Genomic DNA, 144,179 nt, shown 5'->3' with positions numbered 1-144,179 from the left:
GTGCCTTTTGGTCGTGTTCTGTAATTCTCGTTCGCAAAACACGAGGATCACCTGTTTTTTTATGGTGGCGAGTAAGAGTAAGGTGTGGGAAACATTGTGTAGTTCACGCTGCTGCCACTACGGTTGCCACCGCTGCCGCCGCCAGGAAAACGCCATCTCACCAGCGCCGCAAAGGGATTATCCGTGTCGCCAGGACCACACAAGTGGCAGAGGAACCCTCAAGACTCGTGAGGTGTCGGTCGGAAGATGACCTTCAGATCCAGCAGCGATTATAGTACCCTTGTCTGAATTCATCAAGTTACCGGAACAAGTTTAACGACGTCAGCATCCTCAGGTAAGCGTGCACATGATTAACATTCTCACCTCCCCTTATTAGCCCTTGCTATTGAATATATGTTTTGGGGATTACTAGACATTCTCTGTCTGTTTTGGGTGGAAAGCCCAATTGTTCGTTACAATGGCGCCCAACATAAAATCCCACATGTTTATTTGAGCCAATTAGTAGATTAGTGTAACATTAAAGATTTGTGGTAGTAATTAAGTTTATTTGGTTTGCGATCCATTAAGAAACTTTTAGGATGGACTTCACCCATCTAAATGACGAAGAGATCAACTACGAGTTGGCCTTACGTCACATGGTTAATCTAGGTTCTATGACTCATAGAGTCAAAGTTCAAAAGTTGAGGGCCGCTGTTCAAGATGACCGGACCCGAAACATTTTTCACAACAGTTCGGATCACGTTATGAGTCCAACTGTTAATATAGAATCCTGTCAGGTAGCCATTTATGAGCTACAGAAAGCTGTCGGACCTGCTCTTCAGAGCACCGACAAGCAAAATTTAAGTCAATTACGGTCGCGACTCGTTCATTATAGGAACAGGTTGGCATGTCTCAAGCCGCCGGGTTTCCTAGCAGACGCGCACAGATCGCTCGACGCGCACAGATCGCTCGACGCGCTTGTCAGAGTGTTAATCAGTGACGTGAACAGTGCTTTAACCAATCCAGTGAGTGTGGCAGGTTATGGAAGTGCAGGAGGGGCAGTGCCAAAAACCAATCGGCAGCTGCTAGCGGACGAGAACAATCCAACGCAAGACGATAACGGCGCCAGGGCGACTGGACCGGACGCGTCGAGAGAGCATAGCAGAAAAAGCAGTCAACATACAACGCTTCCGGCATCCAGCTCGTTACTATCCGTGAACCGAGGGCAAGGTGCTCTCGAATTGGACTTCTCCGGCAGACGTTTCTATAGTGATCACGGACGGATTACGACAGAGTCTTATTACACGCCGCCACCACTGGACATTCCACCGACTCCCAGGAGTTTTCACAATCAGCGGATCAGCAAGAAGAGGAGAGAGCCGGCTGGAATTCGATCGATAACCAACGCAGGTCGGGACGAAACGACCGAGCAGGAACAGCCAGCGGCACGAGAGGAAACAGGAACGTATGAGAAGAGTACGACCAGCTGCGCGATGATTTACTGCATCATCTACTGCGGCGAGACACCAGAACGGCGAGCGATCGGGGCGACGACAGGCGCACAACGAAAGCAGTACACAACTGGCCATTCAAGTTTCGGGGAGAGAAGGACACAACGTCGTTAAACATATTCTTGGACCGAGTTGAAACATTCGCTAGATCGGAGGGGATGAACGACGACACCTTATTGGTATCGATCAAACATCTGTTACAGGAAGATGCTTTCGATTGGTACGCACGAGCCATGGCGCAGCACACATTACTTTCCTGGGAGGCATTCAAACGGGAGATACGGAAGGAATTCCTACCCAGCGGATATGCACAGATTTTGCGCCTTGAGGCTTGCTTCCGATTCCAAGGACCCAACGAGGCATTTTCGAAAGATTATAGGGATATCGCAGCATTATTTCGGTTTGTTACGCCACCGATGTGCGAGGAAGAGAAGTTTTTCATCGTAAAGAAAAACATGAATGCCGATTATGCAGCGATCGTGTCCGCAGCCAGACCACACACTATACAGGAAATGGTGGAAATCTGCACCAGCTACGATGAAACGAGGATGCTTCTGAACAGGCAACGCAGGGTTCCAATTCCGAACAGTGCGCTTTTAGAGCCTAGTTTCGCAACACCCACTGTTGCACCAAGACCAGCACCGGCAATGCAGCATCAACCACGGTTCGGTAGGGTACACACAGTAGAGCTGGAGGAAAACTCGGCAGGCGAATTGGTCGACGGGCAAAATTTCTCGCTTGATGAAGAAGGAGCACACTCGCAACATGATGACAGATACTGGCAGCTGAAGATAGACCAGCTTACGGAGCAAGTCAGCGCGCTGAAGATGCAGTTGACGACGCGGAACGCTAGACCAATGTTTACGTCAGCACATAATTTGGAGAAGGCGAACGTCGCACAGCAGCACAGACAATACGCGTCACAACCACTCACGCAGCAGACACAGTGTCAGTACAGCAACCAGGTACAGAGACAGCAACCTCCGCCTACGCAGCACCACTCTCGGGAGTTGCAAGCTCCGCAGAACTCAGTACGAGGAGAGCAAGACAGAGCTGGGGAACACAGAACAGATCCGATAGACCAGAGACGTACGGGTATGATCTGCTGGAACTGCGATGAGGAAGGACATCGTTTTATGGATTGTGCAAAGCCACAGGCAATTCTTTTCTGCTATCGTTGTGGACGAAAGGGATACTCTCTACGCAGCTGCATCACGTGTCGGACAGATGCGGGAAACGCCACCGCGGGGAATCTGCAATAGAGGGTAAGGAATCTCCGCAATCAATAGAAAACCCCTCCGATACCACCGAACTAGGATCACTAAATACAATCATCATTAATCCCGGACTAGACAATCGCCCACATGCAATCATTAGCATACTGGGCAAAGAAATGACAGCGCTGCTAGATAGCGGGGCGAATTGCTCACTGCTAGGTGGCAACAATGAAAAGATCGTCGAACAGCTAGGTCTGCGCAAAGGAAACGTGATTGGAGGCATCAAAACAGCGGACGGCACGCAACACAAAATTTCACACTTCGTTCGAGTGCCGATAGTTTTTAACAACCGGAACGAGACCGTCCCACTGCTGTTGGTACCGACAATTCCGGATTGCCTGATCCTGGGCATGAACTTTTGGGACAAGTTCGGAGTCAAAGCAACATGCTGCAGTGTGGAAACGGAGCTGGAGGAGACGGAACTGAACGATGAGCCGATGAAAGTCCTGAGCGCAGCACAACACAGACAGCTTAAGGAAACGCTAGCGAAGTTCCCAACGGCGGAAGGAAGGCTGGGCAGGACAACATTATATGAGCACCGAATAGACGTCGGAGACGCACCACCACGCAAGCAGCGACACTATCCAATGTCTCCGTATGTGCTAGAAGAAGTGAACCGCGAGATCGACAGGATGCTCGCTCTGGATGGAATAGAATAAGCGCTATTTTCTCCGTGGAACAACCCACTGGTAGCGGTTAAGAAGAAAACTGGGAAGTACCGGGTCTGTCTGGACGCCCGCCACTTAAACTCGGTGATGGTGAACGAAGGGTACCCTATTCCGCAAATCTCGTCGATCATCAACAATCTCGGCGGCTGTGAGTACATTTCGTCAATCGATCTCAAGGATGCGTTTTGGCAGTTACCGTTGCAGGAGGCATCTAGACCGTTGACAGCATTTACGGTTATCACAATTAGTAGATTCTTTACAAGTCCGAGGAAGACCAATCCATGTTCCTGTTAGAGACATCCTGGCGTATCGCGATCCTCTATACATGGAACTTATCTATCATTTTCTAAAAACAGCGTCTGTCAAAATTTAATTAAATTCATCTCCTCATACTCTCATCCAAGGCTAATCATTCACCAATTAAAGTGTCCTAGAATATTTAGTTTTTAAATTTAGACAATAACAGAAAAAAAGTAAATAAATACACCCGAAAATACTAGATCAGTATGAAATACAACAATGTAAGGAAAAAAGCAAACAATAAAGTGATTTCAGTGTTAGTTTTAGACAAAGTACTAGTATAATTAAAATTAGTCTTAAGGATTTTTGTAACGTGCTATGTAAAAAAAGAAACTGGCGTAAAAAGCTTTTGCAAATGCCGTGTCAAATAAACGTATGAAAAAAAAGCATTTACGGTTCCATCACGAGGACACTTCCAGTTCAAGGTAGTTCCCTTCGGACTTTGTACAGCGAGTCAAGCCCTCGCGCGACTAATGACACACTTGTTCGCAGACATGGAACCATACGTATTTCACTACCTGGACGACATCGTAATCTGCTCCAAAACGTTCGACGAACACATCAAGCTGTTGGAAGAAGTAGCGAGGCGTCTACAAAGAGCAAACTTGACGATATCGCCAGAGAAATCCAAGTTCTGTCGTCGAGAAATCAGATATCTGGGGTACATTTTGAATGAGAGCGGATGGAAAGTCGATGAAGAAAAGATCGAGAGCATCGTGAAATTCCCAGCTCCAACGAATCGGAAGGAGGTGCAACGATTTCTCGGCATGTGCAATTGGTACCGACGTTTTATAGCAGATTTCTCTCGACTGGTAGTACCAATAACGGAACTGACGAAGACAAAGAATAAGTTTCGATGTAGTACGCAAGCAGACGAAGCATTCCTAAAGCTCAAAGCAGCGTTGATATCAGCCCCGGTGTTGGCAATGCCTGACTATACAATGCCATTTGCTATTGCCTGCGATGCCAGCGATGTTGCGATTGGAGCCGTACTGACGCAGGAGACTGACGGAGAAGAACACCCGATTTGCTACTTTTCGCAGAAGCTATCATCTTCGGAACGGAAGTATTCGGTAACGGAACGGGAATGTCTGGCGGTCATCCGCGCCATCGAGAAGTTCCGAGGGTACATAGAAGGAGTGAAGTTTACAGTTTTTTGCGACCATGCCGCACTCAGCTACCTGCGATCGATGAAGAATCCGACAGCCCTCATGAGCCGGTGGTTGTTACGTTTAAACGCATTCGACTTTGAGATTAAGTACCGGAAGGGAAGCATCAACGTAGTGCCGGACGCACTATCACGGATAGTGGCATCGGTGTCCTTCGACGGTGCGAACTCGACTGAATCGTGGTACATGCAGCTAAAGGATAAAGTACAGAAGGAAGGCGATCGTTTCCCGGACTTCACGTTAGCGAACAACGAACTGTACAAAAACTGTTTAAGTAAGGACGAAGATGGAAATGCGATCCACTTGTGGAAAAAGGTGGTACCATTCGAAGAGCGACGCGGGTTAATAGGCAAGTTCCATGACTCACCCACAGCAGCACACTTGGGCTTCCACAGAACTCTTCAGAAACTTCAAGCCCATTTTCACTGGCCGAAGATGCGGGAGGAGGTAAGCAACTACGTCAAGAGCTGCCAAACCTGTAAGGCAAGTAAAGCACCAAACACAAGGATGATGCCACAGATGGGAAACTTGAAGCCAGCCAAAATGCCCTGGGAGTTAATATCAATGGACTTCGTTGGTCCGTTCACACGCTCGAAGCAGGGAAACACAGTCATGCTAGTAGTCGTACATTGGATCACGAAATACGTCGTCGCACATCCAATGAAAAACGCGGACGCTTCAAAGATGGTTCAGTTTCTGGAGCAGGAAGTCTTCTTGAAGTTTTCACGTCCCAGAATAGTTTTATCGGACAATGGAAAACAGTTCGAGTCGACGGTGTTCAAGTCCATGCTAGCTCGGCACAACATCGTGCATATGAAGACGGCTTACTACTGCCCAATGGTAAACAATGCAGAACGGGTCAACAGAGTACTAATCACCTGCATTCGAGCATTGCTAGAAGGAGATCATCGAGAGTGGGATTCACAGCTTCCAGCAATCACGGCGGCCATCAACGGTGCGAAACATGATGCGACCGGAGTAAGTCCGCAACTTTGGAAGGGACCTAATACTTCACACAGATCTCTACGTGCAACAAAGTCTCAACACCCCAGACGACCCCAAGGTAGCACAGGATATGCGACTGTCAACGGTTCGGCGGGTACAGGAATTCGTACTGCGACGCATCAGGAACAATCACGAAAAGGCGAAGCAGAGATACAATCTTCGAACACGAACAGTAGCATTCAAACCGGGAGATTTGATATGGCGTAGAACCTTCGGTCTGTCGTCGAAAGCAAACCACGTGAACCGCAAACTTGATCCCAAGTTCGTTCCAGCGATAGTCAAAGACGTCCTGGGCGTCAACCTGTACACTCTAGAAGACGTAGCCACGGGAAAGAGAGGCAGGTATCACGCAAAGGACATTAAGGCGGATTAGAGAAAATTTACTCAGCTATGTCGGCAGGCTCCAACCTGTTAACCACGAGCATCATGCTCCAAAAAATACCGTTAGCCTATCGGGACAAATCGTGCCCTGTCATGGTGTGGCGAGCAATAACTTTTCAAACTACCTCCTCATCATGGCACACCAGCCAGCGTCATTTGGATTCGAAGAGCTGTCTAGGAAGGTCCATGACAACTCGCAGTCGCAGCAAGGAGCTGTCGTGACGTGAGGGACGGGACAGGACTTCCATCAACGAGGACAGAAGCCTTCAGCAGGCAAGCCGTTAGCGAATCGGGAGAAAACGCACGTCGAGAAGCAAAAGCCTTCAGCAGGCAAGCCGTTAGCGTATCGGGAGAAAACGCACGTCGAGAAGCAAAAGCCTTCAGCAGGCAAGCCGTTAGCGATTCGGGAGAAAACGTGTTTCGAGAAGCAGAAGCCTTCAGCAGGCAAGCCGTTAGCGATTCGGGAGAAAACGTGTCTCGAGAAGCAGAAGCCTTCAGCAGGCAAGCCGTTAGCGAATCGGGAGAAAACGCACGTCGAGAAGCAAAAGCCTTCAGCAGGCAAGCCGTTAGCGTATCGGGAGAAAACGCACGTCGAGAAGCAAAAGCCTTCAGCAGGCAAGCCGTTAGCGATTCGGGAGAAAACGTGTTTCGAGAAGCAGAAGCCTTCAGCAGGCAAGCCGTTAGCGAATCGGGAGAAAACGCACATCGGAAGCAGAAGCCTTCAGCAGGCAAGCCGTTAGCGATTCGAGAGAAAACGCATGTCAAGAAAGCAGAAACCTAAAACAGGCGCGCCATTTCGGAACGAGAGAAATCGACCAGCGAGCACGCGAGCGCAACAGGAAGGAAAGCAGGCAACCGCAAACTAGAGACGGAACTTTCGGAGCGAGTCTCGGGAAAACCTTGAGCCGTTGCACAGGGGTGCCGGTCGACGAAGGCGGACCCCTCTGGACTCTGCAGACATAGCAAAAGTCAATCTCATAGATAAGCTGCTCCATGGTGACACATCAAACCAATATAGACCTCAGTCACTGGCGCAAGCGCACGAGCCGTATTCGGAGCAAGTAAAACCATGCAGCGGATGGAGCAGAGCGAACCAGAACAACAATTGAGCACAGCAGACCGTGGCGAAGCGGAATCACCAACGGACATACACCGCTCAGAGCGGGGGATTCAAGTAGGACGAAGCCAAGCACCCAACCCTCCTCACAACCTGCCAACCCCAGCTGCTTACACAACGTTCCAGCGTTTGCCGTTCTCGATACGGGAGAAATCGAAGCACGAGAGTCCACGATACGCAAGCCTCCGCAGGCCAGCCGTTTGTCAGAGCGAGAGAAACTGATACAGTAAGAATCCAGACGCGGACGGAACAGAGAATCGGATAAGTAAGTAAGCTATGATCAACACCAGCTACAAGCACAGAACGAAGACGTGAAACGGAAGATAATTAATCCTGGATTGGTGTCGACAGCCTGTTAGATCCAGCACAGTCGCGATCCGTAAATCGGATCCATCAGACAGTTGTAGTGGGGGTTGATATGAAATCAACCAAAAGAAACGCGATTCTGGGCGCGGTAAAACCCTAGCACTGGACTCATATCGATTTAGGAGACTAAATACCTCCTTTCCTACGCAGCTGTCAGTCTTAACAAACCAAATAATCTACCACATTATAAGTCCTTAGTTTCAGTATTAGTCTTAAGTGTTAATTCTAACCTATTTAGCCCTAATAATAGGTTAAGAGTTTATTGAATGTTTTGCCGTTGCAAACGATGGTTTCGAGTTTGAGACAAGGACTTACCCGGAGACTTATAGCCAAACTTTAGTTGGCGGATTCGCAATGTTTAGCCAGGATTCGCTGGCGGTATTATGTAGTTTTGTGATTTGTTTTTTGAGATTAGTTTGTTTCTTAGCTAGCTGGAGCATGTAGAAGAATGTCGATACATCGAGCATCGCATTCGATTAGCGATTTAATTAGTCTCCGGGAGACTCCTTAATGGAGTATGGCTCATAAATTTCTCATGAATCGAGCCATTGCCGATTCATGAGAAATTTTTCCGTAACGGCAATGTTGTGTTACAGTAAAATGTGTAATTTAAATGTAAAAAGGGAGGAATAAGAGATTAGTGTGTACTGCAAGAGGTGGGCATTTGACAGCCCGCTTGAAAACAAAAGATCGCTGCACAATTTGCTTGAAAACAAATCCACGGAAGAACGGGTGCCAAAATAAAAATGGGTAGTCGGATAAAAGAGGTTGACCGAGTACGGTCGGTGGCGGTCTGCGATTCCCGTTGAAAAAAGTTGAGTTGGAGAAAAGAGTTGACCGAGTACGGTCGGTGGTGATTCTTCCCGCTGGAGACAGAAAAAAGGAAGAGCCCACGAGGGCGAGGACCGTAGAACCGGAACGCCTAAATCCTTAAACGTCATTTAAAGTTGCCCAAAAGGCACTTTTCCCATCATCGGTCGCAGAGTCAGGCGAGAAAAAATAAATGCGCGTTGGTGAGTGCAGAGAGCTTTCGGCCCACGTGAGAGGAGGGGGACCTAATCCGCTATCTGGTTGGGACGATTTCCTCCAACCTCCATCTGTTCGGTGCTGCTAGTAGTGTCCACATTCGGCTTTGTGTCAGTTTTCCGTGAGCCGCTCGAGAGTTTTGGCCCCATTTGTGGCAGTGCTGGTATGCAAAAAAAGGAGGAAGAGGAATAAAAGCACCAGCAGCAAAGGGAAGTGTCTAGTGGAAAAAAACGTGCCTTCTGGTCGTGTTCTGTAATTCTCGTTCGCAAAACACGAGGATCACCTGTTTTTTATGGTGGCGAGTAAGAGTAAGGTGTAGGAAACATTGTGTAGTTCACGCTGCTGCCACTACGGTTGCCACCGCTGCCGCCGCCAGGAAAACGCCATCTCACCAGCGCCGCAAAGGGATTATCCGTGTCGCCAGGACCACACAAGTGGCAGAGGAACCCTCAAGACTCGTGAGGTGCCGGTCGGAAGATGACCTTCAGATCCAGCAGCGATTATAGTACCCTTGTCTGGATTCATCAAGTTACCGGAACAAGTTTAACGACGTCAGCATCCTCAGGTAAGCGTGCACATGATTAACATTCTCACCTCCCCTTATTAGCCCTTGCTATTGAATATATGTTTTGGGGATTACTAGACATTCTCTGTCTGTTTTGGGTGGAAAGCCCAATTGTTCGTTACACATTTTTTATTTGTTCTGCGCCCAAGCCCAGTTTGTTGAGAAAATTCGATCAAAGAAGCCCATTTTCACCTAATAGAAGTTATTTTAAGAAATTTCACAAAACTTTGGTTTTAAACTGTGAAGCACCGTTCCATTTTTTTAAATATCTTCTCACATTGATGTAGTTGGAACCCTAAATCCCTGCCATTTTTATTTGTTCTGCTCCCAAGACCAGTTCGTTAGGAAAATTTGATCAAAGATACCCATTTTCACCTAAAAGATGCTATAAACACACAGCGCTCGTTCACAGTAAGGCAAACGAACAAATTTTGCCCGCTCGCTTCGCTACTTCTATAACAGAAAAGCCTCGTTGCCCCACGGTGAGCAAAATGACCGAACAAAAAAGCAAAGTGCACCCACTAATGGAAAATACAGTCGTGATCGATTTTACGCAAACTCGAAGAAGACCTACAGTGCGTGAGGTGGAACAGTTAATTAAGGTGAACATGCGTCTTGATCTTACTGCAATTACACACCTCCAGCTACATCATACAAAAAACCGATTTAATCCACCTAGCAGTGGGATGATCCATTTCTTACACATATCACTGCTGGATCACTCATTAGTTTGGAGAACTTATGCGAAGTAGGCACTCAACTAGAGGTGGGATGAAAACAGTTTCTAGTCCTGCACGAATGAAATCTCGAATAAACTGAATAAATTAAAGAAAATCAATAAAACGAACGATATATAAAACAAAATCTCATTTCTGTTAAGGTATGATTAACGCACATTAACTTTGATTAGTTCTTACATCCATGCATGGTGCAATTGTGCAAGAAGAAAATATATATAGGGCATTCCACGCAAAATTTGCCACAATTTTTTTTTTCGCAGATCAATTTTTTTCTCGGTTTAGTAGTCAAAAATATTCGACACATATTTTTTTATTTCAACATAGTAGGCGAGACTTTCGAGATTTTTTGTGTTGAATTTCACCATTTCAAAAAAACTTACTGTTTTCAATCGCTCGTACTGTCAAAAGTAAAGAAGATTCCAAAAAGTACCCAAGACATGAAATGTGCGCCTTTTTCACAGCTTTCGGATATATAAGTATGAAGTATATAAAAACTTAATCAACGTATTGGTTTCATGAAAAATGTTGAAAAGTTTAAAACAAATCGCTTTTTTTCAAACTTGGACATGATTTTTTTCTTTTTTATTGTATTGTAGTAAAATCATTTTCATTGATGCCATAAAAATTTGGGAGTGGGCAATTGAATACTTACGGAGATATGAATTTTTCAAACGCGCCTTTCGTGCGAAAAACGTACCGCCACGCACTTCGCTCGTACTCGGGCTTGACTGCATGAGGTTTTACACACCAACACGTTGTGTAAAACGCATTTGTAATTAAGATCACTATTTATTAGAAATAAATAAAAATAAATAATAAATATTAACTATTCAACGGATCGGCTTGATTTTTTATGAGGATGCGTAATATGTGTAGCCAGTCGATGAACCACGGAAAACTGAATAAATTTTTTTCTCTCATTATTTTTAAGAAAAGTGAGCGAATTTTAATCAAAAATGTCAGATTTTTTGGATTTTATAAGGCTATTTTCCGTAATTCAACATATTTTTTTTAATATTTTTTGGTTTATCGAGTAACTACTAGCCCAAATTTTAAAAATCTTGTTGAATTTCCTGTTTCAGTCAAATTTATCAAGAGTTATCATATACGCCGTGGCGCTCCTCGACGTGGAAATGGTTGGACGTCTACTCTTGAAACGCTCGTGTGGCTCTGTGTGACTGCAATTATTTCTCGCACATAATAAATGTATAAATAAACCTTAACATTACACAAGAGGTCCATTGTTGTCTTACCTTCAAAATCGTAAAACAAAATTACTTTCAGTTTAAGCACTTTACACCCGACGCCCCCTTAAGAAAACATACACAGCTAATGCGCTTTGTTTGTTTATGATTATTATTGTTTTATACTCAATTTTGTTGTTGACTTTATAATTAAAAACCCGTTTTAATCCACCTAGTGGTGCAATTGTGCCTTTCTCATTTATCCAAACTACGATTCCATGGCTGGTTATGTTTAATATAATGGTGGAACTATCTATTAGATATTCAGTGCGATTTACACATACGTACAATGCATGGACGAACTTGAGTTGCTATGTGTCGACGCTGAAACACCTGAAACCAGCGGCGGATCCAGGAGGAGGGCTCGGGAGTTTGGACCCCGCCAAAAAATTTCAACTTGTTAAGAAATTTTAAATTAGTCTCTCAACTCAAAATCATTTCCAACCATATTTTTCACTGGTTTTTCAGACCCACTAGGAAAGCTTATTCTAGAGGAATTAGAAAATTTTATTCGCGTGGTGGGATACTTGCTGAGGAAAGGGCGGTTTAGGGAAGGGTGGTAAGTGATGTGGGGGGTGCCCCTCACCGTATCCCCCTAACTACGACCCTTTTAAAATACAGAAAACCTAAGTAAGTCAAAAAATCCGGGATTAGGTTGACGATGTTCAGAGTGATTGCATAACCTTTCTATAGGAGAAAGGCAAAAAGTTATGGTGTACTTCGCCATATCGGATGGAGGGATTTCAAAGCCGTGGTTCAAGCCGAGCGGTCTGGCCATCAATCATCAAGTGTACCTGAAGGAGTGTCGTGAAAATTCTACCGTGCCGAAGTACGCATTCTGGCTGGACAAAGCAGACGGTGCACTTCATTGCGTTAAACGATGCAACATTGCGACATGCGATGTGTCGTCGAGAAGGCTTCTTCACTTGACCGGAATCATGGATATACCCTTAATTTTCTGCAGTACGATGCATGAATGATGTCAGGTCATTGACAGAGATATCCTTCCTCCCAGTCACTTTGTATAGTAAATGACCCAAAGCTGAATACTCTTCTCTAACTGCTGAAGAAGCTTGACATTGGCCTCGAATTTCTCCGTCAGCGAATGCAAGTTCGACGCAGATTCTCTTTTTGGTGAAAGGAACTCGATTTTATTTTGCGGTTTAGGATAAATGTAGGTAGGACCGATTTTGTGGGTATAAACATAATTTATACACTATCTCTAAATATTTTTATAAAATAAAGATATTTTTAACACAAGCCAATATTTATGGGGCTTCGTAAGCGGTTTCAAATTATAAGTCCTCAAACCATTCATTTCTCGGCACGGGTCGCGTGGCACCTCGACTTAAGGCCTAAGCAGGAGGTGGAAATGTTGACGCAGGGAGCGGGATAAGGGTAGATGAATCCGCTATAGTAACGTTTCTATGAAGTCATGTTAAAAGCTGCTCCAAAATGTGAAATAGTAATTATGAGTGTCATAAATATAGGTGGTAAATTTTCCGTTTCCCCCATTTGTCTGTGTTGTCTTGGACCAGCTCGTAACGTAAATCAGTTATTTTTTATTCTCGCCCGAAAAACTGAATGAAATTAAGTGTCTCTTTGGCGATTCCACTGAAAGCTGGAGACACAAGTAAACCAATGAGTGTGGTAGAGAACTGTATCACATTCCCATGTGACTGACACCGCCACACATCGGGTGTAAAGCAGTTTTCACCTGACAACCACAACCACAACCAGAACAACTATAACGACGTCGTTAAGCTGTGCTTTGAACTGGTCGTGATTTTCCGTTGCCGAGTGAAATGTTCATAACTGCGCATCGTTTATCTCGCAGAATTCTCACCGTTACCGGATGACAGTCTTAATCCACGCGTTTTAAGATTTACGACCCATCATTTTAGAAAGCGATAGCCGGAGGTGGTGAACGGTGATGAAAAATTTCTCTAACGCACACCAGCTTACGTTTGCTGAATTTGACGACATTTGCAAATACAAAAATCGCAGTGCCTACTCATCATGAAGTCTGTGTGTTTAGGTGCTGTTGTATGACATTTTAATGATTTTTCAGCCCGTGATTGACGGATTGTTTGTGCGAATGCAAATCGCTGCAGTACCATAACAATCATCCCACTGCTCCTCTTTTTTGACAATTGATGGAGACGGACGGTATTTAATCACGCTGCTCGTTGAATGTCACTCGACTAGACTTACACTTAACAGTTTCTTGAAAATTTATAACTTTCCGAGGTTTTCACATCACTATTGCCACTTGTTTGAACATATGCCACCGCCTACTTTACTACCGTTTTCTAGTTACTGTCGGTCAGAGTTTGCCAGCAGCCACCCAATAATCAGTCAGTCCGTCAAGTTGTAAATTATTACCATTTTTCCATGGTCAATCAGCTCGATTGTTTACGTTGTTTAGCCGTCTGCAGGCTGGATGGATGAGCAGCTGTACCGAAGGTAATAAATCTCTCGAGTTTCAGGAGCAGCTTAAATACGAAATAAATTAAATCGGATGCCAAAAACGATAGATTTGCGATCGGTTTGCAACGTTTTGTTATAACCATCAGCCTGCCTGACGAAAAGTAGTAATAATTTTCAGCAGCTCGGTTTTGCTGTTCATTTAAACAAAGCGTTTCAAATATTCGTAAACATAAACAATTTCGGTGCTGCAGTTTTCAGGTTACCCCGTTCTGTCTTTGATCGGAGCAGTTCGAACCAAGGTTAATATTGATTTAATTACCCGTTTTTGCGACAGCACTATGCAATTCATTGTTGCATTTTAAAGCGACGATTTTTAAACGGCTCAGAATCGTGCTGAACGGTGGACGTACTCGTCATTTTTTGTAGGAAGAAATTTTATGAATCCACCATACTTACATACAAAGTGTACCAATCGGCAACATATGTTTCGTATAATCTAAATATACATGTATTAGGTTGAAGTGTGGACGTTTTAAGAGGTCAAGTCTTTGTACTAAATACAATCCCGTTGTGAATCATCGACATCTTTTGCAATAGCTTCTTAGCTAATGTAACGATTCTACTTCCAATACAACTATGAGGCTACCCCAGCTTTTGCACGAACGAAACACTTCCATAGCTTCAGTTTCACTGTATGTCGCGAAAGGAAACATTTATGCTAGAAATAGTTTATAAAAATCTCTTCAACATACGCGATGGATGGTTTGAATTTAAAAGTACATTTTTTTAGCTAAAACATGTCTTGGGTGAATCAAAATGAATCCAGCTCTAATATGTATGTTAGGTTTGGATGTTGCTGTGCGCTTCATAGTCGTAGATGTGCACACCACCCAGGGCTCAACGCTGCTGTAGTACTGGCTCATGGAAATGCTTTCCTCGTTTAACAAACTAATGACACATTTAGCATTTGAAATCTGCCCCGGCCAGAGTCGATTAATCTTCAAAAGCAGCGTGTAGTGCAGCCTGCAACCGGCTTGCGATCGTTAAAGAGCACAAATGAACCGCGGCAACTCGGTTGCTTTGATTTCGAAACGTGCTCACTCATTGCTTCACTAGAGTCGGCTGGCATGCAATTAGGCTAAGAATAATTTCAGACAACCTGTTTCCTGTGGACATTTTGCTTACACTTTTGCCCGTCCCAGGGTGGTACATCATTTCACCAACCAACTAACGGATGCATTCTACGATGATCTATCTTCACGTATCCGGAGAGACGTTCATTAGATTTGAAAAAGTTTGTGCAATTTTAGGGGGTTTGAATTAGTTATTATTAATGCAAAGAAAACTTATTAAAATGAACGCTCATCGATTCTTTCCATGACCGCTTATTTCAATATTACTAGTGGAGATGAACGCAATGCAAGAAAGAATATTAATGTACGCAAGTTGTAATTAATGTGCTAAATGTTATGTAACGATCAGAACACGAATATGCTGTTTAACGTCTTTTGCGATGCAGGGCACATTAGAGATACGAAGTGAAGCTTGAGAAATAAAAATTATTCAGTAAAATTGAATTTCCATTTCATTCTTTTCAGCTTCCAGAGGAAGCACGTGAATGAGTAAGTACTAAATCGGTGAATTATCAGCGACAATCGTGAACGGACCTGTTACACAGTAAACGTCGGACATCGAGCTAGCAACAACAGCTAATGAGGGAAGAACGAAATAAGTAACAGAGAGATAAACGGGAATTGGTGCCTGTAGACAATCCACCGCCAAGGATCCAAGGAAGAAAATCCGCCGCCGGATACTTACAGTTTTTCAAAACAGTCAAACTAGTACGCTAATAATAGTCTGCTTTGAATTAGAATCAAATCCCAAAATAAGACTTTAACTTTAACTTTTAGAATATACAGAATGTGCAATATAGACTTAAGTAAAGCTTGTCGTCAAGTAGCCCCAATTTTAGATAAAATGGACATATGGTCACCAATTACCAAACAAACAAAAATACGGATAAAAAGTACCAACACTAATAATTGCATTAAATTACACTGAAACCTCCATTTACGAACTCTTTTTTTACGTAATATTCGATTTACGTAACTTTTTTTACGAACTAAATTCGAAATAACGAACTCCTTTTGGAAAGTTTGAGTTTGTACATTACAGCATGAAGTTATGTATTCTTAATTAATTGTTACTAATATAAGTTGGGTTTTTTCGGAATGGGGTTGACGAGTGCATGGCGGAAATCGATGTCTTGAGTCATTTTGGAATCCAAGATGGCGACTTCCGGTTTAGATGAAATCTCTATAACCTCAACAATATGGGTTTTTTTTCGGAATGGGGTTGACGAGTGCATGACGGAAATCCATTTTGGAATCTACGTTGGCGACTTCCGGTTTAGATGAAATCTCTATAACCTCAACAATATGGGTTTTTTTCGGAATGGGGTTGACGAGTGCATGACGGAAATCCATGTCTTGGGCCATTTTGGAATCTACGTTGGCGACTTCCGGTTTAGATGAATTCTCTATAACCTCAACAATATGGGTTTTTTTCGGAATGGGGTTGACGAGTGCATGACGGAAATCCATGTCTTGGGCCATTTTGGAATCTACGTTGGCGACTTCCGGTTTAGATGAATTCTCTATAACCTCAACAATATGGGTTTTTTTCGGAATGGGGTTGACGAGTGCATGACGGAAATCCATGTCTTGGGCCATTTTGGAATCTACGTTGGCGACTTCCGGTTTAGATGAATTCTCTATAACCTCAACAATATGGATTTTTTTGGAATGAGGTTGACGAGTGCATGACGGAAATCGATGTCTTGAGCCGTTTTGGAATCCAAGATGGCCACTTCCGGTTTAGATAAATTCTCTATAACCTCAACAATATGTGTATTTTCGAAATGGAGTTGAGGAAAGCATGACGGAAATCGATGTCTTGAGCCATTTTGGAATCCAAGATGGCGACTTCCGGTTTAGATGAATTCTCTATAACCTCAACAATATGGGTTTTTTCGGAATGGGGTAGACGAGTGCATGAAGGAAATCGAAGTCTTGAGCCATTTTAGAGTTCAAGATGGCGAATTCCGGTTTTCATAAATTTTCTATAACCTCAACAATATGGGTATTTTCGGGATACGGTTGACGAGTGCATGACGGAAATTGAACCCATATTGTTCGTTATCAAGAATATTGCTCAATCGGAAGTCCCCATCTTGGATTTCGAGAAGGTTCGAATTGTCCATTTTCAGCATCTACTTGTCAAGCCCGTTCCAAAAATACCCATATTGTTAGGGTTATGAAGAATATTGCTCAACCGGAAGTCGCGATCTTGGATTTCAAAAAGGTTCCAATAGTCCATTTTCAGCATCTACTTATCAAGCCCGTTCCAAAAACACCCATATTGTCAGGGTTATCGAGAATATTGCTCAACCGAAAGTCGCCATCTTGGATTTCGAAAGGGTTCCAATTGTCCATTTTCAGCATCTACTTGTCAAGCCCGTTCCAAAAATACCCATATTGTTAGGGTTATGAAGCATATTGCTCAACCGGAAATCGCCATCTTGGATTTCAAAACGGTTCCAATTGTCCATTTTCAGCATCTACTTATCAAGCCAGTTCCAAAAATACCCATATTGTCAGGGTTATCGAGAATATTGCTCAACCGGATGTCGCCATCTTGGATTTCGAGAAGGTTCGAATTGTCCATTTTCGGCATCTACTTGTCAAGCCCGTTCCAAAAATACCAATATTGTTAGGGTTATGAAGAATATTACCCAACCGGAAGTCGCCATCTTGGATTTCAAAACGGTTCCAATAGTCCATTTTCAGCATCTACTTATCAAGCCCGTTCCAAAAATGCTCATATTGTCAGGGTTATCGAGAATATTGCTCAACCGGAAGTCGCCATCTTGGATTTCGAAAGGGTTCCAATTGTCCATTTTCAGCATCTACTTGTCAAGCCCGTTCCAAAAATACCCATATTGTTAGGGTTATGAAGCATATTGCTCAACCGGAAATCGCCATCTTGGATTTCAAAACGGTTCCAATTCTCGACAAACATATGATTACGGCCTAAAAGCCAACTGTCAAGATCCACTTTGAATGGAAATTCCAGACAAACCGTTACTAGTCGAACACAGTTCACAACAGTTTATGAAAGAGAAAACTTTTCTTTTTCGTTTACTACCAACATCTGTGATTGGCGTGTAACGGTTTGTCCGGAATTTCCATTCAAAGTGGATTGTGACAGTTGGCTTTTAGGCCGTAATCATATGTTTGTCGAGAATTGTCCATTTTCAGCATCTACTTTCAAGTCCGTTCCAAAATTACCCATATCATCAGGGCTATCGAGAATATTGCTCAACCGGAAATCGCCATCTTGGATTTTAAAACGATTCCAATTGTCCATTTTCAGCATCTACTTGTCAAGCCCGTACCAAAAATACCCATATTGTTAGGGTTATCGAGAATATTACTCAACCAACGAATATTAATAAGAGTGTGAAGCAAACTTTTTTTACGAACTAAATCCCAAATAACGAACACTTTTTTTACGAACTAATTCAATTTACGAACCCCCGGTTTGGTTCGTAAATGGAGGTTTCAGTGTACCAGGTTAATTTCACGTAATCTACATCCTCTTATCTAAGAATTTGACTAGTATATCGCACTTTCCCAAGAGAATTTAAATTACAATGCTTTTTGAGTATATTGTATATTTCAGTTTCATCGCCTACTACGATTACTTGCAAGCATTTTCTTAAACCTGCATCATTTTTTTATTTTTTTTTACGTTTTAACGACATTCAATTAGCTAGAGAAAGTTATGAAACTTAGAGCCATAGTACTCAAGTGAGAGCAAGGATGTGAACTAAACAGATCAATTTTTTATGTTTGTGTTAAGCCAGCGAATAATACTTTGTCAAAATATAACGTTAAATTTGAACTAAAAGCTCAATTACCATTCTTTAATTTTGTTGTAAAGTAGCCTCCGTGGCGTAAAGGAAGAAATTGATTACTGATGACGGTAAGTAATAAGTCATAAAATAAGTCAAAATTTGTGAGAACCTCTCTACTCGGTGTCGGGAGGTGTTCCAAAATAACATAGTGGCCGGATCCCAACTCAAACTTGCCCAGTCCTACGCTACGCTGAATCTCTGGTTGATTTAGAATTACTCTCGTTTGATTTAGAATTACTAAAATTTGAAGTGGTTTTCTTAGGCTTTGTATCAGTGCTTCCTCGAGCTGTATTTGGTGCCCCTTCTCCCCTGCAAGAGAAATACTTAAATCTTTTCAAGGAATCTCATCTGTCTACAATTTTTAAGTGCAAGGGAACGTAGAGTCGCACTCTTGTGGAGCCAGCAAATCATAATAATTTGTCGTGTTGAATGGTGTCGCTTTTATCAGTTATTTTTTGTGAAAAGGTGCATCAGCATTTAATCATCTGCTTGACTATTTTTAATCAGCATTCAAAAATCTTTTTAAAAACGTTTGTAAACAGTATTTTGAATTCACAAAAGCTGTAAAACAATTAATGGTAGTGCAGTAATGTAGCCATATATTTTGCAAAAAAAAACAGCTTTTAAATAGCAATAAAACTAGTTCTTGATCACACCGTCAATCTCTACTTTGTATGTGGAAAGGAATAAAGGAGGTGGAATACAGACCGGTAATTGGAAGGTTCAGCGCCCACCAGCAGACGAACGAGAACGGCCTAAGACTAATCACGGTGTTCCTAAAACCGTTATTAACTAAAAAAATTACCATAAATTTGGCATACGGCATTCGACAGATACAGTATCCAAGCATCTTCTCAGTGAATTTCAAAATGATCCATCGAGGGATTCGAGAGATATGACGATTTGAAGTTTTATGATACGTTTCATAAGGCTACCAGCAAACACCCACGGGTTTGGTCTAATCTCTATGAACAAAAAAATATGTGTCTACTTATTTAGTACATGGCATTCAAAAGCTATAGTAATCAAGTATATCCCCTGCAAGTTTGGAAATATTTCATTGACGGAATCGAAAGTTATAACAGTTTGGATGTGGTATGCGGTCATAGATGGGTTTTCTACCAGACTTCAAGCGTGAATCCATGTTTGTCCATTGACTATTTAGATCGTTTATACGTGTCGCGATTTTTAAAGGAAACCTTTACCCTTACCTTCATTACATAAATATAATGTACAAATGGTGTTATTAATATGGTGCACTGAAAAAATATGAAAATAGGGTTGTCTACCAAACGTTAAATATAATGTGTAATTTAAAAAAAATAGATGAAAGTTGGAATGTTTACTTCAAAAGGCCATATCTCAATGGTATGTTGACTGATTCTAATTATTTTTTCATTATTGAACAGGTAGACGTTTCATCGTTAATTTTCATCAAGAAGAATATAAACTAGAGTTGGCTACTTCAAACAATAGACAACTTAATTATCCTCAACTAGGTATATGTATTATCACTATTTAGTAAATATCTTTATATTCAAAACGACGACCTATCAATTTCTATACATAAGTTGAATGCAACGAACGCAAACTATAAATCATGGAAAAATAAAACCATAAATTCAATACATATATTCAAAAATATGAACGTATTTGCTGATTCAGATCAATTTATGTTATTATACGGTTTTTGTTGGAAATTTTGCACAATCGTGATTCGCTGGTTGGGTTGACAGATGTTAAAACTGTGGGATGTTATTAGTAGGGGGATCAAAAGGGATGTTATTAGTACAAGTTCATCTGCTCATATCTCTAACTATTGTCAGTTTGATTGTCGAATTGAATTTAACATGAGAATTTGACATTCAGATGTCGACAATGGACCAACTAGCGCGGAGGTCCAACTAAAAAGCGGCTCCTGTTAAAAATTGAGCGACCAGCGAATCACGACTGTGTTAGTTTTAACATTTCATATATCCATAATTTGTAGTAAACAGCAATTGCAATCAACTAGTATATAAAAATTGATAGGCCGCTATTTTTAATACAAAAATAATCACTAAATAATTATAATACATATAGTTGTTTATTTATTTATGTAGACAACTCTATTTTATATTCTTCTTGATGAAAATTAACGATGAAACGTCTACCTGTTCAATAATGAAAAAATAATTAGAATCAGTCAACATACCATTGAGATATGGCCTTTTGAAGTAAACATTCCAACTTTCATCTATTTTTTTTAATTTATACATTATATTTAACGTTTGGTAGACAACCCTATTTCCATATTTTTTCAGTGCACTATATAAATAACACCTTTCGTGCATTATATTTATGTAATTAAATGGTAAGGTTTTCCTTCAAAAGTCACGACACGTATAAACGATCTAAATAGTCAATGGACAAACATGGATTCACGCTTGAAGTCTGGTAGAAAACCCATCTATGACCGCATACCACATCCAAACCGTTATAACTTTCGATTCCGTCAATGAAATATTTTCAAACTTGCAATGCATATACTTGATTACTATATCTTTCGAATTCCATGTACTAAATAAGTAGACAAATATTTTTTTTTTTTGTTTATAGAGATTGGACCAAACCCGTGGGTGTTTGCTGGTAGCCTTATGAAACGTATCATAAAACTTTAAATCGCCATATATCTCGAATCCCTCGATGGATCATTTTGAAATTCACTGAGAAGATGCTTGGATACTGTATCTTTCGAATGCCGTATGCCAAATTTATGGTCATTTTTTTTAGTTAATAACGGTTTTAGGAACACCGTGTAATCGATTTCGCCACCTCTAAGAACATGGCCATAAGGATAGTGTAGCGGTCATGTCATATTCAGCAATATTTTTCAAATTTAGTTGAACCAGCCTGATTTGTTTTCGCCAAGAGTTAGACAACCTACCGTCGATCGACTCTTGCGCAACACCCTGGAAAATACTCCTCTCCGCGAGGGGAAGAAATTAAATTGCCTGTTGAGATTCTCCTGAAGACGAAAACCATGACGATCCTTCGCTTTGAATACATGATGGAAAGGGACAGATAGAGCCAAAGGTTAGCTGACAGAATAAAACAGCTAGAGGGTCGTTGATTTCCGAACTTGCCCGAAGAAATTTGCGGGAAAATACGCGCTTCCTGTAAGTTCGTACGAAATTACCTTCCCTAATCAGAGGATTAACGCTGCTAGTCCATTTCGTCCCAGTCCGCCAAACGTGAAAGTGCGCGTAGTTTGTTCGGTATAGTTTCCAAGTATGTAAAGTGTCGTGATAGTACTTTGAATTAGTCTAAATTTCTTGTCTCTCCCGTTCCATTAGTTATCTGTAATTTCGTAGAAAACGCTAGCGTGTGATAATGTGCGTGCGAAATCAGGAGAAAGGTAATAGTGCTCAAAATTATAGTGCCATTGATTCTCCACAGCCAGACGGCACCTCTTCTATTCCACACAGCGCCAATACGAACGAGAAGAGGCAAAGAGAACGAGATCAGCACGCGCGCATATAACGAAGGACGAATTTGAACCCGGCACCGCTACGACGCCGGAAGGAAGGACGGTCCGTCCACAAACCGTTTCCTTCAACCACCGGGAAAATCAACTAGCCGTTTCCGACTGAAAATCAGCATCCAACAACCGCTGGTCAGAAACCTGCGCGGCCGATCGATGTGATCGCCCGTCATCGCATCGCCCGTCATCGCAGCAGAACGATCGACAGCAGCAGAACTGGTGAGTCGTATCGTTCTTGCTAATTAAAAGTGAAGGGTGGCGTCCAGGGAGGACGCCACAGTAATTTAAGCCGCCAGAGCGCAAAACGCTCAAGAAGTCGTCCACGGACGGCGATAATTAGGGACGCGTCCATGATTTGAGGTTGTGTGTCGACCATTACGTTTTGGTCCGTCATTCACGAACGCCAGACACAACCCGTTTAATTAGTCACCCGGGTACAAAGCGATAGTTGATTGATACGCTGGAGCCGTCACCGAATTTGGGAGGATTTTGAAGGAGAAAAGCACACGTATGGTCAATGAGCACAAGTAGGGAGAGAACACGCACACAGACATAAAAGATAGGCCTAGAATTTAAAATTGGAAAAATACAAACATGCAGTAGCAACGAAAATCTTTCCGTACCGTACCGTGAAATAAAATGTTGTTTAGTTAAAATATAATCAAATCTTTGTAGTACTCCCGCAAGATTTAGTCGCGTTCTAGTATGGTTACGTCACTTCGGTCTATAGTTTTCGTTTGGTTTCACTGTCTTCCACTTGGCGGAATTTGATGAGTGGTGAAAGCTTCGCTTTCAGTGTGTTTGTGCCACCTGGTGATGAGTGGCTGCAGTTCCAGTGATGATAAGTTAGGTATGGGGAATTTCTTACCGCGTATTCTCTGAGGGTAAATAGGTTCTTGATGATTGCTACTGACTGATAATAGGGTCGTCTACCCGACTTTTGGAGGTTGACTTTTGATAAGCCTGTCTGGTTCGATCCTGAATAATTTCTTTAGGTGACTCGCCCTAAAAAGAGTCTCATCAGGGCAAACAAATCTTGGCGTACAGTCTTCCTACGGGAAGTGGCGCATAAGCTGCACGCTTGCTAGGGATCGACCAGGGCTACAATAGCCTCCTGCACCGATACACCTGGAGAAAATCACAACAAACAGACACGCAAATTGATCATGTTCTAATTGATCGACGGCACTTCTCGGACATTATCGACGTAAGGACCTATCGGGGCGCTAACATCGACTCGGACTACTATCTGGTGATGGTTAAACTGCGTCCAAAACTATCTGTAGTGAACAGTGTAAGATACCGGCGCCCACCGCGATATAACCTGGACCGACTGAGGGAAACCAACGTCGCGACAACGTACAGCATCTCGAAGCAGCGCTGCCTCCGGAGGAGGAGCTCATCGATGCTCCCCTTGAGGACTACTGGACTAGGACTAAAGCAGCCATAAGCAGCACTGCGGAGAGCGTCCTGGGATACGTACAGAGGAGTCGACGGAGCGATTGGTTCGATGGCGAGTGCCAAGGGATATTGGATGAGAAGAATGCAGCACGCGCAGCGATGTTGCTTCAAGCCACTCGTCAGAACGTGGAGTCATATCGACGGAAGCGAAAACAGCTCGTCTTTTTCAGGACAAAAAGCGCCGCCTGGAAGAGTTTGAGAGAGAGGAGAGCTGCTGTATCACTCTCAGGAAACGCGGGCGTTCATCAAGAAGCTGAATGACTCTCGCAACGGTTTTGTGCCGCGGGCCGAAATGTGTAGAGACAAGGAAGTGTTTATGGAGGACGATTATGCCAGTATCGCAGCTGACGGGGATGTAGCGGCGCCCACTATGAATGAGGTTAACGAGGCTATTCAACAGCTCAAGAACAACAAGGCAGCTGGTAAGGATGGTCTAGGAGCGGAACTCTTCAAGGTGGGTCCGGAGAAACTGACGGAATGCATGCACCGAATAATCAAAAGAATCTGGGACAGGGAACAGCTACCGGAGGAATGGAAGGAAGGGGTCATCACCCCGATATACAAGAAAGGCGACAAATTGGACTGTGAAAACTACAGAGCGATCACGGTGACAAATGCCGCTTACAAAGTGCTATCCCAGATTCTGTTCAGGCGCCTATCACCGCCGGTAAATGGATTTGTCGGGAGTTATCAGGCCGGTTTCATCATCGGCAGATCAACAATCGACCAAATCTTTACTATACGGCAAATCTTTCAAAAATGCCGTGAATACCAGGTCCCGACACATCACCTGTTCATCGACTTTAAAGCCGCATATGACACGGTGGACCGTGTGTAGCTATGGAAAATGCTGGAAGAGAATGGCTTCCCTGGGAAGCTGACGAGACTGATTAAGGCTACGATGGATGGTGTAAGGTGTTGTGTCAAAATTTCGGGCGGCCTCTCGGGTCCGTTTGAAACACGCAGGGGACTTAGGCAAGGCGATGGATTGTCCTGCCTGCTGTTCAATAGAGCGCTGGAAGGTGTAATACGAAGAGCGGGGTTCAACATGCGGGGCACGATTTTCACGAGGTCCGGACAGTTCGTGTGCTTCGCTGACGACGTGGACACAATCTGTAGAAACAAGGAGACGGTAGCAGATCTGTATACCCGACTGAAGCGCGCAGCAGCATGAGTAGGACTGAAGATAAATGTGTCTAAGACGAAGTACATGCTGGCTGGCGGAACCGATGGCGATAGGGAACGCTTGGGCAGTAGTATTACGATCGACGGCGACGAGTTCGAGGTGGATGACGAGTCCATCTATCTAGGCTTATTGGTGACTGCGGACAATAACACCAGCCGGGAGATCAGAAGGCGTATTATCTATGGAAGTTGTGGTTACAGTTGTGCTTACTATGGGCTCCACAAAACTTTGAGATCCAGGAAGCTTCACCACCGCACGAAATGCGCCATGTACAACACACTGATTAGACCGGTGGTTCTCTACGGGCACGAAACGTGGACAATGCTCGAGGGGGATCTGTAAGCACTCGAAGTCTTCGAAAAAAAGGATGCTGCGAACGATCTTCGGTGGTGTGCAGGAGGATGGCGTGTAGAGTAAAAGGATGAACCACGAACTTGCGCGACTCTATGGTGAGCCAAGTATTCAGAAAGTAGTTCAAGCTGGCATGTTGTGAGGATGCCGGACAACAACCTCACCAATTTGGTTTTGACCTCCAACCCGGCAGGTGCAAGACCGAGAGGTGCGCAGCGTTCCCGGTGGCTGGACCAAGTGGAGCAAAACCTGGCGAGTATCGGGCACCTGAGAGATTGGAGGCAAGCAGCAACTGACCGAGTGACGTGGCGGAATATTGTGGAACAGATTAAATCATGATATAATGATGTAGAATCCGAAAATAATAATAATAATAATAATGTGGAAATGTAGACACGGTAGCCATTTTTAAAATACATAGGGATATAAAATAGATAGGAAATAACAATACTGCACTGATAAGGGCGCACTTTCGTGATATCCATCGCGACGTGTCAGCTCTTCAAAACAGACATTTTTCAGGCTAGTTCAATTATGCATGGTCCTAAAGCTCGACGCAAAGTGAAAAGTTGAAGAGATAATAATTAAGGGAGATATAAGAAATTGAAAGACGGGTCAAGCGATAGAACAGCAAAAATGTGGTCACCTCTCTTTTCTCGACGTATGGCTGGATGCTACCAAATGGCAAAGATAATAGCGATTGACAGGAAGGATGTGTAAAAACTTTTAACAGCAGCTGATCATAAAAGTATTTTATTGCCAAATTTTGTCGAAAGAATGTCGAAGTCTTCTTAGCATATTGGTCTTGATATGAAGCCTACTAAATATAGGTTCCGTCCGTTGTCTAGCGTCAAATGATTTCACAGTCAACCCGTTTTTTAGATCGAATCTTCAGTGTTTTTAATCGATTCCCAAACATCAAAAATATTTTTTTGTGTAGGAACAAATATTGAAAAAACAGTCTATTCGAATTTTTCTATGATAGAGGCGGATTGAATTCCCCAATAAATCGTCTGCTCAGTTAACCGATCTGCATGTACAGTCACTCGGAAAAATGCTCCGTCCGTCGCCTTCAAACATCTTGCGTCAAATCACCGCAATTTTAGGATTTCCGACAGATCTTCATTTATATTTAAAATTTCTGTACTGTAACTACTCCATATTAATGATTTTGCTCGAAACAATGAGGGAAATTTCGGTTTTCTGTTTCGCTTTCGAAAGATCGTCTGAGAAATGGTTTCTGCAGTTTATTTGTAAAACGTTACACATACTGGAAATTGAAATCTCTCCGACTGATGTGTTTATCTTGCTCAGTTTTTCGTCGATGTGCTTTGCCCTTTGTGTCTATTGGGTGAAGAAATAAGTCTGAGGTTTTCAGCAGCGTTCTTTGCGCCGTCTTTTGCTTTGTCGACAAGAGCGTCTTTCCTATACCTCTTCTGGAGCGGCCGAAAGCCATTTTTCTTCTTTTACTTCTTTTCACCCTTTTCTTTCTGTTATTCCTCCTCTCTTCTGCGGTTTCTACTGATCGCCATTCTTTCTTCGGCTATTTCGCTGTTCTTCACTGACCTTCTTGGGTTTCTTCGGTTCGTCCTCCTCTCCTGGTCCTTTCATAACTCTTTTCACGGAACGGGAATACCGGTCACTCCACGGCATCTCAAGGGCTTCTACTTTCGCTAGCTCCGTAGTCTTCCAGTCCATCCGGTAACACAATCTGTTCGCCTCCGGCGGCTGCTATGGTGGATTTGATACTAAACTCTAGATCCCTGATTTGTCCGTGCACGTTGCCCTTGCTTTTCACGAATTCATAGAGTTCTTTGACTTTTTGCCTCAGCTTCATCACTTCAGGCAACCCAAACTGCTGGTCTTCTTGGATAATACGTGATTTCGAAATGCGCACCTGAAACTTTAGCTTTTCTTAGCGTCCTATTGATTAGTCGCCGCTCGTGCTCTGTATGGCTTCCCTGGGTGCTCTCGCTGCTGCTGCTGCGGTTGCATTGGGTGTTGCACTTGGTCGTTTTGCTCAGTCGGCAACCTCGCTAGCCCACTTTTGAACGGGTTCACCACGCTTGTCTTGTTCCATACTTTTTTAGTCCCCGCTGCCGCTGTCTACGACGGTACTAAGTAGTCGCCTCTATATGATCTCATGATTACCTTTGCCTTCATGAAATACCGCGTTTAGAACCGGATTGGCGCCAGTCAGGAACGTTCAACTGAGCCTGCTTCCATCGGGTAAGGTGCCGGGTTTTGAACGTACTTGGAGACCTATACCAAAGTTTTAACGGGATGGTGGGCAGCCAGTACCATTGGCCCACTCGCCGTTTCAAGGAAGTATCACCCAGCGTTGCTAGGGTAGTGGAATAAGGTGGAATTCTGTCAGTGGATCAATTCACTAATACAATACAAGAACGATGTCGTTGGAGGCGGTATGCATTATTGCCGGAATGATCCCCATCTCCATCACTCTTGCTGAGGACGTGGAATGCTATCTGTGAAGGAATACACGGAATTCAAGTAGACTGGTCAGAGTGGACTCGTTGGTTAAGTGGTGGCAAAAGTGGGACAACACGGAGAAAGGAAGGCGAACCCAACGACTCATGCCAAATGTGTCAACGTGGGTGCATAGTGAGCATGAGGAGGTGAATTTCCATTTGACACAGTTTTTGTCCGGGCACGGATGCTTCCAAAAGTACCTGCATCGGTTTGGACATGCTTCTTCACCCCTTTGACCAAAGTGAGTGAATATGCAAGAAACACCGGAAACTTCGAATACCCTAGGTTCGAAGAAGTTCGAAGGAGTGCGCCCGGTGTGAACAGAGTAGTGACGAAATTCCGCTACGGGGAAACGCTTTATCCGAGTAAAGTAGAACGACCGCCTGGGCCAGGTAGCTCGTGAGCAGGCTAGATCCACCCCCGGGGACTAAATCGAGTAAATCGTCACGAAGCGGGAAGCTAATTGACTCACGAAACCGTTCATCGGTATCGGGAGTAACCCAATCTCGAGTAGGGTAAATTCACAGCCGTGGACTATCCGACTTTATCGAGGCAAAACTGTGATTGGCTCACAAAACAGACATCGGTTCGAACTGGTGATTTCACCACCCGGAACTATTCAAGCAAATCATGATAAAACCCAATGATTCACGGAATTCACGGAAACAGGAGCTAAATTTCTTATGGAATCAGGAGCTAAACGAGTCACTGAGATGAGAGCTAAATGACGCCGTAATCGATGGAAACAAAAAGCAAAAAAGGAATCGAAAGTTAAATGACTCAAAAATGGAGCCATTTCATGGATCAAGTGAGGCTCAGAGTTAGCTGCAGAAAAATCGTGAGCAAAAGGAAGAGTTCTTCGAAAGCACAACATTACTATCTTGATACAGTTCCGTTTTCGCGTATTGTTCTGCGAAAACACAGAGTCTTTCATTCGCATTTGAGCGACCGAAAATAAAAGTAGCAAGGACAGAATATGCTTCGTAAAACCCGTTTCAAATATATTAGAGTATAAAAATTGGAAATAAACTTCAAGCGTAAAAATCGGACGGAGATTCTTCAGCATAAGAATCGCTTAAAAAATCTTCACCTGCTCGTTCTTAAGCCTCCAGTATAAAAACCGGTTAAAAATAAATAAATGGTTCGCAGGAGTATCCGTATATCGTGATATGCAAGATTAAAAGTCTGCTAACAAAAACTACTTTGTAAGAATCGGACATATTTTCTTCAGGTTTTTATACTGAAGATTTTTTTTATCCGACTCCTTCAGAGGAAAGTCCCAGTCCGATTTTTATGCTTGAAGTTTAAATCCGGTTTTTATTTTCTAATATATTTGAAGCGGGTTTTACGAAGCATGTTTTGTCCTTGTGACTTTTATTTTCGGTTGATCGTTTAATCAATGTAAAAAATGTCAAGTTTTTCTGAAGTAAAAATTAATGCTGAACACGAGTATTGGGTTGATTCTTCGATATTGTTGGTTTTGGAAAAAAGTAATGACATCAACATGAAACATGCGCTATGGGTCCCAGTAGGCCAGCCGTTTGGGGACTCTGCAGGTCATTACTATAACGTAAATTTGAATGATTTGGACGGCAAAATTGTGCGTAATTTCGTGCAAAAAACGCCATAACAAAGTGAAAAGGACATAAACAACGAAATTGCATATGTTCAAGATGGCGCCAGCATTCGATCAGCCAAAACATTACGTTCTCGTGTGAAAGAAAAATGCTTGTCGCCAATGAAAACGCATCAGATATATTGCGTGCGTTGATTCAAGGTGTTGTTGAAGTAGATAATCGAAAAAACATTATTGAAAAAGGGAAAGAAATGGAAGCCCAAAAAATGCTCCGAAGCGCAAACGTAATCCTTCCACAGCTAAACCACCACGTGAGCCAGAATACACAACTTCAATTCCACACTCTGGCGACGACGAGGACAATGAAGAAGTCATTCGGAAGTATAAAACTAGATGCAGCTGCTGAAAAAACATGTTCTTTCAACATTTACTTTCGTGGTTACATGATTTTTCACATCATTTGCCACTTCCTCACTTTCTTACCTGAATGATGTCAAGGGATTGCATTGATTATTTGTGTATTATTCTGCAGTATTCATATTATTCACATAAAAGTTGAACCACTAATTTTCTAGACGTGAACATTGTTGAATAACAACCCCGAATATAGTGACCTATCGTACCCACAGATTTTAAAAACATCGAAAAAAGTTCCTTCGCCTCATTGTATTTAACTCGAAAAATCTTTAGCCAGGCATTAAAGAATTATTGCCAAAAGGTTGCCAGATGTATAACCTTTCCAACGAGTACTTGTTTATTAAAATCAGTGCAAAAATACCACCGCACGAGCTCGCCAACCTACTTGACCCCTTCAACAGCCTGGCTTGTAGTGTACACACCAATTTTTTGTATTTTGTTTCAGCAAAATATTTTGCTGAAACTTTTCAGCAAAACTAGATTTGCTAAGAGTTCAGCTTTGTAATTTTTGTTTCACTGATTTTTAGCAAAGCCCATTCTTTTGACGAAAATCAGCAAATGTATAGAATTCGATTGCTGAAACAATCAGTGAAAGAATGGCAATTTTGCTGAGTTCCAGCAAATCAAACTGACAGTTCAGCAAATTTTGACAGTTTTAAATTGCTGTAATTTCAGCGAAATATTTTTTGCTGAGAGTATTGCTGATATTTCAGCAAGGCAAAATTCAGCAAAAATTTGCTGATATTCGGTAAACAAAATTTTGTGTGTATAACTCTACTCTACCCTTACTGTTAAAAAACCTTGCTATAAAAACAATTCGCACACACATATACAGACATTAAAAAAGTCGATTTTCAGAGTGATTGCATTGCATTGGAATGGAAAAATGGTGATAATTGCGATATGTTTGCATGGATAAGTTTTATTTTTATTAATTAGTGCACCGTTATTTTGCAGGCCATGTTTTTGTTTTAGAGAGCTAAAACCTGGGTTCATTAGCCAGGATGCAAGGTTTACACATTTGTCCCACCCCAATGGCCAAAAGGTGTGACATTAACCTTCTTAGCCACGTCATGCACAAAGATTTACTAAATCCCCTTTAAACTAAAATGGTCGGTACGATTGTCCTCGTTTCGTTCTCCTTCTAGATCCAAATGAATGATTCATTTAATGAATGACTTAATTACCGTGTAATTTTGAATCATCTTCAAACCAAATTCTGCTCAGTGGGCCTGGCAGTTTTATGTTTTTTTTGTTAGAATATGCTGTTAATATTAATTTTGTGAACATGACATGCAAAATAATAATTGCAGCGTTTTTCAGGATGTTGTTCATTCCTGTCTGTGTAAAAGTTAGAATAGAATAAATTAAAAATTCTCCAGTGGCGTAAACCTTTAATTGTCATCGATTGGTTTGTGGAAATGAACGTATCATTAGTTAGAATTCAATGTTATTTACTAAAGAAGTACAATTTCTGAATAATTTGGACTTTACTAAAAATTTTGGATAACTATCAAAATGTGTTTAAAAATTATAACGGAATTTTATCGTAAGCAAATCTCACTCGACTGGAGTGTAAAAATAGATAGGCCATCGTTTTAAATTAAAATCTTTGGGTTCAAATCATTCCCCTACTTTCATTATGGTGCAAATATGCAGCAAATGCTACAGTATCAATTTTATTCCATACCGCATCCACAATCCGTAGGCGCAATCGCATCCGTTGAATTTACACCCAATCTTTCCTGATTGAGGTTCAAACATACAACGACTGACTTATAACACCAGCGTCCTACCCTCTCTACCATCAGAGCAGGGCCATTGACTAGCATAGTTATTTAAACCGTATTTCTTACACTCGCCAACCGATTTCGTTTGGTTTTCTTTGTGACTAACTTGTAAACAGTCTCATCCACTTCTATTTGGTCGGTTCTACCGAGAAATACAGTGATACAGATTTCCATTGACTAATCAAATTTATTTTAGGAACATCACAAAATATGTCAATTATACGATACTAATTTTAGTAACTGCGTGTCTTATTTTAGTACATCATCGAACTGTTTTTGTTTTCATTTATCATTCGGGCAACTGTAGCAGCAGAAAAAAAACAAGAAAGCATTGGCAATGCTTGAGTGTAGCTTTCAGTACTCATCTGCTCTCTACTGATCTGCTTCCTCCACACGCAGCTGAACCGGATACCAAACGTCACCGCAAACACTTGCGCCACGATCAAAATACACGTAGGTTCAATGATGAATGAATATTTAAACATTGTTTGTTCTCGGTCTATTTAAAAACTGCCACCACCATCCAATTTCGGTTACTATTCTTAACAGCAAACTCATTGTCCTATATTGCACAGAAATTTTCACAAAAACCTCCCGCCACTAAACTGGCTGTTCCGAATTGTTGCCCAGTTGGCACCGATCATAATCTGCGAGATGATGACCCATTCCACCGGTAATTGAACCGGAAACCTCGCGCACGAGTGTGTGCAATTTCACTTAAAAACGTTCAGCCTTCATTTTCCGGCTCACGGCTCCGGATGGATTTTGAACTCGCTTCAATAGCCGCTATCCGATGGTTTAATTCATTGACCACATTTTCGCGCACAATACCGATTTTCCCGATGCAGCAAACACTATAACCACTCTGTAGTTCTGCTGGTCGACTAGTCTAATTAAGATATTTGCTCATATTGAAAAGTATTAAATTGTGAAAGATTATATTTATTTCAAAACAGCATTTTCCGCGGTTCTCTCATTTCTGGCATAACATGCTTTGCAGCACATATCAAGATCGCGTGCTCTCCCTCTCTCTCTCTCTCTCTCTCTCTCTCTCGTTACCAGCGCTTTTCACAGGAAAAATTCACAACAGCGACACCCACTCGCCTGAAGAGAAAACGGTCAAAAAACCAGAAGCTAAATTATCGCTTGATTCTCAATTTGCGTTCAAAACATCACTTAATTTTGTTCGTCATTATTTCACACCATTACGAAACTTCACTGAAATACACACTTCTTTGGAAGCATCGTCTGAGGAATGCGCTCCGTTCCGAAGGTTATGGAAACAAATATCCGTTCGGTCGATAGAGGCGAACTGTTTAGAACAAAAATTAAGAATCGACCAGTCGACTCCACCGTTTCATCCCAAAAATAAAAACTCGATCTATTTACTTACACTTTCGTTTCGCTTAAGATGCCAAATTGTAGAGAAAAAAAATGCAACCAAGTATGTAATTAAATCGAACCAAGTAGGCTAATTATTATCCGCACACCATCGCACCAGGTGGAAATACGATCATACAAACTGCTTCCCGACCCGACGAACAGACAAACTGGCTAACTGGTTGACCGACTGACCGAACGAAGAACCGTGTCGTGAATGAAAGTGATCATCAACGGTAGGTCTCGTTGGATCAACCAACAGCGGCTTGGAAATGTTGGTTAGTTCTGAGAGAGTCTTGCAGAACTGTGTGCCGAAAAAGTGGCAAACAGGGAGAAAGAAAATTCTCAGACAATTTTCACGCACACCACCGAGGGCGAAATAAAATGACTAGTCGCATGGGTGTTTGAATATGCTTTATCTCGTACGTTTTGTCTTCTAGTTAGGATATTTTTTTTCTACAATCAATGCATAATCAAAGTAAAAAAATCAATAATCAAAAATCCTCTAAAATTGTTTAAGTAAAAAAAAATCTTTAAAAAAAATGTTCATACCAAACGCAATTAAGTTAAAAAACGCTATGCAATTCATCAGAATCCCCTAGTTAAGTGTTCAATGCTCAGAAATTATTGATCCATAATTAAAGTATTCATAAACGACACACAGTCTTTGAAAAAAAGGTCATCAATGTCTTCAAAATTTCATTTAAATTTTTGAGACGAGGTGTCTTCAGGGAAGTTGCACCAAATTTTATCGATTAATTTTGAAATGGGTACCTTGACTTTTACATTTCTTACAAAAGGAATGTACAGGATCGCTTCAATTTAGAAAACTTCTTCCTAGACCCGGAGGTCCGAGTCTCACGTACCAATCGACTCAGCTCAACAAATTGGGACACTGTCTGTATGAGTGTTTTTATAGCAAGGTTTAAAAAGCTTCAAAAGCCTGGCCTGCAGTGTAATGGCACTGTGTGAGACTCACGACTCACTATCGTACCTAACCACTAAAAATTTTCTTACTCTTTTTCGCCCTGCTTCGCCACGGAACTACGTCAAGGTATTACTGGCGCCCTAACAACCCCCTGCTAGCTGTTCGAAGAGATCTACTCGCTCTAGTCCCCAGCGGTGGATCTAGCCTACTCACGAGAAACCCGGTAGGATGTCGAGATCGGTCCGGCGATTCCGGTAAATTCCGGCGATTCCGGACCCGATCCCGGTGCTACCTTGTGTACTACTCAAGGTAGACTTAGTCTACACCGTCGAAGAGATTTCCGGCGGCGGAATTTCTGCAGAAACCCGATTTGTGGTTTGATGTCGGCGTTCTAGCCAATAGCGTTACTTTTTTGGTCTGTTCGCCACTTACTCTAGAGCTCGGAGAGTATACTCGTAACCACTCTGTTGACAGCGTCCCCGCCTGGGTGACGAAGCGTGTCCAAACCGATGCAGGTACTTCCAGAAGCATCCTTGCCCTGACAGAAACTACGTCAAATGGAAGTTCACCTCTCCATGTTTCCTATGTACCCAAGCAAACACATTTGGGATGAGTCGATGGGTCCACCTTCCTTTCTCCGCGTTGTCCCACTCTGCTTCCACTTAGCCAACGAGTCCGCTCGGACCAGTCTGTTTGCATTAGGGATGATCCATAAATGACGTAGCATTTTTTGAGTGATTATTAACACCCCCCTCCCCCCTCGTAGCATTTCGTCACAAACCTCTAAATACCCCCCTGGTAATTACGTAGATTGACGGTAACTCTGCCCCCCCTTGTCGCCGTAATTTTTTTTTTTAAATTCAATTCTATTCCCCTTTAAAAAAGCTACGTAGCATGACACGACCCCTACCCCCTCTGTCGTCACACATCATCACAAAATACAAAACTCCCCCCTCCCCTATATAATGCTACGTCATTTATGGATGATCCCTTACGTTCATTTCTCCGCTAGTAGCATTCCACATCCTCAGCCAGAGTGATGCAAATGGGAAACATCCGGGCAATTACACATACCGCCTCCGTTCTGTAGGCACTCGCGACACGAACAGCCATTAAGCGAAATGTGCTTATCGACTTCGTCCGGTTGCCAATGCGTTAGTTGTCCTCGCAGCCTTCTCACATACATAGTTGACATGGCTGTTGTAATTTAACCGATCGTCGACCATCACACCCAGGTGCTTCAGCGCACGCATCGATGGGATGGATTGTCCCCCGACGCTGATCTCGACACGCTGGATTTTTTTACAGTTGCTGGCCAGCACTATCTCAGTCTTATGGTGAGCCACCTACAACTTGACGTCAGACATCCAGGTTTCCACGATATCAATTGTCTCTGCCGTCAACATCTCCAACTCCTCAAGGGTCTAGCCGGTCACCGTCAGAACAACATCATCTGCAAAGCCGACGATCTCGACTCCTGGGCAGTTCCAGTGTTAACAATCCGTTGTAAATTATATTCCAGAGCGTTGGGCCGAGTATGGAGCCCTGAGGTACTCCCGCCGTGACCCTAATCGACCTCTTCCCGATGTTCGTCTCGTAGACCAGTACTCGGTTCTGAAAGTAACTTTTCAGAACCTTGGACAGATAGTCCGGAATTCGCATTCTGTGCAGCGCTGCGGTGATGCCCCCCAAGCTAGCACTGTTGAACGCGTTCTTCACGTCTATCGTAACCATGGCGCTGTAGCAGTTTCCCCCTTTCTTTTGCTTCGACGCTTTCTCCGCGCTCTCAATGACTGTGCGGATGGCGTCCACCGTCGATATCCCTTTCCGGAACCCGAACTGCCTCTGCGATAGTCCGTTCTCACTTTCAGCGTAGGTCGTCAGCCTGTTGAGGATGACCCTTTCCAGAAGTTTACCAAGAGTATCCAGCAGGCATATAGGCCGATACGATGCTGGATCTCCTGGTGGTTTCCCTGGTTTTGACAGCAACACCAGCTTCTGGATCTTCCATCTATCCGGGAAGTAGCCTTCGTCCAGGCATTTCTGGAGGACTATCCTGAACATATCCGGAAACGCCAGGATCGCAGTCTTCAGTGCCACGTTGGGGATACCATCCGGTCCGGGAGCTTTCTTCGCTTTCAGCCCTTTTACTACAATAAGGAGCTCATCGTTGGAAACTTGATTGTCACAAGCATTTCCACCGTCTGCATCAACGTACGGTGTAGGCGGCCATGCGGTTGGGTCGTGCTTCGGGAAAAGACCCTTCACGATTAATTTTCAGTTTGTCAGCGCACATTTCGACTGGCGTCATTGGACCCTTGATCCTGACCATAACGACACGGTAAGCATTGTCCCAGGGGTTAGCGTCTACTTCTCTACACAGCTCCTTATAGCAGGTGGACTTTCTTAGTAGATAGTGCCGTTTAAAAGCAGCCCTGGCCACCCGGAATGTTACTTTACACTCTTCTCTGACCGCCTCTGATCTTGCTCTTTGAACGAGTCTTCTGGCTTTTAGACAGGCAGCCCGGAGGATGCTGAGCCTTTCGTTCCACCAGTACGCCGGACGCCGGTAGTTCCTCGGCTCCATTTTCCTCGCCATTGTTACATCGCATGTCCTCGCTACTGTTTCCGGCAGCTCATTGGCGCTCGGAATTGGAGTGACGCTGTCAGCAAGAAGTGCTTCCTCAAAAAGGTCCTTGTCGAAGTCCTTTATTTTCCACTTCCGCTCGCCAGTCCTCGCTCTCCGCGTTACAGTACAATTCCGCCGACCAATGGTGTAGTGGATAGCCTGGTGGTCGCTATGTGTATACTGCTCACTAACTCGCCAATTCATGTTATCCATCAACGACGCGCTGCAGAATGTAACGTCTATGATGGATTCCCGGCCGTCTTTGCGGAATGTGCTAGCGGAACCATCGTTGCACAGCCTTACGTCCAGCTTTGCCTGTGCTTCCAATAGGCTGTAACCTCTTGCGTTGGTCAGCCTGCTACCCCACTCCACGGCCCAAGCGTTAAAGTCTCCTCCTATAACAATCGGTGTTCATCCGACTAACCAGTCAGTTAGTGCGTCCAGCATCCGATTGTACTGCTCTGTATTGTAGCTGCTACGCTCCCCCAAGGGTGACACCTTGGGGGAGCGTAGCAGCTACAAACGAATACTCCGTTGATCCTGGCGATCACGAAGCCTTCGTGTGTTATCCACCACCTCTTGAACAGGGAAACCGCCCATCACTTGTATTGCAGCCATCCCTGCACTATCCACAACCCAGTTACCATTATCGTGGGGAACACGTTACGGCTCTGCAATAATTGCAACTTCGCACTTTGTTTCTGTTGCCGACGACCACAACAGTTGCTGTGCAATGTCGTAATGATTGAGATTAAGCTGAGTTATCTCCATCATCATCATCGTTGGCCTGCCTTCGCCTTTGAGTACGCAGGGCATTAGAAGCCTCCCATCATGTGGTAGTTTCCGTCTTCCGGTTTGCAGATCAAGCACCTTGGTTGCTTTATGCAGTCTCTAGCAACGTGCCCCTTTTCTACGCACTTTCTGCACAATGCAGACCTGTCAGTGCCCTTGCAGTTCCTCGCCAGGTGTCCGAGGCCAAAGCATCTGCTTGGAAACTCGCGGAGTGACTCTCAGCGAACACACCGACCATCCTACTTTTATCTTGCCAGTCTCCACCAGCTTGCTGGCAGCGGCCACCGGTAGTCGAATCGCCGCCGTTTGCGTTCCTCCATACGATTTCCAAATCCGGATCGCTGGTACATCCAGTTTGCATTGCTCGATCAGTTCACGCTTCAGTTCTTCAACGGTCGTTATCTCATCTAGACCCTTGCACTCGACTACGGCTTCCTGCGACAGAGCTCTCAAGTTCGCTTCGCATCCCAAAAATTTAGCAACAAGCTCTGTATGTGTGTATGTGTGTATGCGTGTATGCGTGTATGCGTGTATGTGTGTATGTGTGTATGTGCGTATGTGAAAAAATGTCACCTCTGTTTCTCAGAGATGGCAGAACCGATTTGCACAAACTTAGTCTCGAAGGAAAGGAGCAACATCGGCTGCTATTGAATTTTGTATTGATGGGACTTTCGGTTCCGGAGTTATGGGTTGAAGAGTGCGGCCACATAGCAAATTCCCATATAAACTAAAAAGGAACAAAACTTTATTAAGCAAACTTTTCACAATAAAGTTGTGAAAGTATTTGAAACTTTTATTTGCATTATTTTTAACAAACAGAGTTGTAACATTTGCTCCACAATGCAGTTTGTTTTAATGACTTGCGATGAACATGATGTTTCGCGTATCGCTAAACTGAAAGTTATACAATAGAATTCGCAAAAAAATATTGTTCCGGTAATGATGACGATTTTTTCCAACGAGGTCTGAGTTTTTTAATTTGTTCTTTGGCATTAGGATTGATAATAGAGGTTCAAATAAAAAATAATTCAGATCGATTGGTTCAACGGTATTCGAAATATGTTGGTCACTTTTCGAAAAAGTCGATATCGAAATAAAGTTTGAAATATGCACGCATGCACTTCAAAGGAAGTGTGATATCAATCAATTTCAGTTCTTAGTTCCCAGTCGCGTTGAAAATTTGAGTAAACGCTATTGAGAGTATGCACTTCAAATATATACATTTTTTTTCGATTTTTTAGTCCTGCACATCATATATAGCATTGAGGTATTAAGTAACATTCAGTTTTTCCCTATATATTGCATTGTTTGGAGAACTGAGATATAAAAGCCTTAGTAATAATTCATTTGTCCGTCTATTTACTAGGCCTTTTTTCGCTTTACCATTGATTATGTTTGGCATTTGAGATTTCTCGCACTGATATTGTCCCATGCTGATTAGAGTGCTTCTCTGTGGCCTACCACTATCCCACGTAGTATGTGTTTTTAAAAACATCGCGAAACATCATGTTTTAAATGTTCTAAATCGATGTAATATCCGAAGATAGTGACAGGAATTATAAAAAATGTCTAATCACATTGTTAGGTGGATTAAAATCGTTTTCTTGTTTATCGTAAATATATAAACGACACACGGATCCGTTAAGTTCACAGATCAAGTAGTGTTATATAAATTAACTAAATAACCGATTTCGTAAGTTCTGTGTTTACATTTAATAATCACGAAAGATATATTAAATTTTGGTTGCCCCAGCAAACAATTTTCCCTCCCTAAACAACACACCGAAACAAGCTGTCTCGGATCATTTGCAACGCGCGGAAAATCGAGCTCTCTCGCACTCACACAACCGTGTCCCGGACTCTACCTTGGTTAGCTTTCCGTTCAAATGCACCCACCTCGGCTGGAGCGTAACGCCACCGCGCATAAGCAATCATATCCTATTTTTAAAACATCTCATCAAGCACCGCATCACGGAAGAATGACTCTTGCTGCAAAAGATACGCGTATTTCCAGCAATTGCCGAACACTAGCGTCAGTAATTTGAAATTCACGAAACTTCACGACGGGATGTTTTCGACCACTACACGTCCGATCTTCGCGACCACTTTTCACACGTTTTTTACTCTTTTAAAAATATTTTTCATCTATCAAGTATCACCTCTGTCGCATGCTGTCTTGCTTTTCTCTACGTGGAACTTATATGCTCTCTCGCGCTCATACGCATGCTGTTCTTTCACACAAATCGTATAGAAACGAAAATGCTTTCTGCTCATCAACAACGCAGCACACTCGGTTCGCGAGCAACAAGCAACTGAAAATGTATGTGGAAAAAAGGGGGCCAAACTTTTCCAACACCACCAACGCGGTTGTCTTACATTTCGTGGAAATGCTAGCAGATTTTCTGTTAATTTGACCTTGTTCACCGAAGGTTACACTATACATCAGAACCGTCGCTCGAGGCCCGCATTGTTCGGACGAAGATTGTTACGAAGCTACTTTCTGGCAACACTAGTTCGGAAAATCATATTAGCTCCTTGTGCAAATGTAGGAAAATATTCGTCTTTTGCTTCCCATACGCTGAATAGGGTAATTTTATCTTTCATGTGCAAAAGAAAAGTTCTGTAATGGCTATTTTTCATTTCGCAGCGCTAACAAAAAAAATTCAGTTGGGATGAATGGAGTCGCTCATGTTACCATCAAACGTTGGCATTAATTTACACCTAAAAACAAAAAACTGAAAACCGTGTTTAAGCATACAGCTATTTATCAATTTTGTTGAGTATTGAAGCAACTGATGATTTCTACTGCTTTGAATTCGGCCTGCGTTATTTTTAAACTAAATCGTAAAAGTAGTGCACCCGGAAAAAATCATCTGTCAATTGTTTAAACACCAGCAGAAACGCAGTATAAATTGATGAAGAAGCTATTAGTAATGGCTAACCTGACCAACTATGACGAAAACAATCCGTACACCATTCTGCAACGAAGCGCTGTCGTTCACCATGGTTAGACACAAAGTCCGCATGATGCACGGATTTTTTCGTCAGAGTTGGTCAGCTTAGTTATGGCTATTGGTCTTCTGCAAAGTTTCTTTATTGTTTGAGTACTTTAGGATAATATAATTAATCAAAATCAAAAACTATTTCACGGAAAATAGAAACCTATTTTGAGAATCTTTTATTATACAATTCGTTTCTTTGATAAGGATAGGGCCACAGAGAAGGGGAGTACGGAATGTTTCAGAAAAAGAAACTGATGGGTAGTCACTATAGACAAATCCAGCACCTTACACACAGTAACAAACCCGCAACCACTGCAAGCGCAATGACAATAGTCTAACAAAATCTGCCCCGGCATTCGAAGGGCAATCAGAAATAAACAGCAGTATTTCATTGAAGCTAATCGTCAACAGGTTTTCAGTTGTGAACTTACGCGGTTTCTCTTCTGTCGGTTCTCACGGTAAAGAGGGACAAGTCTGTCTTTACCAGGAGACATGTTGGTAGACTTGAGTGATTCGTAGTTATGCTGCCTAAGCTCGACACCTGCCAACAGAAGACAAAAGACAAAGCCCGTAAGATTTTATTTACGCTGTCACTTCTAGTTTTTCCGATCTGTATATTGCACATCCTTGCTTTCACTTGAGTACTATGGCTCTAAACTTTCATAACATTCCCTACTTAGTAAACTGTAGCTTTTTGATCAGTAATATATGTCTTATCGATACATTTATAACTCCTCAAACAAAAAAGTAATGAGAACAACTTTACCCTTAATCCCGCGCCCAATACCAGAACTGACCATTACACAAACCGTCCTCCGCTATAGGATGTGGCCTGCGAATACAAAAATATGTACTTGACAGAGCATCTCGCTATTGTTATAGTTTTTAGATTCGCTGGCTTCCGATGGTGAAAAATGGACCCGGTGTTATCCCAAAAAGCGACAAACCATGTAAGAAAATTCCAACCTAACTGCTATAGGTTTGCATTGCAGAAATATGAGTGAATTTTTGCCATAACAAAAAGCGATCATCGAATCGAAACGCTGCTAGCACTCGGTTGATTCCAATCATGCCATGTCAAGGTTATAAAGTTCATCGTTAGAAAGTTTAACCAACGATTTCTTGAACATTGTTTACTTAATCTCCATATGCGATTCAGGTGGAAGTTCATGAAATGTGATCGCAGTCTACAACAAGGCGGTTTTGTTTTCATTGGAATCGATTGTAAACACTGATCGAATGGAATTCTCCCGTAGGTTAAGTGCGAAATTTCCCTCCACTACAGCTTGGCCGGAAAGTGAAAAGTCTGTCATCCACCACAGAAATTTAAAGGAATGCTCTTGCTCACGCGCGGTGCTCCATTCAGGGCCAACACAGTGAAATAAATAAAACATTTGAAACAAGTAAACAAGCTATGACACGATATTAATGAATGAAAACACATTTTCTCGTATTGGGATTGTCGCGCAAACATTTATTCTCTCACTCGCGCTCGTTATGATTCACACTCTTAACCTGTATTCGAAAGCCACGGAAAAATTGCATTCCTCTTTTCGGTTGGCATCTCTTTAGTGAAGGGTAATGAATCATTTTTCGTTCATAGCTGTAGATCAGTTTTTCCTGGAAAAGACGCAACCTGAAAGGAATGTCCAGTCCAGTGCATATATCATAGATGACTTTTTTTTGACTTCGTGAATCATTTTACGGTGCGGTCAGTAACCGAAAATTTCGTGAGCATTGAGAGATTCTTTGCTTTTGCAAGTTGATATGCAGCAAAAAAAATTTTGAATGCACCAATTATTTTTTGTGCGAATAATAACAAAACTAATAATACAACAGCTAACTTAAAATTAGATTTTAGTTTTAGCTACGGAATTTGCGTTTCGACTTCGTCTCATCAGAATCCGACACTAACATAGTGACAGGACTAAGCTAGCGCCGAATTTACGCTGGCTCCAAAAAACAAAGACATTATTTATGTTTCTGAGCAAAACCCTAGTCTCGTACAATGCAAAAAATATCATGAACACGAAACAATATCTTTTATATTGTCCACCGTGTAAGCAGGGCCGTCGAGAGCCTCGCCGGGCCCCGAGGTTAGAAGTACTGACGGGCCGTACCATATATGACTTCTTATTTCAACATCGATTAGAGGAACTATACAAATGCAACCGTTTCAATTAAACTATTTTTTATGAAAATTGTTTATTTGATACGATTCAATGCGTTAGCTTATCAGAGTCGTCAGTATTTTAAATAAGTAATAGGTGAAAAAAATAAAAATAATAAAGGAATATTTGTTTGTGGCTGGCCATTAGAATGACTTGCGTCCGATTTGCCATTGCAATTGGAAACCTTTTTTGCGACATTGCCATACAGTCCATATCGCCATCGTTCATGCTCCCTTGACGCACGTTAATGCTACCATCGTTAATGCTGCTCAGAATCCGAGCTTAGAAAAATTGACATCCCTTCGTGAGCTTGAAAGAGAAATAAAATTCTATTTATGCCTGCCGCGATGAATCGAAGGTTTGTTTGTTTTCCTCGTCCGTCCGCACTGAGATCATCAAGCAAAAGTGCACCAGATATAGATTATGCAGTTCAGTTATGCTCGAAAATGTAAAAGAACTTCTGCCTTCAAACTGTCCACATAATAACAAATGAATGCTTTGGTTTGTGAATGAATTTATATTTCTATATATATTTTTATAATTTATATTACCATTCGATTCTGCATAAAATTTCAGTCAGTTTGGAAGTGAATGAATGAGGGAAGCATTGAAACTGAATATTGAATTCAGCAAATTAATCAGAAATAGGCACCTGAATGTAAAATTTCGCACCACTGATGCTGCCTTGTTTCTTATTGTTGGTACATGTTGATGATTTTGAGGCACTGGATGCACGAATTTTCTTTATTGGTTTCTAAATCGGTTTTGGAATCAGTTGTTACATTTGCGCTAACATTCAGAGAGAAAACATTCCGAATGCGATGAATGGGATCCAACAGCGAAGTCTGCTGTTAGAAAGACTGAGACAGAGAGTTGTGAGAGAAAGAGTTTCAACTTTTGCTGAATACTAATAGGTAGAATAAGTATCTAGTTCAATTCCCACATTTTTCTGCATCAAATGAGTACACTGGAACCTTTATTTACGGACCAAGCCAAGGGTTCGTAAATTGAATTTGTTCGTTTTTTGGGATTTAGATCGTAAAAAATTCGCTTCACATTCTTATCCAAATTCGTTGGTTGAGCAACATTATCGATAACCCTAACAATATGGGTATTTCCGGAACGGGCTTGAGAAGTACATGATGAAAATGGATATTTGGCACCTTTTTGAAATCCAGGATGGAGACTTCCGATTGAACAATAATCTCGATAACCCTAACAATTTGGGAATTTTTGAAACGGGCTTAATGAGTAGATGATAGAAATGGTACCTTGGAGCTATTTCAAATAATATCTGTATAAACTATGAGGGTATTTTTAAGCGGGTTTGCCGAGTAGATGAGCGATGCCCTTTTGAAGGCCAATATAGCGTCTTCTGGTTCAGAGAAGTTTTCTATAATCATATCATCCGCATCACACATCAATATACCTATATCTATTCTATGATTATCTTTTTTCGAAAATGTCAATATTTTAGGTTATAGAGATGTCTTAACTGGAATTCGCCATTTTGGTTTTCAAAGTGGCTTCATTCATTGATTTTCGTCATCTACTCGTCAACCCCATTCCGAAAATATCCAACTTTTATTAGTAACATTAGCTAAGAATATGATAAATTGTAAACAACTTCATACTGTACACTTTGACAAACACTTGCGATAAATGAAACCAGAATGGTTCTATTGCACTGTTAAATGAATCTAATTGGGTTACGTTCACGTACTTCAGAAAACCATTGGAACGATTGGAACGTAGTTATTATTATTGAGAGGGAAAAACCCGCGGGAGTGGATTTTCAAAAGCTCCTTCTCCCGTAGGCACAAAACCTCTATCTTTTAGGTATCAACATTTAACAAACAAACCAAATGATACAATGACTAACACTAAACACTGCTTAAAATAAACACTTCTTAAACTCTATCTTACATAGGTAAAGTATTAACATTAACATAAAAAATTGGCTAACACTATCAGGTTTGGGAAAGGGTGCGCGAAAACAATTTTTTTAAAGAATTGCGAGACAAATTGAAGTCAAAGACATTGTAACATTGATTGAACACTCTACACATGCTACTGGCGGGTTCATTTTTGCCATAATTAGTACGAGACACTGGAAGACGGACAAAAGAGTAGGAACGAAGGTTTCGGAGGCGAATATCAATGTTGAGAAGACGGAGTAAATCAGGGCAGTCAATGCAAGACAATAACAGATCAGAGACAAAAGACGCTTTGGTCACATTGCGGCGCAAAGACAGTGTTTCAAGACCAATGAGGTTGCAACGATCTTCGTATCTGGGCAGATTGTAGGGATCGCTCCAAGGCAGGTGGCGCAGCGCAAAACGCACAAATTTACGCTCAATACTCTCGATGCGTTGAATGCTGTTCTTGTAGAAAGGAGCCCAAACAACGGCGGCGTATTCCAGTGTGGAACGAACGAGCGAGCAGTACAACGTTTTTAAGCACTGTACGTTAGTGAAATGCTTAGTAACCTTAAAAATAACTCCTAGATTACGCGAAGCCTTAGACGAGATAAAAGCAATGTGATCCTTAAATGTAAGCTTTGAATCTTTCACTGTAGTTTCTCTTTTTAATTTGTTTTGCAAGATAGTGTAGTCGAATGTTACGATGGAGCGTTTTCGTGCAAACGTAATCACAGAACACTTCGAGGCATTCAAAACCATCCTGTTAGTCATGCACCAATTAGCGAAAATGTCTAACTGAGATTGCAAAAACAAAGCATCAGAGTAACTTTTAACTATATGGAATAACTTATAATCATCGGCATAAGACACCTTGAAGCACTTAATCAATGAATCCAGATCGTTTATGTATAGAAGGAAAATATAAGGACCGATATGGCTGCCTTGAGGTACGCCGGACGTTACGTCGAAGGATGAGGATAAATGATTCCCGATTTTAACAGACATTTTACGGCCTGACAAGTAAGATCGAAGCCATTGGTTGATTTTATTGAAGGCGGCCGATAGATTGGTGTATATTGCATCAGCCTGCAATCGATCCTGTAGCGAGCGAGCGATAAATGAGGTGTAGGCTACTAAATTAGTGCAAGTAGATCGCCTGGGAATGAAACCGTGTTGAGTTTCTGAGATGTATCTAGAACAACAATGTGTCAAAAACTCGAGAACGATGAGCTCCAATAATTTCGATAGTGCACATAAAGATGCGATTCCTCGGTAATTGGGAACTTCGCTTTTGGATCCTTTTTTATAAACCGGAAAAACGTAAGATGATTTCCAGATGGTAGGAAACACTCCGCAACTTAACGATATATTGAAAACGACGGACAGAGGTAGGCAAAGCGACGACGAGCATTTTTTAATGATAGATGATGGGATTCCGTCAGGTCCAGGAGTGTTAGAACACTTGAGTTTCGTGCAAGCTTTTTGTACAATATCGGAAGATATCGTGAAATGAGGTCCAATACTAGTCCTACGGGGAATGTTGTCGGCTGCTGCGGAGACTTGTTGATTATTAAGAGTATCATTGGTAAAAACACTGCTGAATTGTTGGCGAAATAACTCACAGATGTCCGGCAATGAAGTCGCTTCTAAATCACCCAGCGACATAGAAGTGGGTAAACCTGACTCACGCCTCTGTTCATTAACGTAATTCCAAAACTTTTTTGGATTGTTACGAAGGTGGCTCTGAATACGATGAAGGTAGGAATAGAAGAGAGACTTATTGAGTCTCTTGTAACAATGATTTAAGAAGATTCTGATTCCTTAGCATATCGGTTCGGTATTTCGAAAACTTTTTTAGAGCTGACCTTTTGGCCGATTTAAACTTTTTTAGTGTACGATTCGACCATGGAGGATATTCACAGCCATGATTGAGTTTTTTAGGAGTAAACTGGTCGATAGCATAAATCAGTACGTTCGAAACAATTTCAGCCGCTGCGTTTGCATCAGATTGTGGCAAGATTTCATTCCAATTGATACGAGACAAGAAAAGGTGCATTCCTCGAAAATCTGTCTTGCGATAGGCATATGTCAGTTTCTCAGTGGTATCTTCGAATGTACAAGGTACACATTTTCGGAGAAAACAATGAAGAGCAGGGTGGTGTTGGCATAGTTTAACGAGAGGATCTGGAGCACGACAAACGGCAAAGTGATCGGAGAGCTCCTGGCTTCCAAAGCAAAGATCCAAAATACAGTTGTTGTCATTAGTGACGTCACATAGTTGAACTAGCCCCGCGGTGCTGTAACCGTCGAGTAGCTGAGTGATACACGTGTAAGTTGATGAGTGTGATGAGTCTGGGTACAGAAATGATGTATTATTGCGAACCCAATTAATGCCGCTAAAGTTGAAGTAGTTGATTGTAATATATTTGCAGTGTCGACAGAAACAATAAACTTCATCAATTAAATTAAAATAAATTTAATTCAGTTAAAAATGCGGGCCCCCAAAACAGACCCGGGCCCCAGGGTAGTTGCCCCCCCTGACCCCCCCTCTCGTCGGGCCTGTGTGAAAGTAATTTAAACATACTGTTGCCTACTCTAGTAGTCAGCGCGTCCACTCTCTGCATCACCAACTTTGGCGCCGACAGTAAGGATGGCAACTCTGCGAACGGGCAGCATGGTATGACCGTCTTGGCGCGGCTCAGGTATATTAACTCTAGTACCCAGCTGTCACATCGAGTGAGTAAGCAGATTCTCTACATAAGGAAGAACAAAAATACTTATCTCTACGGCTATTTTATATTAAATTAAAATCAGTGAACTAAACCTATCGCTTAAGATTAATGAAGTACATCTAGTGAACTAAATCTAGTGCTAAATTATTTGCTTACTGAAGCTATCCGTTCAATGCAAAAACGCACTAAACAGTGGTAAGAATTTGTACTTAATATCTAACCTATGAACTAACAAATGAATCTTATAAACTAGATAGTAAAGCTATTTCCATACGGCGATTACAGGTTGCCTTAACGCTACCGATTGAATTTGAATAGACGTTAGAAGGGAACTAAACGTGAGTAATAACAATATTAAATCATTTATTCTATGGCTTAACCTACACAATTACAAGTGGAATAGAAACTAAATAATGTAAAACTTAATACTTATAGGAAAATTATATCTCTCTACAACCGGATCGTTCGTTTTATTTCGTTTCCGGGCGAGATCATAATCTCGGAAATATCCCGTTGAACTAAATTCAACACATACTAACAGAGGTCGATTAATGAAAAACCAAATTTTTATATAATTTTTGCAGTTTTCATTTTTTTCTAACATATCCTTTAGATGTTTTTAAGAGTTTGCTTTGAATATATCAAAACACTAGCTTCTATTATTCAAAATATATAAGTATCTACTTATAAAAACCAAACTTTGTTTTTTTAATTAATTTTGTAAAATTTTAAAATATATCGTACTCATCTCACGAAGGCAACGAAGGCCGTGTAAAAGTGCCCCAGTCATGGTTGGCATTAAGAAGCCTCATCGCTACCGAACAGAAACTGTCGCCCTGCGAAAAATTCACAGCTATCAGAAATCGAGCGGGCCTAAATTGTGACCCAAAATAAACCACAAACCAATAAGTTGTTTTCAGGACCAACCAATTGTAAAGTATTATTATTATACATGAAATTTTCCATTGCCTTACAACCTCCCTCCCCCTTTCCACCCGGCTTGAATAACTATCAATCTTGATGATGCTGTGCGGCGGGGGCACTAGTTTTGATTATAGTGGAAAATAGGTTTGCGCGTTTTTCCCAAAAGTTTTTTACCTGTGCTGTTTTCAAGCAAGTTGTAGTTGAATTCAAAATAAAATAGTTTAGTTCTATTGTCAGAGATGGACCTTCCAACGAAAACTAGTTTGGCTCGCTTGGAATCGAATTGTATGGACCAACCACTGCTTTCACAAAATCTGTTATTTTCAGTAATTGAACATTCTACACAACTAGTCACAACTATTTCCAATCAGCGCAAAAATCGAAGGTTATCATTCAGTACAATAGCAGATTTTCACTTTTAGAAAAACAAGCAACATTCTGGCCGAAAATTTTGAAACGGAGCACCTATATCGAAACGTTAGAAAACGTTCGATTTTTGTAAATTGAATCATTAAATCACAAATAACTTTTGATTTTGTGCCATTCTACGTGAAAGCGACGGTATCGTTCACAAGTGGCTCACTTACCATCCAACGCTCTTGACAAGCCCCTTTCCGATGCTTGTAATAACAAAACTTCAATTTCATTCTTTGTCGATAAATTGATGGTCCTGAAAAGGGACTTTTGTTTGGGCAGTGTTCGAAATTTACTTGGAGCTGGTGTATATGGTAAGTTTTGGTGCCATGGAAGACGGCGTGCTTGGCCAACTCTTCTAACAGCAGCAAACGGACGGCGGTTTGAATTTTGCGGAAGATGCTGCAAACGAACTGCTGCATGCTGATGTTGGAAACGAACTGAGCGTGAGCAAGAGCATGCTGAGTTTTTATACCTGACTACAGCACAATGTAAGCTCGTCCTTTTTTGTGTTGTCCTCAATATGTGTTCTTCGTAGCTCCACCCTTTCGTTGGTCGACCACATATTTTTGATAAAGAACAAAATTGAAATTGTGTTTCCAATACGGAGATTATCGAACACTCAGGGTAAAGAGAGTAATGTAATACGGCACTTTGGTAAAATGTTTGAGAATTGAAACCTTTTTTGAATGCACCTAGTAAAAATGTTTTCCACTTCACTCCAGTTTCTTTCTGACCATATTTGCAATTTGCGTACTGAAATAAATCATAATTTAGGGTTTAACCCAAATTGCTCTCCAGGGAGAAACAGTCCATGAAACAGAAAATGCAAACTTATTCTTTGAAATGATTTTGGTGGCCCTGAAAAGGGCCTTTTTTATAATGATACTAGTGAGTTCTACCTTTTCAACTTCCAAATCCATACAAAGTGCGTCCCTGCCGCTTCAGAGTATAGACGACATTCATTGCGGTTTTGCGCTTGGCGTGTTCAGTGTAGGTCACGGCATCTCGAGTGACATTTTCCTGCACACCATCAGCATTCGTAGATTAAATCGGAGATGCATTTTACACCACCACGACGAGCCAGACGCCGAATGGCAGATTTGGTGATTCCCTGGATTTTATCATGAAGAACCTTGCGATGATGCTTGGTACGGGAACGCAAACATGATACCGCTTATTGTACCGTCCGGACGAGCATGTTGCTCGTGTGGTAAGCGAGCACCCACTGATACAAAACAAGCTCGCGTGACCTGTATATATAACATTTCCGTATGTAATGAAACGCTTACATGCTCCTTTTTGACGACTCTGCATGGGATATGCTGGCAAATTGCGCATTTTCCTCGCTGTTTTCGAAGGATTTTCTGAAAATCCTTGTTTTGATTTATTTATAGTTGTCGCAGTAATTCCGAAATCTAATACGAAATAGGTGCACAAATTTCCGATCAGATAGTGCAAAAATATTGCGATTTCGTCCAGTAGAACGGAAGATATTCGCATTTCAAACCTGGGAAAATTTCTCAACTGAATTTTTTGAAACGGGACCCCATATTGAAACGTTAGAAGTATTTTACTTCAAAAGAGTAAGTCCACAATTGCTATATAACCACAGTACAGAAGCTTCCTCCGAACGAAGCATACGACTTTCTCGCTGGTTTGATCATCGATGCTGCTGTTCAAGCCCAAATGAAACTCATGCCTGACACGACGGTAAACAGACGATTCGCCAACCCGGGGCACAGTGGTACTTCTCCATACAAAGTTGTGACAAAATTATTAATGTGGTTAATGTGGCTAAAAACTTGGTTTTTAACTAATTTGGGGTCTTATAAGAATTATGAACTGCAAGGCTTCTCCAACTGGGTATGTTTAAAAAACATAAATATAAAAATTTCGGCGCAAAAATTCAAACTACACTAAATTTTGAGTCAGATTCATGATAATAGGTGGCCATCTCAAAAATTGTAAGACGTGTAAAGATAAATTACTGAGACGACACTTAATTTCTCATTTGCTATTTCTTGATGTAGAACAAACATAAATGATCACTGCACACAAAGCTCACATCTATTGTTCAGCACTTTTATTCTTCTTTCCGAAGAACTCAAAACTACTCCAATTCCAATCGGCCGTCTAGTTCTTGAGATAACGCCATTTGAAGTTCGAAGGTACGAACGATTCTTATCAATTGAATTGAACAGAAACCCACGACATCACTTGCTTCAATGACACGTCAAAAATTCATTTTGCATTCGTAAGGCAGCTATATTGATCAAAACAAGTTCTTCGTGTTTCTGGAGCCCACCAGTTCTGACGAAAAATAAAACTGAAACCAAGATTGAAACCCTATATGCTCTAGAACAGTAATTCTCAACCTTTTTCGTTCCACGGTCCCCTAAAAATCACTTTATGTTTGCTGTGGACCCACAAGAATAAACCTAGATTTTGTATCCTTGCAATATGTTATTTTCAGTTTGTTAAGAAGCAAGACTTGAAATTTCAATCTGCACTCGGAAAATATATTTTTCTTCGCGGACCCCCAGCAACGTCTTCACGGCCCCCTGGAGGTCCACGGACTCCAGGTTGAGAATCACTGTTCTAGAAAAAACTTGGTCTAGAAAGAGTGGAGAGCCAATGTAGACAAATTGTCCAAAGTATCTTGCAACAGGTCTTTGAAAATCGACAGCTCCAAAGTCTCTAATAGAGACCACTACGTCGTTTGTGAGTTGCATAGCGTGAATGATTTAACAAGACAATCGTGTATGTCATTCACGTAAAAAATGTAAAGAAGAAGACCTAGACATGACGGCGCCGGTGGTTGATAAGTGTGACCGCCACTCACCCGGTGTTGGTCTGGGTTCAATCCCAGCCGAGGTCGTTGAGGTAAATAAAGCCGGTGGTCCCGATCCATGTGTTCATTGGTCGATATCAAGTCCAGGAGTCACCTCTCTGGTGTCGGTGTATGGCTACGTTGCGGAAATAGGCCGACGGAAAATAACTAGAACTAGAAGAAGAAGAAGATACTTAGACATGAGACTTCGGGAAGACACATGTAGTTAAATGGCGATGTAAGTGGTAAAATCACCATGCGAAAAAAGCATACACTTTTTTGACCACAGGCCGTGCATCAAGTTATATAAAATCGGTAAAAGATAATGCTGGTGCAGCTTTTCTGAAAGAATATTGATAGAAACTGAATCAAAGGTCCTCTAGTATCCCAGAACACTATCTGCTATTTGCTAGGCCATTTGAATTTCCGTTGAGAGCCAATAACTGTGTTTATTGGTTTTCATCAATCTCTTTGTTTGCATTTCTAATGTCGCGTACTGTCGATAGCCCATCCGTCGAGGGTACACGTCCTACAAGGTGGTCTTTCCCTCGATTCGCGGTATTGAGGATCAAGCAAGCCAAAAACCTGCACTGTTTCTCCGGAGGAAGATCTTGAGTTAATTCGATTTTGTCGGATATGATAGTCGCGTAACGCGTCGTGTGAAGTCATACAAGACATTAATTATTTCAGATGGCCGTTAGCAATTGAACTCACCATAGGCAAATGGTCGCTACAGTAGAGATATCGAGAATAGCGATGAATCTAACGCGCTTGAACGAATTGGTAGTATCGGGATCCATGATATTTCTTCCATATTTAAAAGTTATGTTGAAATACCTCACCGGCATGGTGCCGCTTCTGATTCTTGAACTCGACTATGCTGTCAAGCCGCATCATACTACCTTCAAACATAACCTCACTTGCTCATGTGCTATACTACTGTTAGTAGGGTTAGTAGGAAACAAATTACTTTTTCTGTTTAAACTGCGTTAAAGCTTTTCTCCCCGATTTTTTCTGTGACTGTAAAATAGGCCATTTTACAAAAAAAAATGAACCCATATTCTAAAACAGTGGCGATTTTAAGTAATTATCAATCTGGAATAGTCATCGATTTGAAATTATCATCCATCTTCAAGGATTCAGCTGGGAAGGTGATTTATTTCAATTAGGTTTGTTTGTTTTTTTGTGTTTCGAATTCATCTGGTCAGTAACTACCACCAACGGGGAGTCTAGTTAATCGATATATCTAAACTAGTACCCTAATTAGCAGAAGTTATTACTATTTCTTTGCTTGTTTGGAAACTTTTGTGTCTAACTAATGCTAATTTAGGTACTAGTTTCGACACATCGTCTAACAAGACACTCAGTTGATGCTAGTTATTGACGTGATGAATTCTAATAAAAAAGCAAATTTAATTTAAGTTCGGTTTTGAGCCCATAATGCGCAAATTGATTTAATTTAATTTACCCCTTTTGGGAATTAATATTGCATGAGTTATTTCGACAAACTTTAAGGTGCACGATCATTATAAATGCATATTTTTGTTAATTTAAATTCAAAAACACTTGCAAACATTGACTGTGCTCAAAACTGACGATTGAACAATTTATAGGATGACACAAAAAATTTTAACACATGTTAACGATTTTACCCCTGACACTCAACAGTTGGCAAACCTCGTGGAGCAATGGTGAACTTGGACGATGGCTACATTCGATTATCCCAAAGGTATCAACGAAGCCTTGGTTCAGGGGGATGGATGTGGGTCGGGATTTTATTCGTGTAATGTCCCGACTTATGTCCAACCACTACACCTTAGATGCACATTTGCGGCGTATTGGGCTTGCGGAGAGTAGTCTGTGCGCTTGTGACGAGGGCTATCATGACATCGAGCACGTTGTCTGGGTATGCGCCGGGTATTTGGACGCCAGGTCTCAGTTAAAGGATTCCCTTCGGGCCCGAGGTAGACCACCCAATGTCCCAGTCCGAGATATGCTGGCAAATCGTGATTTCCCCTATATGTCCCTTATTTATACTTTCATAAAAACGATTAATATCTCAATTAAGCCCCTATCTTTTTATTTCTCGTTTTTAGAAGTTTCCTCTTGCCGTGTGGAACCGATAAGCTTCAGACTGCCACTATGTAACCGCCGTCGCCCTTATCACTACGGAATCTGAAGCGAGAGCGACTCGAGGTCCGAAGGATTCCCTTTGAAGGATTCCCCGCGAGTCCGAAGAATACCATCCGCCAATCCGACCTACTAGACTGAGGCGCAAATTTGTTTCGCTGATCTCCAGTTTGCCCGAAAGTTGCAAGTTTTGCTCTTCTCCACCGGTCACCATCTACGCCTTCTCTCCCCTGTCCTTGATACAACTACTTCTACACCGATTTTGGAAATGACCAAGCATAAGTATCCGATAAAAAATCAAATTTGTATTCCGTATTCCTAGTTTTAAGATAGTTGTAATTTCTACTCTTTGTTAAAACTATTGTCCCCCATCTTGTAAATAGAATTGTATCCCTAGTTTTAAAACATCTGTGAAATTTTTCATAAATATTTGTTCCCCCTTTTGTGTACCAAACTATATTGTTAGTTTTAAGATTACTGTAAATATTTCCTAAAAAACTATTACTATTGAATTCCTTGTTTTAAAATTTTTCATAAAAAAAAATCTTTTGCCCCCTCTCTTATATATAGAATTTTTTTCTAAAATAGCTGTAAATTTTTTCTATTTTATAAAAAAAAATATTTCAACATTGTAACCTCCTAGTTTTAAGATATTCAAAATGTAAAAACAAAAGAATTCGGCACCGCCAAGCTAACGCATTTGTGCCTATCAAATAAACGAAATGAATAAAAAAAACGATTTTACCCCAAAATAATAGCTAATAAATCTCATTACGACGAATATTTACAGTATTTACAGACCGAGAGCCGTGTGGGTGATTCGTGCAACATCATGTGACTTTATTGATTGTTCGACTCAAAAAAGTGACATCCCACCTAAATGATCTAAACTCACAGAGATTTGGTGTATGCTTCATAGGTATACAATATGCATAAACATGAGCATCCCTAAAAAAGTATTTCTATGAAGCTGAAGAGCAGCGTGTTTTATCTAACTATAGGCGTTAGTCACTTCTATCGGTCGTTACGCGCATTTCTTTACACTTCCTCCGTTCGTGAGCAGTTTTCCGGATGATCGTAGGAAACACACTCAAAACAATTAATGTGTTGGGCTTATTTGCACCCAAATCATATTGTCACCCTACCGATTTGAAGCCGTTGGTTAAGATAGCGTATGCTATCTTTTTACAACGCAAGGGCTTAAATTGTAGCGCGAACATATGGGCGCTCGATTCGGAGTTTTGCAGTATTCAAATAAGAGTTATTCCTGCCAGTTTTCTTTAACCAAAGATAACCCAAAATAGGCAAAACACCTTACTTGATCGATAAAAGAAAACACCGTCAACACGTTGCAACCAATTAATCTCTCTCATCCGAAAACACGCGAGAGCAACAATCTGCTCTCCCGCGTGCTCTAAACTCCTCCCACAACTGTATCCTATTGGTTGAATTTTATCTTTCCTTGTCCCGTCCGTCAACTCGTGGCGAGAGCGCATGTCTGCGATCGAGTCTCTTCGACCAGCATCGAAAGTGTGGGTGTCATTATAAGAAACTTGAACCTCTGACGCTGGATCGGGTGGCACTTGCTTCTCTATTTCGCTTGTCGCATCCCGCCGCTGAAGCTCCGACCACTTGACGTTTTCTAGCACTCTCTTGCGTAGGTACCCATATTTACGTCAGCGGTTCAATTTAGGATGAAACAAATTACCGACCGATATTACCAGACTTCGGAGCCCGAGCACTGCGCATATGACGGTGCGTATGCTTCTCGGAAACCCGTTAGCTGGATCTGTTACTATTCTACAAACATAATATGTTCAGCGACATTGTAGGTCAGAATGAGCGTGCTTGTAGACACAAGGCAAGGCTGGCGAAGCGATGTCTGCTAGTGTCCTGAAATAATATGTATCGTGTTGCACTTTTACTTGCATTGCTGAACTGAAACCCATTGACTAAGGGTTAGATTTTTACGAGGAGTGAATGACAGTTCCGTTCGCACGATATGGTTTCAATACGTGTTTTCAGCAGAAATCAGTATGTTCTTTAAGCATGTTTGTGGCCTAAATTAATTTGAAGAAAAAAACTCGATCAAACGAACACTCCTTAAATCGTTAGTATTACAAAATTATGCCCTATGAAAATATGTATTGCGTTGGCTTCGGATGTGAAATTTTTGGGCTGTTACAAGAGTAATAAGAGAAGTCATAAATCGCGGAATTAGTGTGGTTCCATACTGCACTGTGATCGACTTTTCGCAATTTTTGAGGGGTGGAAATTTGGGTTCCTACCTTTTCTGAATACTTTTCTAAAATAGACATTGCGACTTTTCAGCCCTGCGCCGAATTATGCGCCCATTTAATTTGCATCAGTGCTAGTGTGAAACCGTTTTGACGTTTACTTTTGTTTCGTTCGCACTCGAGTGATTCTTTGATTAGCAAAAAAACGACGAAGTGCTAAATTTTCTCGAGATAGACAATATTGCTGTAATTGCTTTTCGTGCATATGAACGCTAATTTCAGATTCTGACTTGAAGTTTATTCGATATCATGTAATTCCTTACTAATCTATACAAATGGTCTTATGTTCAAATGAGACCTCTCTTTGCTTACTTTTTCCCGTGTACTCGGGTTTACGAATGCTAGTCTACTGTTTGTTTAGTAGACTAGTCGAAATCATAGTCTTCAAATATGGACTAGAGTATGACACCTTTGAAACAAAAAGCGTCATTCATTTGCTCATGGGACCATTTCAATAAATTTGCTTCGAAGTTCAAAACAAGAATATTTTCCTAGACTTGCACTTCTCCTCTAAAAGAAGTTTCCTAAATAAATTTTCTATTCAGTTGAAAGTAAGCTCAGACTAGTTGTAACATAAAGGGCCACATGGATCGATTTAAGGGGTTATATACGAAGTTGTGACGAAAAATTGAGCTAAGTTCGTGATTTTTTTTAAAGTGTTGCATGCAAATTTTATTTGAAAAAGCGAAAGACCGTTCGTTGGTAGTACTATCGAAGTTCGAAACAACAAGTTGAATTAAAAAAAAAATCAAGGTTGGCGGAAATATGGCCTATCCCCCGAAGCGTGTTATTTTTGCAGTGGTTTGCGATGAACGCTCTCCAAGCCGAACCGCTCAACTGAAATCAAAAAAATAAAAAGATTATTGAAGAAAAATGTATTGTGGTGTACTTGAACGGATCGGTTTCCCAATAAAAAATTTTTTTCATACAAAAAAAAACACGCAGACCAAAAAATTCTCCCGGATTGAGCATATAACATCTATAGAGAGAAAAGTTGCATCGTTATGTGGGGCTATGCGTAAAGTATGCTCTTTTGTTCCCCAGCATGTACTTCTAAAATTTTATTATGCGCACATCCACTCATTGCTGAACTACCTTGTATCTGTGTGGGGCCGTGCCAATATTTCGAATCTGAAAAAGCTACAAACACTTCAAAACAGATGTCTTAAAATTATTTATAAAAAACCAATTGTGTACCCTACTATTTTGTCATACAATAATAATGCCCATAACATTTTACCTTTGCTTGGGTTGACTAACTACCAAACAATAATATACATCCACAATGCTTTGCATAATACTATTGCTCATAATAATCTAGAATTTACAACAGGCATTCGAGCTCACAGCACTAGACAAGCCAATCATTTATTATACTCCAGAGTATCCACGAACCTTGGTCAAAGACGCATTTCTTTCATCGGACCTAAGTTATTCAATCAGCTTCCTACTGATTTAAAGCAAATAACAGGTCGCAAAATTGAAACTAATTTTAAAAACCGATTTAATCCACCTAGCAGTGAGATGAGACATTTCTTACACATTTCACTATTGGATTAGTTTGCAGAACTCACGAGAAGTAGGCACCCAACTAGAGGTGGGATGAAAACAGTTTCTAGTCTTGCACGAATAAAATCTCGAATAAACTGAATAAATTATAGAAATCAACAAAACGACCGAAATAAAAAAGTAAAGCAAAAAATGAAATAATAGGTTTTTAAATTCATAAAATAAGTAGAAAAATTAATATAAATCAAAATTATAAAATACACGAATCAAATTAGATTAGGTTATTAAATAAAAATTAAGATTATATTTAGAAATAGTTATAAGATTAATAAAATAAATTGACTCATACTAACAAATTGAATGAAATATAACGAATGACTGAACATGAAATGCATAAAATTAAATATATGAATAAAATGAATCAAAAGAATCAAATGAATCAAATGATTTAAATGAATCAAATGATTCAAATGAATCAAATGAATCAAATGAATCAAATGAATCAAATGAATCAAATGAATCAAATGAATCAAATGAATCAAATGAATCAAATGAATCAAATGAATCAAATGAATCAAATGAATCAAATGAATCAAATGAATCAAATGAATCAAATGAATCAAATGAATCAAATGAATCAAATGAATCAAATGAATCAAATGAATCAAATGAATCAAATGAATCAAATGAATCAAATGAATCAAATGAATCGAATGAATCAAATGAATCAAATGAATCAAATGTATCAAATGAATCAAATGAATCAAATGAATCAAATGAATCAAATGAATCAAATGAATCAAATGAATCAAATGAATCAAATGAATCAAATGAATCAAATGAATCAAATGAATCAAATGAATCAAATGAATCAAATGAATCAAATGAATCAAATGAATCAAATGAATCAAATGAATCAAATGAATCAAATGAATCAAATGAATCAAATGAATCAAATGAATCAAATGAATCAAATGAATCAAATGAATCAAATGAATCAAATGAATCAAATGAATCTAATGAATCAAATATATCAAATGAATCAAATGAATCTAATTTGTGGATATTTTTGGCCTTTGATCCTTTATTTCTCATGAAAGTTCGTACCAATATAACGAATGTGCAGCTGATACAACTCATGGTTTATTCGCCTGTGCCACGTTCCGTCTTCCATCTGAACTCCACCATAGATGGTACGCAACACCTTTCGTTCGAAAACTCCAAGGGCGCTTTGGTCCTCAACGAACATAGTTCAGGTCTCGTGGCCGCAGAGGACCACCGATCTAATCAGCGTCTTGTAGATAATCAACTTCGTGCGGCGGCGAATTTTGTTCGACCGGAGCGTCCTCCGAAGTCCAAAGTAAGCACGATTTCCCGCCAAGATCCGTCTCTGAATTTCTCTGCTGTTATCATTGTCGTCGGTTATCAGAGCCCAAATACATGAATTCGTCGACCATCTCGATTTCGTCACCGTCAATCCGCACTCGGGTGGGAGGTTCACATTGTCGTCTCTAGAACCTCTTTCTCTCATGTATTTTGTCTTCGAAACGTTGATGGCAAGTCCAATCCTGCTGGCTTCAGCTTTAAGTCTTTGAGCATATCTTTCATTCAAAATTCAATAGAGATACGAATAGTTTAAATATCGCACGTGGAATGTCTCTTTTGAAAATTTTCATGTCGAACTTTCATATTACCCAGTTAAGCCAAATATTTTACTGATATAGCCATGAATTTCCTTAATTATAGTGTAGATAAAGGCTTTGAATACAATTGAATTAAAGTTGAGTTGATGTAGCAGCAGTCAAAAAATAGTTTTGTTTTCTCAAACCTTCGCAATTACAATTAATAAATATTTCAGATTGGCAGAAGACCTTATCACACAACTTAGAAATGGATACAGAAATAGCTAGATAGATGCGATAGAAGAGAAACAGAGAGAGAGAGAGATAGAGATGGGCGGGGGGGCGTGTGAGGAATGGCAAATGTTGGTTAATGCAGTGACATTATTTTTATAGGTATATTATTATGATATATTGATTTCTTATATTTTTGTCATAAATAATGTAAGTAGTAATTTTTGCGCCATAACCAGTATAACCTAAATCTTACAAAAGAGCTAAATTTTTGCTAGATTTTTGGGCTTCAAACATACTTACTACTTTACTTTCGGTGACGCCACGAGTATAATTATATGAGAAATCTTTTATCTCACTATTAGGTGAATTACTTGTTGATCTGTGTATTGATATACCATCCAACATTTACCTCATGATTGAACGCAATGCCTAATCCAAGGGATAAATACTTGAACTCACTGTTTCTTTATCAACACATTATTTTGTCTTTGAAGTGAACTTGATTTTTGAGAAATAGTTAATTTACTATAAAGGTAATTCACAAAATGTTCTCAACATCGAATTCCTTGAATCACGTAGATGTGTTTTCATACCCCGATATTCAAAATCGGTTTAGTTTTGCCCCCAAAACACCAGTAAAGCAATACTCTGTATGAAACAATCTCATTTTTAGTTAGTGGAAATTGGTAAGCGAGGACCAGAAATACAAAATGTTTAATATCTCCGCCGCTCGTGCACGGATTTTGACAATCTGTAGCTTGTTAGAAAGGTATTTTTACAGGCTTTCTGTTTATGTGCAGTTTGTGAGACAATATTATATTGTTCGGAAATTATTTGCGAAAAACCTGCTGTGTTTTGACAAAATCGTCCATATCTCAGAAAGTAAACAACATATCGAAAATCAAAAATAATAGTGTCAAATGGCAATGTTGGGCCTTTCATTTGAAACTAGTTTCATTAAGATCGGTTCAGCCATTGTTGAGATAATTACATGACATTTTGTACATACATACATACACACACACACATACAGACATTGTCTCAATTTGTCGAGCTGAGTCGATTGGTATATGAGACTCGGCCCTCCGGGCCTCGGAAAAAGTTTTCAAAGTTTGAGCGAATCCTATACATTTCTTTTGTAAGAAATGTAAAAATAAAATAGGAGAATTTTTAATTTAAACTTCGTTCACCACCAATCGAGCTTATTCCTTCAGTTATAATTGGTTAATTCCTTCAGTTATAATTGGTTAACATTTTTTTAATAAAAACTATTGATAAATGCATTTTTTTTCTAGCAATAAGTAATAAATAAATTTAAATTATTATAAGCTTCCTGCAAAGCTACGATGGGACCCTTAAAAGGATTTTTTTCTGCTGGGTACTCGCCGTAGCTTCTTGTCAAATTTTGTGTTTTGTCGGTCTCGCATTGTTTTTTTGTTTTCAGCGTTTCCGCGATTCGTTTGTTTTGTTGTGCTGACCTTTTTTGTACGCTGAGAACTGATGTGTCCACTACCAGGGGGCTCCGTTTGTGAGCTTCTTGGTGTGGGGGTAAGAGGCGGGCTATTAAATAAAAAACAAAAATTGAGTTTTGTGATGCTCAAAATTTCAATGAAAAAGCCATTGCAAAGAATCGAAAATTTTTTGATGAAAAAGGAACCTTTCAAGTACACGAGAATGCAAATACAAACAATTCAACAAAAACTTTATGAAAATCGGATGAATGGTTTTTGAGATATCACGTTCACCGCAACGGTACTTTTCAAAAAACTTAGTTCCGAGATAATTGCGTATAAAGTTTTGTGTTACCTTCATTCGCAGAAGAACCTAAGCACTGCGAACGGCTGTAGTTTGAAATATGGTGCTCCGATCTTGATAAAATTCCGCAGATATTTTCAAAAGCATGTGCTTTCAGAATATTCAATAATTTTTTTCGATTTTTTGAGTTCCAACTTTGTATAATCGTATCTCGTATTTGAACAATTGAAAACCCAAAGTATACAATCGAACTAGTGCAGCTATAATGAAAAATAGATTTTAAAGAATTTCTTGAAACTTTTATGTTTTCAAAGCGGTTGGATGTAAACGACGATGCATATAAATAAACTGTGATAGGATTGCCATTAGATATTAGCTTGTTCGACTCCAGTTCGTGTCTCTTACTCTTCACTCGAAACAGTTACACAAAACAAACAGTCGTAATGATCCCCATCAGTTACAGCAGATCAAATAAATCGATTATCCATTGTAGAAATACACAATTATTACAAGAACTTGACAAAAATGTCTGAATCAATTTGTCAAAATATTCACTTCGAACAGGCCTTTTCAACCTATTCACCAAATTTAATTCGAAGTATGAAAGGACCAGCTCCGACGACGGATCATTCCAGGGGTCTATATGGTGCCAGTCGCCAATCTACACACTAAAAAAATATGAATTCGTTGACGCAATTTCAAACATGACAAAATTTAACAAACCGTAGTTCACGAAAAGACGAAATATAACCGTGTTCCGTTTAATTTTACATACAAAATGTACGTTACATGCGCATTAGCATATGATCAATGTCATGCAAAATTAAAATCAAATGTAAAACTATGCCATTTTTGATGATCGTACATGTCAGGGTCATTAGACGTGAATTTAGACCATTTTTGGATTCGTTTTATTTTGTTTATTTAAGGGCCTTTTAAACAATGTGACAGCTTTGAGTCCTATTACAGAAACAACAAGTTCGTCTGCAAGTTAGCGTGTAGAAGTTGTCAAGCCCTGGACCCATCTAACTAAATCGTGATGTCGATAAATCACCATGCGAAAAATGCGTATGCTTTTCCGACATAAAGTTTAGCAAAAAGTTGTTTGAATTCGGTGAAAGGCAATACTGGTGCTGTTTCTCGGTATGAATGTTAATAAAAGCTGAGTCAAAAGCCCAAAAGTCAAGGAAAACATAGGCCATTTAAATTTCTGTTGATAACAAAGCAAAGTTCATTCCTTTTGCCTTTTCAGAAGCCAAAGTATGTATCTGACAATAAACCATTTTCTTCGATCCAATTGTCTAGATGGAACAAGATCATTTTCTCGATCAACTTCTGGACACACGAGAGCATTGCAATCGACCGATACGAGTTGGGATCGGAGGTTAGTTTTCCAGGTTTTTTGATGGCGATGACGTGTGAGACAATATTACCCTCAAGAAACTTATTAAATAAATTCAACAAGCGTCTTTTGGCAGAGTTAGGTAGATTCATCAATAAGTTGAATTTGATTGTGTTTGGTCCTGGGGCTTTATTTTGAAATGATAAGAGGGCGACTGAAAACTCCACCATCGAAAATGGTGTATAGTTCGCGCTCATGAAGGGACGCTGCGCGGAGAGTTTCTGTACCGGTGCTGAATCCAAGCAAGTCTTCGAATATCCAACGGCGAAATCGAATATCCAACAGTTTGAAAATTCTACGTTCTAGTAAGTGCTGTTTCGGTTTCGCATACGTTGGGCTGTTTTCCAAAGAGTGCTCACTTTCGTTAATCCGTCAACGAGCTGGCGCCAATACCCGCCTTACTTGGCTTTTATCAAACTCTTCATTCGCGTTTCTTATGTTGCGTACTGTCAAAAAATAGCGGGTAATCCGTTGTCACGTTAGGCTTCATTCGCGTCGGCCTTATCCGCGTATACATCTGAGCGCTCTTTGTCCCTACCAAAAAAAAATGCGGACGAACATGGTCAGGCGATTTAAAAAGTTTGACATTTGACTCAACTCGCCTGTGCTAATTGCCCCTCGGAACAAATGCAATTTGCGAATGCGATTTAAAGGCAATTTCAATACTTATATAAATTTTCTGGTGGCTGAAATGGACTTGGTTGTTTTTCGCGTTTTTCCAACATGGCGGTTCATGTTTGATTTAAGCTTAAAATTGTTTTTTGAACAATTGGTGTGTTTTCACTTGTACTTTATTTGTCTAGTGCACTTCATTTAGCCAACGAATGTGGGAAATTGGTGGATCGTGTGTATGTATAGTAGAACAAGATCTCTGACCTAGTATTAATGAACATCAGATTGTGATAAGTTTTGAATTGCAATACCAATTTCACAAATGATTCTTCCTACAATTTGGTGGTGATTACCTAGTATACTGGTAAGTAAATGTGAGTAGATAATGAATCCGAAAATAAGCATTATTTTTAATTTTCATATTAGGCAATTAAAGGCGATTAAATGGCGCGTTCCGTGGGCAATTTGGGGGCGATTTAAGGGCGGGTTGAACAGCGAAAAAATGACGGCGGCAAACCGACCAAATGTTGCATTTGGAATAGCCCCCTAATTGCCAGAAATTTGCTGGCAAATTGAAAGGCAATTAGCGCATTCGAGTTGGCAAATAGCCCCCCGTTAGCAAGCAACTTGCCCTTTTTGACTGGGTCCCACCATGGACTGGGCGAACGTTCTTGTATGTGCGTATGAACTCCTTTCGTCTAAACTTGAATTGCGGTATCGAGGATCAAGTTACACAAAAGCTTGTATTCTTGCTCCGAAGGAAGTACCTCGAGTCGATGGTTTCAGATATCGCGGCAGCGAGAGAATCAATTTTTGGTATGATACTTCTGCAATTCCACTGTAGAGCAATGATCGATTCCGTGACCGCTTACTTTACGCCAAAATAGGACTTTTTGTACATTACACTCAAAAACTACGATCACGCAACTGCAAATTTTAAACTGTTTAATGTTTTACATATGGTAGAAGTACCTCCAAAGGCAGTGAAAAGAACTTTTGGAAAATTAAGATCGAACATTAGATATAAAGAACTAAAAATTGGGAGTGGACGTAGCGTATTGGTAAATCGATTGCCTTGTACGCAGCGCACCTGGGTTCGATTCCCGACCCCGCACATAGGGTTAGAAATTTTTCCTAAGAGATTTTTTTAACCCGAAGAGGCGAATGACCTTAAGGTTAAACCTCTATAATAGAAAAAAAAAACTAAAAATTGTCATGAAGGCCCCCACAGGAGGGCTACTTTATGCCAAAAAGATTTTTTCTAAAATCATGTTACCTTCTTGATTTATTGTTACGCTCGTAGTTTATGGGTGATTGTGCTCGTAAAAACAAAAGGATATGTTCAACAACTGCGTATCACGCATCCAGTGTTTCTTCCATAAATTGTAGCTTGTTTTGAAGAGTCAATAAGGCCAACAATGAAAAACAGCAAGCCGAGAAAAACGCTGTTCAAGATATACTTTTTCATTGAGCCTTATGAATTAGACAACCTTGGATTCGAGTGTGTACAATCGTCGCGAGCGGTTGGCTCTCGTAGGCCCTTCGAGTCGGTTAATTTTCATCATTTTCGGCACAGTTTATTTCTTTCCGGTTATCTAAAGTGTGAACAACGGTGTAATTTGGCGATTATACAAAGTGAAGTGGCTTATAAACGCATTTTTCCGCATATTTTTGTCTGACGCGAGTTTGTGAAAATCGAATTCCTGCAAATGAAAAAAATTCTTCCCCGCATTGCGGGCCGTCGATTCCCGATGCGGGGACGATAAAAGTGCACAGAAAACATCTAGAAACACAGGGCACAGTCTAAAAATATTAAAAAGTTCTTTTTCAGAGAAAAAAAATCGATCGGAGATGTGAAAAACTACAGAAATAAGAAAAATTGGTATATTAAAATAATTGGCGTTTCACCAGCGACTACCAGATGTCGCCCCTAAAATTCTTCACCCGAAAAATAGGTGGCATACCAGCCGAGCGGTACTCAGCTATTTTCGTCCGCGTCCCTTGTCACCTATTTTTATTGGTTGTTTCATCGGCGGGCTATCTTTGAAAATAAGCTGCCATGGAAAATCAGCTGTTCTTTCCTTTCTTATTTTATTGCAAATAAGTAGTGGTTTTGATTCTTTTGTATTCAGGATTGCAGATATTTTGTGGCATGTAAAGTAGAGTATTCAATGTACATAAACACATGGTCTTATTTGAGTGGAATGATGACTTCTATCATGTATATAAGGCAGAGCTTAAAAAAATGACATCGCTGCATGAACTTGAAAGAAAACGAAATTCAATTCATGCCCGCTGCGATGAATGAAATTTTTGGTTCATTCCCATCGCCATTCGTTCTCCCGACGCAGCGCTTTCAGGTACGGACATGTTCGGTTTCAGAAGCAAAGTGAATTTTATTTCTATGCTGGCTCTGAGAGGGATTATCGATTAAAATTGCACCAGATATAGATTACGCAGTTCACTTATGCTCGAAAATGTAAAAGATGCTAACTTCTGCCTTCAAACTGTCGACATAATAACAAATGAATGCTTTGGTTGGGGAATGAATTTATATTTCCTCTACACTCAAGCATTCGATTCTGCATGAAATTTCAGTCAGTTGGAAAGTGAATGAATGAGAGAGGCGTTGAATCTGAATGTCGGTTTCGGTAAATGCAAGCAGAAATAGGTAACTGATTTTGAAATTTCGTAACACTGATATAAGGTTTGAGAATTGATAATTCACGAGAGTGATCGGGAACCGGTTGGCAATTACCTTCAGTTATGTCAGCACGAAGAATAAGTGTTTTACTGTCATGTTCATTGGTTTGCTTTCAATTCTACCTCATGCCTCCACACGAGTATAAGTCAATTGATGACATTTGGTCATTAGACCGGCGACGACTGGGTGCTATCAGCCTTCTGCCAATAGTAGCAGAATGTGAGGGTGCAAACAGATCTAGCCGAGAAAATAATACCGTAAAAATGAATAGTTGTTCGGAAATCAGCTCCAATAAGACTTTAATTTGACTAGTATCGATGATCGCGGGTCAATACGTACCGAAAATTCGGCGCGTCTGTTTTAATGAATCTAATTTCAAGTTCCTTTATTAGTAACAAGCCCGTGCATCAGGTTAACAATCCTTTGTATTCCCCATCCATGTTCGATATTATTGTTCGTATCCGTGTATTTCACAAACAATCCGATATGGAAAATAGGAAATACTTTTGTTGATTTATAACATCTCGATCTAACATAACTTTTTATCTGTATACCGTGTTATCACTCGGTAGTTTGCAACCCAAAAAATAAATCGTAGAGAAAGAATTGTGAAATTTGTGTAAATACTGTCGCAATAAATAGTGATCCGGTCCATTACGCAGATAAGATTGGCTTTTCTAGGCAATACTCCCACTATTGGCAGTGTGGAGTTGAAATTGCTTTTGTTTAGAAAACGTAGGATACTCTCGGTAACCGGCTACCCAGAGTTTAAAAAGAACCTAAAACTAAACAAAATCGTTTCTTTTTAGAGTGATCGTGTTCTCGAAAACTAACTAAACTACTACCTAATAAACTATGCTTAACAGGTCGCATCGTTTGCTTGGAGCGAATCCTAGACCTTATTCCCTTCCAAACCACCAACTCCGCGATACCTATGGATGGAAGAGTCTGATGAATCGTCATTCGTCTACACTGCAGAACTATTCCTCGCTGCCCTTTCTGTCATTCCACAACGAATTGCTTCAATATACATAGTTTAAATACTTCTAGAAACGATACCTTTTTTATATTGTTGTACCATTTTCAACTACACTACTCTACTTGCAAATTATCGATTAAAGTTTTCAATACTTTCAAACTAGTACGCTAATAAAAATCTTCTTTGAATTAGAATCAAATCTCAAAATAAGAGTAAATTTTAGATTAAATATACAGATTGTGTGATTTAGATTTGAGTAAAGCTTGGCGTAAAGTAGCCCCATATTTAAATTGAATGGATACATAGCCACCTATTAACAAACAATCAAAAATACGTACGAACACCAATAATTGCATTGTTAAGTTAATTTTACATTATCTATGTCCTCTTATCTAACAATTTGATTAGTGTATCACACTTTTCCAAAAGTATTTAAGGTTCAAGTTACCTTTTTAGAGCATGTGTTAGTTTTGAACGCTGGGTAGTATGGGTAGGAAAAATTGTGTCCAGCTTTGCCACCGGATTATCCATTTAAACCTTTTCAAAACTCTAAAAGAAGAATATCAGCCGATTTATCAGATCACAACGATTCAAATCATACAAAATAGCTGCTGGAAAAACTGTCGGTTTCGCTAAATGGTGCTTTTGAAAAAGTGGCTGTGATTTTTTGTCACACTACCACACCGTGCTGGGGTACGCAACACAACAGCGCAATGAAAAAACCACAGCCACTTTTTCAAAAGCACCATTCAGCTAAGTCGATGGTTTTTCCAGCAGGTGTTTTGCATGAATTGAATCGTGATGATCTAATAAATCGACTGATATTCTTCTTTTAAAGTTTTGAAAAGATATAAATGGATAATCTGCTGGCAAAGCTGAGCACAATTTTTCTTACGCACACTACCAAGCCTTGAGGTAACTTGAGCCTTAAGTTACATTGTTTTATATTGTTTGTATATTCCATATTTCAGTTTCATCGCCTACTACGATTACTGGGAAGCATTCTCTTGAACCGATATCCAATTTTGATATTTATATTGAATTGGTGAATAATAGTGTGATGAGCCCATTTACGTCATATTTCTATTATCACCCTACCCATTTGAAGCCGTTGGTTAGAGCAGTGTCTGCCATCTTTGTTCAATGCATTGAGTCAAATGGTAGCGCAACAATAGGAGCACTCGATTCGAGTTTTCGTGGCTCTCAAACACGAGAATTTCACTGTTTTCAGCGCATTTGTGTTATTATATTGGTTCTTACCAACGAAGCTGTCAATTTTTTCGCATTCCATTGATTGTAGGCCGAGAAATTAATGAATTAGTAAGGCACCCTGTTTAGTATGGTGAAAATAGGCACATTACCCTACTATGTTTTCGTTCTGTCAAAATATAATGTTAAATTTGAACTAGAAGCTCAAGTTTCATTCTTTAATTTTGGCGTAAAGTAGCCCCCGTGACGTAAAATAACCCCCGATGACGGTAGGCATTTAATTGGATCCGTAATATTGAAAGTTTTTATCAACCAGCCCACAATTTCAGAGTTTATTCATTCCAGTAAAACTATTCTTCTCTAACCAAAAACAAAGGAATACTTGGGGTTTTTGGTGTTCCGGAAAGTACTGGCAACTACTTGTCTGATCTTAATCGTTTATGACCAGGAGCTACTTGCTTCGGTTTTGTCTCAGCACTTCCAAAAAATGTCATGTTTGATGCCCCGCCAAGCGAAACCTTATGTCCTTTACAAGGAAGTTGTTCGTTGTTTTCCTATAACTTCTTGGCGCTTCTTAGGATATTCTCTCCTGAGGGTCATCAGTGAAAAAGGATGTAATTTGGAAAAGCGGACTCAGCGAAGTTTGATTCGGAGTATGTTTTCTTTCCATCTCCCATACTACTACTGAGTTCAAGTATTTTAACCGGTTGAAGTAAGCGGTTTCTAAAACAGCCAGTCCCGTACTCCAGTAAGTTCTCGCACGTCAAACTCTCATCGTTTACGACCCCTTGGACCTTGACATCTCGACATTATCAATATAGACATTATAGTCCCGCCTAAAGAACTCACATCAAGCGACATTATTGTCCTGCTTTGAATTGGCTACCACGATTCGAAGCTTGGCCGGACGGGCATTTGCTACTTCGGCCACAGCCGAAAAGCGTTTCGTCAGGTCCCTGGAAATTTGCACTAAATTGAAATATTTGGTTCCATCTTTGGGCCGGAAAACCATCTCAAAGGATTAGTCAACAGTTCTGAGTACTGCTTGGGACGGGGAATCTTAGGAGTCGAGTCCGCTTTGATCTCCATATTACCATCTGGCGAAGGGGGATCCGTCAGCGCCCGCGCAGACGAGAAAGACACCACAAACAATAAATAATGTTTAGGGAGTATAAATAATACTTATCTATAATCAGATTTTTAGCGACATACCGATCCAGCTTGCAAAGCTGGTTGTTGTTCCTCACTCGACGCGAACAATACAACGTGCAATGTGCACAAAGCGACAACAAAATAACACTTTAAAATAACACCACAAAACTCGATAAACACACCCGGTCGGTTCGAGATCTACGGTACGAATGATTCAAAAACGTTGTATAATATTGTATCAGAAATGGATTTCTGCTCATTATCGACAGTGACACAAATGCTGTTCACATTATTTGAGGCAGCTCAGATATCAATCAAAGAGGCTCTGAACTGTTGGAGTACATAAATAGTACAAATCTACTTATTCTTAATATAGGAAACCGAGCAACTTTTGCGAGGTCTGGGAGAGAGGAGGTGTTAGACAGAACTATTTGCTCTGAAGAGTTTCGCATGAGCTGGGAAATTGGCAAATTCCAAATGAAATCGAAGCGTCTCTATCCGATCATAAATATATATTTTGTCGGTCAGCTTGATCGATTCCCGCAATGTGGTAACATATCGTAATCCTAAACCTACTAACTCTTTTTGGAAAATAAGGCGACTATATCTCATGGACATTTTTCAACAATTTGTCAATTAGATAACTTGGATCACGTCGTGGATGCGACAGACTTATCCACTTCCTATTCAATCACACAACATACGGGGAACGTGCCATTTGAGTCAATATATATTTGTACTCGTAGAATATTATTACCAAATGAAATGAACTAAACAGGTGTGTTGTGGTTGTGTCCTGAAAACGTTTAGTTTTAATATTACTCTAGTTTATAATTTCGGGATACACTGATTTGTATTAAATATATTGACTAAAGGAGCCGAGAATTGCACGATGTTCATGATTTCAGAAGGTTAATATCAATTTTTGCTTTTTAAAATTCCATGATATTACTATCGGAGGTTTCTGGCAATGTTTTACAATTGAGGTTGCTGGTGTCAGCACCTTAATCACAATCGTAATATTTTATTCTTGAGCTTGCTATCGGATTTTTACGCGTAGTAACGTGACAATATGAACTGGAGCATGAAAGCGTGTCCGATCGGCTGGAGTTATAATTTTGTGAACTTATTCACAAACGCGTATTGTTCCTTAATAGTATTAAATATTAAGGATATATTCCAATTTTTTTGGAGTTATTCACAAGCACGCTAAAACCACTTCACGTAAAAAGGCGAAGATCATGCACAAAATTGCATATTTCATAACATCGTTTTTATGATTTTATTAACTATTTCGCAAGCAAGAATGGGTAATCGTGACTAAAAATATAATATAATATAATATAATATAATATAATATAATATAATATAATATAATATAATATAATATAATATAATATAATATAATATAATATAATATAATATAATATAATATAATATAATATAATATAATATAATATAATATAATATAATATAATATAATATAATATAATATAATATAATATAATATAATATAATATAATATAATATAATATAATATAATATCTCTATACAGGGTGTTTGGTTCATGAGTAAGAATCTCTCGAGGGGTGATTTACTGTCATAATTGGAAAAAAGTCGTTCTACACATACCATCAAATCTCAACCGTTACAGAGTAATTGAACTTTTTGTGTAAAAAAACTTGTTTACATTAAAACACCTTTAACTCAAAAAGTATACCTCGCATTTTAAATCTTTTAGTGCCATTTGAAAGGTGAGAAAATTTTCTATGGAATAATGTTCTCATATCTTTCAGATAATTAGTTTTAATTACCTTTTAGTTGTAAAGTATTTAAAAGTTAGTGTTTTTGATGAGGTTTTTGTTAATTTCTTCAAAATAATGAATTATGATTATAGCAATATCTATTATCCAAAAGTTGGGTTTATATGTTACTATGTTTTAATTGCCGCAAGGTTCTACTGTATCGATTTTGTTGGCTATTTTCGGCAAATTTGAGACTAAGAGAAACGAAAGTAATGAAATTGAAAGACGGATAGGTATTCTAGAGCGAATCAGTTATAAACTTAGAACGAAAAACTAAAACTAGGCAGGCTCATATGGGCATGATCGAAAGGAAAATTTTTTGCCTTCTGCAGAGTAGGAGTTGGGCGTTTCACCCAAGTCTACCGCATGGTCTATGGTAGAACATAACTCATCATCATGTTTTACCGCCGACGCCGGCGGTAAAACATGATTCGCTCTAGAATACCTATCCGTCTTTCAATTTCATTGCTTTCGTTTCTCTTAGTCTCAAATTTGCCGAAAATAGCCAACAAAATCGATACAGTAAAAGTTGGGTTTGAGGACGATTCATAATTTGTTCTTCAACATAATATTCCTATCTCTTCTAGTTTCCTTGTAATTTCACTTCTAAACTTTTCCCGTAATTGACTTGCAAGTTCTTAAAAGACTCTAATCTAAAAAATATGCTTTATATCGCTATTACTAGGGCTTCATTGGAAAGCTGAGAAAATTTCCTTTCGATATATGTACAGATATCTTTTAGTTAAGTGTACTAAATGACTTTTTACTAGTAAAATAACTCAAAATTAGCGTTTTTTGGAGAGATTATCATTAATTTATCGGCACTATTGTTCATTTGGTGCCCCTTAATATTCTCCACAACTTGTTATTTGACACTTTATCCCTATCGCTTTTCATTTCGCTGCAATTTAATAGTTAACACAGCATGACCTCATCACAAATGTAGTGGGTTCGAAATCTTTGTTTTTGCATATGAAACGAGAAGATAAAAATGATTTTGCTCCGAAACTAAACGAGATAATTGAATGGAATCAAAGGAAGAATTGTAGAACTTGCTGAGGTGCATTAATTCCATGATAATAATGGTGAAGCTTATTATTTACTATTTTAAGAAAACAACGATAATACTAATAATAACACTAACTTTAAACTAACTTCTAAAAGAATACTAAATTCACTTAACAGAAAGGTATTAATACACTTTTCTCTGCAAAATTTTCCTGGCTTTCGAATAAAAATAAGAAAAGGTACAATAAGTACCATACTTTTTCAATAAGAGCTAGTATTAGTGAATATGAGATAAAAATATCCAAGTTCAATAACCCAAACACATGAAAACAAGACAAGATAAGTGTATCATGTCAAAGAACAAATTATACAACTCTTCAAGACTAACAATTTGAATTATTAAAATAGTGATGTTAACTATTAAGATTTTCGCGAAATGAACGAAAAATCGATCAAAAAAAAATGCTAAATTTTAAATAAATTACTGTGAAAAGATTACTTAACCTCATTAGCTGAAACATTTAAGGAGAGTCTTCTGTGGAAAATTTTCTCACCTATCCAATGGATCTAAAAGATTTGAAATACAAAGCATAGTTTTTGAGTTAGAGCTATTTTAAGACAACTAAGTTTTTAACACAAAAAAGTTAAATAACTTAGTAACGGTTGATATTTCATGGCATGTATAGAACGATTTTTTTCTCCAAATATGACAGTCAATCATCCCTCGAGAGGTTCTTAACAATGAATCAAACACCCTGTTTATAAAAATGAAATGGTTTCCGTGTGTCATCACATAACTCAAGAACGACATGACGAAATACGATTTTTGCGTTATTTTGTTGTTTATTTTCTGTGGAAGGTTCTTAGACATAAAAATCAAATATTGAAATTTTTTAAACCATGTATTAGTGCAATTGTGTATTTCTCATATACTCATTTACTGTATATCTTCTCTATATATAAAAATGAAATGGTTTCCGTGTGTCATCGCATAACTCAAGAACGACATGACGGATTTCTTCGATTTTTACCAACAAAAGGTTATTTTCTGTGGATTTTTCTTAGACATAAAAATCAAATATATAACAACCTAACTGGACTTTAAATAAATGGAAAGTTGATATACAAGCATTGCTATTTTTATTTTCCAGTAAAGAATTATAGGCAGGACAATGTCTGCCGGGTCAGCTAGTATAATATAATATAACAATATAATATAATATAATATAATATAATATAATATAATATAATATAATATAATATAATATAATATAATATAATATAATATAATATAATATAATATAATATAATATAATATAATATAATATAATATAATATAATATAATATAATATAATATAATATAATATAATATAATATAATATAATATAATATAATATAATATAATATAATATAATATAATATAATATAATATAATATAATATAATATAATATAATATAATATAATATAATATAATATAATATAATATAATATAATATAATATAATATAATATAATATAATATAATATAATATAATATAATATAATATAATATAATATAATATAATATAATATAATATAATATAATATAATATAATATAATATAATATAATATAATATAATATAATATAATATATGATACACTATATATAATATAAAATGTTGCCCTTTCACAAAATGTACTTTGAAATATCAAAATATTAGGTTAGGTTGCACGCAAGCCTGCTAGACAAGCTCGTACTAAAGTCAAAATGAATTTTTCCCTCTTCTTTTTCTACACATTTGATATTATACCTACCCATACACCATCATTAGCCCCTGTCAAAAGCATAACATACTCCAGATAACGTTCCACAGATCCAAATCACTAAAATAACACTAGCAACCCAAGCTTAACTCTCGCTTCTTACCATCTAAACCAAATCCGTCCTTTTCTAGTTCACCCCACCAGCCAGCCCCGATTGCACGTTTTCCGCCAACTAAACTTTTAAGCCAGTCCTCCCATCAGAGGAGCACTTCTACAGCGTCGCTCTGCTTATGTGGTTAGTTCTGAGCACTACCGCTCCTATTCCCCCTCCTCCCATGTGTGAAAGGGGTACGCAATGACCGCTTAGCTTGGATGAGTCGCGTGAGCCGGTTCACATCGAGACGCACATATTGGCACGCGGGGCTTGCGCTCGGTCGGTACTGCTCAAAAGGCGCGATGGTTGCAATGGGCGCAATCGATTGCGACTGCGCGATGGGCACGTATTTGTGCATAGTTGTTTTTAGTATGTACTCCAATTTTGATTTCCTTTATTTTGGTGATAATTGACGTATGGTATTTAGAAATATGAATTACACTAACAATGGTATCATAAATTCGTTTATTGAACACTTTGTTCTGAACTAAAATATAAAATAAGGATAATGTTGGCCATATGAATTACACCACTTTAGAATTGAAAAAAATCGATTGTTTTTGTTAGTTTAAATTTAAGAAGAACTAATTACATAATGCTGCACTTCTGTCAGAGCTAGAGCGACATTTGGGCATTGTCTAAAGTAGAAAAGAAACCGTTACTTTTAGCCGAAGTGTAACACATTATGTACGAGGAATTCATTTGCACAAATGCAGTGGTTATATGTGATTGGTTCGTAAGCTTGTGTAATAAACCCCCACCCTATGCTTACCTTGCTACCCACTCGGGCTGACAAAGTGCGTCGACCCTGGATTCCCTATGTTTTCTACAAAAATAACCATCTCTTGCATGGCCTTAATTTTCAAAAGATTTTAATATCTAATTTAAAAAATCAATTCGAATAACACCATCAGTAGATTATTTTCAATAACTCGCTGTAACTAGTAAAATCATAATATTATCGCAAAAATTAGAAACGTGCCCAAATCCACCGAGCTACAGTAACATGACAAAAACATTCAATCGTCGCAGAACACCCAGATCCCAAATTTACATACCACCACTCACACGATCATACACAATTTTTGTCTCTCTCATTCATTCCCCCTCGTCATTCAATCATCAGAAACCCGGCCCGGTTTTTTCTTGTCGATCCATCGCAGCTTCAGGCGTTTCAGTTTCGATCGAGACTTGGTCCGTGTCGTGCGTTTTGCGTTTTTCCGTGACATCCCGTCTACTCACTGTGTCGGTCCCGTACGATAGTCGAGGGGCTACCCGAACGCCTTCGTACATTGTGTCTGTATCCAAACCTTCACCAGTGGCGATCTCGCGTTTCGCAGCCGCGTGATGACGTAGTAGTTTTCCCTTACCTCTTCGTATACATACACATAGTGTGATTTGTAGCAGTAGGATTGCCCCGGTGATCAATTACAATAGGGTCCAGTGTTCTTGTCGCATTATCGCAGACCAACTATGAATAGCGGCATCCATCAGGATTCACTGACCTTGGATGACATGAAGGCATTGGGTAGGAAGGAACACCCACTTGAAAAAATGTCCAACGGTAGTGGTAGTGTTGTGAATAGTGCTAATAATAACAATGTAGCGCTAATTAACAACAACAACAATGGCGGCCGGAACAATCATAATAATAACAGCGCAAAGTTGATAATAGCTAATGGAAATGGTTCATCGATTGGCAATAGCCCAGCAATTCAGGCTGCCGTTTACGCGAGTGTTTCGTCGGCAGCGGCGGCGGCAGCCGCAGCATCCATCGAAGACAACAAGCTCGGCGCCAACGATAAGGAGAAGCTCACGAAAGCTGTTATGAAGGTGTTCGAGGAGTATAAATGGACTCCACCCACCAACGTTGTCAAGTAAGTCGATGGGAGGGGTTTAGTCAGTCTATTGGATGGAGTCCGTAAAAACTTAAAATGTTTTTGGAAAGCTTTTTAATTTGGCCTTGAATTCCTAATTGATTTAATGTAATTACTCCACTATTATGCTGCATACAGCTCGAAACATTTGATATGTGTAGTTCATGCTTATTTTGAGTAGCTTGATAAAAAATCGGGATCGATTCTTAAATGTGAGCGATACTACGGATGCAACAAAAGCATCAAAATAGAACTACGATGCGAATCAAAATTTTCGAACATTCGGTTGAAAATTTTCCGAAACTCCAACAGCTAAATATTTGGTTATAAATTCGGCAAATGGATTATTATCTGTTATTATTATTCTATTTTTATTGACGATTTGTCAAAAACTACAGACTAGTTCTGTAATTTTAGTTACTGGACGTATTCGGTACATTCAGATTTTATTTTGAATGAAGATCGTCAAATAAAATGATTTTCGAAATTGTTTTTATCGAATAATAAAATTGATAACTTTCACGTTGTATCTCATAGATACATAATTTGCTATCAGTACTTAGATGGAAATTTTTTACACATAGCAAAATCATCCGAGCCATTTGAAATCGATCATGAGACAATGAGAGTTTACAGCAAAAGGATTGGCGTAGTGCATTAATTGCCCTTGGTGTAATGTGAGCTAGAAACAATATGTACACACAGCTTGAAAAGAAACCTAAAAAAATATTAGACTGTTCAGGATTTCTCATGTTAGCATATCGTCGCTGTTGTGCTATCTTATGACAAACGCCATTTTGGGGTAAACTGAGTTAGATATGCCACATTACTTGTCTAAAAAATCTCTACAAAGTGGCGTTTACAGAATTTCGACATTCTGCTTGGATACTGAGATATAGCGAGAAACGTGCTGAGAAATTTTTAATTTTTTGCTTCAAATGACTGTGTCTGGGGATTGGCTCTAATTATCTTTATGTATGAGATGTTTTTATATGTAAAACTATCTGATAAACACAATGGAATAATCATTTTAGAAACAAAAATGCACGAACTGTGAGAAAAATCCAATTTATGTTTTAAACTGGAAATATAATATATTTGGCAACACTGTAACCAAAAATAGCTATTTTTCTAGATTCCCTGACTCATTTCCTTCAAAATGCATCTCACCGATTGTTTATAGACCAAATGAAGCCAAAGATATGAATAAAAGTTAATAATTGATGATTTTTTTCTATGGAAAATTTTCCATGCACGATTATGACATGCCATACAAATTTTGTCATCAATACACACCTATGACACGTGAGAGACCGACTTTTGTTTACATTTTTAAAGAAAACTCGCAATGTAGTTAACCGATTTTCGTAATATTTGAGAGATTAATGCAGAATAGATAGAAGCATCATTTGTCTTCTTTGAATTGTTTATACCATTTATAAGTTTCAAGATATTCAATCTCAAACTTTAAACATCGTTTTTCTCGAATTGTACAAAATGGCGCTTGTCATAAGATAGCACAACAGCGACGATATATTGGAATTTTTACACAATAGAAAAAAAACAGATTCTTTGTGAGTCATGTGAGTGCTATGTGTCAGAGTTTGCACTTATAGTTATCCTGTTATTGATATGCGTTTAACTAATGTGCTTTAATTCGAATAGCAGAGCGAATTTAAGGGGGGTGTAGGGGTTTCACCGTAAAAAAATCAGTTTTTTGTCAATTTTTTTAGAAAGATGGGTGAAGCGAATTGATCGAAGCTTTTTTACATTATACTACATCATTTCAGTAACATTCTGTAATTTTTTCATGCAAAAATATTAACTAGCGACAGCTCAAGCCATGGACGGATTTGTAGAAGTTTGGAGTTGTTCCGAGAACTGACGCGCATGCCGTACTAGCTAATGATGTGACATCAAGTACGCGTCAGAGAATCTTGGTTGACACCCTTCGAAACAAGTTTGACCGTACAAACCAGCAACGCGGGTGACATCGTGTAAACTGTCAAATACGAAGTGCCAATTGACAGCTTAAATTAATACATGTAATAAATTATACAAAACTACTCTTGCAGGAATGATCTTCGAAAAAAAAAATTTTGGTGTGACGGACAAGGTGATGAAGCTTTTTGTGGAACGTTTCTGGAAAAACACGATTTGCGATGTTAACTGCCATTCAAAACTACTTGACCGATTTATTTCAAACTTTGCATACACATTCTATATAAAAAATTCCTAACCCCTACGTTGAGTTTTTGAGATAATTTTTCAATCCCAAAAACTCAACGTAAGGGTTAGGTATTTTATGCGTAGATTGCGTAGGCAAAATTTTAAACAAATCGGTCAAGTAGTTTTTGAATGCTAGATAACACCGCAAATCGTGTTTTCCAGAGACGTTCCACAGAAAGCTTCGTCACCGAGTCGCTAGTTGATATTTTTACATGAAAAAAAATACAGAATGTTATTGAAATGATGTAGTATAATGTACAAAAGTTTCGATCAGTTCGCTTCACCCATCTTTCTAAAAAAAAATACAAAAAACGATTTTTTCACAACCCCCCCCCCCCCCCCCCCTTCAGAAACCAAGTTATCGAGTATTAATTTTGGATCCCAAGAGGAAGTTACTATTCGGTTACATCGACAAGCTCTGTCCCTAGTCGAGATGGTCGGGTTTCAAATTTTTCGAGCCCGAACCCGAGAACTTGAAAATTGAAAAACCCGAACCTGAATCTTGGAATCTTAAAGTTCGAAAAAACCGAACCCGCTCCGAGCCTGAACATTTTAAAATTTCATAATTCAAGCCCGACCGGAACCCGATAATCTAACAATTTAAAAACCCGAACCCAACCCGAAACAGAAAATCTATAATTTGAGAAACCCGATCTAAACCGGACTTGTTAATACGGAGAATCCACCAAAGATCCCGAACATTATTAATTTTAAGCATCCGAGCTCGATCCAATGCTCATCCAAAAGAATCATTCGAACCTGAAGTAGCAGCATACGCGTCTGATTATATCTGCCTATGACAAAACGAGAGGAATTTGCATTTATATTTACTATTATTGAACGTAGAATTTGTAATGTTCTGAGAAACTTAAATTGTTGATATCTTAACAGGAAAGTAGGATAAATCGTCGGCTAACTCATGGGGTATTACGAAGCATGATTACGACAGATCCAAACTACCTTGTCCGTCGTACCAAAATTTATTTATTTTTTCGAAGGTCATTTCTGCAAGAGTAGTTTTGTATAATTTATCACATGTATTAATTTAAGCTGTCAATTGGCACTTCGTATTTGACAGTTTACACGACGTCACCCGCGTTGCTGGTTGGTACGGTCAAACTTGTGTCGAAGGGTGTCAACCAAGATTCTCTGACGCGTTCTTGATGTCACATCATGCGCGCCGGTTCTCGGAACGACTCCAAACTTCTACAAATCCGTTCATAGCTTGAGCAGAAAACACAATATTTTTACAATCAAATCATTAAAATCGTGAAAATAATGTATTTTCATCAAAGAATCCGGATCATACAACGGACCAAACTGAGAGAAAGTGCTTGTTTCATATATCTATCACTGATTTGATAGTGGCGCTAGTATACCATTACCATATGAGTAGCGTCGTTGATAGATTGTCTCTACTTTCCGTAGATTTCCACTCGCTTAAGCCAATATTTTCCGACAAATTCACTTTCACTTGGTTTATTGATGATCATCATGAAAATTAAATCGCATAGAGATTTTAGATGAGAAACACTTATTGTTGAATGCTCTCTCATTAAAAAATAAAATAAGGCAGTTTGCGAATCTGAAGAGAAGAAAGTTTATACATAAATAAAAATACAATATTCGAACATCCGAAAATATGACGAATTCTTGCAATTTAAAGGTGGTAAAATTTAGTACAGTTATATGCGTCATCCACTCGTATACGAAGTAAAGTTAAATGCTACAAAAAGAGACTAGGTGTATAGATGTAAACAGCGTCAAGAAATGGTTGGGTGTGATTTGTTCAAAACCCGAACCACACACCTAAAAATAATGAAATTTAAACGACATGTAAATCAATACGAATGTAAACATACAAAGATTGAATCAAAAATTTAATTGAAAATTACGTTAAAATCAATGCACTCAATTGGAGCATCAAAAAGCATACAATTTTACACTTTCATTCGTGTAATATTACATGTCATGCATTTTACAGTAATATTCGAATAAAAATACATTGAGGTGCATTTGTTCTCCGTTTAAAGAAACTGTAGTTTTCAAACCACGTATAAAATTATAATAAAATTCGTTGAAGAAAGCATGACAAGTCGTATGTATTTGTGGTGGAACTTAATTTTACATTTATATTCATGCTCCAAATATGTGCATGAAAATAAACTTAAAATTACAAAATATTGTTTTCTGTGCAGACCCGAATCCGGAAATTTCAAATTTGAAAACCCGGAACCCGACCCGAAACCGGGAAGTTTAAATTAACAGAGCCCGAACCTTACCCGAAACCCGACGGGTTCGATTTCTCAGAAAATCGTAAGACTTTCTGGCTGTCGCACATATTCGTGGAAGCGCCGTTCTGAAACGTAAATTTTGTCAGATGAATCTCATTCTTCATTTTTTTCAGTGTTTCATTTTTTCGCCATCTTCAAAGCGAAAATCATTATAATGGTAAAACCGTTATTAAACTAATCAATAAAAGTGAAAAAGTAACAGGGTAAGTGTTTTAGAACGCTTGTGGCTCCTATTTGATGGAATGATTTTTGTTTGGGTCAAAACACAAATATTTTTAATACGCCCTCCACTTTTGTGCAAAATGTGTATACGGGACTATTTGGACCGCCCTATTTCATCAACCACCGTTTGGCGGCTTGCGGCTGCACACACGCTTGCACACACCACAGCAAAGAAAATACATGATGCGCCAATCGACAGCTGTGATTACCCAGATTAATTTCTTTTAACACAATTTTGTTTTTGTTTATTAAGCAGCTTCCCCAATAAAGATTTCATAGGAAAACATATTTCCATTGTAAAACAAAAATAATAAAATGACAGTCTGAATTGCCCCGTAGGGAGGTCCGAATTACCCCTACACGCAGTGGTATGACGACAAAACCCCGAAAATCAATGTCTCGTAATTCTTTCGTAAATATTTATTTTATTTTTCTCTCAGTTTAAATAAAAATATCTCAAAATTTAACGATAATCGGAAGAAAAGTCAATTTTTAACATATCGATGAAGCAAGTGATGTCGAGGATTTCTGTTCAATTCAATTCATAGGAATTGTTCGTACCTTCGAACTTCAAATGGCAATATCTCAAGAACTATAAGGCCGATTGGAGTAATTTTGAGTTCTTTGGAAAGAAGAATGAATACACGCTTAGAAAAAACCAAAATTATGTCTGACGTAAACAACGTAGCGACGTATTTTTTCTGCCTGATAATAGAATTTTACATGTTATGATATGTAACATTAAATAATGTGACTCTTTTGATGTAAAACTCAGACTGAATAGCCTAGGAAAAACCGGACAACTCACATTTTTATATATCATTAAATCTGAATTTATTTGAATTGGGACGCTCCTTTTATGTGCATCTGGCTAGACGTAAAGTTACAAGATTTTTTTTGCTGTGTATACTAAACTATAAATGCGTGCTTTTTGTGCAGAAATGGCTTACGTTTGTTCTGCATAAAAAAATCAATTGAAAATTTAATGTCATATCAGTAATTTATCTTTATACGTCCTCCAATTATTGAGATGGTCTCCTATGGGTTACTTATCATGAATCTGACTTAAAATTTAGTGTAGTTTCAAGATGTATGGGCCTCATCCTACACATTTTTGCACCGAAGTATTATATATATGTTTTTTAAAATACCCATATGGAGACGACCTGTTACACACTACAGTAGGTCATAAATTTTCTTACAAATTGGTTGCCTAAACAACATCATATTACTGGAAAATTAGTGATTTTTACTAGTTTTGTCAAACATTTCTGCTATCCAATATGTTTGGCTACCATGATACTATCAGGAATCAGAATATATTGGCTTGAATGGTACGTTCCCCGTATGTAGTCGGGTACTATGATACTAACAACCAATGCCTTCAAATGGGTTTACATAAAAGTAATCGAAAAAAAGAAATATGGAATTTCTAAACTGATGGCAGAAATGGATTCAGCGACCCAAAATTAGTTAAGACCCCAATTTTTAGACACATAGTCCAATTTTTATAATTTTGTCATAAATTTTGTATAATTTTGCCACTGTGCTACATGGTGAAACTATAGAAAAACGTAGTGTTGCAAATCGTCGGTCAGCGCTGCCATGGTGTGGTGCAAATGAATTTTTATAGCTCCAAATTGTAGCTGAGGTTTCAAACTAAGAATTAGGACCTGTGGCCGATAAATTATTTCACATCTATCCCCTAAAGGGCGATTTGCATAGGTAGGTCAGAATAGCCTTGGGAATCCCTACTTAACCCTCTAGTTCCCACCACCGCCTCTAGGCGGTCTCTATAAAAATCTAAATAAAACTACTAAAACATGATTGTATGTTGTCATCCGCATTTCTTCCCAACGCTCACACCTTTCATGTACACGCATTATTTGAATATTCGCAAAATGCAATTGAAGCTCAAAGTTGCAAATTCGAGGAAAACGTGGAAAAAACAATTTTTGGAAATTTCAATAACTAAAAAAAATATTTTTGATGAGCCTGTTACTAGCATTTCACTGTAAAAGTGGTTTGGTTTAGTTGAATAATTCGGAAGTTTGGCATTTTTGGTCAAATACTTTGCCCGCCTAGAAACGGTGTTGGGCAACTGAGCGAAAAACATTTTCAGTCTTTAGTTATTACTTATCGTACCGAAACTAGCATTATGTGCAATTTCAGCTGAAAAGAAGTATGTTTTAAAAACTTTGGGTGAATGCTGCTGTTAGAATATGGATGTTCTTATCATTTAATAATATTTAGGGGAGTCTGGGGCTAGTTGGCGGAATCTTTATTCTCCTTTTGGATTAGACATATGGCGCTGTCTCTAGTTCTGCACTTCAAATACTGTGTAATCCATTCTCCAATGTGTTTATGTTGCATTACATTCTGTTTCGTATAGGTTGTAAGCGATATTGAGTTTTCGAGCATATTAAAGTCAAGAGCCTATTTATGTCGTATTAGGGAGGGTGCCTCATCATTTCATTAATTACTCGGAATACAATTGATGAAATGCGTATGAATTGACACCAATATCTTTGCTTTCTTTTTATGAACCATTATGATAACAAAAATCGCCTTGCCATTTTAACCAATGCGTTGAACAAAGATGACTAACGCCGCTCTAACAAACGGCTTCACATGGTTAGGCCAAAAATAAGCTCATTACACTATCTAAAGTTTATAATTTTTTTGTTATTTAGGGCGAGTTCAAAGCTATTCCACGAATGACTAGATTTTTCGAATGCGCGCAAAAAGAGCTTTCCGTGGCCGTATATGTAATATACGTAGCCACAAAGAATATTTGTTTTTTTGTTTGTTTTCTTCGGAATTTTCACCTGAAGAATATCGAAAATTCGCTTTTGAACACAAAGTGTGCACCGAATTTAAAATGCCGGAGCATTGAGGCTGAAAAATAATAACAAGTATCGATTAATTTGCAGTTTTATTCGAACAAACTTCTCACGCGATTCATACTGTATCATCAAAAGTGGTCAGGTGGCATTATTGTGCGTATAGTCGTAAGTTGGCGAGATTTCCGCGTCACATATTTAAAGTGCTGTGATGCAGCCAACAGTCTGCTCTTTTATGCAACGCATTCTCTTTTATACGATCTTCTTAAATCAAAAAAGATAAAACATGATAAGTGAAACCATTGCCAGCAGACCCTGGACTCCCCTACTATAAATTAGAAGTCATTAATTAAATAACCAAAGCACTTGAAAAATACTCCTTGCAGTTTAGGTAATTTGCGTTCTGATGGAGTCCAAAATATAAGCAACCATCTGTATTCGCTTATGTTAATGATCGATGCTAGTTATCTAGGGCTGATCTCCGAATAATGCACCCTCGCACCTCTCATTCTGCTACTAATGGCAAAAGGCTGATAGCAATCTGTCGTCGCCGATCAAAAGACCAAATGTCATCAATAGACTTAAACTTGTGAGAGCTATCTTATCTCACCGTTTGAGAACCCTGCGAGACATGGTTTTTTGAATGGCCCGCAAACGAACAATATTCCATAACGTAACATCGATGACAGAGCAGTGGGATTAAGGCCAAGTTCTCTCTGAATCGTGCAAAACTAAGAAGCAACATCAATTTAGGCACGGAGAAAAGAGCGTAAACATTGAGAAAAAAAAACTTACGGTGCATCCAAAGGTAATTGCAAAGTTACCACCAGAGATGGTTCTGTTGTTATTCCGTTTAAATTGCTAGATTTCATGATTGTGAAATAGTTCGCAAAATTAAAAGTCTTGATATTTCTCGTGAAACAATCAGAATATTATTCATTGGTCCAGTGATGCTTCATGATCTGTGTATCCCACGGTGGGGAAAGTTGACCAAAATAAACAATCACAAAAAATTTCATAATTTTTGAAAATGTGAATTAACATTTCTGCAAACAAAAAAAAATCTTGAACGCGCACAATATTTTTGCACATTATATTTCAGGGAGTTTTGAAGGATTGAAAACTGTTTTAAAGATTTAAGTAGGTTTAACTGGAAACCTGGCCATCCCCATGTTCCCCTATATATAATAGACCAATCACGCATAAAGGAATTACTGTATCGATTTTGTTGGCTAGTATCGACAAATTCAATCTGCGTAAAAAAGGTCTGCGATAGACTGGTTGTAGTGAAATTGTGCGCGAATTTCAAACTCTGTTCATGATTTCTGGAGTTTGTGCACGAATGTCTCATTTTCATCAAATGGCGGTCTCGGTCAATTCCTGCTCTAACATAGCTTGGGACCCCCTCGAATCAGTATGTTCATTTTTACACAAGCAAACGTTGATAATTGAAGCAGTACAATCAAAGAACCGAACCGTTACGACGAGAAGAGGAGCTGTTCCTATGTACGTCTTGTGTGGTTTGACACTGAAACAATCTGAAATTCGTAATCAACAACAAGTAGCACTACGAACCTATTGAATCAGCCTCGCCCGAAGGCTCATCCCCGCGCGAAGTGACATGTTGGAGTGGATCGCGGGTTGATGGAGGATTAAGAAGTTCCACCTATGCGAAGACCACCGCAGTTGATCGGGCAATGTTGGAATATTGTTTGTGGGTAATTTCGAGATTTTGATCATGACCGTTGAGTATCTTCTCGTCATGCGTGTCTTAAATGTAGCTGTATGATTCTGGATGATAAACCAGTTTCGTTATGTTGTACATATAGACTGACTTGGGAGAATCGAACAGTTCGGCATGTTGATATATTTTGCAACAGATTAACCCACAATTCACATGTGAACTTTCTGGAGTTAACATGTATTGTTCCATCAGAATCCAAGCATTTTTCGACAGACACAGGTTCGCTGCATATCAAAACGCCAACCAGCCTCAGCAAACCAAATCACTATCATCCTATTTAGCGCGTTGGTGCTAAATGGCTCAAATTTATGCATGTCTCTTTGATTTTAACACTCACCACTTGGGACATCGTTCGCCACGAGTCTGTGCAGTGCACTGCGCTGCTGGGACCCAGCGGGATGTGAGTCACCCATAGCCGGCGTTCAAATCCAGTGTGTTGGTGACAGGAGAGTACAAAAAAAGGATCAGCAAACTTCTTTGGGACGGCTCTAAACTGCGCTTCTGGAGGTGGATTATTTTGAATTCAGTAGCTCATTACCCAAGACCCGGCCGTACGGTGAAGACGAGTTTTGCACCGGTCAGCTACGCCAGGCCGTGTGCGTCGGTTAGCGGCAAAAAGCGTTGGTAAATATTTGAAATTTCTTATGGACGTGTGAAAGCTGTAAAGTTGCGCATAGGCGCTCAATAAACAGGTTTTCTCCTCTGGTTATTTCTACACTACACTTTGCATTTGGCCGAAAATCGACGGACTAAAAGGTGTAATTTCACAAATTTTACAAAAAGCCACATTTTATCAGCTTGCCTTCGTCTGATTGATGCCGCTTGTGGTCCGAGTGGTTAGACACTGTCAACAATGACAGTGCAAATCGGGGGTCTGGGAAACTACAGCGCGGGTTAAAATAAGTTGGATATCGTGATTATGCAATTCGGGCATGACGGACAATTACCGAGAGGAGAGCGGATACACTTGTCTAATGGGAGGAAGGTTCACGTGGATTTTTACCATTTATATAAACATAATTGTTCTTCATCAAAAAGTACAAACAACAACAGTGTAGTGATTTACCAAGCAATTTCGGATGAAAAACATTTTAAATCCGAAATGGAAACATCCGACCAAGCAAACTTTTCTATGCGGAAAAATCCATATCTCGAAGATCGGCCCATGATTTTCGAAACATATACGTTTTTCTTTGATATGAAAATATACTATTAATACAACGCATCATATCATGAACAATTTTTTATTTCTCCTAAAGAAGATGAATTTTAAATAAAGTCCAATTCTCGACAAACATATGATTACGGCTTAAAAGCCAACTGTCAAAAGTTTCTTTGAAAGGAAATGCCGGACAATCCGTTACAGGCTAAACACAGTTCATAGCAGTAATTGGAAGAGAAAACTCTTCTCTTTTGTTTACTACTAACATCTGTGATTGGCAAGTAACGGTTTGTCTAGAATTTCCTTTCAAAGATAATTTTGACAGTTGGATTTTAAGCCGTAATCATATGTTTGTCGAGAATTTATCTTCATTGAAATGAAAATTGATCAAAACCACCTTGCGCGTGAAGGGAATAAAGCATATGACTAAATTAGTTATGGAATTTACGTTTCGACATTATCTCACCATAATGCGAGATTAACTATGAGTCGAACTAAGCTAGCGTCGGATTGAGGGCAATAATGTAGCAAAGACTGCATATCAAGAAGAATGGCAACTATGTCCAGAATCTGGAGACTAATACCAACGCCACTTGCGAGTAAAGGTGGTACTTCCTTTGGTGATGCATACACACAAATACACTTTTACATTAAGCTTCCGATCTTCCAAAAATAGAGGAGTTGTAACCACTGTCGCTTCTCGTTTGCATGGGGGAAGGAAAGAGATATCATTATTCTTAATATGAAGTCTTCGATAATAGGCTAATAGAACAATTTTTTTGTGAAATGCTGCATGTAAAAACTTATACACTCAACAATGAGTGACAGTGTAAAGTAAGTTTAAACCCCGTTACGGGCAATCTGTATTGCTACTGACTTCTCGAAATGTCCGGTAAGACCATCGAATCGTTAACGGCCAATTTCTTCACTGGATGAAAACCGGTTTACCGAAAACCGTGTTTCAATGAAAACCCTTTTTCATCTAAGTGTAGAAATTGGCCGTGAGAGTAGCAATTGTTGAATGTGAACATGAAGCTCAATGTAGCTTCACAGAACAGCTTCAAACGCGACGTCGAATATAATGACATTTTATACAGCATCCTAACATATATAGATAATGACAGTATTGAAATAATGCTACATGACCTGGCACCACGTACTAGTTTCGCTGCTATCAAACAACTCATGTGGATAGTGTTAAGGAAGATACTTGGAGGAACTTCTTCTCTGGATTTCGCAACGGTGTTCGTGTGGTGAGAATGCGTTCGACAAAACCTATTCCCTCCTACTTGACCGTTCCAAGCAGATCAGCTTAAAGTGCTGCATATTCTCAACGAACGAGATCCCTTCGTACCAATACTGTAATCAGCCGCTACACCACGGAAAACCTTGTGCAGAAACTGCTCATAAAATTCCACCTATTACGACCAAAGCCGGTATTCAGTCTTCGTATGAAAAACCACAACCGATTGTTAAACCAACGACTGTGCACCGGGCAGTAATAAACACCAGCTCAACAACGATCGGGCCTAATACCACTAAACCAACTACCATTACCAACAGCGAAGTAACAACGATTGCACCCAATACCTCCAAACCAACAACCAATACTTCCAATAAAGAATCAAATGCCGATGAAGAAGGATTTACAACAACAACCTGTAAGTCGGATGCGAATGCAGCATGATACCTATCGTCAGATACTTCCGCTGCAGTCTACCTTCTGGTCTCGCTCAGAACAGAATCTAAATTTCCCCACTTCTACCAAAAAGGCACACTCGTGAATCTACCAGACGATAAGAGTAAAGTAGTAATATATTATTGCTTACCTATCACGGCACGTAATCAAGCAAATAGTTGGTCCACCAACTGCGCTGGTGTGGATTCTTTGACATGTGCCATGTGGTCAACAAGCTCTTCTACATACACTCAGATCAATCGATTTGTGCATTTATAGTTCCGGTAAAATAAAAAATTATAGACTTCAAACCATATTGCTTACCATACTAGTACTTTTGGACCAGATTTTTCCATTTGAATCGACCTGTCCGTATCGCTTATATATTATCATTCATGTTCCGGGCTCTTATTGCAATACGTTGCTTCTGTTCTGCACTTTATTCGGAAATTGGTTTTCAGGTTTTCCGTTTCTTGAATCGTCAAATCGAAGATCAATCCCATATTATTGGCCAAATCACATATAAAAAAAACTCTTTCTAATTAAAGATACCTTTTTCTGCCTCTTCCTGACAGTTCCACCCAAGAATAGTGTTGCCCAAATTTGTTAATGATTTTATACCCGCGTGATGAATTTCAAAGCCATGTCTCCCTAAGCCTTAATTTACATTTGATTAGGAGAATCCGGGACTATGAAGAACGTGGGGGTAATTCAGGCCCTCTCGAATTTTCAAAAAATCGTATGGCTTTCAGACTGTCGTACAAATTCATGGAACCACTTTCTAATTATTTAGTTTTGTTTTAGAAAGGAGATACAACGTGTTTCATTTTTTTGCTATTCTCAAAACAAAAAACAATATAATGGTAAAATCGTGATTAAAGCAACAAATGAAAGTGAAAAAATTACAATTAAGTGTTTTGGAAAAGTTGAGGCCCTTATTTTATGGGATGATTTTTGTTTCGGTGAAGACACAGATATTTTCAAGTCGCGCACCACTTTTGTGCGTAATGAGCGTACGGGGTTATTCGTACCCCCTATTCCATCAACCACCGTTCAGCGGCTTGCGTCTACGCACATGATTGCACATGCTACACAAAGAAAATACATGGTGCACCAATCGACAGCTTTAACTAACCAGATTGAGCTTTTTGAACGCATTTTTTTTACTTCTTAAGGAGTTTCTCAAATAAAGATTTCATAGGTAACCATAATTCCATTGTAAAAAATGACGGTTTGAATTACCCTGCAGAAAGGCCCGAATTACCCCTACATTGTAAAAGGATGGAAAAATGTAGAGTTCTGCAATTCGTCGCCTAGCGCTATCATGGGGTGGTACAAATGAATTTTCATGGCTCCAAAATGTAGGTGAGGTTTCAAGCTAACAATTAGGATCTTTGACCGAACAATTCCTTCACATTTACTTACCTAAAAAGGCGTTTTTCTTACGTAGGTCCAAATAACTCTGGATTCCTCTATCCATGCGCTACATTTAAACCGAACAGAAAATAACCAAATGAAAAATGAAGCTGTATGAGTTGCTTACAGTTCATACATGCATGCTGCAGTTGTCCAAGGAGAAAATATTTTCCTTAAAAATGCGACATTTTTTAATATTTTGTTTTCTACGAATACAACAATTTTTGTTCATATTAATCATGTACAGGGTGCGCCATCTGGATGTATCCTATTTCAACATTGAACAACTCCGCCATTTTCCAACCGATTTTGACAGATTAACACAATTCTGAAACGTCATTTAGTGCCATTTTAGCTATTGGTCGATTTACACCAAAAGAACGCGCTGAAATCGTAACGTTTTATATTGAAAGCGATCGTTCAATAGTGAAAAAAATATGACGGACGAAACTCTCTTCACCCTTTCCGGCGGAGTAACTAAACAAAATTGTCGAATTTGGGGAACACAGAACCCACACGTTATACATCAAACACCACTGCACGATCTTCCCCTGTCATTGACACAACTGCTTCTACACCGATTTTGGAAAAGAGCCCCCCTCTGAATATCTGGACCAAGCATAAGTCTCCGATAAAAAATCAAATTTGTATTCCGTATTCCTAGTTTTAAGATAGTTGTAATTATACTGTAAAATTTTTCTCTTTTATAAAACAAATATTTCAACATTGTAACCTCCTAGTTTTAAAATATCCAAAATGTAAAAACAAAAGAATTTGGCACCGCCAAGCTAACGCATTTGTGCCTATCAAATAAACGAAATGAATAAAAAAGAACACTGCAAGACCAGAAAGTAACTGTTTGGGCCAGAGTGTGCTCCAAAACAATCATCGGTCCTTTCAAAGAGGGAGAGACCATCGAAGGCGCACGCTACCGTTGGATTTTAGCGCACTTTGTCTATCCACAAATGCAGAAAAAGGGTCTGGAAAACTTCTATTTTCAACAACGGGCCACCTTGCCACACCGCTACAATCAAGTTCTTGAATTCCCAGAACGCTTTGTCTCAAATAATGATGATTTGGAATGGCCTCCTTGTTCTCCGTATTTAACGGTACCAGACTTTTTTCTGTGGAGTTACTTGAAAAGTGAAGTCTATTCTAACAAACCTAAGAATCTTGGCGAACGCAAAGCTAACATACGAGCTGAAATTGTTGCGATTAAGCCCGAAATGCTGTTCAAGGACATAGAAAATGCCCGGGGGTGGCCATTTCATCGACGTTGTATTCTAAACCTGGTTTATAATAAATAGCATAATATATCATAAAAAACTTATTTACTTGTGAAAATCGACTGAAAAATGGCGGAGTCGTTTAATGTTGAAAAACGATACATCGAGCTGGCACACTCTGTACAATAAATATTTTTGTTTCCATCACTGATAAAAATGCGGGACCCATGGCGAAACCAAAGAAGAATAGGTATCTGGAGAATTTATTTCGCCGGGGAACTCGGTGGACGAAAGCTAGATTCACCGCCGGGGGCCTAGTTTGAGTAGATTATCTTGTCGAAAGCTGGAAAGAAGAGTGACATGCAGTTCCATGTTCCGAGTTTCCAATCGTAGTCCTTATTTCGTCGCGTAGGTGTTTGCCGACTGTTACGATTGGTATTTTCTTCTGCATTGTTCGAAACGGTTAATTTTCCAGGGCGACTTGTTGGGCCTTCCCCAACCCCCTGTCTCGCCGGAGAACCATCGTGTTAGCTCTGTTTAGAGTCCCACGCTGACACGAGGACGATATATCAGCTGCCCCTAACATGGAGAACAGACGGTGTTTTGAGCCGCCCCTAACATGGGGAGCAGATGCTCGGATAGACTCACCCTCCAAAAAGAGGAGCCCTCCTTCCCTGTTACCATACGACCATGGTCCCACCGGGGTTGGTTACCCGATCTTTCCTATGGTTACTCGTACCCCAGCTGGCAGCGCGGGGAGGTATAGATAGGAGTTACTGGACAAGAGGCTAAGGACCATATGGCGAACCAAATTCTTTGCCGTCGATTGTCACCATTTGCAAGGGAGTTCGCCGGGCAATACCAAGTGGGATTCATGGGTTCCCGCGCAACCATGGACCAAATATTCGCGATTCGGCAAGTTCTGCAGAAGTGCCGCGAATACAACGTGTCCACACATCATTTGGTCGGTGTTAGGTCAGACCGGACTAAGTGACAGTGCATTGATTTCGAGAAAAACGCGTTTAAAGTTTGAATCGCAGCATCCTTTACATTATAATTGGAAAATAATTTTTACCATAATTCTTGTTTATTGTTTCATATTTCAAATCTGGTAAAAGTAGAATGTAGATGAAGAAATTCTTTATCCAGTGCTATCATTAACTCATTTTTTGATGTTTTGCGACTTGGTCCGGTCTGACTTAACACCGACCATTTGTTAATCGATTTCAAATCGGCGTATGACGCTATCGATCGAGGAGCTATGGCAGATAATGCACGAGTACGGTTTTTCGGATAAGCTAACATGATTAGTCAAAGCGACGATGGAGATGGGTGATGTGCGTTGTTCGACTATCAGGGACACTCTCGAGTCCCTTTGACTCTGGAAGAGGATTACGGAAAGGTGACGATCTATCTTGCCTGCTGTTCAACGTTGCGTTAGAAGCTGTAATAAGGAGAGCGGGGATTGACACTAGTGGCACGATCTTCAGGAAGTCCGCCCAGTTTCTTGGCTTCGCCGACGACATTGACATAATGGCACGGAACTTTGGGGCGATGTCGGAAACGTACATCAGACTGAAAGCTGAAGCGAGGAGGATTGGACTTGCCATCAACGTTTCGAAGACAAAAAACATGAGAGGAAAAGGTCCTAGAGACTACAATGTGAACCTCCCATCCCGAGTTCGGATTGACGGTGACGAAATCGAGATGGTCGAAGAATTCGTGTATTTGGGCTCACTGTTAACCGCCGACAATGATAACAGCAGAGAAATTCAGAGACGGATCTTGGCGGGAAATCGTGGCTACTTTGGACTTCGGAGGACGCTCCGGTCGAACAAAATTCACCGCCGCGCGAAGTTGATTATCTACAAGACGCTGATTAGACCGACCCTGGGCTATGCTCGTGGAGGACCAACGCGCCCTTGGAGTTTTCGAACGAAAGGTGTTGCGTACTATCTATGGTGGCGTGCAGATGGAAGACGGAACGTGGCGCTGGCGAATGAACCATGAGTTGCATCAGCTGCTGGAAGAACCATCCATCGCACATACCGCAAAAATAGGACGTTTGCGGTGGGCTGTACACGTCGTAAGAATGCCGGACGACGACCCGGTGAAGAAGGTTCTTGAGGGCGACCCTACAGGAACAAGAAGACGAGGCGCACGTGGTGATCGACCAGATAGAGGACGACCTGAGGACCCTTCGAAGACTGCGAGGTTGGCGACAAGCAGAAATGGACCGAGTGGAGTGGAGGCGGCTTCTGCATACAGCAAGAGAAATAAGGCTCTAGCCTGAACGGTAAGGTAAGTACTAATTTGAGTAGACCCCGGCGAGACGCCACCAACCGCAAGTTGTTGGTGCACCAGCTAACCGGTCTCTCTGCTCCACCGGAATCGCCGAACTGACTCGGCACCTGGCTGGTTGGCTCAGTTTAGCGAAAGCTTCTTTCGTCGAAGAACTCTCCGTCGGCGTAGGCTAGGTCTATCGTTTGGGACTAGACTGTGTAGTTCACGAACAAGTCGGGAGCTCAACTAGGAAGTGGTGATATATGACAAGAGAAAAGAGCCTAAAGAAGTTGCGGTGCTAAATGGCACATGGAAACCGATTGAATGGCACAAGGAAGCCAAGGGGTTCAGTATATCAGACAATCTGGACAATCGCCCAGATTGTCCTCGCAGGGAAAGAGCACTAATTCTCGACCCACAGCTAGATTTTCTACCCAAGTAGCACTTGTAACAAGCAACGACAGCGATTAGTTGCATAAGCATAAGCTTTCACACGTGCGCGTTTTTGGTTGCTAAACCAGCTCAATAATCGTTGTCGTTACCTTTACGTAACGAATTATGTCGCTGAAACTGCTAGTCAACAACCGGTGTTTCTCGGATACTGTCATACAGAAATTGCCACGTTGTGTGGATGATCGAAAATTGGTAGCGGGTCGAGGAGGTATTCCATAACCCTTTTGAGAGAACTAACTGCTAAGAAGTTGGATAAAAGTGTGTGCAATGCACATGAAAACCCCCTTCCCGAAGTAATGCCGGGGAGCAATCAGATTTCGTACATTTTTTTCTGACTCAGGGTGTTTTTGGACATTTTTTCAGCTTATAGGTATAATAGCGTTAGGCATACGAACATTAGGCATAATATACGTTAGGCATAATGGACGTTAGGTTCAGATTATCATGTTAATGTAGTATTTAAAAAAAAACTCTTTTTTTGCCATGATGGCGTCAGATGGAAAGCGCGTGACTATTTGAACTTTGTTTGAGCTTGTAGAATTACTCCAGAAGCTGATCAACTATATTCTGCTTTTTATACCTGAATAAATCTGTTCTAGAATAAAGGAAACAGACCAAATGCTTGACATGGGTAAACCAGATTTGAGCTAATTTCTTGGCGCAAAACCGATAAATTGTGCATAACTGCAATAGGCTAAAACTCTTGTTTGAAAACAATCCTATTTTTGGGTGTAAATAACGCTTATTAGCTTTGATTAGTTCTTACGTACCAAAACTGTATGTTGGCATCGTTCAAGAAGAAAATATTTTTGTTGAAGAACTTCTCATTCATGAAATGACGAATACTACATTTTATTATTCATTCAACAAGTATAAAAATATTACTGCTTCTATGATAATTATCTCCCATATTATTCAGTTCAAACATACTTAAACTATCCAAGACACTGCAAATTTTCATAGGTTCCCAAGCGTAGTGTGCTTTCATTATTTTGGTTTACTTTTCAACATCATGCGATGAGTTTCAAATGTGCTTGTATCAAATAATTTACTAAAAAAGAAAGTATAGAGCACTGCTTTTGCACGGAACAAAAAAAGAGACAATATCTGGATGTGTAAGAGTTAAATACCTCGCATGATATTGTTCACTTGGCAGTCAAGAGTTAAAGGTATATGAAGGGTTGGTGTAGCATAGCATAGATTTTTTCTAACCCAAAAAACGAGCGAAATGTTTAAACTACATTCAATTAGCTAGAGATTACTAAGTAGAGAAATTTATAAAAATTTAGAGCCATATTACTCAAGTGAGAGCAAGGATGTGAAATATACAGATCGTAAAAGTAGAACTGACAGGGTCATTAGTAACAGGCTTAAAATCTTGCTGACTAATCTTTTGTCTTCTGCTGGCAGGAGTCGAACTGCTTTTAGTTTTTTTATATCTCATGTTCAATCTTGATTTTTCAAAAGTTCTTTTCATTGTCTTTGGAGGTACCTCGGCCATATGTAAAACGTCATATAGTTTCAAAATTGAAGTTGCGTAATGCTAGTTCTTGCATGTAATATTGGCGTAAAGTAGCCTCCGATGACGGTATATATTTTGTTCTAATTATTCACAAGCTGTTGCTGTTGCCGCGTTAAAATAGCTTGAACAAAACCCAAAGTGAATATTTTTTGCAGCGTGTGTCCTGATGTCTCGTCTGCAGACAGCTTTACGTTAGGCATAATGGACGTTAGGTTCAGATTATCATGTTAATGTAGTATTTAAAAAAAAAACTCTTTTTTTGCCATGATGGCGTCAGATGGAAAGCGCGTGACTATTTGAACTTTGTTTGAGCTTGTAGAATTACTCCAGAAGCTGATCAACTATATTCTGCTTTTTATACCTGAATAAATCTGTTCTAGAATAAAGGAAACAGACCAAATGCTTGACATGGGTAAACCAGATTTGAGCTAATTTCTTGGCGCAAAACCGATAAATTGTGCATAACTGCAATAGGCTAAAACTCTTGTTTGAAAACAATCCTATTTTTGGGTGTAAATAACGCTTATTAGCTTTGATTAGTTCTTACGTACCAAAACTGTATGTTGGCATCGTTCAAGAAGAAAATATTTTTGTTGAAGAACTTCTCATTCATGAAATGACGAATACTACATTTTATTATTCATTCAACAAGTATAAAAATATTACTGCTTCTATGATAATTATCTCCCATATTATTCAGTTCAAACATACTTAAACTATCCAAGACACTGCAAATTTTCATAGGTTCCCAAGCGTAGTGTGCTTTCATTATTTTGGTTTACTTTTCAACATCATGCGATGAGTTTCAAATGTGCTTGTATCAAATAATTTACTAAAAAAGAAAGTATAGAGCACTGCTTTTGCACGGAACAAAAAAAGAGACAATATCTGGATGTGTAAGAGTTAAATACCTCGCATGATATTGTTCACTTGGCAGTCAAGAGTTAAAGGTATATGAAGGGTTGGTGTAGCATAGCATAGATTTTTTCTAACCCAAAAAACGAGCGAAATGTTTAAACTACATTCAATTAGCTAGAGATTACTAAGTAGAGAAATTTATAAAAATTTAGAGCCATATTACTCAAGTGAGAGCAAGGATGTGAAATATACAGATCGTAAAAGTAGAACTGACAGGGTCATTAGTAACAGGCTTAAAATCTTGCTGACTAATCTTTTGTCTTCTGCTGGCAGGAGTCGAACTGCTTTTAGTTTTTTTATATCTCATGTTCAATCTTGATTTTTCAAAAGTTCTTTTCATTGTCTTTGGAGGTACCTCGGCCATATGTAAAACGTCATATAGTTTCAAAATTGAAGTTGCGTAATGCTAGTTCTTGCATGTAATATTGGCGTAAAGTAGCCTCCGATGACGGTATATATTTTGTTCTAATTATTCACAAGCTGTTGCTGTTGCCGCGTTAAAATAGCTTGAACAAAACCCAAAGTGAATATTTTTTGCAGCGTGTGTCCTGATGTCTCGTCTGCAGACAGCTTAAATGAACGAACTGGACTACCCATAAAAGTATAACAGACCCATTCGCATTTTTGGAAAAAGAAGGTATCTATAGATTCGTATTTCGTTTCGCCTTTAAATTCCAATATACAATTCAAACTGCCAGTTTTGTTAAGCAATCTTCGGGAAAAATTCCAAAACAAGGTAGACTAATTCACAAGGTTCAATATAAAAAGGAATCTTGAGCAGTATTTTTCTCGGCTTGCTGTGGAATTGTGTAAACCCTATTTATAGTTTGGTATGTCTTATGCACAAGCTTGATTTTCCAAAAGTTCTATATTTTCACTATTTATACCTTACGTAATACTACAAACGGTTTCAAATTTGAAGTAGATTGATTATAGTTATTAAGTGTAAAGGAAAAAAACATTTCTGGCGTAAAGTTACCCCTAAATGACGGATCAAGCTTTTCAGCGAAAAAATTAAGCTCCGATTATCTATCAAACTGATAGAGTAAGTTTTTAACTTTTTCTTGTGAGCTTAAGCGATTTTTTCAAAGTTTCCCAAAAGTCTAATATATGTTTGAATGTTTTTAAACACATTCGTAAAACTCAAATAAAATGTCACATCTTCGAGTACATATCTACAATCATAAGATTCGACGCAAATCATCCATCGCTCCCGGCACATTTGGTACCCTGCAGCGCTGAACTGGGTTATTTATTCCCTACGCTCGCTGGAAACTCTCCAGTCAATGCAACCGTTCGAAATTTATCAACTTGAAGTGTACATCTGGGTGTCCCTTTCGGTTCCGTCTTTTCGGTCTATTTCGCCTCTGCTCGCGATTCCCCCTCTTGCCAGCAATTCACGCCACTCGAATGATTTGTAATAAATATTTTGATTTCTCGGCGGTGCGCGCGGGTCCAGCATAATCGCCCTCAACATCGAATATTTACACTGTACAGCAACGATGACGACGACGATGATGATGATCATAGCAAGATTGCCGTCGGCCGGTCGGGTCGGAACGGGTTGACCGGAGCCGCCTTGAGGTCTTGATCTTCTATCGCGCTTTGGCGGCAATTCGGTCTCTGATGGTTGGTTTGGATGACGCGAGTTCTCTTCTGGTCAAGTATATCGCACTCACCCTCTGCCTGGATGGTATTGCGGTGGCGGCGGCGGCATCGGCGGCCACTCGATTTTAAAGGGATACATCTAGACTTCATAGTTCATGTATAGGCGGACAGAGATAGAGACAACGCGAATGTTTACACATGTTATTGTCGGTGTTCATCCCGCGGACAAGACGCTGTTGTTGTTGTTACTGTTGATGATCAACTTGAGCTTGTTGTTAGCCTATTGCTCTAGATATTTGTTGTTTGACACTTGAGTTTTTGGCCCCGGGATGAATTTGGATTTCTTCAAACTGGGTATCGACAAAAGGCGCTTCGCGCTTGCAAATGGTCCGATGATTAAACATTAAACCCCATACAAGAGCGACACGTTGAGTATGCCTGCCTTTTGGGGCAGTAAACGGCAATCGTGCAGATTATACCGGTACCGGTTGAATAGAAAGTAATTAATAGATTGATGGGGTACATTGCGGCTTAATTTTTTGACGAATGTCGGACTGTTTTTTCACGTCAGAATGCGCAATTCGCCGAAAGCGAGACAAATAATTCACATGAAGAACGGTTTGTGTAACTTATCGTTTTAGTTAGCAGTTAATGTTGAATTTTCTCACAACATCAGACAAGAATCCACAGCACATCTTTGCTTTAGCGCAAAAATTCCCGCCAAAGTAAGAAAGTAGCTCGGCGAAGTATTGTCAAATATAAACAAATTAGCATCGAAATGAACGTGATGCGATGTGCGACAGTGGTCAATTTACACCGCATATTAATCACGGGGTCATAGTCATTCCAGAGTGTGTCAACCAACCCAACCAACCAGATGGGAATTTAATGCCACCTTCAATCGGCTGGAACTGGCAGCAGTTGTCGTAAACTAAATTGGGAGAAAAATCGGCTTCCATCAACAAACGCAAAGACGGAGCGGGATAGGGATGCGGCGGAATATGCCGAAGCTTTTCGAAGTGCCATAAATGCCAGATTTTCTTGGGAGATGCTAACGAGAAGGTAAACGTGATTTTTCGGACCCTTCCATTCCTTGTATTTGATGCATTAGTTTGCTCATTCAGGTTCATATTAGTTCCCACATTAAGTAATTCATGGTATTTGTGAATTTTTGTGTTTCTTCTGTGGTGCAAGGTCATACAATAACATGCTTCTTGCAAATTGATTACTTAATCTTTCGTAGGTTTTTACAAGTTAATTGCATTCTTGATAAAGTCATCTTGCTAGATGATAAAGCCGCGTCAAGATTAAAAATGAAAATTTGTAAAAAATCAAGTGAATTTTTGTTGGATTAAAAATATAGTGCTCGTCAAAGGTGGCTATTTTTGGTTCGAAATCGCACTATTTGAACGTTATGTCTTATTTGTGCAGAACTCATTGGATTAAGTATTAAACATTTGAGGACCTCATATCACAGACAAACAGACATAACACATTGAACAAAAATCCGATATTTCTATCGATCACATTTTTTTAAAACATTCTTACTAGCCACTAGCGCTATCTATCGTGATTCCTGCTCAACTTCTTTGCTCACCTCATCGAAGATAGCGACGCTGGTTTCGTAACCTTTGGCAGGAAAAAGCTTCTCGACGAAAGTTTGTTTGTTTGTTTAAAAGCATTTGAAAAAATAACTATGCTATGATATACGTTGGTTAGTTAAATTCAAATGCATGTTTATATAAATGTAAATAGATGTTTATTTATTGTATCGATTTTGTTGGCTATTTTCGGCAAATTTGAGACTAAGAGAAACGAAAGCAATGAAATTGCAAGACGGATAGGTATTCTAGAGCGAATCAGTTATAAACTTAGCACGGAAAACTAGAACTAGGCAAGCTCATATGGGCATGATCGAAAGGAAATGTGAAGAATTCTTTGCCTTCTGCAGAGTAGGAGTTGGGCGTTGCACCCAAGCCAACAAAATCGATACAGTAGAACCTTGCGGCAATTAAAACATAGTAACAGATGTTTATTTATGTTTAAATCAAGTTATACAATAAAAAATGCGGGAAAATGTTAAACATCTAAGCCAACTTTATTCGGGCAAATTGATACGAATTGCTTTACGGTTTCTCTTTCTTGTCGGTAAAGTTCGTTTCGATCGATTTTTTTATTTTAATTCAGTTTATCAACCAACACATCGTAACATTGCTGACAGACGTACGCTTCATACTGATTGAAACTGAAGTACTGCTTTAACCGTATTTTCACATTCTGCCGATTTTGCTATATGAACCTTTTAAATTTTTGCTTAAACACGGTGAATGCTTGGAATCCTATATTGTAGAGTACGGTGCTCGGAAGCGTTGTTGCATTTTTTATCCTGCAGAAAATATACAGTGAGCTGCTCTTATCTACCTCGCCGGGTTCAATATAGAGGTGTTTGCGACATTTTTTGTTCTGAATATTTGCAGAAGCAGCACCTTCCCGTAATCTAAAATAGCAGGAGTTGATCACTGTTAATTTAATCTAACGAATCTAGCTTACCCTTGTCGAGGATGTTAAGCATTTTTGTACGCTAGCGACTGGAAGTGACCGGAACATAATAAACGATATTTTACATATTGAATTCTTTCGAGATTGAACCGTTCCAACAGTTTGTCCGAGCAACAAGGTTGCACCTAATGCGCACAGCTGAAAACAAGCCTATTGTATTATGGAACATTAGCAAAACTATATATAAATTACCTACATTTGTGGATTGCGTGGAAACCGGAAAAACGATTTTCCAATTGTTGTACCTTCTCTGTTTTGACACATCACGAACTCGTACCGGCGACCCATTTTTACAAAGTTATTTACCCGACTACTACGTTCAAGCTTCTAAGAATGCACCGTAGCGCCACCACACAAAGTGTGGCGTTCCTGCACACCAACATATTTTTAAAATTATTGTTTTCAACATGGGCGATAGTGAATTTCAGAGTGTTATCTCTGTTTGTCTGTGCTCATATCATAATCTTGACGACAGGCCTGATTACAGTATCGTTTCATTTTTGATAGTTTCCGAAAAGCGTTGAACGTCAGGTGATGTAAATTTTCCAGAACTGTTATATAAACAGCAAATATAGCATCCTTCATTGGCACAGTGCACTCAAATTTCATGATGTCATAACGTCATTCCTATCACCCAAAAGATCATATAGAATATTTCCTAACGAAAAAAAAGCACAGCTTCAGCATCTGGATAACTTACAACCGCTAGAGCAAGCCGGTCAATATTGACAATGCATATTTGCAACGAACAGAACCAGCGTCACCTGCTGCAAAACTATGTCTTGCAATTCAATGATTAGCATCGGACATCGCTCGCACTTGTACATCTCGATATGCATGCAACGAACAGGTAAGCACAGCACCGGGCGGCATTTTGTAACGCCCGCTACTTTCTCACCTAACGACAAATGACGCCTGCAGCGCTTCCTTCGGTTCCAACTTCGAAATCCCACCCAACACGAGATGCGGTTGCTAATTAGAACCAGTCAACCGCGCTAAACTAAAGCACTAACTACGCTGGCAAACAGCAACGAGTGACCAAAGTTGACACGCTTGGTTTTAAACAGTTTGCGTCCGTTCCCATTTGAGCTGTTAGTGATCTCGTAAAGTTCAATTTGAAATGCTGCTAAGATTAGAACAACTAATATTTTATAAGTGAAGCCTATCGTCAAACTGTAAAATAATGTAATGCTGCGGGATATATACATAGTATACGTACGCATCGATGACCCTTTTCTTGGATAATCATAATAGAGTATAGCTAGGCCTACGTCGAAATAAACATTTCGAGAAAATCATAATAAAATCAAAACAAATTCCGTAAACGTCCGTAAATCACTCGGAAGAATTTGATTCGCTGTTAGTTTTTCGTTCTGTGTTGTGCCTTGTCGACTAGTTACAATTACCACCATAACTACAAATCTCGGTAATAACTGCGATTGGTGACGGGCCATTCTTATTTATTGCCGCTCGAAAAGTGCCCAGCTTGCGCCTAGAGCCTATGTTCTAATAGCTCGAAATAGTAACTTAATTGAAACGAAAAATGCTTGAAGCGATTTGTCTGATGCTGCATGATCTAAATGTCAACTGAAAAGCATCGAAAATGCTACATAGAAACACTTGAAACTTGAGATCACTGGGTCGGGCGAGGGCATGATTCAGAACAAGTGCTACGAAAAGGCAGGGCGAGTTACGACAAACACATTCAACTGTATCTTCTTTGGGGCAGGTCAATGAATCTTTAAATACCGATTTGAAGTGGACGCTGTTGGATTACAGTCAGCTTATGATCTTCGTGATGAGTTTTATTGCTGTGGAATTGTCGCCAAAATGTTGGTTGCTCTATAACTTTCCTCGTGACTCGGCTTTCATCTGCAATACAGATGTAGCAGATGCACGTTAGTTTTTCCGGAAACAATCAAAAGGTACATAGTACATGTTTGCACAGGTAAACATAACCCACACAAATCTTGGTGGTGATGTAGCTATAAAGAGCAGGAATAAACAAAACTTTTATCTTGACCTTCATTTCCTGAGGCTGGTGGCGTTAGGCTAGGTGATTACTCGAAAGATGGAGATATATTTCATATTATCTGCTTGGTAACTTTTCTTAACTGGAACCTGACTTACCGTAGGTTTTTTTTTACATTTTAACGACATTCAATTAGCTAGAGATTACTGGGTAGGGAAAGTTATGAAAATTAGAGCCATAGTACTCAAGTGAGATCAAGGATGTGCAGTAAACAGATCGGAAAACTAGAAGTTGCAGGGTCATTAGAACAGGCTTAATATCGTACGGGCTTAATCTCTGTCTTCTGTTAATGAGGGTCTAGATATATAATTCGTTGTACCGTACAATGGCAAAACTTACTTGCTTGTTTCTCAAGGCTGGTAAAAGAGGAAATTCAACCTTGTTGCGCCATGCAACCGAAATACGTCATCACCAGTATGTGATATGCAAAAGGGTAAAATTACGTAGAATTTTGACAGAAAGAGGATACAGTTTCGACCCGTTTTTATAAACTCCCGATTTTATGCACCCCCGTTTTTATGCACCCCCGATTTTATGAACTTTTTGCACCCGATTTTATCAACCCCCCCTTTAACTCATTCTTTTATACCAGCAATTCAGGCCTACGATTTTCTACTTATATTCAATCAAGGTAGTAGGTCCTGCACTGTTAGGTAGTAGTCGAAATGTAGGGCAGTTTACCCTATTTTGGTCCTATTTGAGTAAATTAATGAACTAGAATCATATTTTGCTTAAATTTTCAAAACAAAAATCAAGTCAGAGGCTTTCGTGATAAACTAACAAACTTTAGTAAGTATTGTATGCTTAATAATATTGTTTTTTTTATGTTGTAGTTCATGACAAATTACAAACAAAATTAAACCAAAAACTATTTTGGCGGAAAGTCTGTGAACACCGGTCCGGAGGTTACAATTTAGCGCATATTTGTCTCTAAGAATATGATATTTGTTCTCTAGTTTGTCTACCCCTCTAAAAAGATCTTTTGTCAGTGCGCTTGAGTCATCACTAAACAAACTTCGAATTGAATCAGCTAACTAGATTTCGGCTTTCTATGTTAGCCAAGCAGATTGACTTATTCATTAGTAAGTAGGAACACACTAACCGAATCGAAAGTCAAATAACCAAGCTCAACCCGAGCATAGTATTTAAATGGAGACCCCTGGAGACTGGGTCACTTTGTCCCCAAAATCCCCTATTTTTTAAACTTTTCTGCTCCATGATGCAAATCATACATATTCCTCCATTTCTCCAAGGTTAAAAAATCTCAGAAATCGAACGTAACCCTTCCGACCTGTGCAAACACGAGAAGTTGAAGTTATAGAACCTTTAATCATTAATATAAAACTTTATCATCTTCTCGTGCATACATCTCTATCATTCCTCAATCAATTTTAATAAAATGTACCTTGTTGAACGTGGAAAATCCTTAGAAACAAAACAAAATTAAACTAGCCACAGGTACAATTCAGAAGCATAAAACTTTCTGACATTTGATCTCAATTCCACACTTTTATCATCGAATCGTACACATTAACTCCATTTAGCAATAAATTCCTTTTTAACCCTTTCATGCCCATCTTTTTTCTAGTGCAGGTAAGGATTCAAAACTGTTTTTTCCTTGAAAACGGTGGTGTCAAGAAACACGAAAAGCCTTTATTCATAAAGATAGGTGCTTCCCTCGCAATTCTAGAGGCTGCTCAATTTTTACCTACCAATGCTCAATACAATTCTTATAGAATATTTACAATAGTCCTCTTTCGTGGAAGACGTAGCCAAAGACAGCCTAAATTGATAAGTTTTATCAGTTTTCAATAATATTGCAACACAACGAAGATAGGGTAAAGACTTAATTTTCGCCCCATTAGGGAGGGTGCCACACTATTCTATTAATTACGCAGTCTACAGTCGATGAAATGCACATAAATTGGCATCAGTATCCTTGCTTCGTTCCCAAGAACCAATTTAATACCAAAAATGTCCTGAGAATGGGGAAATACTTCTGTTTGAGCGCCACGAAAACTCGAATCGAATGCTCCTATTTTCGCACTACCATATGGGCCAATGCGTTGAACAAATATGGCAGACGCTGCTCTAACTAACGGCTTCAAATGGGTAGGGCGATAATAGAAATAGGGCGAAAATAGTCTCCACACCCTATGTTAAAAAATCATTTTCCGTCATCAGTATAAACCGTCCCTGGCAGCATTGCTCCATCGGAATCCAATTAGACGGATTTCAATAACATCAGTTCCAGAGCTGACCCTTGTAACTGTTACTACTCAAATGAAAGGCAATAGTCACATTTATTAGCCTTACTTGTTTTTGTGAGCAAACATTGGCTCTATCAAAAGTTATAGCTGTTTAAAAATATTGTTGTCCACAAACAACATGGGCATGAATGGGTTAATTTACTACTTCCCGGTCAAACCATTCGGAACTTGATTCGGAATCCTGAATGGAGTCAGCATGGATTCCAGCTCAAATGCAACAACCGATTCCGAAACCGATTGAGTCGGAATCGGTTGTTGCATTTGAGTTGGAATCCATTCTGACTCCATTCAGAAATCCGAACCGGTTCCGGAATGAGTTTAACTGGGTTTTAGTGTTAAATACCCTTAGGAAACACATAAGAAAAGTTTCATTCCAAGGAAAATAAGAGAAGTTGAGGTATTAGGACATTTAATGAAAAAAATGTGATTTGTAGAGTATATGTCAAAAAATCCGATATTTCTGAACTTTACCGGTAACGAATCTATCCCATTCATTCACAAGTACTTTCCACGTTCAACAAGGCACATTTCATGAACATTGACTGAAGAATAATAGAGATGTATGCACGAGAAGATGACAAAATCCAACATGAATGACAAAAAGCTCTATAACCCTAACCCCTCGTATCCGGACAAAGGTCAAAAAGGCTCCGTTCGACTTTTGAGACTACCCCACATTAGACAAACTACAAAATATGTAGGATTTGCATCATGGAGCAGAAAAAATATTGACATTAGGAGATTTTGGGGACAAAATGACCCACTATCCCACTCTCTCGCATTTTTCGAGAAACAGAAACATCTCCATTCAAATACTAAGATTATTTCCTTTAAAAAGAGGTATGAATTGTAATGTTTTGAGTGCTTCCTTAAAAGTTATAGCATTTAATATATTTTTTCTGCATATTTTCCCATAGCACCAATTTCAAAAATTTCAAGCGGAGTGAATTGTGCAAATGATGTGAAATTTGGCATCTGAGCCTTTGAGAATTCAAAAATGAGTATTTTTTGGCAATGCCCTATCGTAGAATGGCAATAAACCACGAATGCTAATTAATCAAATAATATTTTCTGCATCGCGCTTTTAAGTAGATTTACTGTTAAATTTCGTTGACGGAATACATTGTCATCCATAATGAGACCACAGAGAACAGACATCCATGATCGAACAAAAATATTTAAAAAATGTGTGTAAACATTTGAATATACGATAAACACAAGCGCCGCCACACCAACCTATCCCAACTATCCGTCAAATCCATTCCGGAACCGGTTCGAAATCCTGAATGGATTCAGTATGGAATCTTGCTCAAAGAAAACAACCGATTCCGACTCTATCGGTTGATGCATTTGAGCTGGAATTCATGCTGAAAGTCCGAACCGGTTCCGGACTAGCTTGACTGTCAATTCTGTCGAACTCAGCCACAACAAACATGACGACAGTAGCGCACCTGATTTGGATATCCCTACTACTTTCGAAACCTTTAGAGATTTTACACAAGTTGAATGCTGAAGATGGACGTCTGTTCTCTGTGATGAGACTATCTGCAAAATTTCAGATCGATCCTATGCTTGGAAGTTGGACTGTCGGACGGTTCGGTTAAAGACAATTTTTTGCACTGATAGGGCATTAGGTTTGATTTTTCTGCAAACTAACAAATTAAGATAGTTCTCAGATTGCTTCTAATTATGTAGGATGGAAGAATGAAGATAAATTTTTTTTTTCCGATTTTATCAACTTCCTTGTTTTATCAACCAAAATTGAATATTGCAAATCATCTGACTATGGAAGAGAATGCCTATGTCAATTTTCACTACAGAAAAACCAATACAATCCGATTATTTCACACTTGCATATTATTGAGGTCCCTAAGCCATACATATTCTACAGAGAGTTTTTTCTATCATGAACAGTTTTCGATTTATTGACTTTTTAATGCGTCTGTCAAGTTATGCTAGTTTATCCGACGAATTTGAGCAAATCTGTTCCATTCCGCACTGTTCAGGAAAAAAATATACTGCAAACCGTTTTGACACATAAAATGTCATTTGAATTCGGTCAAATCCTACTACCTACTAACACCAATCCTATCCTGTGACACTTGTGGATGATGCAGAGAATTCCTCAGTCATAATAGTCAGAAGTGTTGAACTAACATTCCTTCCCATCCCAAAATTGACCTGCATGGGTGTGGCCATCTACGTTATTGATCATACTATAATCTTAGTCTCTTTAGGTTGCACGTTGAGTATGATGAACTACTCCTAAGTATCATACAATTGGTTCAATATGCAATTTCAACAGGCTTTGATCAATCACGGGAAACTCACGGGCGGTCAACTAAGCTAAGCTAAGCTGACGAGGTAGAAAGTTAGTGTCTTCGACAAAGTTTTAGAAATGCTCATAATGAAGAATTTTGTTGAACAACTTGAACTTGTAGGACTTAAGGTTATCGATTTATAAAACGTTTTCTAAGAAAACCCCCTTAAATTAAATTTTTTAATATACCTTTTTTCACTGCAAACGATGTTCCAGACAAATGTTGAGGTATTAAAACCACATAATATTGTTGAAGACTGCATGTAAAAATTAAAGTATTGTTAAAGACTGCATGTAAATTTTAAACCTGAAATTAGCTGCACGGCTGTAAAAATACTTATTCGTTTTAGAGTTAGTGAAGAATTTTAAATTTTTTACACCAACTTCAACTGCGTATAAAAGAGATAGGTGTAAACCAAAATGGACTAGCAGGTACTATTATCAATGTCCAGACTATGCATAATAAAGGTAAGAAGGTTTGATGCGTGGCACTCTAGAACCCTATGAATAGAATAAGCTTACTATGTAATATGTCTTTTTACTTTTTACATATAAAAATCAACGAAATTTTTTTTTCGGCTTCTTTGTAAAATTTTCTAATTAATAGTAAAAAATGTTAAATCTTGAATAACTTTGAAACCAATGAGTATTTTTACTTACCGTCTTCAATAATTCAATAATAATATGTCACAGTGGAAAAAGTTATATTAAAAAACTATATTTAAAGGTATTGTTATAGAAAACGCTTTATAAATCGATAACTTACAAGTTCAAATTGTTCAACAAAATTCTTCATTACAAACATTTCCAAACTTTGTCAGCATAAAAAGTTAAATTTTTTAGTTTAATAATAGTAAGCCATGCCTAATTTTAGTTTTTTCACGTTGTGGGGAATATTTATACGATCAATTCGTTCAAAGATACCCTGTGAATATATTCGATGGTTTGGCCTCTAGTAAATTATGTTCACGTTTTTGGGGTTTCCGACCACTGTTGATGACTCCTTCTCGATAACAAACATATATCCAATTTGTTGAGCTGAGTCGTTTGGTTCACAAGACTAGTTCTAGGCCTCTGGAAAAATGTTCAAAGTTTGAGGGTTTCTGTACGTTTCTTTTAAAAACACGCTAAAAAATCAAACCCACTTCCCCCTTGAGAATTTTCTGCGCACGGGCCTGATTGCGATTAAGATATGTTTTGCCTGAAGAATTTTCGCTTTAATTTTTTGGAATTTTCTCAATGGTCTGCTACGTTACCAAAATTAGCCACATTTTATTTGTGTATTTTTTTGAAGGGAGCATAATAGCACAGCCGTACACAAAACTTCCTTGATCTGGAAACTATGCAGCAAATATTTTTATTTAGAAAAATTGTTCTTTATGCAGAATCGTGAATAACTTATGAAAAAAGTTAAAATATTAACAAAGAATGCTTTTTGTTGAAAGACAATTTTAAATATCCTGAAAACTGCTGCATTTTTGAAGATTTTTTTCATGAGCATCTTGAGAATTATATTCGGTTTTTTTTTTCATTGCATTCGAACATATGCAATATAGCCTAAGCAGCAAAAGCAGCGCACTTGCCTTGAAGGGTGAGTCACTATGTTTAAGACTTACTAAGAGTAATTGACGCAAAATAGAATTCATATCACTTAAGAACCAAATGGGGGTGGGCGTAGCGTATTGGTGAATCGATTGCCTTGTACGCAGCGCACCTGGGTTCGAGTCCCGACCCCGCACATAGGGTTAGAAATTTTTCATAAGAGATTTTTCTAACCCGAAGAGGCGAATGACCTTAAAGTTAAAACCTCCATAATCGAAATAAAAAAAACTTAAGAACCAAAGTCCGTTAAGGTTAAAATATTAACTACAATACATTCGAAGGAAGTCAATTAAAGCTCTAAACAGTATTTCAATATTCCTCATTTTCGTTCATCATACTGAAAAGGAGGAATAAGAAAGTGTTGCAAAAATATTACGGAAAATGACAGCTAATTGAAGCTTTCTAATAGAATGAGTAGTGCCGATATCTAGCTCTCAATTTTGACATTTATACGTTGGTGCTATTTAATAGCATTAGTAATGCAGAAAACGGGTTGGAAATCTCTGCACAGTATTGAAACAATATTTCGCCTTTTCTAGCATTATATTAGCATTATATAAGAATATAAGTAGATGGAAATTAAGCTTATGGAAGAAATTATTCATTAGGTTTTTGATTCAGTGCCAAAAGAAGTGACAAAACATGATGTATAAACCTAAAATGCAAGCAAAATTTCATTATCTCTTAACTACCTAATGGTCGAGGCATAATTTGAATTAATATACCGTCAATTTAGCCGAATATTGCAATAAAAATTTTCTTAACATGTACTCGGGTTTATCAGGAATCAGAATATATTGGCTTAAATGGCACGTTCCCCGTATGTAGTCGGCGATTTGTGCCTCGGGTTTAAGCCTATTATTCATCAATCACTGTCGGTGCACCTTTTCAATATTTTTATAGATGTTTTATACTTAGGGCCATGTACCTCTTTTTGAAGATTAGAAAAATATCTTTAGGAAAATCTTAGAAGCCCTATATGCGGGGATGGGAATCGAACCCATATGAGCTGCATACAAAGATTTACCAACTAGGTTATGCCCGCTCCAATTTTAAAAATTATACAATATTGCTGCAGATGAAATTCCCTCGACATGATCTCCCAAACAAACGGTGAGAAAATGAACCGTCCAGTACCTATAAATTTACAAACGCAGTCTCAAACGTGAACCTACTAAATCCCGTAATTGCGTGACCACGAATCGGTCACGTCCGGAAGTCTCTACCTTCAACCGTAGCAAGCTAGGTCCATTCAATCAGTTAGACCCATAGAAACATAACGCTCAAATTTGACAAAATATTCCATGATAACGTGACAAGGATCTCTAGTAATATGGGAAACTCACTCTCCTATATTTTCCGAACTGAACACTGAAAACTAAGTGCCATATTCACGGTCCGCTTGGTTATTCAAGAACACAAGCGAATATTCCAATAGTCACACGGCTACAAACTCGATCTTCTACACGCGATATACCCTACGCACTAGCCCACGCGATAAACTCGTTAACATACAAACGCTGGACCCTTTCGCGATCATCCACGCACACCTACGCCCTCGATCTCCCAAACTTGATAACACCCCGGTAAGATAGTGAACGTTTCACCACTTATAAATTTACGCGGTTTCAAAAGTGAACCTACAAACGTCCGTGTTCGCGCAATCATGAATCGGTCACGTCCGAAAGTCTCTCCCGGTCCTAACAACCTAGGTTCAAATATTCAAATCAAAATCAATTAAAAAATATCGCTCATACTCACTAGACAACACGTTCCATGCCAACATGACCGGGAACTCTAGTGATACAGGGGAACTCACTACCTTCTAGAAAATGAGCCACAAACTGAAAATTGAGTATTGGATTCACGGTCCGCGCGATCATTCAAGAACACACGCGAATATGCGAATGACACACTGAATTTTATACACACGTTAACATACAAACGCTCCAGCCTATTGCGATGATACCCAAAGATGAACATGCAATCGCAATTATCCACGCATAACTACGTTCAAGATGTCGCTAGCACAAAATCACCCTCCACCCAGGATTTGGTGAACGCCACGGCACTTATAATCTGATCAACACAATCTCAAACGTTGCCCGCACATTTGAACCGCACACTCATTATCACAATCCACGGCCCGTTGCAGTTGGCCTTAGCAGTGTTTTCCATAACTTGCCAAAAGACGTGGTTTGGAAACAGAAGGTTTAAAATAGAAATGATCAATTTTCTCACTGAAAAAAAAGTCTCTTTCGATTTCTATTTCTTACTTAGCATAACCAAAAACAATAACATAACAATAAACAATTCACACTTGTTTATGATTGTTTAGAATCGGCATTCTATTCCCACGTTTGTTTGCTACGGAGATAACATAGTTACCCATTCTTGTTTTTTTTTTTCTTCTTATTTTGCGGTTTAATATTGGTAGAAGTCGCTCTTACTTTGAAACCATTCTACGTGTGCATTTACAACTATTTATAAAGATGTAATTATAAGGGACCTAACAAAAAATGAACCGCACACAAATACCTGTTGTATAAAATTCGGTATTTTATTCAAACTATCACCGGGAACACAGACGCAACAGCAATACCCCACATAGACGGCTATTCGGAGTTCAAGTTGCTTATTCCAAAAATCGTATTAATACACCTAATGATAAATCTCCCAAATTCTTGACAGCCAGCTGCCCAGAGCAACTATAGCACGATAATGCTGCTGCCATAGTTGCTACCAAATTTTCCCATCCCGTGATGCAGAGGATTTCTCTGTCACTGGCAGCAACACGTATCGGACTAACATTCCTTCCTTTCCCAGAAGATCTGCATTCGGACGTGGCCGACATCGGTATTGATTAGTATTCAGAGATCAGTATAGATTGCACTATGTGGTTCATCATGTTGTTTTTAAGCATGTTGGTCAAAGAAACATCAATCTCAATTGGCTCCGGTCAATAACGGAGTAGCATCCACATGCGATCTTTGATTCTGCGTATGCTTTTTATTATTTCGATTATAGAGGTTTCAACCTTAGGGTCATTTGCCTCTATTTTGGGATAGAAAAAACTCTCTAGAAAAATCTCTTACCCTATGTACAGGGGTGGGAATTGAACCCAGGTGAGCTACGTACACGGCAATCAATTTACCAACTACACTATGCCCGCTCCTATGCGTATGTTTATGCTTACTTGGGTTTGTCTCCTTCCATACTGATAAATCAACGATGGTCACGATTTTTGACGTAATTAATTAATCACTCCACAGTTCAAAATATGTCACGTTACACAAATTTAACTGATCTTTTTCTTCATATTTAATAATAGTTTCTGGTTCAAATTGTTTCATAAAGCAGACTCAACGTTAAAAATATAGGTACATTGTATGAAAGCTACCGATTACAAGTTATGTTTTATCCATTACATCACAATAAAGAATAAACAATAATATATTTCTATCTCAAATGTTCGAGCATCAAATTTAAAGGCAATGTGTCATTGAAAATGAGCATCCTCGATTATGCAACTAATTTTTCCTCAATCTTTTTATATTGCATATAAATAGTCTTCTTCATTTAATTTTAAATGTTCGTTAATTTGATATTTTGAGGGAACACACATTCGCCGAATGATGCCAATCTTTTTTTGATTGAGCAAGCTAATTTCTTTGTTTGTTTAGGGTTTATTTGTGCGTACAGAATAAGCATTGTCTTGTCTCAGTGGAATGATGACTGTTGAATGAGGGTTGAGAATAGACAATTCGCGATAAGGATAAAAAATCAGTTACCAATTTACGACATGTTAAATCATATTTAATCATTTTTCTCATTGCAATGAGTGCTTTCATATTCCTTTGAGCTGTGCAGACACTATTTATTAATCGCCAAAACCAGAAGCAAATCTGCATCTTGTGGACTTTTTCTATACAATTCATTCTTCTTATTTACTCTTGATAAACCTGATAACCGTGATAATACTTACTTTCCTTTCACATAGTTCGGTTAATAATAAAATACACGCCCGCTATGTCCGTTTTACAAAGTAAGGTTTTCAATACAGTTAATGCTTATTTTGGGCTACTCAAAATTATTTCATACTCTCGTAACAAAACAATCGATATTTTTAGTTGTAGCCCCAGCTTGTTTACCATGCTTAATTTCTTTCATCCCGATACTTTTCCTTTTGCTAGGTTTTCTGTGAAAGTAATAGGATAGCCCGGAGATTCTTAAAATCTAAAATCACGCGCAAACTCCAGCACAATTTCGAATCCCTAACCTAACTAACAATCTCCCCCATCTCAAGACACTTTTTGAGTGCGCTGTAGTGTATACCTCTAGCAAAAGAAAGTGTCGGACTCACATTCCTTCCCTTTCCTTCTGCGATCTACGTTCAAGTCTGTCCGGTACCGATATTGATCAATAAACAACTTGGGATTACCAGGAGCTGTACGTTGAATGATGATTTTCCACTCCAAAGCAAATCATCTATTGATTCTCTGTGCAATTTCAGCTAGTCCCGAGCAATAACGAAGCAGCAAACACGGGTGCTCGTACAAGCTAAAGCTCCAATTTTCTAGCGTCAAGTTTAAATTAGACTGTAGTGGAAAAATGTGTTGTCAGCTAAAATGTTGAAAATGTTTATTTTATTTATCTTATCACCTATTAAGTCATCTTCGGGCCTTGCAAAAAGCACTAACCACTTTTAATAATCTTCCGGTAGTCGCGCTGGTGCACTGAGCGCACGCTGCTCTGAAAATCTAGCGAAATCGTCTTTGGACACCAGCGGCTGCTCGTTCAGTGGGCCATAAGCGCGACTTTCGGAGGGATAAATGACAAGCATGGAAATTTTTGGGTCTGTTGTTCGTAAGTCCTAAGGTTTTCATTTCGACTTCCTCTCTTCAAAACCAATTAACTACTGCGCCAAGCTAACGCAAGTCCGTAATTGAAAACACTACAAGTGAACACACTAAATGACTCCCAACACACGATGTCCCGTAAGGGAACAAATTCTGACTCTATTTGAATTGAAGGTACTATTTCACATCGGGTTGATTATACAATGTAAATACTGTGTTGATAACCGGCGATACATCACACTGAAAAGTCCCGAAATTACGATTATGACCAAATAATGGCATACTGTATACGTTTACGTTTGAAGAAGTATGCGACCAAACTTTAGAGACCCAGAAACGCCAAATCATGTCCACGGTGAGGCTGACCAAACGTGTTGATTTGATTATTCTTCGCCGAACCGACGCGAGACGCACGCTCTCTCACGTGCCGTCCTTTCTTATCTGTCACTTCGATCGCGACGAGATGATTAGCGTTTAATAGATTTAAATGCGTTGAAATACGCTAAAGCTACGGTGCAAGTTGAAAACTTTGATTGGAGTTAACCTTTGCCAAATACAATGTTGAAATATTTCAGCTTCGTTCCAGAGAAAATTCATAGCACGCGGCAAATATTTATCTTTCTCATAACAAAATTAGATGGCGGCGGCTAACATAACCTCAAATTATGATGATTAATTTCACTGATGATCGTAAAACACCGACCACAGGAAGATCAAATTCTAATGTCCTAAGTAAATATGTGCCTTTTTACACATCAGCCGTGCTATAAACCGAAAAGTGGATCAAACAAGCGCAAGCATGTGTGAGTTCCAAATTTCTACTATTAGGCATTCCACCGAAAGATAGATCCGTTTCGAGGCAACTTCCGCACAGCATCAACATATGAGCATATATTTGAGCAAGTGCTGCATGTCGGAACCCTACAAAACTGAAAATCATCACACGATCGCTGAATGGAACCGCCATGCATCATTAGCATGAGAAAAGGTCGTACTGTTCCATTCATAACTCACCTAGGCCGGTGACGGCGAACCCGGTTCCATTTTTTCGGAAGATTCTCAAATAGAATCCACCGCCCGCTCTATCCGTGGATACTGCTCCAAAAAGCCGACAGGGGAGGGCGCCAAACCCAAACCGCGATCGTCGTCAACCGTGTTTGACATTCCACGCACGGACGGCGTCACTTCCCGTGCTACTGGTTGTACCGTGGCCGTTTCTGTGACAGGTATTGATTCGACACGTTATTTTTTTGTTTTGTTTTGTTTACCTTCAAATACGGTCGGCATCCTTGTATTATCTGTTCTTCTGCGCCGGAGAATTGTCGCACTCGGAAGGTAAATATATCTGTCATCGAAGGCAGAAGCAGACTTCGTAAGACACAGTACCGCCAAATTGCGTAATTCAGATGCAAATTGGAACAAATAGACCGGGCGATGTGTAATTGAGTTTCAGACGAAAATGTGTGATGCTTCTTAACGAAAAAGACAAAGTAGGTACTACCGACCAACCGAAACGGAAGTTGGAGCGTAGAAATGGAACGTGGGAGTGAAATCGAAAATGTTGGGACTACTCGTGTTCGCCATTTGTCACTTGTTATATTTATATTGGTATCCATTTATATGTTCAAAATGATTGAAAGGGCATTCTTACTGGACTACAGAACTACCTAAGAGAAGCCTTTATCGAATCTGTGTCTGCTATTCGAATATAAGTTATGATTCAACCTCGATCTAGATTACAGCTCGGATACAAAAATTAAATCTGTGATGTCTTAGTACAGTATAAATTTCGTCAATTAAATAGCGAACCATCGTGAATGATACTGCGGAACATAAAATAAAGTGCATTTTTTCTGCACCATTTGTGCACCCGCTTGCTACTGTTGCACTATGAGAAGGCATGTGGTCAAAATTCATAAATACAATATCTTTTTTGCTTGAGTCAGGTTCTAACTCCAACTGCTGTCAAAATGTATGAACTGACAGCAGTTGGAGTTGCAACCTGACTCAGTTTCGGGGTAACACAAAAACGACATAAATTCAACCTCGAATAACACGTGAGTAGGGCGTAAAAGTTAACCAAAGACGTTGCCAGCCATAGAGCCCAAAGGGACCGCCTCCCGAATTCAAATTTAAAAAAACGAAGCCGAAGAAATAGAAACCCATGCTCCATGTTATTCAGTTAAATGTCGTACAATAATATTCGCTCAACTAATTATCTGGGTATTCAAATGTTGCTAATGCATATAAAATAATCATCGTTTACATTGTGTCAGGGCTTACTTTGATGCGTTTGATTCGTTGCTGCATGTTCACTTCGTGCAATAATCGGAGACGAATGAAAATCTACATCGATAAATGGGCAGTTTGTTCGTTTGGCGTTTTCAGTAGCGTCAATGAATATTGAAAATGAATGCAGATGAATATGATCAATTTTCATTCAATGAATTTGAATTTTTTATCTCTGCTCAACAGTTTAGTCTAGAAACCCTAGACCTGATAATTTTTGGTATTATTCTGTTCCGCAGTTACTAAGCTCGTTTGGAAAATTCGATGGCCAAGAAAAATGTTCAAAGTTCCAAAGAAAATTCTAGTTATCAAAAATTTTCCTCAAAAAAATTCTGCTTTCAAAGCTTTTATTGGTCACTACCAAGATATAGAGATTTTTTTCAAAACTAGTATTTTTGCTCTAATATCAGACCTCGGTTTTTCATGCATCTTGAAATCATTGGCATCAAACTGAAATTACTGGTTTCCGAAAAAAGTCTTTGGGACTACAGTCCATTTTAGCAAATTGTAGCAATCTTCGAAAAAAATAATTCGAAAAAGAAATTTCTTATTGATTACAAAATATGTATTCAGTTTGATATTTTGTTGAAGAAAAATAAACGAAACAAAATTCTTCTAAGAAACGCAACGCAAATTACAACAAAATGTGAATCGAAATTTGATGTAACATTTGCAAAAAAAAACAGAAATGAGTTCAAAATTTCAATTTGTTGAAATAAAACAAGATTTCTACTTTATACTTCATCTCATCCAAAGGTGATCACAGGGATCCAATAATCGCTTTTATTAATTTCACAGACTTCAATCATTAAACTTATGTTTGAAATTTGATAATTTTTTGATTATTCTAGACAAACATGTCAAATGATCCCAAGTGCAAATGACAGTTTCTCTTTGTTTACTTTCTCTTTAACTCGGTAATTTATACATTTGTTACTCAACGCTTAGCAGAATAACCCGATCAGAAACACATAACAGAAATATTTCAAAACTATAACTAGCATTGTTATTTGTTATAAATTTCTGTTATTTTAACTACTAACGAGACCTAATTTATAACACAATATGTTACAAAAAATGTGTTCTGTTATAATCTTGCTAGTCGAAATCAGAGTTTTTCGATATATCCTTAAACAATATTGAAAAGTTTTAAGATGACGCCGTAATAATCGAAAGAGAAAGTAAACAAAGAGAGGCTCTCATTTGCACTTAGGACCATTTGACATGTTTGTCGAGAATTGCTTTGCTCACAAAAACATGGAAGGCTAATAACCCGATCAGAATGAAATAACAAGATTATAACAGAACACAATTTTTGTAACATATTGTGTTATCAATTAGGTATCGTTAGTACTTAAAATAACAGACATTTATAACAAGTAACAATTCGAGATATAGTTTTGAAAGATTTCTGTTATGTGTTTCTGATCGGGAAATGTGACTATTGCCTTTCATTTAAGTCAGTTACAAGGATCAGCTATAGAACTGAAGCTATTGCAATTGGATTTGATTCCGATGGAGCAGTGCAGCCAGCGACAACTTACGTTGACGACGGAAAATTAATTTTTCATATATCTTCGTAATGTTGCAATATTATTGAAAACTGTTAAAACTTTGGACTGTCTTTGGCTACGTTTGCCACGCAATTGGAGTGTTGTAAATATTCTAGGAGAATTGTATTGGGCATTAGAAGGAAAAAATTAAACAGCTTCTAGCACTGCAAGGCTTCCCCATATCTTTATCAAAAAAGGCGTTTCGTGGAAAATAGCTTTGAAACCCTACATGCACTAGAAAAGAGCTGGACATAAAAGGGTTAACGAGTAGACGCCAAATTTCTATGTTCTATTTGACAACCAAGATGGGAACATCCGGTTCAGTTAAAACCTCTAAAACCCCATCAAATGAGCATTTTGGAACGGGATTGATGAATTGACGTCAGATATCGATGTTCAAGGCCTTTTTTAAACCAAGGTGGCGACTTCCGGTTCAGTGGAATTCTCTGAAACCCCATCAATATTGGTATTTTTGGAACGGGATTGATGAGTAAACGTCAGATATCAATGTTTGAAGCCATTTAAAATATCAAAATGGCAACTTCCGATCTAATGGAATTTTGTATAACCCAATCAGCATGCATATTATCATAGCGGGTCTAATGAGCGCATGATAGAGATCAATTTCTAAGGCCATTTTGAAACCCAAGATGGCAACTTCCGGTTCAATGGAATTCTCTAAAACTCCATCAATATGGGTATTTTTGGAACGGGATTGATGAGTAGATGCCAAATATCGTTGCCTGAGGTCATTTCGAAAACCAAGATGTCTACTTCGGTTTAGTAAATCATGTTTTAATCCAAGATAATGACTTCTAGTTTAGTGGACATCTAATTCATTATATTATTAGGACAGCGAAGACCCGATTTTATCTGCCCCCGGACTTTGCCTACCCTGATTTGGTCAGCTTTTTTAGTTGGATTTTGAGCCTTGCATGAAAATCCGCTCGATGAGCTCTAGCAGACGTACCAACTCAAATTTGAGTAAATCCATTCATGAACACATGTTCTTATCTTATAAATGCAAAATATGCAAAAATAAATGCATCTTTTTGATCCACATTGGATATTTATGGATATTTAACCATCTTGAGTGTTGAAATGACGTCAGACCTCTGGCAACTGCACATTTGTCAATCAAGCTCCAAAACAGTCCACAGAATATAGCTAAGCTGATAGTCGCCATTTTGTATTTAAAAATGGTCTCATACATTGATCTCCATCATGCCTTCATTAGGGACCATTCATAAATTACATAACGCAAAAATTGCCCAAAATTGACTCCCCCCCCCTCCCCCATGTAACAAAATGTCACAAATTTCTCTATACCCCTCTCCCTTCTTACGTTACAAATTCCAGGAAAACATTTTTTTACATGTTACGTAACGATCTAGCTAACTCCCCCTCCCCCATATGTCACAACATGTCACAATTTCTCGTACCACCCCCACCCCCCCCCCCAAATACGTTACGTAATTTATAAATGGTCCCTTAGGTTCGCTCTGAAAATATACATACTGATTGGGTTATAGAAAATTTCGTTAAACCGGAGGCCGGCATCTTGGTTTTCAAAATGGCCTCAGACATCGATATTTGGAGTCTACTCGTTAACACTGCACTGTTCCGAAAACAAGCAAATTGTTAAAGTGCGGGCCAAAAAGAAACCTCAACATTCGACTGTTCCATTTTTCCAAAAATCTTCCAAGGCAGTGATTCTCAAGCTGGGGTCCGCGGAACCCTAGGGAGCCGCGGAGATGTTGCTGGGGGTCCGTGAAGAAATATATATTTTTGAGTGGATATTGAAAATACAAGTCTTGTTTCCTAACAGACTAAAAATAATATATTGGTAGCACGCAAAATCGATTTTTAACCGTGGGGGTCCGCAGCAACTCAGAATGATTTTTAAGGGGTCCTGGGTACAAAAAAAGTTCAGAACCGCTGTCCTAAGGAATCAGAACAAAAGCAGAAACCGTGTTACTTGCATAATCATGTCCCCCCGAAGCTGAACTCGATACTGCTCCCCCTCAAAGAAATCTCCGCTTCCAGTTAACCAATGGACGATACAGCTCCAGTTCTACCAACGCCACTCATTTAGCAATCAGCAACTCAAACCCTGATGTCACCATGACTGTTTCGACTGCCCGACTGTCCGATGGTGACTTATCTCAACAGCTAGGAATATATTACCAGAATGTGAGAGGACTGCGTACGAAGATCGACGAGCTGTTTGTGGCTACATATGATGCGGATCAGGATATTATTGTGCTAACAGAAACATGGCTGAACGACGATATAAACTTGCTACAGTTATTCGGTCCTAGGTACACGGTGTATCGCAACGATCATGATAAAATTGCTTCCGGCAAAACAAGGTGTGGTGGTGTTCTGATCGCTGTTTCAAATCGGCTATCGTCTAAGCACAAAATAGGTCACAACAATGGTCTCGAACAACTCTGGGTGAACGTCAATAGCCATGGAACAAATATCTGTGTAGGTGTTGTATATCTCCCCGCAGCATATCGATGCTGCGCTGGATATATCAAATTCACTTGATCCCAATGCTTATCACTTACTATTCGGAGATTACAATCAGCCTGGTATAGTGTGGAAAAGCACTTCGTCCGGCTATGCTTATGCCGATCCCTCTGACTCAACCTTATCGAGATCTAGTATTTCTCTACTGGACGGGATGTCCCTTCTTAACATGCTGCAGATGAGTACGGTAAAAAACGGTCGAAATCGCACCTTAGATCTTGTGTTCATTAATGAAGAAGTATCAACGAATTGCCATGTGTATCAGGCGGATGAGTCGCTTGTTGATATTGACTCCCATCACCCTCCATTTTCTGTTAGACATGCATGTCCACAGCATATTCTTTTTGACGAGATGTACGAAGATTTGGAGTTCAATTTCACAAAAACTGATTTTGTCGGACATAACCACTCGCTGGAAACTATCGATTGGGAGACTATGCTGAATAACGCGGACAGTGTGAATGATGCAACAGAACTATTTTTCTTTGCACTAAAAAGTCTATTCAAAATACATGTCCCTGCCCTGCGTCCTAGACCGAAACCACTCTGGTCCAATCGACGACTACGTGAATTTAAACGAACAAGAGCAGCGGCGCTCAGGCACTATACCAATCGATGGAATCCTATCACTAAGCAGGAGTTCATTTTCGCGAGCAACAATTACAAAGCCTATAACCGATTCCTTTACTCTAGGAACGTCATAAAAACTCAATCAGACCTTAAGCGAAACCCTAAACGTTTCTGGTCCTTTGTAAATGGAAAACGTAAGGAGAGTGGACTTCCTACTACCATGACCCTAGCAAACGAAAGTTCTAGCACGATCAGTGGTATCTGTAACTTATTTGCAAAACATTTTTCGGATACATTTGAATCCATTCCGTCTACGATAGCGCAGGTTGAAGCCAGCCTGTGGACTTAGGTACTATTCGTTTCTCTGATGAAAACATTATTGCAAGCCACGTTTCCTCTGTGTTGGAAAAAATCGGTTATGTTTCCCGTCTTTAAGAAAGGAGATAAGCAAGACATAGCAAATTATCGAGGCATAACTTCCCTTTGTGCTGGTTCCAAACTGTTCGAAATTCTTGTTAGCGATGTGCTATTCCGCGAAGTCAAAACATATATATCGACAGCCCAACATTGGTTTTACCCAGGTAGATCAACAGCCACGAATTTAGCACAATTCACTTCGCATTGCAATACAAGTATAGAAACTGGAGCCCAAGTGGATACCATCTATACCGATCTTAAAGCAGCGTTCGATCGTGTCGATCACTCCCTTCTACTGGCAAAGATAGAGCGTCTTGGTGCCTCGCACAGTTTTACTGAGTGGCTCAAATCATATCTTGTTGGTCGTTCCCTATCTGTTAAACTAGGAAATATCGAATCACATAAATTCAAAAACTTATCAGGTGTGCCCCAAGGTAGCAATCTCGGACCATTACTGTTCTCCTTGTTTTTCAATGACGTTTGCAATGTCCTTCCGCCAGGATGCAAACTTATTTATGCAGATGATCTTAAACTGTTTCTCATTTCTGGTTCACTCGTGCTTTTTTAGATGATACCGAGTTTTGTTGAAACGTCCATGATCCGCGATCGAAATGGTTGTCGCCCATGACTTCAAAGCAGACTCCAGAACACTTTTCCGATACCATGTCGCATTTACTTTAACGCCAGGCTCGATGAAAACGATGGGAGATCACCCATCTGCGGCTACAACGGTTTAGAGTTTACGAATTGCTTAATTTGAAAAAAAAAATTTCGTCAGAAAACACGATGTTCGGAATTTGACCGCTTTCAGTCAAACGAAGAAAACCCCATCTTTTGAATTCCCTCACTGATCACTTGCGTTCACTTTTGGCAAAATACTTTTGTACACTTGTAAACAATACTCCAAACTGCGCGAACGGTTTGAAATTTGTTACACTTTGAGTACCGGACCATGTTAATCTATAGTATGTATCATGGGAACTAAGTAAGGGTGAAATCTGATTGATATGGTATCCCATTTTTAACACTGCCAAATTCGTAGCGTTATCCTTACCAAAAAGCTGATTTTCGTACCACAGAAACAGATCTCTTGCCAAACCATAATTTCATAAAAACAAACTTGAATCTGTCAAAAAACTTGCCGGAAGCAGGAGCCATTGATCTTCATATGGGCCGTCTTAAAACCCCTCGGGGACGCTGGGTACGGATGAATTAAGGGGTCCCTATCATTTAACATGTGCAAATAAATGTATAGTAGGATGATTACTGATACCACTCTGAGACTCTTCCAAATTTGTGTGGGAAAAAATCCTCAAAAAATATGAAGATAATATTAGTGAAAAAAAGGAATGTTCTTGCAGTTTTGTGGTATTCAAGTTCATGTTCAAGCACTTGTTGTTTTAAAGTTAAAAAAATCAAAAAACAACATTTTTGGTTCCGTGCCAGTCTAAACCGGTTTTTGCATAGTGGATGATGCTTAATTCGGCTATAACAGTGTCACGCTGTCGAAAAGCAGATCCACATCCGCAGAACGCTTGCCAGACACAAATTTGTTGGCGATCGTGTTCTGTTTGTCGCTAGGGTCCCTTTCAAACTTTGTGTACACATTGTGGTCCCTTTCAAACTTTGTGTACACATCCAAAACATATTTTTTGCTTAGATTAAATTAAAAATAGAATCCAAATTTTGGAGCGATGCTTAAATTAGTTCAATGTAATCCTGGCCTTGTTGTGCCGCGTCTCCTGCCAATATCATTCCGCTTGGTTGTCCGATGCTTCTTGAACGTTTTGATCACATATGATATAAATTAATGTTTGATTCCGATTCGATTGCTACTTTTAGCCTTTCTATAAAGAGCTGCAAATAATCGAATGCACCTTTCTTCGAATACAGACTTTAGTATGGATTTATATTTATCCTCAGTGTGGGACCAGCAAAATCCCGAGGCCCCTGGCCCAGGCTTAGTGTTCCCATGCGTAAAGACGGTACTGATCTTCATCAGCATCAGGTCGTACATCATACGTGCTCGGAATTTGTGCCCCATATTTGTTGTTTTTTGTTCAATCTATTCCCATAATGGATGAATTATCTCGAATAGTTAGGTTTGCCTCGGGTTTTCATCCAAACAATTCTATTTCGATATCATTTTCCAACAATACAATAAATACTTGGAATAATCCAATATTTATCGTTAATAATATCCTATAATCGAAAAGGATGCTGGTGTCAACTAGGAGGTTGAACCCTAGTAACAATTGAGGTTTTATGGTAATTTTATAGCCACTCATAAAACTTATATTGCTCTTGTAGCATGCTATAAAATTTTAATTGTTACTTGGGATATCACTATTCTCTTGCTCCGGACAATCCCAGCCAAGAGGTCATATGGCATCCGGAGGCAGAAGTCAAAAATTGGTCCCCTGCGTTCCTGCTCCCATGTCACAAAAAGCGACAAAAACAGGACCCTCTTCTTCATTTCTTGCATCTGTTAGACTTTCTAATTTTGTGTGTTAAAACAGTAAATTATTTCTTATTATTTAATTATTTCTTCATGTATTCGTAATAAACCAGCTTGCTTTCTAGTAGTTAGAATAATAACAAACAATGCGCTCGTGAAATCGCTAGTATGTCCGCCATGAAAGTAAGGATTTAACTTACATTTACACTTATTTTGGGCCGCTCAAAATTATTTCACAACACTAATCAACAGTTAGCAAACGGCCGCCGGATAGGACAACTTTTCAGATGCTTGATTACTCGTTCCTTGCGCAACACTAGGCGTAACGAAAATTTGGTATCATTTTTATCTGCAGGAATTTATCGGACTTAGTTTTAATTTCATTTTGTTAGAGCCTGTACTTCCAAATGCAGTCTGCTATCAGCACGAAAACAATGCAAGAAGTGCACAGCTCACAACACAGTTGTCCCAGTATACCCAGCACAGACTCTGAGTAAAAGCTTTTTCGCATTCTTACAGATACAAATGATGATATAGACATATATCGAAACATGGATCCCTATGAAAGAACACATAAATTTGAAAATCACCATAAAACTTCGCATAATATATAGGGTAATAGGGGTGTTTAGTGTTCAAAATAGTCCATTAAACGTAAATAGTTGGGAAAAATGAAAAATCGTTAATGCGCATGTTTCTTATTTTGGACCACTCAACTTTATTTTGGACCATAAATTAAGCATATTTTGAACCATCGATAATCCTTTGCGCCTTTGCTGCAAACATATTTTGGACAAATTTTGAAGCAGATTTTGGACCATCTAAATAGCATAGCATAGCCAAAACGACCGCAATCATCATGGGTGGCTGATACAGTGACATCTTTGTATACAATACACTACACACTTGACTATGTCCTTACGATCGCCCAAGGGAACGAAATGTTAGTTGAATACCTGCTTAAGAAGATGCGGAAAACACACGCAATCTCCATAGACATTACGGAAGTTAGAATTGGTTAGTAGGGAAGGGAAATGGGATGTGGGTTTACATAATATTCAACTATATGGATAATGAAAATTAATTATAAATTAGATTTATCTTACCAAATTCACTTGGCTGGTCTGTAACAGGTGCAGGCTTCCGGAACCACCGTTATGGCACTTTTTTCCGAACATTCCACTTAGATGGGATACCAACAGATTTTGGACCATCTAAATGTACACACATCTTACTTTGTATGATGAATTTGTATATGATTGACTTCCAACAGATTTTGGACCATCTAAATGTACACACTTCTTAGTCATTAGTTTTGAAAATTACACTTTACAAAAAATAACACTTCGTTGTTGGTTCCAACAATGCCACCTCCTCCTGATTTTAGACCAGTCCATCTGAAATGTGGAAACACGAATAAAAATTTTCAATTCAATGCTTCCTATTAAACCATTTCACTCAGTATATAACGGGAATTGCATTCTAACATACGAATTTCAGTGTTACATTAGCAAAATTTGTTATGAGCTTTAAATGGAAGAATGTACAAATCATCGTCAGATGGTCCAAATTATGATACTGGTCCAAAATACCCTCGTTACACTAATTAAGTGTATATGGAAATATCGTTGCTGGCAGATGTCTTCAGAACCGGTATCCTATTTGAAAACTGTTGGGCCTATCCCGAAACTCTTTTCTGGGTACGTGCTTGAAGTTAACTGTCCAATAAAAAAAACACTTTGAGGAGTAAATTCGGATAAACCGCTACTTGCGGAGCACAGCGCTTGAGACTCCACAGAATGGTTTCGCTAATACATTTGCTTTCTCATTCGCTACTCAAATGTCACAATGTTCTTGAACCCAGAATAAATTAAACTTATTTTTCACCGCCATGTGTCGGAGAGCACTCCCACACTATTTTTAAGCGGCATTCCGCAGTCCTTAGAATCGAAATATTTTGACCATTTGTTAGAACACGATCCACCCATAGTTCCCCTGTTATTTACGGGAACGTGTTCGAAACAAAACCATGTTCGTAAGACCTCAAATTCTTGCTTCCAAAGATAGACGAACAACAAGTGTGCCGTCATCGTTGACTCGCGAACAGCCGCAGAGTGCGCATCCAAGCATGTCAGTTGAGTACGAGGTATGTTTTTTGTGCCCCATCGCAATTTTCTGACGGATGGCGTTTCCCAGGAAATCGAACATTTTTGCGTTTCCGAGGAAAGCTGCTTTATACAAGACGTCCTAGCATGCGACTGGCAACACTGCTGGGCCCTTCAAACCGAGCAAGGCGCGCGGATGAAGCCCGATTCAGACGATACATCAGCTTCCGTCAACGGAAAGGAACGTCAACGGCACGTCACAGTTCCGTCAAGATAAGTTAAATGCGTTTCTCGTATGCCCGTTCACACGTTCCGTTACTCAAAACGTTCCGTGTCGTTGATGTTGTGTGTGAATGCCTCCATTTAACTGCATGCAACTAATTTTGACGTTCTGTGTCGGTGACAGAAGCCTGACGTATCGTGTGAATCGTACACAACACGTGCAATCCACGATAGTTGGTTCACTCGCTCGGTCTCATCCGCTACCTACCGTACAGCTTCTAGCAGGCTTCGATTCAGTTCACTTGCAATTAAATGTTTGCGATAGCAATCCAAGCATTTCAAGTGAGCAATGGCGAACTCAGCACTTAATTAGCGCACTTCTTTAGTTCTCTGCGCCTGCAACTAATGATGTTTCATGATTCCGTGTATGGTCCGTACTAATTAAACTATACTGCAGTATTACGCTAGAAATGTGTCTTACTACGCGGATAAAAATATGTTCTGGCTTCGACACCTATTCGTCGCGAAATTTAATGAGTGAAAGTGGGAATGCTTCAAAAATAAAATACGGAATTGTGGTCTACTAAGCGAGATTTATCATGTAAACAAACTGGTCAGCTGTCACTGCAGAATCCTGTAAGGATGTGCGCTAAAACTGTACACTTTTCCCCAGATGGATTCTTAGTGTGCTACAAGACAAAATGCTAATAATTTACACATTCTCTCACACTCTCTCAACTTAACTCTAATCCAGATGCTAGGTCATGGTACTGGAACTCACAGGGCACTTTTCAATAAAAATGAAATTAAACATGCCTCGCGCGGCATTCTTCACAATGACAATTTGTAAACTATACCAATGACTGACATAATAAGGTCTAGATGGAAACCATATGATCTCTTTCTTCGTCGTTACAACAAATGGCGACAAGATACGCGATATCGCTGGCGGAATGCGCTAGTCGCGCGGGAGCGGATTTATTTGATATTTAATATTCCATTTTTTTTTCCTTATTTTGCACCACCCGGACCGAACGGCCACGTTATTACGATATCCCAGAGCTAAGGAGATCTTAATTACACGAGATTGCCTTTGCTTCCACTTTTTCTCGACCATGCCATGAGACTAATTAGATTTTGCTCCCACACGCGATAATGGATGGGGTTGAGATAGGGAGGGGCGAGTTACTCAGGACGAATATTTTTTTTTGCATGCGGCAGAATAACTTAATTTTTGTGTGTCTGTTTCTGTTCTAGATCGCCGACAGATAAGAAGAAAAATCACATCAAACGACCGATGAATGCGTTTATGGTCTGGGCGCAGGCAGCCCGTCGTGAGATGTCCAAACAGGAACCAAAACTGCAGAACTCTGAGATTAGCAAGGATCTAGGGAAAATGTGGAAGTAAGTATATGCGACTGCGCGCAGTTGATTTTTTGTATAACGGTTTGGGATGATACTCTCAAGAAAACATTGGAATTTCGGTCGACAAACCAAAAAATGTAATGTCGACAGTCGACATCGTTCGCGCACGGTTTTCCTTGGTGTATCCTTTGAATACAGTACTGATACGAAGAAATTGATAAGTAGATAGCGTGATTTGTGTAATTTTAGTTTCGTATATTTTGAATCGATGATGATGAAGTTTTGAATCGTAGAGTCAGGTAGTTGGTTGTTGTAACCGCATCTTCATAGCAAAAAGGCCATTTCGCAGAACGCCATTTCACCGACAGTCATCTCACTGAATGCCGAATGCAATTTCGCCGAGTAACTCATTTTGCTAAATACTATTTCATCGAATGGAATCACTGTGTTTCGTTCTTGGTCACTGTGTTTACGTTCTATATCATAAAAAATGGGATCTGCAACACTAACCCCTATGATAAGGAAAAATTTTCAGCTTGAACATTTTAATATTAATTCTTCAAAAGGGTTGAAGAGATTTTTGTAAACAAAATTATTTCGCTCATTATTCAGCTGCCGAGTCGAATTTCATGAAAAATACACATGAATCAACATCTTTACTCTTGGTAGAATCAATTTAAAATGTTCTCAGGGTTGAAATTATAACAAATTAAGCGAAATCATGGATTTGCTAAGAAGCGGCTGCGAAGACTGTTAAGGAGGGCGTCTAGTGTAAAGTGCTCAAACGGTAAGTTATTTTGTTTTACGATTTTGAAGGCAAGGCAACAGTTGATCTTTTGTGTGATGTTAAGATCTATTTATACATTTATAGTGCACGAAAAAAAATATTTTCTGCCACGCAGTGCGTTCCCAGAGTACACGTCCGACCATTTCCACGTCGAGGAGTGCCACAGCGAACACGATAACTCTTGATAAAATTGTCTAACACACGAAATTTAATAAGATTTGTAAAGCTTAAACTTGTAGTTACTCGATGAACCAACAAAATAGAAAAACGAGTTTCGGAAAATGGCATAAAAACCAAAGAATATTATATTTTACTGTAAAATTCGCTCACTTTTCTTCAAAATAATAGGGAGAAAACTTTATTTATTCAGTTTTGTGTGGTTCATCGACAGGCTTTACATATTGTACATTCTCATAAAAAATCAAGTCAATTCGTTGATTAGTTTTTGACTTATCATGTTCGCCGATTTGAAAAACGTGGTTTCGAGGAAAACGCTATTAACCCATTCATGCCCATGTTGTTTGTGGACAACAACGTTTTTAAACAGCTATAACTTTTGATTGTGGCGAGATTTGCTCACAAAAACAAGTAAGGCTCATTAATGTGATTATTGCCTTTAATTTGAGTATTAACAGTTACAAGGATCAGCTCTAGAACTAAAGTTATTGCAATTAGTCCTATTGGATTCCAATTGAGCAGTGCTGCCAGGGACAGTTTACGTTGACGACGGAAAATGATTTTTTCTTATATCTTTGTTATGGTGCTATATTATTGAAAACTGATAAAACTTATCAATTTAGACTGTCGTTGGCTACGTTTTCCACGTTATTGGACTATTGTAATTATTCTAGGAGAATTGTATTGAGCATTAGAAGGTAAAAATTGACCAGCTTCTATCACTGCCATGGAAGCACCTATCTTTATGAAAATAGGCTTTTCGTGATTCTTGACCCCACCGTTTTCAAGGAAAAATAGTTTTGAAAACCTACTTGCACTAGAAAAAAGTTGGGCATGAAAGGGTTAAAGGGTGTCACACATCAAATTGCATCACGGATAAAACTCTATAGAAAATGACCCATTGAGTATTTTCTCTTGAAAATTTGGATAGAAGTAGTTTAGAGTGTATTGTTTACATTATATTTTTATCGCTCTCAGTTTTTCGAAAATTGTTGCTAATAGATTGAAATATGCGTATGTTATAGCAAATATGCGCGAGGAATGCATGTCTGTTAAAACAAAGGAAATTCAGCGTGGCCACCGAGATTTCGGGAGACTATTCTAGAGGTTCAATACGAACAATTAAGCGGATAAAAAAGAAGTTGATTTATTGTTCACTACACCCTATGTTGTATAGTTCTGTTTGTCATTAAAGCGGCTAATTTGACCTGCTGAACACATACAATAACATTTCCAAAGCGTTCTTGCTAATTACCGTTTGAGGCATACTGTGTAATGTAACTCGCCTGACGAATATCTGAATTACTTTGCAACTTTTGTCAAAATCGAACTTGACCGATTCAAACAAAACCACACTTCCGATCGTGAACTTGAGCTGGAAAGCTGCAATGTTGGATGCTTATCCAAAAAAAACAGCGTTCCGTCGCGGACGCGTATTACTATTGAATCGGAACCGTGCGACGCGTTTGTAAACATTGTCGTATTTTTGTACACTTTGTACTCACAGAGCCTTCGCAAACAGTCTAATCTCATTTCCGACGGTCGCTGCGCTCTGGGGTAGAGCTCAACGACATTGAAATTTGGCGACCGTTGAATCACATCAGACCAGAGCTGCCCAAGTGTCAGTCGGTGGCATCGGTGGATTCGGTCTGTATGCAACCAGAGGAGGACCGCCCGGTACAATGTAGCTAATTGTTGTATTTTCCATTCATCAAAGCCGGGTGCATCCGTGTAAAAAGAAAAATGAGCCGAGAAGGGAGAGAGGGAGAGCTGGTCTGCAAGAATGTAAGTGCAGCATGGGAAATTAGATAAGATGTTCTGGTTTATGTTGGTCTTTTATATCCACTAACGTCCGACATCCGGTGGCAGGATCTTGCTTTCCACCAATCGTATCGCACATTAAGTAACGATTCTACGGCGAGCTGCTAGTGGGACATTAGGTTGCATAAATCATATTGCAGGTTCTGCTTGGGGACTTGAATAAGCCAACGGATGGAATGTTTATTCATAAACATTATATTGAATGACACTGCCGTTGAGATGCAGATTTTCATATCAAGTACTATCATCGTTATAGTAGCATTGTGAATTACTATTTTTTGTTAACCAATAATAGCAATTTTTGTAAGCCACAAAAGTTCCAACCATAATAATGAGTTTTATGTTATATGAGGAGGTATAATCTATTTGGTTTTAAGCCTTTCAATTTGGTTTTAAGAAAGTTAATGTTGTTCAGCAGTGAAACTCTTCACATCGAAAAAATGTCAATTATCTGTTAAATGCGGACAATTTATTATCAAATAGCTTTGCACTAAATTCTTCAAATGTTCACCCCATTTAGGATTCGGATTAATAAAACCTGGTGATTCCAGTTGTTTCCCGTCGGCGGCTGCGAATCCCCGGCCATATCATCATTATCTGGGCAAATTTAACGGCAAAGGCAAACTTGAATTTGCTAAGAACATCACTCCGTGCTGTGGCTGATTCTCATGGTAAAGAAGGACAAGTCTGTGTTTACCGTGAGACATGTTGGTAGACTTGAGTGATTCGTAGTAACATCACAGAGAACAGACATATAAGCTAGAACAAACTTTCCCGAAAAACCTGTGTAAACATTTAAATGAAAATACGTTGAAAATCACCATTGCATACAGGTTCGCATGCGTGAATCACCATTGTATCCAAGTTTTCGCGCAAGTCCCGTATAGCGGTTGCTGGCCGATTGAAGCGCCAGCCAGTGGCAAGTTGCTACTTGCTGTTTTCATTTCAAAGCGACAGTTTTATTTCTTACACAAGTTGAAAATTTTACTTGTATGTCAGTTCTCAGTGGTAACACTGCCTAAACTCGACTCCTGCCAGCAGAAGACAAAATATTAGTTCGCAAGATTTTAAGCCTGTTTCTGCCACTTCTAGTTTCCTTTCTAGCTCTCCTTAGTACTATGTCATAAAAAAAATTCTCATAGCTTTTCCTACTCAGTCATCTCTCACTAATTGAATGTCGTTAAAAAGTAAAAAAGAAAATGTGACTACATAAGTTGAAATAAAAAATGTAAATTATACTATAAACTACCAATTACTTGCGAAGCATGACATCATAACTAACCAAATCTGCTCCAATTTTTCTTAGATGAAAATAAAAATGGACTATTTTTTCAAAATTGGTTGTTGTGCTCTTTCGAGCAAAAACAAATTCGATTTGTGTGGTCCGATAATTTCCATGCGGATGACCATATTGGCGCTCGACTGTTTCATACTAATCGCAATCTAAACACAATAATTTCCGTCGGCCACATCTGCTTCAATTCAACGTACATTCGCAACTCATATGATATGAGCGCAAATAAAAAGTGGCACACGCGTCCAACAGTTTATGTTTGCTTATGTCCCACTGCTGGTTGACCGATTTGTGACGAGTAGCTTGCAGCTGCTTTTTAGTTTTATTCTTTTATGTGTGAGGTATTAACCTACAGGGTTGGTTGGTCTGATAAACTTGTGAACCAAGAAGCAATTTTGGCTCCCTGAGAGAGTGCAAAGGAGCGAACCATTATGTGATGGTGAATTGGTTAGCCATCTGGACATACGAAAGGAATTGAAAATAAACCTGTCTTGAGCACTCAGCCTAAGATAAAATGGAGGCTGTACTGAGCTTCAATAGGTCACATGAGGTCCACATAGCGGATCGTAAGATATAGAATGAGTGTGGCCCAATACTAGATACATTATTATTCTACACGGACTGTTCAAAATAGTTCAAAGCTGGCTAGCTAGGAAGTGTTCGGACCGAGAATCGAAGAAGCGAAAATGGTTTATAGTCTCCCAAGCAGATGTAAATGTATCGCCTTACTGGACAGAATGTCTGTATTAAACACGCTGCAAATGTGTACAGTGAATAACAAACGAAATCGAACCCTGGACCTCCTTCCCTTGAGCCGTTAGTTACTTGTGATGCACATCATCCTCCCCTTCTAGTAACGCAGATTTATCCCCAGCTGGTTATTTTACGAGATGGTGGATGTCATGGAATTCAATGTTTCACAAAAGGACTTATTTAGGCCCCAAAACTGACTGTAGGCAATTGACTGAGAGTCTCGTAATCGACGTAGGTGTGGCTGTAGAAACATTTGCATTAGTCCTAAAACAGATTTTCCGAAAATATGTTCGGCTAACTCAATTCAGTTGAAATATGGCTTTCGGGGTGTTCACGTAATAAATTTTGGAAATATTCGTTTTACTAACGAAGAAATTGTAATTTGTAATTGTAATTTGTTAATTGCTTTGCCCACATTGTCATTCGCCCGAACGAAGAAATTCTGACTGCCTTAAAAAAGCTAAAGTCTTCAACATCGGTAGGACCCCAACAGGTATTCTCTCTATTATCCTGAAAAGATGCACAAGCGCATTGTGCACACCACTAATGCCGATTTTCAACCAATCACTAACGCAATCATCCCCGTGTGTTGGAAAAAATCAGTTATGTTTTCAGTTTTTAAAAAAGAGCAAAATTTTGCGATCCATTCGTGCTGTGATACCCGGAGCGTATGGACGTGTTCTCATTCCCAATCCTCATTCTGTTTGTGTCTTCTCCGCTCGTTTGTTCATTCAGTAACAAAGTGCTCCTTACACCTGACAGCTACTCAAGAACGACTCCCGTCCCGCCATTAATCATGACCGTCGACGAGGTGGTTTGCCATGTTGTTGATCATTCATTGTTTCTCATTGCAAAACATCTTTCCCTCTATTGCAGCGGCTGTGGTCAACTAGGAGGTTTGGACAAACCAAGCCTAGATAGCGGCCGTGTGGCTTCCGATGGGTTGAAGTATCTCAACCAAAAACTGATCCACTGGGTTCCTGCTCCCATGTCGTAAGAGGGCGACTGAAAACAGGAGTCGCTAAGTCAAGTTGTATCTTCGTGCCAAGCATTGAATGGCTGGCGGAACCAAAATATGCTAGTCATGCACGGAGTATCATTAGACTTACCCATGCTGTTGCAAGCGAATCGCTGACACAGTGGACTTTTTTTCTTTGCAAATCGTGGATTTCAAATGACGGTCATGTCCCTAATACCCATTTTTGGGTTCGCAATAGGCGATAATAAGCCAACGTGTTTGGTATCTTCTAGTTGCTGTACAATGAGTGCTGGTGATGAAATATGCAATGCTCTGATCAACAGTGATTAGAAGTAACAGCATAGAATAATGTTGAGCATAAACGTACAGTTAATATAAAGGAAATTTATATGATAGGAAGCTACTTAACCCCGTCTTCGTTGCTGTCAACAAAAATGGTATGACTGATCCACGTGAATTTCCTCGTGCATGTACAATTGCGAATAGTGCTATTGACGCATGTTCAATACCACACGCGATATTTGTACTGCCACAGTCAATTATGTTGAAAATATAAACGGGAAATAAGTCCATTGTCCTACACATTTCTAGGATAATGAATCAAGCCCTTCTGGTGGTTTCAGAAGGGTTGTATCATACAGGGGCCGAAAAGGGCTTTTAACTCATAATATGCAGTGAGGCGAATTCCCATCATATTATTTATGGCAGCTTGGGTATTTTGAACAGCACTGAATTGATGGAATACTTAAGCTGCACAAATCTTCATATCCGCGATGGAGTAAATCACCCAATAATCGCACGCTCTTGCAGGAGATGGTGTTAGATGTAACTCTCTGCTCTGATAGTATTGCACATGAGCTGGCAAACTGGCTTGTCCGAAAGAGTTAGAAACGTCATTATTTGATCATAAATTCTTCAGCTTGAATATCGTGATCTTCAAGTGACTTGGATACGTTCATGGTTAATACAAACTCACACATAGTAGCAGCATAGAAGAGGTTTGATCGCTTCTAGTTATGCGTGCTGCTAGATGAATAACTTGGTGGACTACCGAAATTGCTAGACTCAAATACACACCAAAAAAATATGAATTTTATCGTTGACGTAATTGAAAACATGACACAATTTACCAAACCGTAATTCACGAAATGACGAAACATTACCGTGTTCCGTTTAATTTTACATGAAACATATACTTTACATGCGCAATGACATAAAATTAAGCTTACTGCCATTCAGAACAAACGCCATATGAGGAGTAATATTACATGATTTACGAAATTCAATGTCATGTAAAATTAAAATCAAACATAAAACTAAGTCATTTTTGATGCTCGTATATGTCAGGGTCGGGAGACGTAAATTTACACTATTTTTTCTAGGTGTGTAGTTATGTGGATATGTATGAAACCATCACCGACGACTGTCCCTGAGTTCTTTTTAGGTTAATTCTCCTCTAAGTCAACGAAAAATATGGATAAACCATAACATGTCATAGGCTGAATAAATTTCTACTATGTTAGCTTACCAGGCTTCGATTCATTTTTAATTCAGTCTGTTTATTTAAGAAGGTACGGTACCATTACAGCTTGAAGGAACCAATTTTTGCATTTCACATTTTAAATTTCTTGAAACTAGGGGATTACAATAAGGGATTTTTAAAACTACATTTAAAAACTAATGAGCAATTTTTAGACTTCACACCAAAAAAATATGAATTTTATCGTTGACGTAATTGCAAGCATGATAGAATTTAACAAACCGTAATTCACGAAATGACGAAATATAACCGTGCTCGGTTTAATTTTACATGTAACATATACATTACATGCGCAATGACGTAAAATTACACTTACTGCCATTCAGATCAAACGCTATATGGGGAGTAAAATTACGTGATTTACGAAATTCAACGTCATGTAAAATTAAAATCAAACAAGTAAATCATTTTTGATGGTCGTATATGTCAGGATCAGGAGACGTAAATTTACACGATTTTTTCTAGGTGTGTATCTTAAGATGAATGACAATTTTAGACTACCTCAAACTAGGAATACAGTACAAGGAACATGGGGCATCTGGTGTACTGGGCAAAAAAATCGACTTTTTTATCCGCTTAATTGTTAGTATTGAACGTCTATAATAATCTCCCGCGATCTCGGTGGCCACGCTGAACTTCTCTTGTTTTAAACAGCCATGCATTCCTCGCGCATACTTAACACACGTAGATCTCAATCTACCAGCAATAATTTTCCAAACCCCCAAATTATCAATAAGAATCATAACATAGTTTTTGTTATGATTCTTATTGATAATTTGGGGGTATGCGGGAGTCAGCTATTTTCGTCTGCGTTCCTTATCACTTATTTTGATAAAATGATTCATCAGCAGTGCAATTATTGAAAATGAACCACCTTGGTGATGCAACTATTAGTTTCGATCATTTTTTAATTTATCGAACTCTCGAAACGGGCACATTAAGGCTGAATAGCTACTCCCATGCCCCATTCGTTGATTTTCTGTGTAATTTTACTTGTTCTGGTCAATCACGGAGTAGCAACTACGAATCGTGCGGTCATCATGCTCATGCTCATTCTTCTTCATAATAGACATTTAACGATGTTCATGATTTCAGGAGCCTTGTCGCGATTTCCGTAATTTCTCATCACGTTACTGTAATACTTTTTCTGGTAGAGTATCGCGATTTATGTTCCGGATCCTAGTAATGATTTACAGTATTTCTTGGCCATGTGCAGATTTGCATTAAATTGAAAATAATTGGGAATATATTCTAAATTCAAGTACACAGGATAAATCGTGAATCACATACTAGCAATCATGAACCTTGCAAGCGCAAAACATTTCTATGAATAATATTTTATGATTTTGTGCAATATTTCATGAACACAAATAGCGAGTTGTGACTAATGTTCTAGGAATCACGAACCAGTTCTCGAATGCATGAAAAATATTTTTTGATTTTGTGAATTATTTTACGAGCACGAATGGTCAGTCATGACTATTATACTAGGAATCATGAATTAGTTTACGAATACATGAAAAATATTTCATGATTTTGTGAACTATTTCACGAGCACGAATAGTTAGTTGTGACTAATATACTAGGAAACATGAACCAGTTCATGAATACATGAATAAAGGTTTATGAGTTTGTGAATTGTTGCACGAGCACGAATGGGAGTTGTGACTTATTCGCTAAGAATCTTGAATCAGTTCACGTATACATGAATAATATTTAATGATTTTGTGGACTATTTCAGGAGATAATTGAAAACAAGAAAACCAAATCATGTTGAAGATGTAATATTTGTTTGTTTATTTAAGACTTTTCACATGTAATGAATCATGAATCGATTCATGACATATAGGCGAACTCTGACTAATGCTCACAAATCTATGAATTAAACCATGAGTCAATTTTTGGTTGCTCACGTACAAAAAATCGATTTGGCAATGACATGAAGGAAACCGTGACTTAGGTTCATGAAACAAAAACAAATAACTCGACGAATAAAAGCGTGAAGTAAGCGTTACTGAAAGGAAATTGAACATAATTATAAAATTCATGATTTTTGTTCTTGGTCCTGCATTCGTAACGTAAAAACGTTATTGTTCCAGAATGCATGGCACATTATTCAAGATTTTGGGAACAACTTTTTCCCGCAGTGCAGGATAATAAAAGAGACAACAATGAGCGAAACTTAACTTCAGTCGGATGTTCCGTTCCGACTTCATATCAGTAGCAAATACGGACCCACAGCCGGAAAAATCAATCGAAGCAACCGAGCTTTTTGTTGTAAAACTTCTGTTTGCTGTCCTCTTCTGAGAGCATCGATTGGAACTATTCCAGTAATTCCTTGCGGCACACTTAAACAAAACTATTCAGGAGCAATGGATTACCAACGATCAGCCTACGATTAGCTGACAAAGAAATATTACCGTATGAGAAAACGCATTTTTTCAGTTAGAATGTACGGGAGAAAGCCGAGAAGGAAAAGAGAGCGACCTGTCACAGAAGAGAGCTCGTCTATTAAGAGCCATCATATTGTTATATAACACCATACCATGTTATTGAGGAATTGGTTCAAACAAACTATAATTTGAGTTTTGTCTATGCTGAGACTAACAGTTTTACCATTATTGGCATTTATAGGCGATATGTTGTTTTGAAACGACATTTCCAAAACATCTCAGAGCAATTGTATTACAGATGTGATACAATTTTCACAAAATCTGAAAAAAAAACGTGTTTAATCCACCTAACAGTGTGATGAGACATTTCTTATAACTCTTATCACTCTCTTCGGATATTATATCGTTTGAGAGCATTTAGAACATGATGCTTCGCGATGTTTTTGATAACACATACTACATGGGATAGTGGCAGGACTCAGAGAATCGCTCAAATCAGCATAGGACAACATCAGTGCTAGAAATCCCAAACCAAATCAATGGGAAAGCGAAAAAATGGCCCATAAAATAGACATACCAACGAATTATTGTTGATGCTCTGTTAATAAAATATCTATATTGTGGTGGGAAAACTGAATTTTCCTAAAGGGGTTATATATTGTACTGAAACAAAAAAAACGATTTTTTTTTTAATCGATTTGAAGTTTATATTTTACTCAAATTTCCAACGCGACTGAGAACTAAGAAATCAACGCTTTTTCTTGAAAAGGGCGATACTAGCAGTGATACTATTCAAAGAAAATCAACAGTGAATATTTTCATACTTGGTTTTATTTCCTACTTAAGAACAATTGTGTTTTTTTACATCCTAGATTGCATGATTCAGTGATCGAAACCCAAAACTTCATAAAGTATTTGAAATTATTAAATTAAAATTTGTTTTTGCTATTGAAATTGACAAAATGATAGTATCGCCCCTTTGGCGATTGTTTACTTTTTCGGTCCCATCTATCAGCATTGAAGTATCGCCCTTACGTTTTTTTACAATAACTACTGTTTTACAGCACCGATTTCGTCCGGGTTTTTTCAATAGAGATCATTGTTACTATTTACAGCTGGTATCAGTTTGATAATCCTAAAAAATACGAAAATAACAGTTTCGCCTCTAAACTGCTAGCAAAAAAAGTATCTCCCTGTTTGTTTGCATGGAGCGTGGAGGGCGAAACTTTAAATAAACAAACAAAAATACAGTTTCGCCCGTTGTATTTTTTGCTGTAGTTTAAGAAAGCAATATCGTAGAATCAAAATTTTTAGGTTAATTTGTTGCTTTTCAAAGCCCTCATTCGCATGTAAGAAAAAAGCCCTATGTTTACATTTGTAAGTATCGCCCTTTTCATAAAAAAGCGTTGAAATGAAATCGCAGCTCCTGATATCACGCTATCTCTGAAGTACATGCGTGCATAGTTTCAAATTTTACTTCGACATCGACTTTTTCTAAAGGTGACTTCCCAGTAGTATTCTTGATTTGAATTATTATCGCTAATCCTAATGCCAAAGAACAAATAAAAACCTCACGAAAACGAACCGTTTGGGAAAATCATCATCATTACTGGAACTTTCATTTTCACGAAACTTTTCGATAACCTTCCGTCACTTGCGTTAATGCACTGGGTGCACAGTAGGGTGACAGGAAAAAAAATGACCCTTATCGGCCGACCTCTGCGTCGATTCCTAGTCCCACCAGGAGTACTTGCACCAAATTTGAAGCAAATCGGACAAGTCTAACTACTGGACCTACGGGCCTGAAATTTGTATGGGAATTTTCAACAATTTACATGGAGAAAACCCACCAGCACGCATTTTCGCCGCTAGGTGGCACTGTATGCGTCGTATTATCACTGTAAGTGAAAATAAGAAGGATAATTGAATTGTCTACAACTTCGTCGAAGACTGCAAGTTAATCCGACTTTGTTAAAAGAAGTTATTAAACTTTTAACGAAGTGATGTCTGAGTCAGTTTTGCATGGGGCCTCATAGTGCATGGTTGTGTATCAGTACTAGATTCACACGAACTAAACATTTGCTGAAGGCATCATTTCGTTATAATCACTTCCAAGAAAATTTGTGAAAATATCTCACTCATAGGGGGATTAATCAGTAAAAGCACAATACCAAAAGAAAGAGAATATTACCGCCATTAAATTCTCCGAAGATACTAATAGATTACATGTTTTTGGTGATATTTCTGGCAATGGGAAATGATAGAAATCTTTCTTCCGCATTTAATGTTAAATATCTCTTTTGATAATAGTCCGATTTCAACAATCTATAGCTTGTTCGAAAGGTATTCGTTTAAGCTGTCTAAAAACATATAAATTGTTAATCTATATTGTCAATTCCGGCAGATAATTTAAAAAAACTGCAAAAAACGCCATTTTTACGCATTCAAACATTCATATCTTAAAAACTAAACATCAGAATCAAAAACAAATTAATAGCGTTCATACTGTTTTTTAGTTCTTTCATTTAAAACTGGTTTGGATAAGATCGGTTCAGCCATTGCTGAGAAACACGAATGAGAATTTGTCCGTTACATACACACACACACAGACACACACACACAGACATTGTCCCAAATCGTCGAGCTGAGTCGATTGGTATATAAGACTCGGCCCTCCGGGCCTCGGAAAAAATCTTGAAAGTTTGAGCGAATTCTATACATTTCTTTTAAAAGAAATGTAAAACATACTTTGCAACTTTAAGGGTTAAATGAACAACGTCAGATTGTTATTGGATCAGTATCTAACACTAACTTGAGGCCAGTTACGTGGTACATAATTTCAACTAAAGAAGTAGATTTACGATTAGTTGATATTTGGTCGAATTGAGTTTTTGTTGAAAACAACAATCTGACAGTGCAAAATTTACTTCCAAATTTGTTTAAGAGATCTAACTAAATTTTAAATTAATATAGAGTTGTAATTAAGTTATATGCAAAAGTTGAGTTAGGAAGGGCAAATACCTCCAAATTCAACCAAAACAGTATAATGATGATCCAATAATACCATTGAATTACTAGACCAAGGCTCCATCATGATCATGATAGATACTAACTCCTAATATGGCCAAATTAGAACAACATTTAAATAACGTATTCAACGCTACGAATCATTTATTTCATTTAATAACAGCTTTTATCGGTAATGAATCTATCAGTTTCTATCTATTATTTAAATCACTATTCTCAGCCGAGCTGTATACAACATTCTCATATACTTACAGCACTGCACTGCCATGTAAGCAAATTCAAACGCTCTAATTACCAACGCCATAGCTCACCGTCTTGCCATTCGCAAGAACACGCTTGTTTTTATTTCTTGTGCAATTGACCTCACATTCAATTTGAAAATAATGCCCCGTTACCAGATTTCGTTTCGGAGATGTGACGGTCGGCAAAACCAGTGCAAATGCAATTGATAATAAATAGCTCACGCGACTAATGATCCACGACCGGAAGGTTCTGCCACCGTAAATCGTCGGAGGGTCGCAATCGCATGCTCACAATCAGCATAAATACAGCAATTAGCCGGAATTTACTATCTATCGTAGTGCACTTTTCTTCCGATGTCTTATTAAATTGATAATAATGTTTATGTTCACATATTCCGGTTGAATTCGGGGTAACTGAGTATTTTTTTTAATCAGCTGAATCGAGAATTTCTGAAATACGGCGTGTTCAAATACGCAGATGATGAATGGTCAGTCTAAATTTGGAATGTCAGAACTAGAGAAAGCGTAGATTAGTTAATTTTGTTTGACAGAAGCCAGAAAAAGGGTGACGATGGTTATATAGTATGCATACTTACATTGATCTTTTAATAGAAAATTTATTCCGGCGAAGATGCTACCCTAAAAGCCTTTTCTCATCAGGAAATCTTTCAGTCAAAACATGATTTCTTTTTTTTCAACTTAAACCCCCTTACTTGCAACCGTTTCTTTCTTGGGCGGGATCGCATCAAATAAGCATTGTAAACATCGGGCAAAATACCCCAACATAAATAATACAAAATAGCTAACCAAACATCCTTATCACTTCCATCGGGAGAGACTATTTGGATATCGTTTATTCCACAAAAGAAAACCCCTCGCAAGCTCACCACGTTGGTTATTGTTTACACACGTGTTCGCCAAAGCGTACTGACATTCCTTCACTGTAGGGGAGCATAAAATCATAGGGAATTACGCTATCATATCAGTTCGCGGTTGATGGCCTAATCAGTCACCCCTGCTTATTGTGACTTTTATTTTTTAAATGAAATCAAAATGGTACGTGGGAAAATTCAAATTTTTCAGTAGGACCACCCAAATTAAAATAATGTATTCGGTGCAATTGGGTCATAATACCTCTCTTTTTTCTCCTTGCAGAAATCTTGCCGCCGAAGACAAACTACCTTTCATAGAGCAAGCAGAGAAACTTCGAATGACACATAAGAGTCAACATCCCGACTACAAGTACCAACCACGACGAAAAAAATCGAAAAAGTTCGGCAAACATGGAAAGCACTGTTGCGACGACGAATGTGAAGAAACCAACAGTCCTCCACCGCCACCAAAACCACGCACTAAGAAGAGTTCGAGTACCGCTGCCAACAAATCGAAGGGGTCAAACTCAGCGAAGACACAGTCCGCTTCTAGTTTGAACATAGGTTACGAATTTATGAATCAGCCAACTATTGTCAAAGTTGGACAACCGGCAGACATGTTGACTCCTTCATCGTCCACGTCATCCGTGGAGCAATACCCGGGCTACTCACTTAGTAGAGAGCCTACCGGGAAGCTTGGAAACAGCGAACTAGTCAACCGGTACTACGGAGTAGTCTCGTGTGAAATGGAATCACCGTGCAGTCCACAAAGTCCGAGTGCAGCTTCAATTCATTCCTCTACCGAAGGTCAACCTCTAACTCCACCAACAACTCCGTACACCGGACTCGCCAATGTCAAGTCCTTTTCACCACATTCCCGGATGTCCAGTAACGATTCTCCAGTCAGTTATTTCAACCGAAACGATTTCCCAAATTGTGCATCCATAGACTATCGCAACGAGCATTGGAGTTCCCTGCACGCAAACAGTGGCTATAATAATAACACGCTGTCGAGTACATCTGCTTTTACAACACAAAACACCAGCAGTAAAGACTTCTACCGAACCTTCTCGAACCAGCTTCACGATCCCAGTTCCACTGTTCCCTCCTACCATCATGCAAACTCAGCCGGCCTACAGCCAACGCTTCCTGCTTCACCAATCCCAAACCTTCCCCCAGACTATGCCTCCCTTACATCAATCCCCAACCAAAGCTACCTGATTTCTCCACTGGACCAGGACCAGGTCGACATCGAACAATACCTCGATAGTCAAGCTGTAGGCAAGAAATCATTCTCTCAATTCTGCAAATCCGAAGCTTCCTCCCATAGCCTAACTGAACCACTCCTCCACCACCACCACCATCACCATCTTCCCAACCATCACCAGCAACAAACCTCCCCATCCCCGGGCTTACAACCAATGGATACAATTACTGCCGATGCTGTTACTGCCGGCACATCCATCGTGGCGTCCACAATCCTTGATCCAAGCTCAACGAATTCCAGTGGATTGTACTATGAAAGCACTCACTCATCTGCAGCACCTTCCACGAACTCCATCCACTCGGTATCGCCACAGCATCATTCGCACCATTCACATCTGCACCATCATCACCTGCACCATCACACCACAATGGGTTCGCATCTGCCAACCTATTACAACAGTTGGGGTACCGGAGGGTATGGGGCAAACTCATAGTAATATTGAGGGAAATTTTCTTCATAACGTGGCAGTTTTTAGGTTATCAAATAAAATAATGCTACTAATAAGATGAATAGGGTCATTTATTCATAAGTTGTTAGCGGACGATAAATATACGTAATGAAACTTTTATTTTTGTACGTTAAATAATAAATAAACATCTTTTTATAAAATCAAATTAACAGGAAGACAGAATTGATATCCTTTTGCTGTCAAAGAAGCTAGCTCATATGGCTGACACTGGCCATATCAAATGTATGTAATAGTATCAGAGGTTTCTCTTAATTTTATGATTCTAAATAATACTCTATTCTTAAGAGAGTAAATTATAAATTCACAAATAATAAGAATGTGGTGGCTTATTTCGTCAAAATTCTTAATCGAATCCGGCTACAAAAATTTTTCGTCATGCTAAATTTTATTTTAAACCCAAATTAAATTTGGACTAACATTAGTGACGTATCTCTATTACTTGGAAATACAGTTAGGGCAAAGGCGGTAAAGCCAATTGTCAAAGTGCACTGCAAAGAGAAAAGGCCCTTGCTATGTGGCCATTTTTTCAATTAATCCTCTTAATATTATAGTCGAATTAAACGGAAGACATCTGTCTTAAGAGGATTAATTGTGACATTCCACTAAGTCGCTCAAACAGTTTTGATTTTAGTAAAAAAATTGTAAACATTTTTTCAAGCCAATATCTGCCTTGTAAAATCAAAGCGTCAAAGGCCATAGCGTCCAGACCCATTACATGTTGAGAAGCTGAGTTGGGGCTGGCACTGACATTAGGATGCGAGATGCGAAAAACCTGCTTGCAGCAAACCAAAAGGATAAAGTCAGAGTGAAAGCTGAGCGGATCTGCGCCGATTGCCTGGTTTTACTCTGACAGGGTCCCCTTGATTGCTGCAATCAGCTTACTCGCAACTCGCATCCTAATATCAGTACCAACCGCAGCTCAGCTTCTCGCCGCCACTCTGTCAGCGGTTTAAGGTACGAGATGATGTCAGAGTGAAAGCCGAGTGGGTCTGCGCGGATGCTCTTACTCTGGCAGGCTCTATTTGATTTGCTGAAAGCAGGTTTCTCGGATCTCGCATCTTAATATCAGTACCTAACCCAGCTCAGCCGCGACTACGTTGGCAACCTTAGTCGAGAATTGATCCCTTCGCCATGACAGATGCGTGAGCGTAATACCCCAAGTAGCAATTCTGGGTTTATAGCACACTAAAAGCGCAAAGTTCTAAAAAGGGCTTCAAGAGTGCCATAAAACCTCAATTGTTACTAGGAATAAAAATCGAAAAGTTCAAAAAGTCGTATGACTAAAGTGAAAGCAAGAGAAAGAGAATATGACCGGTGGCAATTTAGTGAAAAATAGCACTAAAATCACAACAAAATGAAGTAAAAATGGAATTTAATTTACATTCAACTATCAAACCAATACATGACTTTTTACCGGGCAATTTAATGAGGAAAAGTTGAGTAATTTGAGACTTGGAAAATCAATCAATAAATAAATGTATAATAATATAAAAATATACTGTTTAAGAAAACATTATATATACAGTAAGTCGTTTTACCAATAAAAAATATGGAAACAGCGATCACAAGTGAAATCTCCTGTATATTATTCATAAGGTAACACACATTACGTTTTTAGACAAAAAGGTTAATTATGTAAGATGTAAAAACTATATTTAAGAGTATTAATAAAATTTTATTTCTATTAACTATTTCAGTACTTCTTACAAACTCTTTTCAATTTTCCGACCCTACATTTTGAATAGTGCAACGAAACCAATACAGGCGATCATACAGAAAACCATGTGTTTCGAGATGCACAACTCCTAGATAATTCCGATTCAATCCAGCACAAAAGTGCATGACATTAGTCTTTAGTACGGATTAAAAGTGAAAGAGATTAATACAGTCCTATACTGTATCAAGAAGCCTTCCCTACCCAAGTAAAAATCGAAGTTTTATAGCAAGCTACAAGTACAATCTAAGCTTTATTAGTTGCTATAAAACTACCATACAACCACAATTGTTACTAGCGGCAGTTACTGTCGCCTTATTTCGTCTTGCAACATCACCTAACCAAAACCTTTCATTCGGAAACACTAGCTTTCGTAAACACAGAGGACAATTCTCGACAAACATATGATTGCGGCTTAAAAGCCAACTGTCAAAATTCTCTTTGAAAGGAAATTCCGGACAAACCGTTACTGTTCAAACACAGTTCACAGCAGCTAATGAAAGATAAAACTTTTCTCTTTTGTTTACTATCAACATCTGTGATTGGCGAGTAACGGTTTGTCCGGAATTTTCATTCAAAGAGAATTTTGACAGTTGGCCTCTAAGCCGTAATTATATGT

General features: G+C 39.1%; 1 protein-coding gene across 1 annotated transcript; it reads left to right on the top strand.

Annotated features, from left to right (window-relative positions):
• Positions 1-74,857: 74,857 nt before the first annotated feature.
• Positions 74,858-143,436, top strand: LOC131677704 (transcription factor SOX-10). Its single transcript, XM_058957687.1, has 3 exons — positions 74,858-75,471; positions 126,118-126,264; positions 140,394-143,436. The coding sequence occupies exons 1-3, from the start codon at positions 75,068-75,070 to the stop codon at positions 141,808-141,810; spliced, it is 1,968 nt and encodes a 655-aa protein (XP_058813670.1). The 5' UTR covers positions 74,858-75,067; the 3' UTR covers positions 141,811-143,436.
• Positions 143,437-144,179: the final 743 nt, after the last annotated feature.

This window comes from Topomyia yanbarensis, chromosome 1, assembly GCF_030247195.1.
Source record: "Topomyia yanbarensis strain Yona2022 chromosome 1, ASM3024719v1, whole genome shotgun sequence".
Lineage (NCBI taxonomy): Eukaryota > Metazoa > Arthropoda > Insecta > Diptera > Culicidae > Topomyia > Topomyia yanbarensis.
This window is presented reverse-complemented; position numbering and strand designations above follow the sequence as displayed.

What these genes read in the sequence shown, in the direction of transcription:
- LOC131677704 (XM_058957687.1), top strand. Translation starts at nt 75,068, where the DNA reads ATGAATAGCGGCATCCATCAGGATTCACTGACCTTGGATGACATGAAG. An exon ending in CCACCCACCAACGTTGTCAA is followed by an intron (nt 75,472 to 126,117) that starts GTAAGTCGATGG and finishes TTTCTGTTCTAG; the next exon opens with ATCGCCGACAGATAAGAAGA. An exon ending in GATCTAGGGAAAATGTGGAA is followed by an intron (nt 126,265 to 140,393) that starts GTAAGTATATGC and finishes TTCTCCTTGCAG; the next exon opens with AAATCTTGCCGCCGAAGACA.